Consider the following 144,179-nt stretch of genomic DNA (forward strand, 5'->3'; position numbering starts at 1 on the left):
GTCTCTGACCAAGGGATCCAAACCCCCAGCTCCTGGTCTAATCATCTGTTTCCATAAGGATCCAGTATTGAGAGGTGATCTTATTAGACCATGAGACATAGGAGCAGAAATTAGGCCATTCGGCCCATCGAGTCTGCTCCACCATTCAATCATGGCTGATAAGTTTCACAACCCCATTCTCCCACCTTCTCCCCGTAACCTTTGATCCCCTTACCAATCAAGAACTTATCTATCTCGGCCTTAAGTACACTCAATGACCTGACCTCCACAGCCTTCTGTGGCAATGAACTCCATAGATTCACCACTCTCTGGCTAAAGAAGTTTCTCCTCATCTCTGTTCTAAAAGGTCTTCCCTTTACTCTGAGGCTGTGCCCTCGGGTCCTAGTCTCTCCTACTAATGGAAACATCTTCCCCATGTCCACTCTATCCTGGCCTTTCAGTATTCTAAGTTTCAATCAGATCCCCCCTCATCCTTCTAAACTCCATCGAGTATAGTCCTCAAACGTTCCTCATATGTTAAGCCTTTCATTCCTGGGATCGTTCTCGTGAACCTCCTCTGGACCCTCTCCAGGGCCGGAACATCCTTCCTGAGATACGGGGCCCAAAATTGCTCACAATATTCTAAATGTGGTCTGACCAGTGCCTTATAAAGCCTCAGCAGCACATCCCTGCTTTTATATTTTAGTCCTCTCGAAATAAATGCCAACATTGCATTTGCCTTTCTAACTACCGACTCAACCTGCAAGTTAACCTTAAGAGAATCCTGGACTAGGACTCCCAAGTCCCTTTGCACTCCAGATTTCTGAATTCTCTCCCCATTTAGAAAATAGTCTATGCCTCTATTCTTCCGACCAAAGTGCATGACCTCACACTTCCCCACGTTGTATTCCATTTGCCACTTCTTTGCCCATTCTCCTAAACTGTCCAAATCCTTCCGCAGCCTCCCCGCCTCCTCAATACTACCTGTCCCTCCACCTATCTTATTATTGAAACGTATAAGATCCTGAGGAGACTTGACAGGCTGGACAGTCCATTGTTCATGCTGTCAGCTATCAGTGCAGCAAAGAGAGGGCAGCATAAAAGTGAAGTGATACAGGTAACTCCAGAGTCAGCTTTCCACTTATCTAGGGCACGTAACATGTGAGAGAACAAGCTCTCGGGCTGTGAGTGATTCCTGCCCTTGGGAAATTCCTCCATGTAACAGAATCTTGTTTTGTGAACGGGTGAATTGACGAGTGTTGCAAAATAAGTTGGGGACTTCCTTGTGCATTTGATACTGTTTATTGACAAACATTTATGATACTGGTTATATGCCAAGCGTTTATGTAACATAGGGATGAGAAGGTTAACACCTGTTTCCCTGCATTTTTTGCTTTAATAATTCAATGTATTACCAGATTGTAGTTTCTTTGCTGATCTTCCTTCAGTTCGCTAATCTTTTTACTACTCTTATAAATAACCCAGTGATGTAATTAACCTTTCTTCACCTGTTCATGGATAGATTTCAGCAGTTGTGGGGATGAAGTGGGGCGGAGGTGTGTGACATTGCAGAGATAAAGTCAGCGGCTAGTGAGAATTTGCCTCGGGAATGAACAGGCCAGAAGGTTGGGCATTGCCTGAATGTGCAGCCGTGGAAGAAATGGAATCAAGGCAACGATTTCAGTGGAAGTCATGAAAGCTGGTTTTGGTCTTTATAGTGCTCTGTTGGAGGAAAGCTTTAATTTTAGGTGGTAAATGACCATAAAACAGCCAGGACTACATATTTTACACAGAAAGGGGCCGATTCTCAGCAGACATTAATTACAGAATTAACTGGAAGCCAGTGAATGTCCACAAAGTGCTGGAGCAACATGTCTAAGGAGGGAATAAGTGCCACACCCCTGGAGGGCAAATTCCTGCAAAATTGGTGAGCTTTCAGATTCTGGTCCAGTCCTGAATTGTATCCCTTTCCGTCCAGAACTAGTGGAAGTTAACATTCTTTGGATTCACACAACTGCTGGGCTCCTATGTTGAGGCTATGTCAAAACAGTGATCTCACCCTAGTTAGAAGATAACTGCAACCCGAGCAAAACTAGATCCTCCACAACCCTGCCCGCACCACCCACTCCCAGAACTTCACACTGTCCCATTCACACCTGGTTCAGTGAACGTTAACTGCTGCTCAGCTGATGGTGAGACCAGCTCAGTGCCTTGGGTGCTGCTTCCCCTGGTCAAGAAGCAGGGACTGCATGGAGGAGGGATTGAGCTAACAGTTTAATTTGAATTTGTTGGTTTCTCGTCACTCTAAAGGTTTATTGGGGCCAGACTGCCACCCGTAGTATAAAGAGCCCTAAATCACTGCTTACTTAATACTGACAAACAATCCTCTTGAATTAAAGACACTTTGATTCCAGCCTGATGACTCCTGAACTTAATCTGTCACAAGCAGCTGAACCACAGAAGTAGTGTTTGACCTAGTACGGTATTTATTGTTTCTATTTCTGGCGCTCACACACAAAAGCACACTTCAAGTAATGTGATTTGAACTGTTTAACTTCATTATAATCTGGGTTTAGCAATATTTTTACATCTTGAAACCACAATTCTATTATCCAGATTGTTCACCTCAAGGCATGTCTAAACAAAATAATAACATTATGTCCCAAAATATCACAACTGAGGCAAGCATTAGCTAACAGCAGACCTTTGACCTGTGGCCTTCAGGAGAGAAGCCTTGGAGGCCATTGACATGGACCAGGCATCACTACCAGCCACTCAAGATCATTGGCACATTCTTTAGCCAACTTATAACCATGCCATGGGGCAGAGAGAGAGAATTGGTTATTGCGTAACACAGTGGCCCAAATATTTGTTGCCTGCAAGCTACAAGTACACATACACTATGGGAATCTAAATGTGCTTCCCTTTTACAGGGAACTGCCAAAATCTTTCCTGCTCCTTTGCTCTGCACAGACATTGCACCAGCTCCTTGTGCTGATTGGTTCTTTTGCTGTCAAACAAAGCAACATGGAGGGTTAAATTAACACTTGATGAAAGGCTTGGGTCTCCCCCTGGTGCGGAAGGCTGATTATTTCATTTACTGGGAACAGCTTGGGTGTCGTGAAAATGTAATAATTTTCATAATAGTGCTTTATTGTAAAAGCAGATTAATAATGGGATTTGGATTAGTTTCTTTGTGTTTGGGATTTAATTGAATTGGAGACAGCTGGTCTGGAGGCTTTTGAGTCAGCAAACAAGTGGCTGGGTTTGAAATGCTAAATACGTAAACCTGGCTGAAGTTTTAGAATGTGAGGTGTGAGGAAAATTAGCATTTATTGATAAATTATGTTGGTCTGAATTTCAAAAGAGATGGTAAGATGTTATACCTAGTTAAAAGAAGCCAAGCTAAACTGTGTTTATTTATCCCCAAAGGTTACTGGTAAAATTAGTACCATGAAAGATTTATATTATGGGAAAAGTAAAGTTGCAAAAACATATGGGAACAATGGAATTTGCATTAAAAGGGAGAAATATGTATAAAAGGAGGTGAGGTTACGTGTAAGAAGGCGGCATTCTAAGATCTAACAAGTGTAAAAAGCCGCCAGCCTCTGTGCGTCCAGTTGCTGTCTACAGGAACAGAAGCTGAGAAACTCACTTTGAATTCTTCTATCTAGGGTATTGTGTTGCTTTGCCTGGGTCTGTTTAAATCGATTTGTTTTTACTGTTGCCTTAACGGAGGCGTAACTGGGAGCCAGATTAATTAGGGGCTTTAGGAGCTATTATAGTAGTAATTTGTAGACCTATGTATGTGCTTAAAATTTTTTCTATTAATAAATGTTTAATTTAGTTTTGTAAAAAATCCCAAGTCTGGGTGGACTGATTACTACTGAATTCAGGGCACGCATCTCGAAATAAATAAATTGCAAAACCGTTGTGATCAAGTTTCCCGCTTAGATTTGATCCACCTGGCACACATTATCTGCCACATCATAACATCGGGTAAATGAAAGAATTAGTCCAAAACCACATCCCTGGAATTTTGTAGGGTCTCGGGGACAAGCAGTAAAGCATCAAACATCCTCTCTCAAATAGACAGCCTCAGTGAAAACTCAAAAGGGAGAAATTATAAACCTCCATCATCCCAATTCAGCTAGAAGCTACAAGAGAACCATTACGATATTCAATTCCCCTGGTTTTGTAGATGAACTTAAGGAGAGTTAAGACCATGGAACACCCAACAGGAGGCAATGCAAGCAGAATCCATTAATAGATTTACAGAAGTAGATTTTTTTTTTCAAATATTTAAATTGATATGGGCAACAGGCAGGGCAATGAGACTGTGTCAATAGCTCTTTCATAGACCTGGTATAGCACAGTGGGCTGAATGGTCCCTTCACTGCAAAGTTCTTTGATGCCGAAAATAATTAAATCTATTTCATAAAGAACCTTTACAGCTAAAGGGGTGGGGTGGAAAGAGGGGCTTTCCTGACATCAGCCTAGGCTGGATTCTTAGTCTTACAGAATTAAAAGGATATGTTCAAACCACCTGTGTTATCCGATTTCCAATCTGAGTTAGCTGTCCTATTGAAGGTCATGCAAGCCAACAAAGGCCAAACTGAACCAGAAACACTCTGGATCAGTATGGTTTCCCTAATACTTTAACCAGCTGCACCATCAGTGGAGATACGGTGCAAATTACTGAGAGTATATAGTCCATGTACAGACTCAAATTTCTCGATCACTTTCCCATCAGGAAGACTTGCTGTGTTTTCTATGGTCAATATGCTGCAACTGAGCACAACTCCAGAACTGAAAAAATTCTCCCAGTTCAAGCTTCCAGTTCACTTGTGACTCATATGAGAAGAGAAAACAGGCTGTTTTATTCTTACTTCATTTTATAGGAACCAGGTGTGAGCTTATTGAACTACAGAAGCATGGGAGTTAAACTGGTGAGATTTCAGGTGAGTTGTGGGATGCCATTTGCTCAGTTCCTTTCCCCAGGCAGTAAGTAACTTACTTCATAAAATAAACAATATCACATAGGAATAATTTGTTAGCTGTGTCTATTCATTCCTTTCACACACAAAATGTCCCTTTTTCTTCCATTAATTTTCATCTCTCTCCTCAAAAACATGGGGAAAAGGCAGGAAATTGGGACCAGGTTATTCAATGTACTGAATTCAAATTTTTTTGTCTTCAGTTACAAATCTTTTCCAGCCTCACCCTCCCTGGCTCTATCTAGACTTCAAAGTCTGGCCCCCTGTGCACTACACTCTCAGCCACCACACCCCCACCCCTAAACTTCATGGTCAGTGTTAGGGGCAACTTGTCTCAGACCTACTCTCGCAAAATCCTCCTCTAGCCTTGCTACCTCTCCCCCCATCTTCAACCGCCTTCTCAAAACCTTTCTCTTTGGTCAACTTCTGTCCTTCAACTGCTCTGAAAATCTGTTAATTTCCTGGGAAACATCTTGGGACATTCATTGCATTAGGGTCACTTTATTAGTGCAAGCCGGGTTGCCCTGGAGTCTCCAGGAATTTATCCACTGGACTTTGCTGGAGGAAACTTAGGAAAAACAAACACGGGGATATTAGAAAGGGATTTTTTCAGCTTATTTGAACATTTTCATTTACTTGTTATCTAAATCTTGGAGACAGAAAAAGTCTGTTACTTTTATTGGATGAGGCAGTTGAAAGTTGGAGATCATGTGTTGAAACCTCTGAAGTATGTCCAGAGTTGGTAAGCATAATCTGTGACTGGTAGACATTGGGAACAATGGGAAATCACTAGAGTGAACAAAATATAAACCATCAGGAGCCTTAATATATAAAATGCAGGTTAATTTATTTAGCAAAAGATTTGAAAAATAGTGTCTTACATATAACAACTTTACTAATGTTCAACAAATATCAAGTTTTATAAACAGAAAACATTATGATCCCAGTTACAATTCAGAAACCACTCACTCAATTTGCTGGTAATTCACAGTTCAGTGTCTGAACCTTTTCAATACAGCTCTACAACTCTCAGTTTAAAAAAAAACATCCAAAAATAGAGTAAAAACAAAGGAAACTTCAGAAACACTGGGATTTTTCAAACTGGTTTTCAAAAAGAACTAAGTTGCTATAAATAGGTTACAATTCGCAAAACTCAATCAAATGAAATGAAGTCCAAGAACAATTGAAGATTAAAAGACAATTTAAATTAGTCAGCAAAAAAATCAATGAGATATTTACATTTAAGTAGAAATTCTGATGTCATAAAATTGCACAGTTAATGATATATTTACAAGAGGCAGTTGGTTTTACTGTGTAGTTTTTACACAAATTTGAACACATTTCCAAGTCGGCAAGGACTCCTTGTTAAATATTCTGATGTTACTGCGTGAAGTTTATACTGAGCTTTACAATTATGAGGGAACAGTCCACTGCATTTCATACTTGTGTAAAGAAAACAAGTGGCACTGGTTAAGAATTTCATAAAATGTTGTGTAGATTGAAGTGAATTTGGAAAAATGGTCAACAGCGAGTAATAAAAACATGCTCATCCTTTATAAAAATGATAATTTACTTGGAGCTTTAATTCAGTTTTACTGTTTAGTTCGACAACCGAGAAAGAAAATTAATCCACAAGAGGAAACACTTGTCTTCACAGTTCACCATGAAATATTACAAGTTCAGAGGTTCAAGTGGATAACATTATCAGTATTCCACCCAAGGCAGCTAAGAAGTTTGATTAATAACATATAGACCTTCTCAATAAATTATTACTTAACAGTAAATGATCAAAGAAGATTCAACCAGCAAACCTTTGGAAGATAAGAAAATCTTTTGAGTCGAGACACACTGAAGGTAGCATTCTAATATAGCCTCACAAAGGAAACCATGAAAGTGCAAGAGTGAAGATACATTGCAGCCTTGTCTAGACTGGATGGGTTAATAACACGCGCACAAATACATACACCAGTTTTCATGGCTTGAGATAGGAGGAAAGTGCATACAGCATTGTAGGAATGAGACATTCTAGTTTTTGGATTGGGAGGATTCAACATTCAGATGAGGCTGGTGCACAAACAGAGAAACTGGTTTAACCCATATTGGCAAGCTCCTAATGCAAGCCTACCCACAGGACAGATTCAGGACTAAACACATACCATTCCATGACCCCTTCCTATACTACACCATGCAGGGGTTAAATTCGTTCACACCACTGCCCCAAATTATGGTAGGAATCAGACATTTTCTGGAGAAAAATCACTGCAACTCACAACAGTCAGCGGTGAAAAGACAAAACAAGATCTACATTAAAATAAATGCATTTATCTTTGCTGTGATCACTACTATAAAGACACCTTGATGGGAAACTTTAATTGCAACAATAAAACAGTGTATAACCAGGGATGTCCCTCTGCAAGCCTGTGTCTGAGTCATTTTAAATATTGCCTGTCCAACATCAAACTGATCTTCGAATAAGCCTCAATTTGCGGTTAGCACTCACTTCTACTGAATACTTTTCACAAGGTTCATTTCACATAAATGTGCTACAAGACAAGTAATTGAATTAGTTACATTGACAACTCTTTGAAACTATGCAGTTCTGGTGCTACACCCTCAGTTCAGGAAGTGGGAGCCCACAGAGCAAAAACAGTCATCATTGGGTCATAAATGGAGATTCCAAGTCACCGTTCACTAATGGTGGAAGGAAAAAAAAGTGGGAAATGTGGAAATCTGAAAAGCATAACTGCTGGTTGGTGAACATCTGAAAGAGAAATAAAGTCCAATGACATCGATATGATCCATCATCAGAAGTTGGAGTTTTACATTTTTTAATTCTTTCATGGGATGTGGGCGTCGCTGGCAAGGTCAGCATTTGATGCACATCTCTAACTGCCCTTGAACTGAGTGCATTTAATCGCCATTGCAGAAGGCATTTAAGGGTCAACCACATTGTCGTGGGTCTGGCAAGATAAGGACCCAGACCAGGTAAGGACGACAGATTTCCTTCCCTAAAGGGCATTAGTGAGCCTGATATTCCAGGTTTTTTTTTTATTAATTGTGTTTAAATTCCACCAGCTGCCATGGTGGGATTTGAACCCGTGTTCCCAGAGCATTAGCCTCTGGATCACTAGCCCAGCGACATTATCACTACGCCACCATCTCCCCTGAACAGCTGCAAATAAATGATTAACCAATCATTCTCTTTTGAAGGCTGCTCAACAAAGTTGTGCATTTCCAGTTTTCTCTGTTTTTATTGGTCAGTAATAGAGATTAGAATCCCAATGTTGTTAACAATGATGAGAATCTCAAGTGTGTCTGGGAGTTGCGCAAAATAAAAATAAGCTTCTTCAAAAGTGGAATATATTGTCAGGTATTTTACTGAAGTGCATTTGGTTTATGCCAGCAATAAATATCCAGACTATTTAAATTGGGGAATTGTAAAAAAGGCAGAGATATGAAATATTCCTCTACAATAGCTGGCTCCAGTCTGTGTTTAAGAAAAATCATTCATGCAAAATGAGCCCGAGGCCTGCTGCATGGCTCAGCATAAGGTTTTCATGTGTTGCAGGTACTATCCCCATGCAAACCAAGAGGATGTCAGCCTCAACTCCACACTAATCTCAGTGAATCGATTTCACCCAGTGCTACAATAGGGTACAAAGATTTTCTCAGTGCCTGTGAGCTACAAAACGAAAGATAGTATAACAACCAAAACTCCTGTTTCCAATAGTTATCCAGTGAACTGCATTGGAAAGTGCACATATATAGAAATTGGGGAAGGACAGAACCAGGCTGGAATGCCTCTCTATCCCCATATGTCTGAGTGATGATGCTCACATGATGCTACCCACATATAATGTATTTCTACATCACAATAGTGACTCCAAAAGTACTTCACTGGGTGTGAAGCACTTTGGAATGTCCAGAGATCATAAAAAGTGCTGTATAAATGCAAGTCTTTCTGTTACATGTTGGCACTTCAGTGACTGTACTCTATGGATTTTCATGATTGGAGTGGGATTCACTCCAATGTAATGCTTGATATGTCAGTAAGTTTACCTGCCCACTTAAAACTTGCCTTCTTTGGGACACTTTCTACTCTATTTAAAATAAAATAATTTGAACTTTCCTACATTAGCAACATAAACTAAAATGTATTTATGGAAGGGTAAAGAATACAAAATGCATTAGATTTAGCTTTCTCAATGTGATATTTCAATGCAAGGCCACCATCCTGTACTGTTAGGGGCCTGAGTGTGTAATAGAATGTAAACTCAATTTGGAACTCCTGTACCAGCTAAACTGTCCCAGTGTGAGTTAATGATACTGGTTATACAATAAACCTGCTCCCTGTGTATAACTGAACAACACCTGCGGGGTTAATTAAACTGCCTGAACAAACAGGGCTTCCAATGAGTCTTCCAGAACACAACAGCGTGACAATTAATTATTGCAAGTATTACAGCTTTCACACAACATTGTCTGGGATTTGCTGAAAACCAAAAGGTGAACCAGTTTAATTCAGAATTAAAATTTTTAATTACTCCAAATTGAAGTTATTGCCGTGAACACAGACAGCAACCAAGAATTAAAGCAGCACCCCATCCTCACCCCATTATATATACACACCTACCGTCAGGTAATGGTCATAAAGATGTGCATTTACTAAGACATGCGCTGTAAAATTCCATGATTTTATGATCTGAGCACATTAAGGCTGGTTTCAGAACTTACAGCGCTGTATCACCTTCTAAAAACAGTAGTCTGTTAATATCCAAAATTATTGCAGATTCCCATTTATCATCTAATTCTATTAGATTTTGTACACTTGGAAGTTGATTGGAAGAAGAATCCTTAATAGTGGAACAAGAGCATTCGGACCTCACAGAGGTCAGACTGAATTCAACCACAATCAGCATTACTAATGATTACCAGAGGAACCACCGAAATGTAAGATTCAGCTTTATTTTTTAGCAAATATTTGAGGTGTGGGCTTGAGTAGTTAGCAGTAAGGTCAACCACGACTGCAAGACCCAGTGCACTAGTCTTTACTTTCAGGCAAATATCTGGGACAGACCATCCTTGGTATGTAACTCATACTTCGATACAATCAATGCCGTCAGCCGGTCACGTAACTTTTCCACCAGTGTGAGCACCACACTAAATGTTACAGTAAAGCAGCGAGATGCATTGATGGCCCAGCATTTCCTTCCCTTCAACTTCCACTTCTTTCTTAAGAGCTGGAAATGCAGGCTCACTGTGTGTGCATTTTCTTCTTTAAGTAATGCATGAGGGATCTATACCATGGAGAACATACCACTTAATATATAGCAGTATTTTAAAACCGAGTTCCTCTAGGCCTAGAGAGAAGGGGTAAACAATTTGACAGATCAAATGTTCCTGACTCAGGCTCATGGGAAGCCCACAATCAGCAACTCTAATCGACACAAGACCAACTTACAACACATTCAGATCTCAATAACTTGGGGCAAGCAGCCAGACTGCCTTCCAAGCAGCAACTTAGGAGCTTTTCATCAATAAATACTAAAAGCAGCAGAAGCAAATGGAGGAAACAAATTATCCTTCACCCCTTACATAATTGATGTTACTTTTGTTTGTCCTATTTTCTCAAAACTTTACAAGATTTTTTTTGATCCAACAAATATTTACATTTATACTCTTCAATTCTCAAAGAATATATTATGCATTTCTTCACTTCCGACATTCAAGAGACTTGTTTGAGTGATAATGAACAGGCTGTGCTCAAGTCAGAGTTTTACAAAGTCAAAAATCATTTTAACTCAGAGGTAAAACGGACCACAAAACGTGCACTGTCTCAGCAAATCCCCCTGACACAGGCACACCTTGGAGGGTCAATGTTGGTGTCAGATCACAGGTTCATCATTCTTGTTTTATAAAAACATCACTTTAAATTGTTAAAAAAAAAATCACAGGTAGAAAAAGAAAAGAGAAGACAGGGTGAGCTGGAGGAGAGAAATAGAGTTTGTACAGGACATCTGACTAGACTCTCCCCAGGTATGAGCTTGTTTGGGAGAGGCAGAGGGACATGTCACCAAGTGCTGCTACCTCAGCTCCGATTGAAAACTGTTTCAGGAACAAATCCATATTTTAGTGCATTTCTTACAGCACAGACTTACTTGGAGCGACTACAAAAAACAGCAGGCAACTTACTTGTGTCCTTCCTAGATATTTCTTTCAAACCTTTCGATATGAAACATACGTTTGATAAATATAAGAATTGTAATCATAAGGTATTAGAGCACCAAACACTGCAACATTATCGATATGCTCCCTCCTGAGCTATTTTGTCTGTATTTGGTACTTTTCAAACACTTGACTCATGTTGTCTTTAGCAAATCTGCACCAATTGTCAGAACCTCAACATTCAACAAACAGCTGGGGAAAAGGAGAAGCTTCTGTTTGACTGTTCGAGAGACAGGGGCAAAACAGGTCCTTGTGATGTGCAGGAATGCTCTTTGCAATGTTGCAGGTTTAAAGAAACACCATTAAAGATGGATTTTGCAGGCAAAATGCCGAGCCTGAAGATGCCATTCCATGCTCAGTAGTCCTCCACATCTGTGAGGTGACTTTGCTTCTTTCTCACATTCCAGTGCAAGCACTCGGCCAGACTATCGAACCAATCATTCACCGGGTCCCTGAAGCAGATCGATGGGACCGGGTAGCAGGAGGTAGTAATGGTAATACTGTTTCCAAAAAAAAAAGTACATTAATATGAACAAGTGCAAACCTTTCTCATGCCCTCCCACGGTGGCTTATTCTACATAACCACTCCTCTCTGCAACACCCTCCTCCATTCCAACATTCTGGTTTGGGTCCCGTCAGCATGAGCTATACTATCTGTGTTGTCAATATGCTGCTTCAATAATGCATAGAGTGTGCAACTGATAACAGCTCCTACTGACGCCAAATCTGATCAGTGTGCAAATGCAGGAGGATCAGCAGCTTTAAAACTACAACAAATATCTGTGGAATAAAAAAAAGGAGAGATTTTATTTATTTAAAATGGGCAAATTTGGAAAAGACTAAGACCCGATGGAACCAAATGTCTTAATATAAAAGCAAAAAACTGCGGATGCTGGAAATCCAAAACAAAAACAGAAACAGAAATACCTGGAAAAATTCAGCAGGTCTGGCAGCATCTGGCTGGTATTTCTGTTTCTGTCTTAATAAAAATGTCTGCTAAACGTTTCACAAAATACAAAACTGGAACAATGTCACTTAGGAGTTTCGCAGCTTCCTTCACTCTCAGAATGAATATTACTTCAATTCAGATTTATATGCTCCATCAGTAGGCCAGCTAACTCACTATATGGGCTGTTAAAAAGCACCCTTTAATCCCATCTGGGCAAAGTAAGGATGATTCGCCTTCAGAGCGACTGTCACCAGGTGTACTGCATCCGCCCTCACACCTGCTCCTCCCTCCCAGAAACATGATAGGGTCCCCCTTGTCCTCACTTATCACCCCACCAGCCTCCACATTCAAAGAATCATCCTCCGCCATTTCCGCCAACTCCAGCATGATGCCACCACCAAACACATCTTCCCTTCACCCCCCCCAGCGGCATTCCATAGGGATCGTTCCCTCTGGGACACCCTGGTCCACTCCTCCATCACCCCCTACTCCCCAACCCCCACCTATGGCACCTCCCCATGCCCACGCAAAAGATGTAACACCTGCCCCTTCACTTCCTCTCTCCTCACCGTCCAAGGGCCCAAACACTCCTTTCAAGTGAAGCAGCATTTCACTTGCATTTCCCCCAACTTAGTCTACTGTATTCGTTGCTCCCAATGCGGTTTCCTCTACATTGGAGAGACCAAACGTAAACTGGGCGACCGCTTTGCAGAACACCTGTGGTCTGTCCGCAGGAATGACCCAAACCTCCCTGTCGCTTGCCATTTTAACACTCTACCCTGCTCTCTTGCCCACATGTCTGTCCTTGGCTTGCTGCATTGTTCCAGTGAAGCCCAACGCAAACTGAAGGAACAACACCTCATCTTCCGACTAGGCACTTTACAGCCTTTCGGACTGAATATTGAATTCAACAACTTTAGATCTTGAGCTCCCTCCTCCATCCCCACCCCCTTTCCGCTTCTTCCCCCTTTCTTTTGTTTTTTCCAATAATTTATATAGATTTTTCTTTTCCCACCTATTTCCATTATTTTTAATTCTTGTATGCCCTGCTAGTCTTTCCACCCCACCCCCACTAGAGCTGTACCTTGAGTGCTCTGCCAACCATTCTTAATTAGCACATTCGTTTAGATAATATCACCACCTTCAACACCTCATTGTTCCTTTGTCTGTGACATCTTTTGAATATCTGCTCCTATCACTGCTTGCTTGTCCCTACAACCACACCGCACCCCCCCCCCCACCACTTCTCTCCCCCCCCAATCCCCACCCCCACCTTAAACCAGCTTATATTTCACCCCTCTCCTAATATTCACTCGGTTCTGTCGAAGGGTCATGAGGACTCGAAACGTCAACTCTTTTCTTCTCCGCCGATGCTGCCAGACCTGCTGAGTTTTTCCAGGTAATTCTGTTTTTGTTTTGGATTTCCAGCATCCACAGGTTTTTCTTTTTGTTTTTAACTCCTATTCCTGATTACCTGTCGCCATGGCAGATCTCTTGTCGCTTTCGTCCATCGAATGAAACCCATGCTGTATTCCTGGCATCAGGTGACAGCATAATCTGAAAATAAAGCCCAGGGTTTAGAACCAAGTTGTGCCTGAATTACATCCATGAAACCACCATGGGTCAAATCTGCCATTTTCGCATTAGGTGAAAATGGTTACCCACTGGTGCTCTGCCCCAACAGACCACAGAAAATGTTCACGACTGTGTAAAAATATGTTCCGAATGAGGTAAGGATACATCACAACTGGCCTAAAGGAATTCAGAACACGGCTCAAACTCCGACTGCTTTTTGTGCTGCCCCTTCTGAATTTAATGTTTACACTGAATGCAGGAACAACATATTGGACCCATTGTGGCAACAGTTCTGCTTAACCCATGTACATTTTGAGCAAATATGTATGCGACATAATTAAGTTTAAGATGTTTAATTCCTTGCTAAGCAAGTCTGAAAAGACACATCAATGGACCCAGACTCCTGGCTGGTGGTTCCCAAACATTCTCAACTTGGGCAAAGGGAGGGAGGAACTTACTAAAACAATTACAAATCACCAGGGAAAGGGTACTGCAAAAATTATTCGTACTAAAAGCTATGAAGTTCCCATATCCTGATGGACTTCACCCTAGGGTCTTAAAAGAAGTAGCTGCTGAGATAATTGATGCACGCTTATTTCTGGGATGTTACTCGCATCCACTACAGTAAAGACAGATACAAAATATCCGTTCAATTCATCCACCATCTTCCTATTTTCCATTATTAATTCCCCAGGCTCTCTCTGTAGAGGACCAACATTCACTTTATTTGCTCTTTTTAGTTTTAAATACCTGTAGAAACTCTTACTATCTGTTTTAGCCATGGATAGTATGCCCTTCCCCAGCATCTTTCTTTCTCACTGGAATGTAACTTTGCTGAGTGTCACAAAATATCTCCTTAAATCTCTTCCACTGCATCCCTACTGCCCATTCTCTTAACTTCAGCCAGCTCTGTCTTCATGCCCAGCTCTGTCTTCATGCCCTTGCAACTGCCCTTATTTAAGTTCAAAACACTAGTCTTTGACTTGCTCTTCCCTCCTTCGAATTCAATTGTGTTATGGTCACTGCTGCATAGGGACACCTTTACTGCGAGGTCATCAATTCATCCTGTCTTGTTGCACAAGTAGTCTAGTATAGTTTGGTTGGCACGTGCTGTTCTAAGAAACTGTCCCAAAAACACTCTGAACTAATCTTCCAGGCTACCTTTGCCAGTTAGATTCATCCATTCTATATGTAGATTCAAAATCACCTATGGTTATTGCCATACCTTTCTCCCAAGCCTCCATTATTTCTTCAGGTATACTCGGTTCTACAGTGTGGTTACTGTTAAGGGCCGATAAACCACTCTCACAAGTGATTCTTTACCTTTACCATTTCTTACCTTTACCCAAACTGATTCTACGTCTTGAAATCCAGAACTATCGTCCTAATGTCATCTTTAGTTAACAGAGCTACCCCTCCACCATTTCCTAGCTTCCTGTCCTTCCAAAATGCCATGTACCCATTGAATATTCAGGTCCCAGTGTTTGTTATCCTGCAACCATGTCTCTGGAAAGGCTATCAGGTCATACATATTTCTTTCGATTTGAGCTGTCAATTCATCCATTTTGCTATGAATGCTACGTGCATTCAGATACAGAGCCTTTAATTCTGCCTTTTTACCAATTTTGCTAACTCTGGCCTTATCTGCTGTTGCACTCCTAAGTTCGTAAGCTCTGATTATCACTTTGCTTACTCCTACCTTGCTCTCTTGCCTTGTCTTCTCTTTTTAACTCATCAACTTGATCCCTTGCCCCCATTATTTAGTTTAAAACCCTCCCTACCGCCTTAGTTAGAAGTCTTGCCAGGACACTGGTGCCAGCACAGTTTAGGTGAAGACCATCCCAATGGTACAGCCCCCACCTTCCCCAGTACTGGTGCCAGTGCCCCATGAACCAAAACCCATTTCTCACACACCGATCTTGGCGTTTACCATGGGTAAAAAAACCTATGGATGCTGAACAGATCTGAGTTGTGTTGAGGTGGGACGATACGGGGAAGTCGTATAATTTCCAAATACTGAAAGGAGATTCCTGACCCAGTGGTCCTCAAAACCCCTCGGCTGTGGCAGTGAAAAGTCCGACATCAGCCTTGGGTCCATTCTCTCAGGGTCAGGCCAAGCAGGATAGTCATCGTCATGACAACAAATTGCAAACATGATATAGTGGGGATGTGTCCATACGGAAGTCCTGCGCACAACAGATTTTTCTGTTCTTTTAATCGCCTAGAGTTCACTTTATTGAATATTTTTATTGAAGAAATGATCGCTAAAGGTGGGTTTGCATAAGTCCCTGAGCTCAGCTAACATGACCAACATTACAGACACTGGTAAGTCACAGAAGATTAAGTCACCTGGAGGTCCACTCCTGCTGGTACAACTATCGGTCTGAAGGATAAGGAATGTGGACAGATGGGTGTTATCATTATAGCAGGAACGTTGGGATGAATCATGGAAGCTCCTGCCGCTGCAGCATAAGCCGTGCTCCCTGTCGGCGTGGAAACAATCACTCCTGAAACAGTAAAGTCCAAATGCATTAGGTAGCACTCACCAATGCTCCTTTGACAGCACCTTCCAAAACTGCAACCTCTTAGAAGGACAAGGGCAGCAGATGGATGGGAACATCTCCTACCTGCAAGTTCTCCTCTAAGCCATATAGAACTATATCACCGTTCCTTCACTGTCGGTGGGTGAAAATCCTGGAATTCCCTCCCTAACTCCTCTGGATGTACCTGCACAGGGTGCTTTGTGGCAGTTCAAGATGGCGGCTCACCACCACCTTCTCACATGGGCAATAAATTCTGACCTTGGCAGCGATGCTCAGATCCCATGAATGAATAAAAAAAGGTGCCAACACAGATTAGGCATCTCTGTCCCTGCATCAGCTCATCTGCTGTTGAAACCCTCGTCCATGCCTTTATTTTAAACCTCTAGACCTAACTATGCCAACACTTCCCTAGCCAGCTTCACTGTTCACCTATCACAAAGTTGAGGTCATCCAAACTGCTGTCTGGATCCTAACTTGCACGAAGGCATGTTCACCCATCACCCCTGTGCTCATTGACCTACATTGGTTCCCAGTCCGGCAACAGCTCAATTTTAAAATTCTGATCCTAGTTTTAAGATTCCTCCCTGGCCTTACCCCTCCCCATCTCTGTCATCTCCTTCAGCCCTATAACCCTCCAAAACCTCGGCGCTCCTTCAGTTCCGGCCTTTTGATCATCCCCAATTTCCATTGTTTGACCAGTGATGGCTGTGCCTTCAGCTGCCCAACCCCAAGTTCTGGGATTTCCTCCCTAAACCTCTGCTTTAAGATGCTTCTTAAAACCTACCTCCTGTCACCTCACTTAATCGCCTTATGTGGCTTTGTGATTTTTTTTAATATCACTCCTATAAGGTGCCTCTGGACGTAACTGCATTAAAGGTGCCATATAAATGCAAGCTGATGCTGTTTGGTCAATTCTGTTACAGTGCGATCGATCTGCATTTAAATTCAACAATTGAGAGGAAAGTCTATTATCGCAATTGGTTGTAAGGTTCAAGTGAAGGGGAAATCAGTCTCAAGCATTTCACTTCAATCATCGTAACACTTAGAGGTTACCCATCATTTTGCCACAAGCAAAGATCAGGGGCCTTAGCAAAAGGCAGATATGAAAAACAAATAATTCCACACTGCTTGGAGACAAGTTGCATTATATAAGCTTCAATCTGGATCAAGCCCATGTTATAATTGTCCTTGGAAGTACTCAATATTGATATTTTGCATCAAAGTTATAATCGTGATATCACAGGAGGCCATTCAGCCTATCGAGTGCATGCCAGCTCTGTAGAGCAATCCAATCAGTCCCTGCTCTATTCCGTAGCCCTGTAAATTAATTTCCCTCATGTGCCCATCCAATTTCCTTCTGGAATCATTGCTCACTGCCACATCCATCACCTTCGTAGGCAGCAAGTTCCAGGTCATTACCTCTTGCTGCATAAAAAAAGTTCTTCCTCACATCCCATCTGCATCTCTTGTCCAAAACCCTAACTCTGTGCCCCCTTGTTCCTGTATCATCAGCTCATGGGAATAGCTTTTCTTTGTCTACTTTACCTTAACTGGTCAAAATCTTGTAATCTCTATCAAATCTCCCCCTAAATCTCCTTTGCCCCAAGGAGAATAACCCTAGGATCTCCAACCTAACCTTGTCACTAAAATCCCTCATCCCTGGAACCATTCTGGTAAATCTCCTTGGCTCCCTCTCAAAGAGCCCTCAGGAGTGCTCATCAGGTTCATATTTAGACAGAAATTGAAAATCTCATGGAATAATAATCTCAATACCAACCATGTACCACTGTAAGTAGTTGACTGAATAACTTATCTAACAGCAATTTTATTACATTATTAGTGGGGAATATTTCTCAATTTTTTTTCTGGATGGCAACTCAAAATTGATAGGAATCCACTGTACTTATTGTATGTTAGCAACTCTGGGATGTACTAAGATGTTTAAGAACATAAATAGGAGTAAGGCTATTTGGCCCCCTTGAACCTGCTCTGCCATTCAGCAAGATCATGGCTGATCTTCCATCTCAACTCCGCTTTCCTGCCCTATCCCATATCCCACGATCCCCCTTGTGCCTAAAAATCTATTGATCTCAGCCTTAAATATATTCATGGCCCTCTGAGGTAGAAAATTCCAAAAGGTTCACAATCCTCTGAGCAGAGAAATTTCTTCTCATCTCAGTTCTAAATTCTGACCCCTTATTTGCTACATATCAAAGATCTTTAAACAGTTGGTCTTATGTCCAATTATAAAATGTCAAAAAATAAAAACAAATTCTGTTTACCCTGAAGTGACAGAACTCCCAATCAATCTGCCACCTTGCGTTTGGGAAGTAGAAATGAGTTGTCAATCACTGGGTGATTTTTCAAACAAATTCTCAAAAATATGTTATTTTGGAGCCTGCATTAAGCTCAGAACTTACCATCTCCTTGAACAGTCGTTATAAGCCGTCCATTCAGAAACAAGTCTACATTAGAGAGATATGAAGAAGGACCTCTGTCAACCACTACCTCGTTCAGGACCTAAGCAATTGGAGAAAAGAAGAAGGAGTTTGTTATCCATTTTCCAGAAGTTAGATGCTGCAATGATTTCAATGACCTTCGGACTTCTGTTCACAATTTTGCTGCGACTACGGAGTTGATTCAAGGTGCACTGAGTTGGGAACAGCTTATTCCGCAGGAGCAGGATTGTGGGGGAGGGGGTGGTGAGTTGGCGGGTGGAGGGGCAAGAGGAGAAAGGAAGAGACCAAAGGGAAACCAGTTATCAAAAACTAAAATCCTACATAGAACTCAGCAGTGTTTTATATATTTCTGACAGTTAGTAAAATGAACATGCAAACATTTTCATGTAGTGGTTCTACAGGACAGTGCAGCAAAGACATACAAGAAATAAACATGATGCACAGGAGAAAAATAAAACTGCCCAAAAACATGCATCTTTGAATCACTTTTAGAATCTCACAGCATTGTAAATGTCGCGGTAGACCACTCAGCCACCATATTGGACAGCCAACTCCGAAACGTACCAACCGCTTCCTTGGAGAACTCGAACAGACAACGGCATCAAAGAACGGAGATGACACAACAGCAAAACGTCTGGCGAAACAATGTCCAGGTGACGCCAGAAACGGCTGAGGGAGGAACTTGAAAACCCGGATTCCAACTCAAGCACAAGCTGCTTTGTGAAGCCTTTCCAGCCCAAGACACTGCCTCATTTCCACCACCCCCCTCCCCACCTCCCCCCCAACCCCCACCCCCGGCCCCCCACACCCCCCACCCCCTCTGCTGGGTAACTTTTATTTAATTGAATTCTATCTGCAATTACACACTGTCACAGTTTTATATCCTGGGCGATATAAAATTGCATTTTAATCTCAGGGCTGCCTGCATGGACAAGTTACAGGCTGAATTTTACCTTTTGTCTTGATAATCATATGAGAAGTGTGTTTCATAGGGATCTGATAGAGCCTGAGAGTCACTCGTCTTCTTCCTTTGACCCCAGCCCTGATTTTTGTACCCCCGAAACAAGTGAGAATGGGTTGCTGCCAAGCCTTCAGTGAGAGTGAAGTGAGTGGCTCTGGATAACGTTTCTTCGATTCTCAGTGTGATGCAGCCAAATGCAGTAACTTAGTTTTTTTAAAAAAAAAAGCAAATTCGTACCCACAACTCCAGCAGCTCTGCCTGCGGCTGCTTAAGTCCTGCTTCATTGCTAAACAAGACACCTGCCCTCCAATCCAGCCAAGATCAATCTCACCTGGTACTGCATTGCTCGCTTTCCCAAATCATTCTCTCCGAGCTTGGGCACAATCAGTCCGTTCTCCTCCATAACGTGCTCCTGACCAATCTTCTTTTCCCGGTTTTCTTTAATCACTTTGACCTTGAGACGGCTTCGCAGGATAATGGCTACATTCCCTGAAAAACAGTTAACACATTGAGAAATTGTTTACATTATCCCAACTACCAAAAGGGCACAAAAGTCTACTGAGCTATTTAACCGGTTAATTAAAAAAAAGTCTGATCTAATTTGACTACAAGACATGGATAAGCAATCGATTGCAGAAATAAGTTTAACAAAGCACATTTCAGTACATATCCACGGTGAGATAATTATGAATCATTCAATTTCAACTATAGCAAGGAAATGTTAATTAACAACGGAGCCACCAATTCTTCCTCAATCTTGTGTTCATTAATTTTCAATTACATCTTGCTGCCTCTATCATGTTCAGTAGATTCACAGTGTTTTGAAAGCAAATTTCAGAGTTGGACAAAAATATAATTATACCAAATACGGGTGAGTTTATTTAAGACTCCAGTTTAGTCTGGGCACTCTGCTGATAGTGACTGCTTGAGGACTATTTTCATGGTTTGTTCATTTACAGAAACCAGTTGGTTAAATTGCTGCTTTGGAACACTGTGCTAAACACCCATTAATTTACATTTCTTTCACAAACAGGATTACAATAAACTCAAGAGTTGGGTGTCGGGTCATTGCTCTCAAATAAAAGGAGAAAAAGAAACAAGCCTCTGCCCTGATTGTTTATTCTGGGAATGAGTGAGCAGGGTCAATATAGGAGGGGTTCACAATCACCAAAAGAATTTAACTGGCTGCTGTTTCCTGATGACTTACAAAACTTTAAAAGCACCACATCCTACATATTTGTAGTCACCCACCCTAATATCACCTGATGTGGCTTGGTGTCAATTTTTGCCTTATAACCCCGTGAAGCACCTCGGAATGTTTTATTTCATTAAAGGCCTTATGAAAATGCAAGTTGCTGTTGTTGAATATGTACAAGGTGAATTCAATCCTACACTCTCAGCAAGAAGCTACATTCAAAGCGACGTGTGGGTCAAAGAGAGAACTGCAACAGGAGAGAGAACTTTCAGGGTTACTCCCATTGAACACAGCTCACTGCTGTATCCATTAGTGTTTCAACCTGATGAAATTTGGCAAATTAAAATAATAGACTTTAATTCTTTGGCTAGCTTCATTTACATTATAGACAAGTTCTGAATTTAGATCACGATGGATGTATGCAGTGTTTTCATGATTATTTGGATTAATTCATTTAGATTCAAGCTTAATTTCTGAAGATGTATTTGCATTGCCCCAGTTACAAAATTCAATTCCTTGTATTACAATGAAACGAGAAAATACCTTCAATTACTTGTGTGACTTGTGACTGATAGGTGTCAAAGTTAAATGGTGTTAGGAAGCCCAGCGATCCAAGATGAAATGCCATCACTGGTGGTACACTACCCTGTTTAAAGAAAACAGAACTTAAACCCTCTTGCTCACAACAAACAGCACCTCCCTTCAGAATAGAGGCATTTTTAATGAAAATATTGTAAACTGTGTTTACTATTGCACACTCGTTTAATCTGTCACTATAGCGACAGAGGTCAGGAATCATGTGTGCTACATATTTACTCAGTTTATCAGATCCTTCACATGCAGTAAATCAGGGAGAGAAGACATTTCACAAATGTGGTAGATTATTGAAAACAAGAGCTTCTGGGAAAAAAAAAAGGGTATCCCCAAAAAGCAAACTGTTTCAGGGCACCACCTGTCCAATTCACCTGCCCAACCCTCCTTCCTAATGCTATATAGTTCAAAGCTAATGACCTGGATTTTGCAGTGATAGTGACAATGAAACTGTCAGGGTTTGCCATCGTAACTCCTCTGAAACTGAAAAATCTGGAATTCAAGCATGTGAAGGCAGCCATGAAATCTAGAGGTTGGTGACAGTGATTCTGCGTTTCTCTACAAGTTCTCTGTTGAAGCTCCCTAAACTCCAACCACTTTAAAAATCACCGAACTGACAAGAACTTGCCCTTTTATGCTTAGTCTCGCTGTAAAGGCCCAGAAAAAGTTACACCTTGCTGAATGGGATGTAACTGGGCTTTTAAAAGCATGCCAACACTGATTAGTAATGAACAACTTCTCTGGCCCTGAAAAAAATTTGTGGAATGTCAAATTTCTCCCTCATGATAAAAATTCCAAATCTTTAAAAAATATATATTTTTTTACAAATATATTTTATTTTTACAAAATGTTTCTTATATTTCAGCTTCTCCCTTAATCCCATGTGTATGTGGTCCAATATTTTATTGCGTTCTTCGTAAAATGATTTGGAAGTGAAAAATTCAGCGCACTTTACTTCCTGGTTTGCTGTCTATGAGAATACTTCAGTGTGATTGGCTGCTTTCTCTGCTTGATGGCATCAATGTTGTTGGATGCCTGGAAATCCTGGCGTTGGCATAGTATTCAAATTAACTTCGGGAAGTGGGACCCACTTCACAGAGGTCGCTAGATTCTTTTGGACAGCTTTTTGTGTTAAAGTGGCAAATTCTATCACTGGCCGCAAAATCCAAGTGAATGAATCTCCTTCTAGAGATAAAACTGGACTTACCTGGAATAATGACGATGCATAAAGCAAGGTGCCATCTCCTCCAAGGCAGATGATAAAGTCTATCCGATCAGATAAATCATCGTAGCCTACGAAGACATTTAAAGCATTTCATTATGTACCACATTGTTAATATGGAGGGTCGCAGATGACCAAGTAAACATAACTTGCAGCAAAGATTTCCATTTGACTGGTGAACACAATAAGGGTCGAATCATGGAGTGACACAAACTGTGTCCATTGCCCGCCCAGGTATAATAAATGCGTGGAAGTGTTTGGCCAAGGTGAACATTTCCGCTAATCATTAAAACTGACTCTGCATCTAAAGTATCTGGTAGGAGGAGGTAGACCAGGTTATGGGGATTTACACAATTGGAAATGCTGAGAACTAGTATATCAACCTTTGAAAACAGCTTGGCTGCAAAAACCTATTTTCTGCTTGTTTATGTGGGGACCACCTGTCCCACTGCAGGTCATGTATGCTCTGGCACCCACAAAAAGGAACATTGGTGTTATTTTACATCAGGTATTATCACATTGGAACATCACAAAAACAGTTCACATAAAGAGTTAGGTTTTGATGTGTAGTGACTGCTACAAGCGTTCTGCACCAGCAACATTCCACAGACAGCAATGAGGTGAACAATGACTCTGTTCTTTCAGCAACATTGGTGGAAGGAGGTATGTTGATCTGGTCACTGGAACAGATCTATAACCATCTTTGATGAATGTTCACCCAACCCACCGGAAGGGGCAGATGAAATCTTGGACAAACACCTCACCCAAAGGATCAACACAGCGCTCCCTCTGTACCATACAGGAATTTCACTCTAGTTTATGACCTGAAGTCCTGTGTAATTAGTGTATTTTGTACAACTATGGTCAAGTCGTTTTTTGACTTTGCATGTTTTGGGGGAGAAAAAAAAAGGTTCAGTATACCCTCTCTCATAAGAACATAAGAAATAGGAGGAGTTGGCCATTCTGCCCCTCAAGCCTGCCTTGCTATTCAATAAGATTATGGCTGATGTGTCCCAGGCCTTAACTCCTCTTTTGTACCAGTTCCTCATAGCCCTCAACTCCCTGATATGTTAAAAATCTATTTACCTCCTATTTAAATACTTTCAGTGATCCAGCCTTCACACCTCGGAGGTAGAGATGAGATGTTAAACTGAGGTACTTTTAAATAATACTGAACACTATTAAACTTGGCAAAGATAGATTGTAGTGATACTCCAAAGTAGCCAGAGTTTCAAGTTGAATGAAAAAGAAAACACAAAGGGATATATGGAAAAATAATAAATTCCAGACCCTAACATCAAACATCTATTGCGAAGAAGAACAGGGGAAGTTATCCCCAGTATCCTGGCAATTATTTATCCCTCAATCAACATCATTAAAACAGATTATCTGGCTATCATCACATTGCTGTTTGTGGGAGCTTGCTGTGCGCAAATTGGCTGCCATGTTTCCTGCTTTTCTCCTAAGACTTGATTCCTCTAACTCTAGGCCACAGGATATACAAGGAGATATGTAATAAAACACATTGCTAGTATAACTGAATTCCCAAGATGTTTGATGTTAGGGTCTGGAATTTATTATTTTTCCATATATCCCTTTGTGTTTTCTTTTTCATTCAAATTGAAACTCTGGCTACTTTGGAGTATCACTACAATCTATCTTTGCCAAGTTTAATAGCACTGTTGTTCAGATGTGTTGGGACATTGGTAACGTTATACTCTGGCATAAGGAGGACGGTGCTAATATTACACAATGGAAGCTAACAGGTGCTATAGGCCTCATGTACAAATTCAGTTGCTCAGAGTGAAAAGCTTCATGACAAAAAATTGTTTTGTGAGTATTTCTTAACCTTCCTTCTGCCTGGTCAGTCAGTGCTCTTAGCCCACACATAACTCATGGACAGAAGATACAAAGGGCGTGTCCTCTCTAAAAGCAAACTAGTCACAATAACCTTACAAGATCATAAAATAATTACTGAAGAGTAAAGTCATCAATCTATTCATGCAGAGAGAGTCTAACGCCTCCCACATTGCAGTGTCCAACTGTTTCCCAAAAAATTCCAGTGTTTCTACCTCCACCATTCTATCTGCAAGTTTATTTTACACATTGGTCACTCTGTATTTGAAGCACCATTTTATGATAATCCATCCTAAGATAATCCATCACTGATTTGAGCTGGTATTCTCTAGCTCTCCTCCTGCACTTAGGCAAAAATTTGGCTTAACTCCTTCTGTATCTTTATCAATCTTGGACACCTCTGAGATCAGCTTTCAGACACTTCCATTCAAAGCTGAACAGCACAAATCTACCCTTCCATCGTCACTCAGATCATTACCATTGTAGATCACCCTTCTGGCTCATTGTCAAACTAACTGCAGCATGTGAACGTTCACAGTTTCTTGGCAACCAGAACTGGATGCAGTATTTGAAGCGCAGTCTCACTTAGAAAAATGGTCAATTTAAATTGTTAATGCCAGTGGGCTTCTGATGCAATCCTTACAGGACAGGGAACAAGAGGCTAATGAGAGCAAGTTGAAGGGGATGAAATGTAAAGTTAAAGCAGCACAGTTCAACGGCAGTTTACAGCTCAAAATAGGAAAAGTCCCCAGTAAGAATCTAGAGCGGAACAAGGCAGTTGCTTAGCAGGTGTGGCTAGAACATCAGGCAAAATCTGACATCTTTGGGCAGTAAAGGAAATAAACATTTCTCTGCAACTCAGCAACTGAACCAGGAGAGTAGAGGTTATTAACGAGGCACCATTAAGAGTTGGAATAGAGATTTCAAAATAACACTTCATAAAATAAACTTTATTCCAAATGAGTGAAGTTGTCAAATTATGCTTTGAAGATAGCAATGCTTTTACCTTCCCTAAAAGTGCATAATTTCTTTAGTGGTCCAAAACTCTCATCGTTGGCTATGGTGGGGTCTTCAAGAACTTTTTTCTCTACATAAACGATCATATCTTTCTCCTAAGCATGAATAAAACAGAAATGGAGGATTTAGGATCAGATTTCTCTTTTGAGACAATACGAAAGATGAGATGGCTTTGAGCAACGTTTCTACATCAGCTGCTGAGTCCATTATATCACTGATACTAATCCAGCATCTTTTACAGTGCTGACTGGCTACCTGACTGTACTCGGATTTATTCCAGGATATTCCTGCAGTATTGCAGTTCAAACAGAATGAATGCTACATGTCCCAGGCATACATTACCTCCATGAGGAAGATGCAAAGATCCTTAAATGGTTGAAGCAGACGATCATCTTGAATCTTTTTAATAACTAGAATACTCTTTGGAGGCTTACTCCATGTTAGCCGTTGACTAGCTGGATCTTGAATGTGCCTGGAATGAAAGAGTACTGTTTTTGGTTAACTGTACTTAATATATGCAATCATCAGTTAAGGGGGTGGGGTGGAGGAGGCTGTGAGTTCCCATTGTTCTGCAAAGAGAAGATAAGCAGCTGTGATAAATGAGATACAAAATTTGCTGCATTAGTTACTCCAAAAGTAATCCAGAACTTTGAAGCAACTTAGTTTAGAGTATAAAGCAGCTTTTAATTCGTACAGAGCTCTCAGTATGGAACATTACTACAGTGTATTCACAAATCGGATATTTTTATACATAATGCTGTTTGTTCCCTGCTCTAAACTTAAATCCCCTATCCTTCACTGTTCCTCGTGCTGATTGTGTACCAGAGGATAGCTGTTTCATTCCATATGCAAATCAATGATATAAGCTCTGTGCTACGATTCAATATATCAGTGTACATTTAATCCTATACAGTTCCTATATCAGTGTACATTTAATCCTAATTATATACAGACTATGCAATGCTGAACATGCATTAAATGAAAAATTTGTACTGAAGTGGTGACGTAAATTCAGGTCAATGCTCAAACCAACAGCAGAAATGACCTCTTAGTTATATATTACACTGAACAGCTTGTCAGCAATCTCACAAAAAGTAATGGAATACAACTTGGCACAATGCCATGTACCTTCAGATCCCACATGATTTTGAGTTCACTCATACTGCACTGTCTTTAATGGGTTATTTAGTATATATTGAATCCCCCAAAAGCATCTGGCCACAAATTTAAGGATGGGCTGAATTTTGGGCCTGCTGAAACTTTAATATAACCATCTGGAATGTTTAATGGAATTAATGGAAGTATTGTAATAAATAGCGAGGTATCAATCACCTCACCAACAGTAAATGTATGTATCTTCTATAGGAGCTGATTGCCTGTAAGGCTGGTCACAGTAAGTCACTTGACATAATGTTTTATGAGGACATTGCTGTTATACAATGCAATGGAGAATACACCAGTCTGCTGTTAGGGCATTAAGTCTTCACTACCAAAGTTGCAGTAGCTCAGGTCAGAGTCTAATTGGTTTCCCATCAGTGAATTTGGCAAATTAGAAGGCATTGCCTCAGCACATTCAGATGCGATCTCTGAAGAGTCATACAGACTCGAAACGTTAACTCTGTTCCTCTCTCTGCAGATGTTGCCAGACTTGCTGAGTTTTTGCAGCATTTTTTATTTTTATACCTGCAAAATGGTAGGAGCTTGGCACCCTTAAGCTTCAGCTGAGAATCTGACCACAATTTTATAGATTGTTTTGCCGCAATAACAACAAAGGGTATGGTTTCCAGTGTGACGTTCAAGCTCACTGATGTACTGCTCTGATATATAATGGAGTGAGGCAGTGAGCAAAGTCCAAAGACATCTTTAGGCTAAGTATTTTCTTTTCGTCAGTAGATAACAGAGTCAAAATTTGGTATGACCTTATTAAGCAAATGCATTCAACTTGGGCGAGCTATGGCAGGAAGTCATCATAAACCAGTTACACACAAACATACAAATTTGGAGCAGGGGTAGGTCACTCTGCCTCTTGAGCCTGCTCCACCATTCAATAAGATCATGGCTGATCTTCTCATCCTCTCCATATCCACCCTGTCAAGACCCCTCAGGATCTTAAAAAGGTTTCAATCAAGTTCCCTCTTACTCTTCTAAACTCCAGTGGATACGAGCCCAGCCAGTCCAGCCTCTCCTCATAAGACAATCCATCCATTCCAAGTAGATACGAACATAGGAATTATGAGGAGTAGCCGCTCGGCCCTTTGAGGCTGCTCCACCATTCAATAAGATTATGACTGATCTGATCTGACCGCAATCTCCCACCTTCCCCCAATAACCTTTCACCCCCTTGTTTATCAAAAATCCATCTAGCTCTGCCTTGAAAATATTCAAAGACTCTGCTTCCACTGTCTGAGGAAGAGGGTTCCAAAGACTCACCACCCTCAGAAAAACAAATTTCTTCTCATCTCTGTTTTAACTGAGCGACACCTTATTTTTAACCAGTGACCCCTAGCTCTAGATTCTCCCACAAGAGGAAACATCCTCTCCATGTTCACCCTGTCAAGACCCCTCAGGATCTTATATGTTTCAATCAAGTTGTCTCTTGCTCTTCTAAACTCCAGTGGATACAAGCCTAACCTGTCCAGCCTCTCCTCATAAGACAACCCACCCATTCCTGGTATTGGTTTAGTAAACATTCTCTGAACTGCTTCTAATGCATTTACATCCTTCTTTAAGTAAGGAGACTAATACTGCACACAGCACTCCAGATGCAGTCTCACCAGTGTCCTGTACAACTGAAGCATAAGCTCCCTACTTTTATATAACCAGCAGGAGGTTTCCTCACCCATGTTTAACCTGATGCCATAAGACTTCATGGGGCCCAGAGTCAATACTATGAACTCCTAAGGCAACTCCCTCCTGATTGTATACCATGCTGGGTCTGTCCTGTCAGTGTGACAGGACATATCCAGGGATAAAGCTGGTACTGTCTAGGATACTGTCTGTAAAATATGATTCCATGAGAATGACAATATCAAGCTTTTGCTTGACTGATCTGTGGGATCGCTCTCCAACTTTGGCACAAGCTTCCTGATGTTAATAAAGAGGACGTTGCAGGGCCTACAGGGTTGTGTTTGCCATTGTCATTTCTGGTGCCTAAATCAATGCCAGGTGGTCCGTCTGGTTAATTCCATTTTTTAAGGCTGCGTAACAGTTTGATACAACTGAGTAGCTTGCTGGGCCATTTCAGAGGGCATTTAAGAATCAGCCACATTGCTGTGGGTCTAGAGTCAGACAGACCAGCAGATTTCCTTCCCTAAAGGGCATTAGTGAACCAGATCAGTTTTTATGACAACCGACAATGGTTTCATGATCACTATAACTGAAACTAGCTTTTAATTCCAGATTTATTAATTGAACTTAAATTCCACCAGCTGCCATGGTGGGATTTAACCCCATGTCCCTATGGCACTGGCCTGGGCTTCTGGGTTACTATTCCAGTGACATTATCACTATGCCACTACCTCCCCTCCACAACTGGCCTCAATGCCCCAGGACTATTGATAAAGTCAGGCAAAGTCTCTGTGCTGCTGGTAGTTCCCCATGTGCCAACACATATCAGAAAATCACAAATAAATTGGCCTGCGATGTTCTGATACATCTGACCTCTTGCAGCCAGAATGTAATTGCATTAAAGGTTGAAAAGCAACAAGTTTTAACAGGAACACTGAGGAACGCACTGCTGGAGACCCTGATCTATAACAAAGGCAGCCAAACAAACTACTTCTGAAAACATACTCAAAATATTTGGGTAAAAAATGCTGTGGAATATTTTTATGTCCACCCAAGAGGCAGAAGATGGGATCTCAGTTTAAAATTTCATCCCAAGGACAGAACCTCTGACAGTGCAGCACTCCCTCAGTACTGTACTGGAGTGCCAGCCTAGATTTTTGTGCTCAATTCTCTTAAGCGGAACTTGAACCCACAACCTCTGACTCACAGGGAAGAGTGTAACCCACTGAGCCATGAGTGACACCAGTAAGCATGGAATTGAAACGTCCCTGGTTAATATTTACAATTTAAAAGATCTGCAGACATCATGGTCAAATTAATGCTGGAGCTTGTAGCTTTGGAATTTTTAACCATGAATCAAATTGAGGATAAACAAAAAATGATATTGATTTATGGGTTTTGACAAGTTAATTGTAATGTAACTGAACTTTCAGCAACCTTCTTGAAAAACAATGCGTTATGCAAGTTGAGCTCTGAGTAATGCAATAGACAGCCCAAGCTTATCAAATACCTAGAAGACATAAATAAATTTTATATAACAGCAGGAAATTAGCTTTGCTTGAGAACCTTGCTTGTGTTCTGCTGAAATAGTTTGTTTTAAAAAAAAATACTTACATGATTCAACTCCTGGTATATGTACAGCCCAAATTATTTTGTATTGACTTTTATCTGTCAGATTTAAAACAATAGTCATCGTTTCTTTACAAGTAAGTTTGCAGCTCTTTCCAAAGACAAAGCAAGGGCTACATTCTACTGGGTTGAGACCAACTGGTTAACTGAAATGCCCAACCCTTCCTAAACATAACCTCTCCAGCCCTGTTACCTCAATGCCAGTTGCAACACCAATAAATGTTATTAGGGTCAGAAATATCGCCCTCTATATTTTTCCCCCATTTTACTCCCATTGTTCTGCTTGAATCAAAACTAAGCATTACTTGTGTGGCGGTGCAGATAACTCAGGGAGGCAGAGTTGCTGTGGCAACGCGAACTCTCCTCTTCCAGCCTCATCGACCTTGTGTCGCTCTTGGTGCCCCTTAACTCAAGCCGGTTAGTTCCATGATGTTGTCACTCCATCTAGCCTTCTGCCTACTCACATGACGTTTTCTCTCTACCATTCCTTCCAGCATCATCTTTTCTATCCCATTGCTTCATGCCACATGGCCAAAGTATTTCAACTTTTGTCCATCTGCCACAGATAACAACCTGTCTGTCTTTTCTTGATTGTTCATCTGGCTGAAGATAAGTCATGGAGGAGAAATGAAATAAGATAAATTGGTAACAATCAGGAAAGGTACATTCTGAGGTTAACGTAAGTATGGTTTGGTTGGGGGAGGAGGAAAAAGTGCAACAACTATGATTAAAAACTATTTATTTTAAAACTCATACAACTGAAATAGATTTCCAAAACTCGTGACAGTGGAGGAAAACCAGATAAATAAAAGCAAAACTACAGCAAACTAGGTCAAGTCTGGTGTTACTCACTCGAGTACAATGATTTGCATATAACCCCTCCCCTCATAAAACATAAACATCACATCACACCAAGATAAAAGCAAGATAATGCGGATGCTGGAAGCCTGAAACAACAACAGAAAATGCTGGAAAAACTCAGCAGGTCTAATGGCAATTGTGGAAATAAAAACAGAGTTAACGTTTCCAGTCCGAATGAAGAAGTCATATAGACTCGAAACATTAACTCTGTTTTTTCTCTTTTTCTGTTTTTATATCACATCACACCCATTTTTCTCAGTTTATACTCTGCAGGTAAAATCCACACAAACAAACAAGCAAACAATATACCAAGACGGAAAATCCTAAAAGAATATACAACAAAAACAGGAGTGGAGGATGAGGAGATTGCTTTTTAAATGCAGCAAATTGTTATGATTTGAAATGTGCCAGCTTGAAAGGGCAGTGGCAACAGATTTAATTGTAACTTTCAAAAGGGAATTTGATATGCTTAAAATAGAAAATTTGCAGGGTTAAGGGGTCATGCCTGACTTATTGGGTAGCTTTGAGAGCTAGCACAGGCACGATGGGCTGAGTGGCTGTGCTATATCATTCTTTGATAGAGATGCTTTCAGCAATTACTGATGAGGGTCAAAGTGAAGGAGCTTCTCTTTATCAACAACATAATACAAAAGCAAAATACTGAGGATGCTGGAAATCTGAAACAAAAACAAAAATAGCTGCAAAAACTCAGCAGGTCTGACAGCATCTGCGGAGAGGAACACAGTTAATGTTTCAAGTCTGTATGATACTTCATCAGAACTAAGGAAAAATAGAAAAGTGGTGAAATATAAACTGGTTTAAGGGGGTGGGGGTGGGACAGGTAGAGCTGGATAGAGGGCCAGTGATAGGTGGAGGCAAAGAAGAGATTGCCAAAGATGTCTTAGACAAAAGGACAAAGAGGTGTTGACGGTGGTGATATTATCTAAGGAATGTGCTAATGGTGACATTAAGGGTAGAAAGCAGGACGAGCAAGTGACAGATAGCCCTAGTAGGGGTGGGGTGGGGGGAAGGGATTGAAATGGGCTAAAAGGTGGAGATAAAACAATGAATAGAAATAAATTTAAAAATAACAGAAATAGGTGGGAAAATAAAAATAAAAAAAAGAATGGGGGTGGGGATGGAGAAGAGAGTTCATGGTCTGAAATTGTTGAACTCAACGTTAAGTCCGGAAGGTATAAAGTACCTAGTCGGAAGATGAGGTGCTGTTCCTCCAGTTTGCGTTGAGCTTCACTGGAACAATGCAGCAGGCCAAGGATGGACATGTGGGCATGAGAGCAGGGTGGAGTGTTGAAATGGCAAGCGACAGGGAGGTCCAGGTCATGCTTGAGGACAGACCGAAGGTGTTCTTTATCTCTTTATCACTGCCTAACTGCAATTGGCAGGAGAAACCCTGTTTACTGGATACATCATCCGGTTCAGGTGTATCGAACAGTTTCTCCTAGTCAAATCTTTCTAAACATTAACCAATCGCTCACACACTTCTTCTACAGTGACCTCCTTCACCTATTGTCTGTGCTGAATGTTTGAAGGTCTTTGAATATTGAAGTCTCCTATAGTTTCCTGACTTAACCTTTGTTTAGCTGCGAGCTATAATTCAGCTTGCACCTAGTCCAGTGGCAAGTATGCCCTGGAGTTAATTTTTTCAACAAGTTGTGGGGCACCTTATTTTTAAAACTCGTTCCCCCAGAACAGAATGTAAAACCTAAAAAAGAAAACCCAAGTTTTGGCGGGAAACAGAAACAGCTGGTCTGAAAACAATACAGCAGCAGAAAGTGACTATGTTCTGAGGGGCTCCTCCAACTGCTATAAATCCATTCAGACAGGGTATACCTCTGCTCTTGGCCTTTGAAACATGATCCAATATTTCTCAAATTAAGCTACATGGGATTTGATTGTGAAACCATTTTGTGTACAGAAACAGAGCATGCAATGTTCCGTACGACATTTCATTTAGCTAGTAAGAAAGCAAGAAAAAATGTTCATAGAATCAGAAATTAAGCATCAGAGGCCACACAGCTCATCATCTTCATCAAGCTCCTCACCTAGATCTACGCACGCTAATCCCACTTCATTTTCAAACTCCCATATCCTCACATTCCTTTTCACAAATAAACTTCCAATTCTTCTCAATGTTCTAGTCTCTACATCATGAACTATTTCCATGTTTTAATAATCCTGCATGAAAAATATTCTTGAACTGCCTCTCCATATTTATCCATAATGCCCTTCAGTCCATCTCCCTTTGACAAGGGTTCACCAAGAGCTACCAATACTCTTTCACTATTTATGCTCAATATCTTTCAAAATGTTGAAAGCTTCTATTAGATTACCCTTTAATTTTCTTATTCTAATGAAAAGCCTCAGTTATTTAGTCTTTTGTTGGAAGTACAACTGCCCATTCCTGATACTGTTTGAGTGAACTGGCAACAGACTCACACCTTTCCTGTGGTTCCATCATCCTTCCTGGAACAAGCTGCTCAGAACTGTACGAGCGCCCAGTGGCAGTTTAACCAACGTACATACCAAATATCAATCCTTTCCCTGATCTATTCAATACCCCTCATTGAAAAGCCCAGAATCCCTATTGTCTTTTTAGGGCCTTATCTATCAGCGCTGCCAACATTAAACAGCTCATTATCTGCACTCTTACATCTCTTTGCTTCTCTCTGTCAAGTGTATAGCATTGTGAGATGTTTACAGTACGCAAATGGTTATTTGGCCCAACTGGTCTCTGCTAGTATTTGTATTCCACATACGCCTGCTTTCATTCTAATTACCTCTTCCCATCCTGCCCATACCCTTGTACCCACTCCTTTCTCATGTACGTATCAAGCCTCAAATATATCAATGCTTCTGATTACCCACTCCACCTGGCAGTGACTTCCACATTCTCACCACTTTCTGTAAATAAATGACTCCTAAATTCATCATTTATCTGTTAATGACTATTTCACATTTACACCCCTTTGTTCAGAACTCACCCAAAGTGGAAACAGTTTCTCCACATTCAACTTTTACTGAACCCAATTCATAACTTTAAAGACTTCTACTGGGTTTTAAACATTTGTTCATGGTATTGGGCATCTCTGGCAAGGCCCGCATTTGTTGCAAATCCCTAATTGCCCTTGAGAAGGCAGTGGTGAGCCACTTTCTTGAACAGTCCATGTGATGTAGGTACACCCCCAGTGCTGTTAGGGAGTTCCATCATTTTGATCCAGCGACAGTGAAGGAACAGCGAGATATCAGGTCTTCAATTTTCCAGGGAACAGTGCCCAGCCTCAAACACTCCTGACTGTTGCATCGTCTCAATCTTGAGAACCTGTTATGCACTTTCACCAAAGCTTCAATATCCTTTTTGACATATGGAGAACAGAACAGAATGCAGTGCTCCAAGTGTGGTCAAACTAACATTCTATGTAAATTTAACATTTCCTCTGTGCTTTTCCATTTTATTCTTCTAATAACGAGGTCCCATAACTTTGCTTGCACTCTATCTGCCTTATTAACTTGTGTTGATATGTATCCATATTTCCATATCCCTCTGCTCTTGCATCCCATTTAGTTTCATATCTTCCAAAGAATATGTGATCTCATTATTATAATTGATATCTGTCCATCTGAGGAGATGATGGATTGTGCCCAGGGTACATATCACTTCTGTATTGAACAGCGTCTGTTGTGGCTGTAGAGGCAGACTAATGAATGGCAGTGGAGGGAACACCAGGTGAATAAACACCAGAACTTCAGCAAACTCAACCTAGTGTTCTTCATTCTTAAGAGCTGGCACAGATGAATAGGATTGGCCCGAGGCCGACTGATGTTTTTTCCTTCTGCCATCTGGTCATTTCTTTTGTCCCGTTTTTTCCACAACCTTCCTGACTCTTTGTTTTCAGGCCCTCCAATCAGCAGTGCAGACTCCACTCCCAGTCTTGTTTGCTGACAATCCAGTATTGCAGGAATGGGTGACCTGTTGGTCTCGTGCCAATTGCAAACTCGCCATAGAGTATGTCTTTGTGGATGTGGCTGCCATCCATTCAGCTCACCCGACCCAGCCAATGGAGTTGCTGCTGACTCAAGAGGGCAGACATGCTGCCTATCCAGATGAACCACTTCATATTTCACTGTACTGAATTTGCCACTTGACTGCCCACTCTGCATGTCTGCCTGCGTTTTGGTATAGCCCTCCACATTATTAGCTACACTGTCCAAGCCCTCACTGCCCCCAAATTTGACATCATTGGCAAATTTGGCAATTTACCTGCAATTCTAAATCCAAATTATTTACGTATGTATCTACCTATGTATGTATGTAGTGAACAACACTGATTGTAGCACAGATCTTTGTGGTACACCACTTCCCATTTTCTGACAGTGAGGAGCTTTTCTTCAACTGTTACCCTCCATTTCCCATTTTGCCACCGTCTCTCGAACCATCTGCTATGTAGCCCCGGAGTCCGCAAGCTCTGACCTTTATCACAAGTGTCTTACGTGGCACCTATATTGATGGCCGTCCTGGAGAACATGTATATCAGATTTGTTGCATTAACCTTAACTCTGTTACTTCTTCATAGAATTCTAGAAGTTTGATTGAATATGACCTTCATATACATGTTGACTATTTTTTTTGTTATACCTTCTGTTTCTGGATGTTTTGTTTAATTGATTTTTAAGGAAAGATTTGAATGTCAATGACAGGGAAGATACTAAGATCCCTGGATTAGCTCCAGCTCCCTTTGTTACACTTCCAGTTCAGTCCTCCAGCGCTATTCCTTTTTCTGTTGAATTTTTATATATGGGTGAGTCGGCAAATTCCTACCCAGTTTCTTTGAGCATCTGTAGATGTAATCCATCCATCCAGACCCCGGCTTTGTCCTCAAGTTTGCTTAGTTTCTCCTTCCTTTCCATTTTAACCGTTGTTCTTGGTTTTTCTCCTGCTGTCATTTCCTCTCTGGTAGCCTCTTCAGTGAAAACTTAGGCAAAGTGACTATCCATTATCCCTGTCGCTTTAGAAATCCTTCCTTCCATTGCTTTTTTCCCCCTAAATTCCACATGGAATTTTATTGGTCCAATACTGAAGAATCCAATCTCACAGGATGTGACTTTTGTCATAATTCTGTCTCTAGGCAGGTGAGAAAATAAAGTGAGAGATAATTGTTATTCAGCAAAACAAAAAGTGAAACTTCAGCAGTTAAAATCAATGTGACCATAAAATATCTGCAAATCACAACAGCAGCAGTTCGGAGCAGAGTGTGTGACATCTCTCTGATTCTACATTGATTTAATGCTGCTGGCACAAAACCCAAAATAAACAGGTCTGATTTGCCAAAGCTGATGCAGGAACAACTTTTTTTTTTTAAAAACTGGGTTATCCTGATTTTTTTTTTTTAAATTCATTCATGGGATGTGGGTGTCACTGGCTGGGCCAGCATTTATTGCCCATCCCTAATTGCCCTTGAGAAGGTGGTGGTGAGCTGCCTTTTTGAACCGCTGCAGTCCCTGTGGTGTAGGTACACCCACTGTGCTGTTATGAGCGAGTCCCAGGATTTTGACCCAGCGACAGTGAAGGAACGGCGATATATTTCCAAGTCAGGATGGTGAGAGGCTTGGAGGAGAACTTCCAGGTGGTGATGTTCCCATGCGCCTGCTGCCCTTGTCCTTCTAGATGGTAGTGGTCGGGGGTTTGGAAGGGGCTGTCTAAGGAGGCTTGGCGATTTCCTGCAGTGCATCTTGTAGATGGTACACACACTGCTGCTACTGTGTGCCGGTGATGGAGGGAGTGAATGTTTGTGGATATGGTGCCAATCAAGTGGGCTGCTTTGTCCTGGACAGTATTAAGCCTCTCGTGTTGTTGGAGCTGCACTCAACCAGACACTCCTGGTCTCTCCACTCATGGTGGATAGACTTTGGGGAAGTTAGGTGAAGAGTTACTCCAGCTGAGTATCCAATGATAGGGAACCAACATGGTTCCTTAGTGTTTAATTGCAATGCACAGACACTCATCTCTCAACATTTCAGACATCATAATGCCTTGGTACTCATGACACAATCCCAGTATGTCCAGGACTGAGCTGGAGGCATTTGGGTGGAGAATGGCAACATTACGTGTGATTAGGTGTCGACAGTGGTTTCTGTGGCTAGCATTCTTGCCTCTGAATCAGAAGGTCTGGGTTTAAATCCCACTCCAGAGACCAGAGTGCAAGGCTGATCCTCCAGTGCATTACTGAGGAAGTGCTGCTTTGTTGGAGGGGCCCAGTTTTGGATGACAGCTTAAACTGAGGCTCCATCCACCCTCTCAGGTGGGTGTGAAAGATCTTATGACACTATTTCAGACAAGAGCAAGGAAGCTCTCCTCTGTGCCCTGGCCAAGATTTATCCCCCAGCCAACATCACAAAAACAGATGATCTGGTCATTATCACATTGCAGTTTGTGGGAGCTTGCTGTGTGCAAATTGGTTGCATCTCCCATGTGGCAACGCAATACACTTCAAAAGTACTTCATTGGCTGTAAAGCGCTATATAAGTGTCCTAGGATTGCGAAAAGCATTTTTTTTATTCTTTGGATCTTAGTGTCATTGGCTTAACTGACCCCATGACTGAATTCTCCCTGCTACTGAATGCTGCACAGGATTTCCCCTTGCTGCAGGCGCAGGAAATGCAACATTGCAAATGTGCCTGCAGCAGGTTCAATCCTTCCTCAGGGATCAGCACGGATAATGATGGATTAATCCATTAATTCCTTTTGCAGATATCGCTGCAAGGCTTCAGCACTTTAGGGCCAGGACTAGTAAAGGCAATAATTTATATGGATTTTTCTTTTCCCACCTATTTCCATTATTTTTAAATGTATTTCCATCCATTGTTTTATCTCTACCTTTTAGCCTATTTTGATTCCTTCACCCCACCCCCACTAGGGCTATCTGTACCTTGGTCTCCTCTATATTGGAGAGACCAAACGTAAACTGGGTGACTGCTTTGCAGAACACCTGGGGTCTGTCCGCAAGAATGACCCAAACCTCCCTGTCGCTTGCCATTTTAACACTCCACCCTGCTCTCTTGCCCACATGTCTGTCCTTGGCTTGCTGCATTGTTCCAGTGAAGCCCAACGCAAACTGTAGGAACAACACCTCATCTTCCGACTAGGCACTTTACAGCCTTCCGGACTGAATATTGAATTCAACAACTTTAGGTCGTGAGCTCCCTCCCCCATCCCCACCCCCTTTCTGTTTCCCCCTTCTGTTTCCCCCTTCCTTTTTTTTCCAATAAATTATAAAGATTTTCCTTTTCCCACCTATTTCCATTATTTAAAAAAAAATTTTTTTTTTTAATTTAAAAAAATTTTTTTAAAAAATCTTTTATGCTCTCCCCACCCCCACTAGAGCTATACCTTGAGTGCCCTACCATCCATTCTTAGCACATTGGTTTAGATAATATCACCAACTTTAACACCTATGTGTTCTTTTGTACTATTGTTGTTGACATCTTTTGATGATCTGCTTCTATCACTGCTTGTTTGTCCCTACAACCACACCCCCACTCCACTTCTCTCTCTCTCTCTCTCCGCCCCACACACACACACCTTAAACCAGCTTAAATTTCAACTCTTTCTTGGACTCGAACTCAAGTTCTGTCGAAGGGTCATGAGGACTCGAAATGTCAACTCTTTTCTTCTCCGCCAATGCTGCCAGACCTGCTGAGTTTTTCCAGGTAATTCTGTTTTTGTCTTTGTTTTGGATTTCCAGCATCCGCAGTTTTTTTGTTTTTGTCCTTTGTCTGTTCTGCTTTCTAACCTTAATTAGCACATTTCTTAGATAATATCACCACCTTCAACACCTCTTTGTCCTTTTGTCTGTGACATCTTTTGGTTATCTCCACCTATCACTGGCCCTTTACCTAGCTCTTCTTGTCCCAACATGGCCCTCCTCCTCTTAAACCAGCTTATATTTCACCCCTTTCCTAGTTTTACTTAGTTATGTTGAAGGGTCATGAGGACTCGAAATGTCAACTGTGCTCTTCTCTGCCGATGCTGCCAGACCTGCTGAGTTTTTCCAGGTATTTCTGTTTCTGTTTTTGTTCTAGTAAAGGCTATTCTTGATTGTCCTAAATCCACCAATCAGACCTCCAGATTCGGAGTTCAAAAGAAAAGCAAAAACAAAAAGTGAAAAAAAAAAATCAAAAACCTGCATTTATATAGCATCTTTTCATCCTAAGGACATTTGACTGCATTTCACAGCAAATCTATTATTTTGATCTGTAGCTACTGTTATAACTTATGCTGGTAATTCACACACAGCAATGCTCCTGCACCAGCAATGAGATAAATGACTGGATAACCAGCTTTTAACAAAAAACAGCACCTCTGCCAGCACTGCACTTCCTCAGTACTGCCCTGAAGTGTGGACTGACATTACGTGTTCAGGTCTCTGAAGTGGTGTCAGAGGTGAAAAGGCTAATGAGGCTGAAATTATTTTTTCCCCAAAAACATGTTTTATTCTCAGAATTTTTAAAAGGTACATTACGTAACAGTTCAAATTTAACATTACATAAAGTGCAAGACAAGTCAGTTTCTTTTAATACAATATGTGGCTCTCTGAGATGTCTCAACAAATACAACTTATATTTACAATGTTCATACAGCTCGAGGGGTCTATACCTTTCCCAGCCCCTCGGTGCCCGATGGCAGAAAGGTCTTAGACAGCGACCTTCTCCCATTGCGCCGATGCAGCGGCTGCCCCAAGCTTCAGTGCGTCCCTCAGCACGTAGTCCTGGACCTTGGAATGTGCCAGTCTGCAACACTGTCAGTAATCGACAACTCTTTGCACTGGAAGGCCAGCATGTTTCGGGCAGACAACGAGTACTTTCACTGAGCTGATGATCCTTCGGCCGCAGTTGATCTTCATCTCGGTGTGTCCCCCTGGGAACAACCCGTAGAGCACAGAGTCCTGTGTCACAGAACTGCTCGGGATGAACCTCGATAGAAACCACTGCATCTCTTTCGTGAGGGCAGTGTGAAGAGGGAATGAGACTCGGGGCTTACACGGAGGATTTGATGGGGAGGGCCCCTTATCACCACCAGCCAAGCTACAACTTGGTGCTTGCTTGAAAGTTCTGGAGATGAGGCATTCTGCCCAGAGAACCATTCAACAAGATTCACCATCTCCTTTTCCCTTAGGGCCTCTAGGACGATAAGTTTGGACCACTGCCTGGTAGACTTGCGCTCAAAGATGTTTCTCTGCATAAATTTTCCCATGAGGGACAGGTGGTACGGCACAGTCCAACTACTTGGAGAGTTCCGCGGCAGCGTGGCCAGACCCATCCTTCGCAACACCGGGGACAGGTAGAACCTCAGCATGTAGTGACACTTGATGTTTGCATACTGAGGGTCTACGCACCGTTTGATGCAGCCGCACACAAAGGTGGCCATCAGGATGAAGGTACGCTTCCTCCTCTTTATCTGAAGGTTTGTGCATCTTGTCCCTGCGAGAACGGTCCATTTTTAATTTGCAGATCAAGTCGAAGATTGCTCAGGTGACAGAGAGAGAGACACACACACACACACCCACACGCACAGACACGCACAGACATGCATGGACATGCACGGACACGCACAGATCTACATTAAGAGTTTTGCAACATCCAGGCTTCTTCAGCTGATGCCTGTGTAGTGCCCAATGTAGGTTTGTGCAAAAACAAGAGACTAAACTGTGCAGGTGTACAAATTTGCCTTTGGAAACAGGGGTAGATGGCAAGGCATTGGGTATGACGTGTATCTACTGCAATGGGAAACACCAGGCGGCTGCTTTTCAAATGGTGTAAATCAGTTCCCTCACAGGGGGAGCTTTGGCTGCTTTACAATTATCCTCATTTACACCACAAGAACGCACTCTCATACTGTCAGTGGACAGAAATCTTGGACTGCCTCTTGAGCGAAACAGGAATAAGAGCGATGGAGTGGGTGAGCTGGGAGGAGCAGCTGTGAGCTGTGGGAGGCAGTGCTATTTTTTTTTGAAACAGGTAAACTCTTGCTTCCTGCTGCACTGACAAACAGGAGTCTATTCATTTTGAGAGACCTAACATCTCATACAGATCACCGATCTGAAATGTTAACTGTTTCTCTCCACACACACTGTCTGGGCTGTTGAGCTTTTCCAGTACTTTCTGCTTATGGTACAATGGATTTAACCAGGAGGTATGAGGTTAAACTGAACGCACAAACTCCAGGTGAGAAAGCATCTATGACTGCTGAGAAATTCTCAGCACTAAGAGTCAGCAAGACATAAAGGAGACCATTTGGTCCATTGAGTCCATGCCAGCTCTCCGTAGAGCAATCTAGTCAGTCCCATTCCTCAGCTGTGCCCCCATAGTCCTGCAAGTTTATTTCCCTCAACTGCCCATCCAATTTCCTTTTGAAATTATTGACCGTCTCCGCTTCCACCACCCACATCAGCAGCGAGCTCCAGAACGTTACCACTTGCTGCGTAAAGGAGGTGGTCCTCCAGATCCATATAGACAATGACCACTTCATCAAAAAACTCAGTTGGATTAGGCAAGCATGATCTGCCTTTTACACATGCACGCTGGCTCTCTTTAATTAACTCAAACCTCTCCAAGTGCCTGTTACATTTTTCCCTGATTATTATTTCTAAAACCTCACCCACCAGTGATGTTAAACTGATTGGTCTGTAGTTACTGGGACTATCCTTACATCCTTTCTTGAACAAGGCCGTCAAATTTGCCACTCTACAATTCTCTACCTCCTCTGTATGTAAGGAAATTGGAAATTTATGGCATGGCATAATGCCCATTTGCATTAGCGACCTGGGCGCAAACCATCCGGACAAGGCAACTTATCAACTCTAAGCATAGCCAGCCTTTCTGCTACATCCTGCCCATCAATTTTCACCACATCCATTTAACTCTACCATCTCCACTTCTACCAATACTTCAGATTCCTCCTCTGCAGTGAAGGCCAATGCAAAATGTTCAAGTTTTCGAGCCTTACTCTGTGCCTCCAAGCCTCTATCATCTTTGTCCCCAGTAGGCCCCACTCAGCATCTCACTACCCAATTACTATTTGCCAGATTATTTTTGGGCTGCCATTTGACTGTATTCTCATTACCCAGCCAGTCTTATTTTGCTCTTCACTTCCCCTCTCAAGTCATTTGGCCTCGTTCTCACATGAAGAATTCACCTGACATGAATCACTCCCCCCTCCTTTTTTTTTGATTCACCAGATTCTCTACCTCCCTTGTCACCTAAACCCTGGCCTAGTTCCCCTGCCTTTCTCTCTTGCTGGAATGTACCTAACTTGTACCTGAATCATCACTTCCTTATAAATCACCCACTGTTTTATGTTTCCTCTTGTCAAACCTTAATTCCATTTTACCCTGGCTTGATCCCCTCTCATCTCACTGAAGTTTGCCCTCTTCCAATTAATAAGCTCTACTTTTGATTGGAATCAGTGCTGTCAGTTTACAATAATACTCTTCTGCTCTAGAGCAGGTTTTGCTTCTCCAATCAATTCCTGAATACAGTCACTGGCAGCAATCTCACACACACCTGAATTTCAGGAAGTCATCAGTAAAACAAATAACCCCCTTAAAATCACACTATGTTACACCACAGCAAGGTCATTTATAGTACAAAAACTAACATCTAATAGATGACACTTACCATTTCCAGGAATTGCCATTTCTTGTTGGACTGTTGATATTCCCTATACAGTGTATGATTCTCATGGTCGGTCTCATCTGCCTCCTTCAAGATTAGGTGATATTGTAATCTCCAATACACACTACTGCATGTCCGGTGCCTAAAGCAACATCCTTTCATATACCTGGTTTGGCAATAAACAGTGTCCACAACAGCCAAACAGCTCCTGTTATGCAGCAGGCATGTCTACAGATTATGAGGATCAGAAATTACGTTAAAAATTAAACCACTCAGCTGAAGAGGTGGAGCTAGTTCCTTAAGTCAGGTGGTACCACAGTGTGACTACAGCACGATAGCCTCAACTGTCAGAGGCAGTGATTACACAAGTAACAAAGGAAGCAGGAAATATTGCAGCCAAACCCTTACAGTATAACAGCAGCAGAATGGTCTATGAAAGCAAGCACTGTATCAAAGAAAACCTACATAGAATCTGCTCTAGATTAAAGCAGCATTTTGCCAGTAAATTGCCAAATGTTTAACTATGTGAGGGCTGTCACAGCATTGTGTAAAAACTAAACCAACAAATTGAGAATTAATGGCTCAGGTATTAGGATAAGGTGATAAGAATACAGTGCCACACAACAGACTTGAGCGCTCACGGAGTAAAAGGGACAGTAGCAACGTGGATACAAAATTGGCTGAGTAATAGGAAACAGCGAGTAATGGTTAATGGATATTTTTCAGGCTGAGGTTAGGTTTATAGTGGAGTTTCACCTATTGTGACCCTTGCTTTTCCTGATATATGTTAATGCTCTAGATCTTGGTGTGCAGGGGACAATTTCAAAGTTGGCAGATGATACAAAATTTGGAAGCATCGTAAACTGTGAGGAGGACAGTGTACAGCTTTAAGAGGACATAAATAAGTTGGTGGAGTGGGCAGATAGGTGGCAGATGAAGTTCAATGTGGAAAAGTGTGAGGTGATGCACTTTGGAAGGAAGAACATGGGCAGACAATATAAAATAAGGGGGACAACTCTAAAGGGTGTTCAGGATCAGAGAGACCTGCATAAATGATTAAAGGTGGAGAGAGCAGTTAATAAAGCACACAGTATCCTAGGCTTTATTAATAGTGGCATAGAGTACAAGAGCAAGGAGATTATGCTAAATTTGTATAGGAAACTAGTTAGCTCTCAGCTGGAATATTGTGTACAGTTCTGGGCACCACACCTTAGGAAGGATCTGAACACATTGGAGAGAGTGCAGAAGAGGTTTACAAGAATGGTTCCAGGGATGAGAAACTTCAGCTATGAAGATAGATTGGAGAAGTTGGGATTATTCTCCTTGGAGAGGAGAAGGCTAAGAGGAGATTTGATAGAGGTGTTCAAAATCATGAGGGGGCTGGACCAAGTAGAAAGAAAGAAAGAAACTGTTCCCACTTGTAAAAGGATCGAGAACGAGAGGACACAGATTTAGTGGTTTGCGAATGAAGCAAACACAATGCGAGAAATACCTTTTTCCACATGGTGGGTGGTTCGAGTCTGGAATGCACTGCCTGGAAGTGTGGTGGAGGCAGGTTCAATCGAGGCATTCAAGGGGGCATTAGGTGATTATTTAAATAGAAATAATGTGCAGGGCCACAGGGAAAAGGCAGGAGAATGACACAGTTATAAATGATCACTTAGAGAGCCAGTGCAGACAGGATGGGCCGAATGGTTTCCTCCTGCATTGTAACAATTTTGTGATTCTGAGAAAGTTTCAGCGTTAGCCCACAGTGTCTCAATTAACCTCCAGGGGAAAATAAACATTCCCCAAATGGTTGTGAAAGTGCCAAGAAATACAGACATATCACTCCTCCCTTGATGGTCTGCTCGAGATAGAGTGACAATTCCTCCTTCAGTGGTCTTGTTCAGTTTCCAGATGATGGTTGAAAGTAACTTAAAATTCTGTACCAGATCAGTGCTGTACTTTATAATGAAAGAATGCAATATTGTCTGGACTTGGTATCTGTGTCAGTCATAATCCTTGGTACTTTTAATGGTCTAGCCACAGTTAAGACTTTTGTTGGGTAAAGAATATGGAACCAAGGATAAATGAAGTTAAGATACAAATCAGCCATGATCTACCCGAATGCCGGAAGGGGTTTGAAGGGCTGAATAGCCTCCTCTTATTCCTATTTCCAAAGGCACAATCGAATGGGGCACAGCAGGACACTAACTGCTTTCTTCCTCTTTATCCAGGGGTCATAATTATGGGAGAAGTGGTACCTCAGATGCTCAATGGGAAAGAAACGAAGTTAAAGTTGTGCTCATTAATTGAAGTATCAAAGATTGACTTGTCCGCAGATGCAACTATGTCAGTCTTTACACTGAATTCCTGAAGGGCTTGTAAAGCTTCCTCTGACAGCAGTTTTTTTTTGAAAAATGCTTTTTTTCAAAAAAACCTACTTCCACTCCCAAAATGGAGAGACGCCAGGAAAAAAAAACAAGCAAAATCTAGGTTAAAGATTGTAAACATTCAAGTTGAAAGACAAAAACAGGGAAGAGGCAGGGGAAAAATGAGAGAGAGAGAGAGAGAGAGAGAGAGGAGGTGGAAAGGGTAAAATCTTCTAACTCTGCATTCCTAGAGAGGAGCTGTGCCAGCTGGGAGTGCACAGCGGGAATTCTGTAACACAATACAAACCACTTCCCAACTATTAAGTGAATCGTCCAAAGATTGTGCGCGTTTGCTAGCCCTGATTTCCCAATGGGATGCAGGAGGTGCTCTTGCACAGGCAAGGGTCTTGCCAAGGGTGCAAAGTTGGAGAATTACCCCTGAAACATTTTTACACCTTTTTGCTTATACAAAATTGTGCTTTTTGTATTCTAGTTCTTTAGGCCTATTTTGTAATAAAATAACCCTGGTGTCTCCGGAGTTGTAACACACACAGACACACACACACACTCAGACACACACACACACACTCTCTCAGCTTCAGCATGTGAGCTGAAAACCTACAGAACCTGAGGCAGATGGAGAAGTTCCCTAGACCCAATGCCAGTTTACAAAGTGCACAGCCCAAAAATATATTTCAATTACACTTGCAGGCTGGTGAGGGGACAATAGAAATAGTTTGGCTAGTCTAGAAACAAACAGATAAGTAATGCTAAGCAGGAGGCACCTGGAAACAATGTACAGGGGTAGGGCAGCATGAGAAATGCAAACATAACAAGAGGTTCAGACAGGAATAAGAACAGTTTAAGCGCTTTTGTAGAAAAGGACAGACTTTTGGAGCAATGGTTTAAGCGGCTTAGACAAATACAGCCGATGACACAGAAACATGCCTAACTGGAGCTAGAATGGTTTAGTGTGCATTTAAAAGGCCTCAAAAGGGAGGCAGAAATTAGTAGCGAAAGGAAATAGAAAGAAGAGACAGAGAATTCGGAGAAAGCAGCTAATACATGCCACCTGACTCAGTTAAAATTAAGGCAGCAAATATCTGATTAAACATATATAGAATCTTACAACACAGGAGACGACCATTTGGCCCATCTTGAAAGAGCTACCCAATTAATCTCACGTACTCACTCTTTCTCCACAGTCTTGCAAGTTTCCCCTTTGTAAATAGTCATCCATTTCCCTTTTGAAAGTTGCTAATGGACTCAGCCTGCTGCCGCCCTTTCAGGCAGCACATTCTAGATCATAACTGATTGTGTAAAAAATAAAACATCACCAATTATAACTCCTGTGTTTGCCAACAATTCTGCCAATTCCTCCATACTTATTCTATCAAAATTCCTCATACCTGATTAAATCTATAGCAACCAACTTAATACTGGGTGATCAAAATATGTTCTGTGAAATGCAACCAGTCAGGCTTAAGATGAGACTGTAAATAACTTTAGATTGATAATGCTAGCGAGATAGTCAGCTTTGGATATTTGTATCATTACAAAAACAGGATAGAGTTCAGAGTGGAAGTGCCTGAACAGTGTCTAGAAAGAGAGCAGGTTCAGTAGGGTGAATGTCTTTGCATTCCAGGTTATCTTCTTGTGTTAAGAATTCCAGCACACTGCTGTCCCGATAACCGATCTAAATAGAAAAAGCAGCAAGCTGCAGCACATGTTCTATGGGCCAAGTGGCCTCCTCCTGGTGTTGTAAGATTCCACATCTATTCAACCAGATATTCCTTCACTTCATTCTTTTCATTACGAAATGCAGCTTTCGTGGATAACTGGAAGCTTTCAAAGTTGAAATGTTACCCTTTGCAGAATCAGTGCCGGTGTTAGGGTTTGAGCATTGTGTAAACATGAAGGACATTTATTTCCTGATTCCGGTCAGGGATGCAGTTTTCTTTCTGGTCCAGGTTACTACAGCTTTTATTTTTTTTAAACTATCTGTTTATTGGGCTCATGGCTCAAGCTTATAGAATGAGGATGAGACTGGTGACTTGCTGTGTTGGGAATTACCAGTTCAACCTTCCCGAACTCTACAGTGCAGAACACAGTAATCTTATTGGTGTATAATATTTACTGACTTTTATTTCCTGGTATTTAATTAGACATAATAAATGTGCTCTAAGCACACAAGTAAATGCAGAGTACTAGTTTTGGGTCTCCTCATCATACCTGCTGTGGGCAAAGAAAGCTGCCATCACCATGGGCAGTGTACTCCCCACCATCCTATAAAAACAATGGATAGCAGAGTGCATTCAAAGCAATAGCCTGATTTTGGGAACATACGACTGTTAAAACTATTTGAACCATCTCTTGAAACCTTCAATTAAATCATTGCCTTACAAGCATTGGTTTTCAAACAGGGTAAAGCACTATGGTTTCAACATGCTGCACTGTAGAGTTCGGGAAGGTTGGACCAGTAATTCCCAACACAGCAAGTCACCAGTCTCAAATGGTGCTGAGGCCAATTACCAAACCTTTTCCACAACAGAGAGAAACCCAGAGGGACGGACACCTCCAGCCAGTCATCTCAGCCTTGGAGACAAGTAGAGATCCCAGGGGGCCAAAACAAATTGATCATTTAATAATCAGAGCTCAAATACCAGCAAGACCTTGATCCAACAAACTCCCAGTTAGATTACAACTCCGTTATTCTCTCTCTCTCATCCTTTTAAATACTCCATAATTTCACGGTTTAGGAAAAGTGTCAGGAGTGAGATTCAGTTAATAACCAGGGAGGTTACAGAAGGTACAAGGTGCAAAGAGAGGTTACAAGAGAAGATTATCAGACAATGTTAAAGTGAAACATAAAACATTTTATAAACACGGTGTAAGTGGTTAGCTGGGAAAAGGGTTGGGCCCTGTTAAGGACTCAAAGGGAAGTCTTAAGGGCCCAAAGACACAGCTAAAGTATTAACTAAGTATTTTGCACCTGTTTTCACAAAAAGCGGATGATGCAAGGGTTACATTAAGCTAGGAAAGAGAAGGGATGGACACACTAATAATAGAGAAGATATGCTGTATTAAAAGGATTAGCATCCCTAAAAGCGGACAAGTCATCTGGTCTGGATAGAATGTATCCTAAGTTATGAGAATAGGTTGGAGAGGTTGGGACTCTTCCCCTTGGAGAGAAGGTGGCTGAGAGGAGAGTTGATAGAGATGTTCAAAATCAGGAGGGGGCTGGACAGCGTAGATAGGGAGAAGCTGGTCACACTTGTAAAAGGATCAAGAACGAGAGGGCACAGATTTAAAGTGATTTGCAAGTATGACGTGAGAAAAAAAATTTTCACACAAGTGGTTCGGGTCTGGAATGCACTGCCTTGGAAGTGTGGTGGAGGCAGGTTCAATCAAGGCATTCAAGAAGACATTAGATGATTATTTTGAATAGAAGCAATGTGCAAGGGTGCAAGGAAAAGGCAGGGAAATGGCACTCAGTTATAACGCTCATTTGGAGAGCTGGTGCAGACATAATTGGTCTAATGGCCTCCTTCTGTGCCATTAAGATTCTGTGATTCTGTGAAGTTGCTGAAAGGAGCAATAGTAGAAATAGAAGGGGCATTGATCACAAACCTTCAATCCTCATTGGATACAGGGCTAGTAGACAGTTGCTATTGTTATGACCGAGCAGTTGGTAAAGCAGAGTTATTTTTTAAAAATCCCAGAGGGGAAACTTTAAACAACTGTCATAACCTATAATTTTAAGTGTTATGTTTGAGATGCAACTCTAAATTGAGGAATCAGACCACCAGTTCGTGAGAGGTTTTACATTAAGCTAAATGAAACATTTTATCAATTTACACATAAGTTAACTATATATACACATGGCTACAAATTACTACGATCATAACTTTTAACAAATTCCCAAACTAATCTCCATTAAGGCATTAGCAACCCATAGACTTAACCAGACACCATGCAAAGCATTTTCACCTTACGAATTCAAAATGAGGTTCTTTCCACTTTGGTTCCTGTGGAGACAGTTGGAGGCTTACAGATGCTTTTGATCTTACATTGCCTCTGCGCTCCACACACAAAACTGAAGTTATACCTGGCACAGCTCATGTAATATAAATTCTCATTGTATCACCAGCCTCTTTGAACAATAAAACTCCTTTCATAGTACCAATTTTATTAGCAACATAAACATATTGCTTGGTCTCTGCTCGCTAGGTACCAGAATTTGCCCTTTTTGAATGCTTTATTCAACAAAATGCAAATGCACTCTCTCTCTCACATATCAAAACTAGTACACAAAGTATCCAGGCTAGCTGGCTTTAATCAAATTAAGACACACCCACAGACTAAACCTCTATTTTAAAAGAAAAATATTTTCTATTTTATATATTATTAATAGCTTCATGACACTATTCAAGAGAGGGAAGAGGGATAAGCCAGGAAACTAGAGACCTGTCAGCATAACATTGAGTAGGTGGTTGGGGCTATTGGAAACTATCAGGAATAAAACACGCTTTAATTTGGAAAAGCATGGATAAATCAAGGAGCTTTGTTAAAAACAAAAGAGCGCTTGAACTAATCTAATGGAATTATTTGATGTTGCAACATAGAAGACTGATCAAGATATTATTTAAGAGTCCAGGCCTCTGAATTACTAGTCTAGTAACATAATCACGATGCTACCATACATGTTTTGTATTTAAGTATACAGAGTGAACGAATCTTTTGCGATTCCAAACATACTGTCAAATTTGAGGGGATTTACTTGCAATTTCAGCCTGTTAAAAAGTGCAATTTCATAACTTATACATTTTTGGGGAGGGAGGGAGTAATGATAGTTACTGGTGCAAGACCCATCCACAAATGGAACCTTCCTGAACTAATGATATTTCATATGACCAAAGGGGGTGATGGTGGTGTACTGGCAATGTTACTGTGCGAGTCATCCAGAGACCCAGGCTCTGGGGACATGGGTTCAAATCCCATCCTGGCAGCTGGAATTTAAATTCAATTATTAACATGGAATTGAAAAGCTGGTCTCGGTAATGGTGACCATGAAACAATTATCTATTGTTGTAAAAACCCATCTGGTTCACTCATGTCGTTTAGAGAAGGAAATCAGAGAAGAGCGAAGAGAATCCTTACCTGGTCTGGCCTACACATGATTCTCAATTGCCCTCTGAAACAGCCTAGCAAGCCACTGGTTCAAGGGTAATTAGGGATGGGCAACAGATGCTGGTGTTGCCAGTGACACCCACATCCCATGAAAGAATAAAATGAAAAAGAGAAAAGACAGACTGATTTTTGGTCTTGGTCTTTGAACAGATTGATTTTTGGCTCCATCTTTCTAACCTTGAACTTTATTCTGAACGTCATTTGGTGTCAATTCAGCACCAGGACCATGAATGCAACCATCTGCTTCAGTTTTGTCCCCAGTTTGCCCATTTAAGAAGACTATTTACTGTGCCAAAGAGTCAGGTACAGAAATTGGGGTTGTGCCAAGTTAACGTTAGGTGTAATCCATTAATTCCATTAAAGCCGAGAGTTCATAAGTCACAGGTTAAACCACTCAGCTGAGCCAAGTAGACCAGTTTGTTTTAATGGCTGGTTTGATTTCTGAAGAATAGGGACAAAAATTGCAGATAGGCAGGTAGGCAGCAAGGTTCCATTAAATCTAGTAGTTTTTTTTCCTACAACATATGAAGAAGGTCACAGCAGACATATAAGTATCAAGTTCTACTTCACGAGACGATATCTACTGTTTTTATATATTGGTCCATTAGCTGACAACGAATTGGAAAGCCGCAGTACTCAGGTTTCTGTTCAGCAAGTGCAGAGGGCCCATGATTGCTGGATGGAGAGCACATGATTGTTGGATGAATAGATAGAGAAAATGAATGGATGCATTATGGGCTAAGCATTTATTCAGAGTATTGCAATATTATTTCTATGTTTTGGTATCTATCTGTCCAGCTGTGTAAGTGAGCAGGAAGCATTATACCTGGGATGAGGGGATTGTCCTTTGAGGAGCGATCGAGTAGAATAGGCCAATACTCTCTGAAGTTTAGAAGAATGAGAGGAGATCTCATGAAAGATCGAAAGTAGGCGGCTTCACAGGGCAGATGCTGAGAGGCTGAAGAATCCAGGACACAGGCAGCAGTTTCAGGATAAGGGGTTGGCTATTTGGGACTGAGATTAGGAGAAATTTCTTCAGTCAGAGGTTGTGAATCTTTGGAATTCTCTAACCCAGAGAGCTGTGGAGGCTCAGCCATCGTGTATATTCAAGACTGAGATCAACAGATTTTGGAAACGAAGGAAACTAGGGGATTCTGGATAGACCGGGAAAGTGGAGTTGATGCAGGAGTTCAGTTTTTTTAAAAATCCAGGCATTTGTGTATTGATCTCCTAGTTACAGTGAATCCCAGTTTCTTGTGCTGTCCACAATTCAACTAAAATTCAAGTTCTACTTCCCTAGCTTACCTCAATTCTCGTGGAAGATTGATTCTGGCAATAGCTGGCAAATACACAATTTTTCTCTTTCTCTTATGTCTCAGATGTCCCGAGAGATCTGCAAGTATCGACCTCTTCAGGACTCCAGTGCAAATCATCACTTCCTTAATGATGAAGATGCTTCCTCAAAGAAATGCAAGATCCTTCTCAAGATGTTGCACCTTGCAACCTCTCCAGCTTCCTCACAAGTACAGGGAATTAATTCCAGGGAGATCAGAAGTCCCAACATGGAACAGCAGTGAGCAGAGCAAGATGGGATTTCAGAGGAGTTTTGAAATGATCTGGACAAAGGAAAGTCAATGAGCAGTGTGGAGGAACATCTGTTGTGTTAAAAGTTATATCTACTTAGCTGTGTATTGGATTACCAACAGATGTTAATTTAGAGTGTGGTAGCAAGCCATATCAAATGTTGTCCTCCTTCAGAATTCTTTATCTCAACTATGGGACACAAAGCAGAGAGAGAGAGAGACACACACAGATGGAGACAAAGAAATAAAATGAAGACAGACCAGCAGACAGACATCCTTATGTTATTGTCTCGAATTTGTTGGGGTAAAACGTATACTGCTACAGTAGGTCACCTGCTTCCTCGATTAGCCCCAAATGTGCGCCCAGGAGAGAAAGCTTCATCTTCTCAAAGCACACATCTCAACACTGCTGGATTGTATGAAGGACGGTCTGTTCACAACTACAAACTCCACAATATTCTATTAAGTATTGATTGAAAAGAAAAGCTCGGAAACAATGGGGTATTTGTCTTCTACAAAATGCATCCACTGAATCAGTCAGCGTTGGGAAAAACAAGGCAGTAAATCTGAAAATTTGTCTACAGACGTGATGCAGTGTCCCCAGCTGCAGATTTAAATAAAAGCTCAAGAGAGATGGTTCGATTGAGAACAAACACCAAGGAAAGGGAACCAAAATTGTGCATGTTATTTACATTTTGTTTTTGCAAAAAAATGAAGATACAAAGGAAATCAAAACTTTTTTTTAAAACAAAAATAAAAATCAGAATTTCAGGGAAGAAATATGAGATCAGACACAATGATCTCCCCTTACCCTGTCCCCCAACCAAACCCATGCAAAATCCACCTGTTGAAAATGACTAGGAATTCCTTTGTTGGAATATGTAACATGCTATGCTGGAAATCTGAGTCCAAGTGTTTCACTGTTGTTATCCAGTAGCTTTTGAAAAGCTGCTGATTCTGTCTCTCAGCAGAGAATCGCTGCCAACTGGTCTCTCAGCAATCGCAGAGGATAAAGAGAACCCATTGGCACTCTGTAAAACGTATTGAGCAAGTTAACTGCCTTCAGGTACTGGTATAAGAGCAGGGGCCACGTGCAAAACTATACAGCACTGTGAATCAGAAAACTTTCAGTGAATTAAGTGATGGAACTGAAAAATGAGAAAGTGGCAGTATTGAAAAGTTAGTGGCAAGGGGCAGGATGCTCCAAATGGTTCCAGTTTTTCTAACAGGAGGAAACTGTATACCTGCAGTAAGGCAGGCGAGTACAGCAATGAATTCATTGCAAATCGGAATGAATTTACTGTAAATTAAACCCCAAAACGTTGGAAATACTTATAGTTCAGCTGGCATTTGTGAACACAAAAGGCAGGTTATGACATTTTTGGTGTGTTCCTGCAGTATTAGCATCAATCTTTACAGGCTGATGCACAGTACCCCTGCATTTCCTTATCTTTTAATGAATTGATTGCTCTTTGCTTTGGTAACTTTCTTCGGCAAATAAATATGACAGATTGCAAATATTTTTTTTAAAAAGGCCGAATGTTGCAGAATTTATTAAGTTAAATAAATGACTCTTTGTTTACGTCTTAATCCAGGTTGCATAAAACAACACAATTTAACCCCACAGGCGATAAACTGAGTCGGTAATGCTCATTACAAAACCGTCCAGTTTTCAGTTGCCATAGTTTGATCATTTTTCATGCTTGTACAATTTGCATTCGTGAACTAACCACAGAAGAATCTGTCGAGTTTACAACTTAGTTAGGTGTTCCCCTAGTCTTAATGTAACAAGACAGTAATCTGACCAGAATCTTACTTCAAGCGAGTTGAACACTGTCAACAAGGATCCTTCATCAACTTTTCCCATTCCAAACCAGAATCACAGGGTGATATAATGATACAACACAGGAGCCCATTGTACCTGGACTGGCTATTTGGGAAAGCCATCCAATTAGTCCCACTCCCCTGCTCTTTCCTCAAAGCCTTGTAAATTTTTCACCCACATTTATCCAATTCCTTTTTGACAGTTCCTATTTAATCCGCTTCCTCCACCCTATCAAGCAGCTAATTCCAGATCACAACAGCTTAGTGTGTTAAGAAATGTTCCATGATGTTATTTCTGGTTCTTTTGTCAATCACCAGAAACCTGAGTTCTCCGGTTATCATCCATCCTCCTACTAGAAACAGTTTCTCCTTATTTACTCTATCAAATCTCCTCCAAACCTTTCTTTACTCTAAAGGACTTTTCCCTGATTTAAGAGCACCAACGTAGAGGGAAGTTCGGGTGCTTCCAACTCCTCTGGCAGCTAGGCCTGACAGGCACATCGTGTACAAGGAGGTCTCAAAACCCCCTCGCCTGTAACGCCCAGCCTCGAGTTCCACTCAAGCAACAATATGCAGACAAAACACACGGAGGGGGGGAATACGCCAATGAGGCGGTGCAGAATTACTAGTTAACAGCATGATCTGATCTGCTGATACAACCTATAACACCCGAGTCCTGACCAGTGTCTGGGGCACTTATGTATTTGTTATTTCCTCAGTTCTGAGGAGCTGAAGCCTGAACTCTCCGCCCTCTCCACGGAAGCTCTCTGACCTGACAGAGCTTCCAGAATCTTCCATTCTTCTTTCTTTTCAACATCATTGCTGCTTCAATGAAGTGGCAAAGTCTCAGAAACCACCACCTCCCCCCCCCCCCGCCACCCCCCCCACCCCCCCCACAAAAACACTGGCATCAAGGCTGCCATCAGTCAGGGTATAAGTACAACTGAGGCCCATTCCCAATGTTTTCATCTTGTTCTTACAGCCCCTGCTCCACTCGGACCCAAATCTATGGGATGTGGGCTGTAGCGAGTCACCTGGGCTCGGGGCTTGCCAACCCTCCAGGGTTGCCCTGGAATTTCCAGGGCTTGAAGGTTAATCCCCAGGACACTTCAACAGGTGATCCATGAGAAAACTCAACCAGGACATTTTGCAAGTGTTGTTTCATTTTCTTTAAACGTTTTCCTTTCTTAGTTATTAAAAGTGTTAGAGATGGGATGAAAGGCTGTTTGACCAAGAGTCATGATCAATCCAGTTGGTTAACAAAGGGTCAGCTCACTTTCCAAGGGAAGGCAGTAAGTCAAGAGGGGGGACCAATGGCAGAAGAGTTTGGAAGGGACAGTTGGTGATGGGAGATCATGTGATGGAACTTCTAGTAACACATCTGGCCACAGATGGCCATCCAGCTGTGGCACACCACAAGACAAACAATCTTCCCTTTCACTGGGAATTTGGAAGAACGTTTCTGGTCATCCAATAGCAAATCAGAAATATTGTTCCCATTCCTTATCCAGTGATTCTGTCCCCCTGCCTGACAAGTGTCTGAAGCTGCACCGGACCATTCACAACCCTGTTGTACTTAGCCTCAAGATGAGCTTCCAGCTACAAATGTATGCAATCACACAGGCTGCCTATTTCACCTCTGTTACGTCGCTCGACTCTGCCCCGCCTCAGCTCTTTTGCTGCTGAAACCCTCACCCATGCCTTTGTTACCAGACTTGGCTATTCTAAAGCACTCCTAGCCAGCTTCCCATCCCCACATTTCATAAGCTTGAGGTCATCCAGAACTCTGCTGTCTGTGTCCTAACTTTCAGGAGGCTCTGCTCCACCTATCAGCCCTGTGCTCACTTATAGCACAGCAAGCTATCAGGGTGACTCCCAGGTCAAGGAACACCTCAATTTTAAAACTCCCATCCTTGTTTTCAAAACCCTCCAGGACCTCACCCCTCCCTCCCTCCGCAACCTCCTCCAGCCCCACGACCAGCTGAGATGTCTGCACCCCTCCAATTTGGCCCTCACACACTTGCACAGCCTCGACTTTAATCACCACCATTGTAGGCCATGTCTTCAGCCGCCTCAACCTGAAGCTCTGGAATTCCCTGGAACCCCTCTTCTTGTTTAAGACGTTGCTTAAAACCTACCTCTTGGACCAAATGTTTGGTCATTTGCAAACATGCAACATGTTCGGTAACATTTCTATGATATCCTGGGGATGTTTACTTTGCTAATGGCACCATTTATGAAAATGGTTAATATACACCAGATTCCATGACCTCTTGTGTCAGTTCTAAAGACAGATAAATGTCAGACAAAACCTATTTGGGGGGAGAAAAAAAATGTTATTGTGAACAGAATTATTTGCAGCACAGGTGAGAGACTGAACAACTCAAGGCAGTGCTAGAAGTTCGTAAAGGTTTCACCAGGATTGTGAATCAAACAAATGAGAGTAGTTTAACTATCATGGAGGCCTTTTGGAGTCAGAGATGAGGCTGTTAGTTCCTGTGATGGGAGGTGCAAAGTCTACAGGTAGGTTGAATGCTCTCCCTTGGCTGTACTTGTCCCTTTCAACTCCTGTGACCCAACAGACAAGTTCCTTTGGATTGTTCATCTGGAACACGAGAGGAAGCGCTCACCAGGTGAAAATAAAAAGTCTTTGGATGAATATATACAAGTGTGTTCAGCAAAACAAACTGAGTCACATTTGGCAGTTGCATATTGATTAAAAGCAATTTTCCTCTAGGTAATTAGTCAGCAGGGAGAAGACGCCACTTACAAACAATTCAACATGGTAAAGAGGTACAATCCAGCAAATTCAATTGCTGAAATGGCCAGCAGGAAGTGATCTTGTTGGACTTCTCTCAATAACTTTGCAATTAAAACATCTGAATGTTAAAATGCTTCAAAGCAGCAATATTATAAAGTCACATCTCGAAACAATCATACCGGTACTCTGAATAAAAGTGTTAAAACTGCTAGTTAAAATAAAATAAGAAAAATAAATCAGGAACGTCACAAAATTGGTCTCCCATTAGAAAAGGAGAAAAACTGGGGCCAGTCTTCACCAGCATTTCAAGTAAAGGGCCTCTGTGCTCTGAAGTTCAAACTTTGAACAAATTACGGATGAAAACATGCTTAAAATGTTATTGCAAGATTAAAATATTTTGGCTGAAGATCCAGGATAACAAATATTCTGATGGAATGTGCTTCATTCTTTTAAATCGATCAGACAAAATAAGGCTGCTAATATTGTGGGGAAAGGCTACACAAATTAAAATGTTTGCGTTTACATTTTCAGACAAATTACCCAAATAATTCAATTCTATTTGGAATATTAGAAGTTTTCCTCCTGCCATGGGATGAACATTAACTTACTCAAAGTCAAAACTAAAAGTAAGTGTTTTTTTTTAAATTTGTTTTGCTGCATTTTAGATCCCTCTTTCTTCTAAGGTTATCCAGTGACAAACAATTCTCCAGGAAAGCTGAAAGAAAAGGTTCCCTCCTTCAAGGGTTCCGTTTTTGCCAATTTGTAGTCTTGGGGATACATGTCCCCGATCCAGTGCTTGCCTTATTTACTGGTCAGAGTCAGAAATTCGTCAAATGGGGAATGCAAGAAATCAAGATCCAAGGAGAGGGCTATTTGACCCATCAAGCTCATTCATCCCATAAGACCATAAGACCATAAGACATAGGTGCAGAAATTTGGCCATTCGGCCCATCGAGTCTGCTCCGCCATTCAATCATGGCTGATAAGTTTCTCAACCCCATTCTCCCGCCTTCTCTCCGTAACCTTTGATCCCCTTACCAATCAAGAACCTATCTATCTCGGTCTTAAATACACTCAATGACCTGGCCTCCACAGCCTTCTGTGGCAATGAATTCCATAGATTCACCACTCTCTGGCTAAAGAAGTTTCTCCTCATCTCTGTTCTAAAAGATCTTCCCTTTACTCTGAGGCTGTGCCCTCGGGTCCTAGTCTCTCCTACTAATGGAAACATCTTCCCCACGTCCACTCTATCCAGGTCTTTCAGTATTCTGTAAGTTTCAATCAGATCGCCCCTCATCCTTCTAAACTCCATCAAGTATAGACCCAGAGTCCTCAAACATTAAGCCTTTCATCCCAAAGATTACGTTTGAATCTGTCCCATCACAGCTCTCAATTATTTAATCTCTTTGTCAACTTATAGTTCAAAACTTTACATTTCCAACAGAATGCCCACTTTGTATGCATTTACTTATTTGCATGTTACTGGGCAGGGTGAAGGGATGTGGTATGGGCAGCAGGAGGTGGTTGAACTGGTTTTACCGTAGCTTGTGTGCCCATTGACTTGGTCAAATTCATGAAACAATCCTTTAAATTCTCACAATTTAAAAAAATTCATTAGCTGGTGTCAGGAAGATCTAATAATTTTCATCATGTTATTGGAATTTATTGTAAAGCAGTGTAATAGTGGGGTCTGTGTCTATGGGTCTATGTGCCTGTGTGCACACCTGCGTGTGTGTGTGACTTCCTTGAATTAAAGGCGGCTGGTCTGAAGGCTTTGATGTAATAGATGATAAGCTAGGTTTGAAATGTTAAGTAGGTAAACATAGGTGTAGAGGGAACATTTGCATTTTTAAATAGACCAGACTAGATTGATTTGAAAGGTGGGGTGAAATGTTTCACCCAGTCAGGAGAAGTTAAGAAACAGTGTTTATTTTTCCCAAAGGTTACTGGTAAAATTAGTACTATGAGAGGTTTTTATTAATAGAGGTAAAGTCCATAGACATAGTGAAGCAATGGGAATTTGTATTCAAAGGGGAAAATACATATAAAGAAGAGAAGGTTGTGTAAGGGCAGGCATGCTAAGATCTAAAACAAGTGTGAAAAAGCCTCCAGCATCTATGCTTCAAGCTGCTGTCTACAAAGAACTGAAGTTAGGAAAACTCACTTTGTATTGGATTGTTCAGGGCATCATGTTTCTTTGCCTGGGTCTTTTAAAATTTATGCATCTTAATGTTGCCTTAAAGGCTGGGAGTTAGATTAACTAGGGGATTTAGAAGTCATCATAGTAGTAATTTGTAGATCTGTGTGTGTACTTAAAGTCATTTCTTCTATTGATAAAGATTTAATTTAGTTTTGTAAGAAACCTATAAGACTCGGTGGTCTTATTACTACTGAATTCAAGGCACGCATCTTTAAATTTATACAATTGCGGCAGTTGTTTCAAGTTTCCCTTTGGGATTTGAGCAGCTGAGCATTTACCATCGGCTGTGCCTTAACGCTGAGCACTGAGAAAGGAACACATTTCAATTTCACGTGCGCTGTGAAGTCAGAATGCAGGAAGCATAGGAAAATAGGAAGTGAATTATTCAACAGGTAAGTGGATCTAAAGGATGTTCCATTAGGGTCACAAACAGCTTAAGCATTTTTTTTAAACTTCCAAAAGATCTCAAGTTAAAATTTTTAAAAATGAGAGTAATTAAGGAGAAAAGTGTTTGAATAATTATTTAGCAAAAGAAAATTGAGCAGAGAATGTGAGAAATGAGAGAGAAGGCAACAAATTAGATGTTTAAATATTTTAATATAAAAACATGTTTTAGATGTTTAATTTACAGCCAACATTACTGTAATAAAACTGTCCCTGCTGATTGAGTGCATGAACCATGTTTTGCAGAACTGGCCAGCAAAGTATCCAATTAAATCAGTCTGTCCAGCATGATACAACCACATCATCAAACAGATCCTGTAGTATTCAAACATCACAACTCCACGGCAGAGAGTTCAGACACAGACTTATGAAAATATTTAAACTCTCCTTACACAACGCGAATGCAAAAAGCCTATTAGTGCAAGGTCTCGATTAAATGGGAAGATGTACTTTATAGTAAATATGTGACTCAGTTCATGTTAACCCACAACTGTTATGAAACCCGATGCTCAATCTATTTTCAAATAACATTAAATTTAATATTGAAAAGAAAAGCTGCATGAAATACATAACAGGCCAGTCAGCAGCAATATTTTCGCATACTATCTACAAGATGCACTACAGCGATTCAGGAATCCTTTGACAGCACCTTCCAAGCCGGTAACCTCTACCACGTAGAAGGTCAAGGACAGCAGGTGCATGGGAACACCGCCATTTGCAAGTTGCCCTCTAAGCCACATACCATTCTGACTTGGAAATATATTGCCGTTCCTTCACTGCTGCTAGGTCAAAATCCTGGAACTCCCTCCCTAACAGCACTGTCGGTGTACCTACACTACATGAACTGCAAAGGTTCAAGAAGGCTATCTTCTCAAGGGCAATTAGGGACAGACAATAAACGCTGGACTTGCCAGCGATGCCACTTCCCATGAATGAATTAAAAAAACACTTTTTGTCCCAGTATAGTGAACGCTCAGTTCTGATAAAGGTCTCCTATCCAAAATGTTAACCTGTCTTCTCTCTTTTCATATGCTGTTAAGAAACTATATCATATTTTTCCTAGTAACATTGTGGGATATTTTTAAAGGGGTGTATGTATGTGTGTGCTTCTGCGTGTGGCTAATTTAATTAAACTAGAGACAGTTAGACTGCAAGGTTTAAATTATCAAGGAAGTGAGATGTAAAACAGGCATTTGAAATGGAGATGAGTAAAGCTAGGGTGAGGTTAGCAGATAAGGTGTGAATTAAATTTGCATTTTTAGATAAGTGGGAAGCGTGTTTGATTTTCAAAGGGACATAAGATTTTTGTGTTATTTATCTTGCCAATTGTAAAGTTATGTTGATTTTTTCCAAAAGTGCTGACCATAATGATAACATGAAAGATTTTTATATTCTTGGAAAAGTAAGTTATAAAGACAAGTGGAAACAATGGGATTTACAAATCAAAAGGGATAAAATATATTTAAAGAAGGTTGGAAGGCTGCTTGAGGTGTGGCCATATGAGATCTTGACAGGTGACTGTGTGAAACACAGCCCTGGGGGGGGAAAAACCTCGAGTCACCCTGCAAAAGTTTGCTGTTCCAGTAACCAAAGTTGTGTTAAAAGCCTTTGGAAGTCCATTGTGCGGTGGGTGCTTGTGGTAAAATTGCTGGATGACTTTAGAAATTTGCAATTTATTTGGGCTGTTGCTTTAAAGAGGGTTATAGCTGGGGGTTTGGTTAAGCAGAAATTTTGGGAACTGTTATAACTGTGTAGATGTAATCTTGTGTGTTTAAGTTTGTTCTTCTTTTGTTAATAAATGTTTTAATTTAATCTTTAAAATCTCTGGTGATAGTGGACTAATGACTTCTGACTTCAGTGCACAAGCCTTCTTGTAATAAATATAAATTGCAAAATCATTGTGATAGTCTGGCCACATTTCCCTTGCGGATTTGGTCAGCCTGGGAAATACTAGCTGCCATATTATACTTCTAAGGAGCTGCTAGTTAAATCCAATTTTTTTTTGCTTTTGAGTCACATTTCTGGAAATTACGATGTTTCTATCTATAAAATTTACAAAAAAAAACTTTTGAAATCACTGGAGAAGAAAAAAGAATGTTGCTACCCCATAGCAAAAATCAGTACATCACTTTGCACAAACTCACCTTCATGTCCATCAGTACCGTTCTCTATAGTGGACCCCATGGTGCCAACAGCCTTCCAATTTCTTTGGTTTATTACAGTGTTGAGTTTCTGCTGCAACTTTCAATCCAATAAACAGAATTTTTTTCTCAAAATACTTTCCTTACTTTGCTCTGCTAATACAAAGAGGGTGGTACTGGCTGAGCATTAATAAACAAGGCATGCAAAATTATACATCATCATCATAATCATAATAATAATAATAATAGAGAAGGCCTCCAAAATGTCTCGCTGCTGGATTGAAAAGTGATTTTCGGTGTAGGTAGTAAGCAGTGCATTTGTTAAGGTGAGAGAATCTTTTCCACACCTCGCCCATTACAACCATATATGGTTTGATTACAGTAGTTCCTACATAGTTGGTATTCTCTGAAGGTCACATAGCTGCCTGTTTTCAATCTTATACACTGCACTGAGGATTAAGGAGGCAAAAGGTGACCATAAGTTGGGGTCCTTGTCACTCGATATTGTGCAGCAAGGCACCTATTCTCTCTCCCTCTCTCTAAAATAATCTAACCACAAGAATTCAACATAAACTGGTTTTGCTGCTGTTTTTTGAACACCCTCAAAAGCTATAAAAATCGTAGCTGCATTTCTTTCTCAGGAGTGTATGAATGGGGATGTGTGAATGGAAGGTAAACAGAACTCCCATCAGTTCAGTCATAGGCAGGTCTAGCGACACAGCCACTGGCAGACCCAAGAGTTACTGAACTGGTTGAATCCCTTGAGATTGATTCAACCCCAACTATATACGATTAACTCTTCTTAGGCAGGCCCTCGGGATCGAGGGTGACTTACTTCTACTCCAGTTCGATGGGTTCAGAGATGGCTGAAAGGCCAATGCTCGATCTGCAGACTCTGTCACACGTGGGGGCAGGTGCTGCTTGAAGAGTTGGGTGGATGGGTTGTTTGGAGGTTTGTGTGCTCCCTCTGATGCCTCAGCTTCACCTCTGCACACTCCCAACAAAGCCTCTCGATGTGTTTGGTGCCTTTCCAGATGAGGATTTTCTATTTTTGTTGGTCACAAGGCAGGGATTTCCACCAGTGGGCGGGCATATGACTGTTTGAGAGATGCTTAACTAGGGATAAATAACAAGTTCTGTTGAAGGGTCATGAGGACTCGAAACGTCAACTCTTTTCTTCTCCGCCGATGCTGCCAGACCTGCTGAGTTTTTCCAGGTAATTCTGTTTTTGTTTTTGTTATAAATAATAAGGGTTCTGCACCATGACATCAGTAATATTCCATAGTGTCCGGGTATGCACTCTGCTCTAATTATCTAAACACCGCAGGAAATGCCTCACTTGTAAACTATTCTCTAAATTAATTAGTCATTGGCAGCTGATATGCCCTTTGCAACTTCTGAAAGGGTATAACCTGCTTTTGCTGAATTACTTGCTGGATTTCCTGCTCCAATATCTCACCAGCTTTAAAATCTGTTCCCTGGTCACTTACAAAAGGGCACCTTTTGAATAGAAAGGCCGTGATGACTAGCACCAGATGGGGTCCATTTAAAAACAAAAAGAAGATGCATTTGGAGGGAATGTACAAAAGAGAATAAATTACTTTGTAATTCAATGATTGTTACCAAGTGTTACATGGTATTCCCAGCCCCTGATTTGATGTAGGGTTTGGTGATACTGTTCAGAGATAGTTGGAAATAGATTGTTGATTGAGGTGGCAGAGAACACTTGGCAGGGCTTTGTAGTTGATCTGCTGCCTACATTCTGGGAACACAGCTCAATGTTCAAATATAAATGAAGAGGCCATCAAGCAAACAGAAATAAATAACATTACAGCGCTGTCCATTTACAAGTGTCACACCATATTTATAGTTTGCAATTTTCTATAAAAATACTTAAGAGGTCATTTTGCAAAGGCTGTGTTTGACTAATGTTAACGTTAGGTCAGAAAATCTCACTCAGAATACATACCAGGACCACAGCCATGGACCACTCTCAATATATTTTGCCACAGTATATAACCGGAGTTTTAAAAGTCATTGGCGTCAGCCTTAGTTCAGAGATGGCACCTCTGGGGTAGGAAGTCATGAGCACAAGGCATTAAACAGAGACTCTGTCTGCCCTCTCAGATAGACATAAAAGATTTATGTCACAATGTGGAGTGGTGCAGAGAAGCTTTCCTGTTGTCCTGTTCACAATGTACCTCAACTGATATCACTAAAACAAATGATCCAGTTATCTATTTTATTGTTGCTTGTGGGACTGTGACTGCTGTCCTACCCCACAACCTTCAGCATTACCTCAGATTCTGACCAGTTCCACACCTGATGCTTCATCACTTGAGCAATGACAGTGTAAATGACAACTTGTGATAGAGCAGTAAGTTAAAATATAAGGTGAATTATAGATCTTCAACAGACAGAGGCTTTGGAAACTTTGTATTGAAACAGAATATTTATGGTAATTTTAAGCTATGATTAGATCAAAATTAATATTGCATTGAAGTTATACATGAGTAATATTGGCTGTCAGCTGAATCGTGTTTAATAATTCAGTATTAACTTCATGTCTGCTCCAGATTAACCTGAAACTAGGAAACTTTGGAACTTTCCAGAAGCTAGCACTGGTACTCAAAAGCTATAGTAGTGATCTTAACCTTCATTATCAAAACTAATCACTTCAACTGAGAAAGTCAGATAGAGAGAGAGAGGGAGTTAGAGAGAGAGAGAGAGCGAGAGAGAGGGAGTTAGAGAGAGAGAGAGAGAGAGAGAGGGAGTTAGAGAGAGAGAGCGAGCGAGAGAGGAGCTAGAGAGAGAGCGAGAGAGAGAGAGTTAGAGAGAGAGAGAGAGAGAGAGCGAGAGAGAGGGAGTTAGAGAGAGAGAGAGAGAGAGAGAGAGAGAGAGGGAGTTAGAGAGAGGAGCTAGAGAGAGAGCGAGAGAGAGGGAGTTAGAGAGAGAGAGAGAGCGCGAGAGAGGGGGAGTTAGAGAGAGAGAGCGAGAGAGAGAGAGAGCGAGAGAGAGGGAATTAGAGAGAGAGAGAGTGAGAGAGAGGGAATTAGAGAGAGAGAGAGCGAGAGAGGGGGAATTAGAGAGAGAGAGAGAGCGAGAGAGGGGGAGTTAGAGAGAGAGAGAGCGAGAGAGAGGGAGTTAGAGAGAGAGAGCGAGAGAGAGGGAATTAGAGAGAGAGAGAGCGAGAGAGGGGGAATTAGAGAGAGAGAGAGAGCGAGAGAGGGGGAGTTAGAGAGCGAGAGAGAGGGAGAGAGGGGGAGTTAGAGAGGGAGAGAGAGCGAGAGAGAGGGAGAGAGAGCGAGAGAGAGCGAGAGAGAGGGAGAGAGAGCGAGAGAGAGGGAGAGAGAGCGAGAGAGAGGGAGAGAGAGCGAGAGAGAGGGAGAGAGAGCGAGAGAGAGGGAGAGAGAGCGAGAGAGAGGGAGAGAGAGCGAGAGAGAGGGAGTGAGAGCGAGAGAGAGGGAGTGAGAGCGAGAGAGAGGGAGTGAGAGCGAGAGAGAGGGAGTGAGAGCGAGAGAGAGGGAGTGAGAGCGAGAGAGAGGGAGTGAGAACGAGAGAGAGGGAGTGAGAGCGAGAGAGAGGGAGTGAGAGCGAGAGAGAGGGAGTGAGAGCGAGAGAGAGGGAGTGAGAGCGAGAGAGAGGGAGTGAGAGCGAGAGAGAGGGAGTGAGAGCGAGAGAGAGGGAGTGAGAGCGAGAGAGAGGGAGTGAGAGCGAGAGAGAGGGAGTGAGAGCGAGAGAGAGGGAGTGAGAGCGAGAGAGAGGGAGTGAGAGCGAGAGAGAGGGAGTGAGAGCGAGAGAGAGGGAGTGAGAGCGAGAGAGAGGGAGTGAGAGCGAGAGAGAGGGAGTGAGAGCGAGAGAGAGGGAGTGAGAGCGAGAGAGAGGGAGTGAGAGCGAGAGAGAGGGAGTGAGAGCGAGAGAGAGGGAGTGAGAGCGAGAGAGAGGGAGTGAGAGCGAGAGAGAGGGAGTGAGAGCGAGAGAGAGGGAGTGAGAGCGAGAGAGAGGGAGTGAGAGCGAGAGAGAGGGAGTGAGAGCGAGAGAGAGGGAGTGAGAGCGAGAGAGAGGGAGTGAGAGCGAGAGAGAGGGAGTGAGAGCGAGAGAGAGGGAGTGAGAGCGAGAGAGAGGGAGTGAGAGCGAGAGAGAGGGAGTGAGAGCGAGAGAGAGGGAGTGAGAGCGAGAGAGAGGGAGTGAGAGCGAGAGAGAGGGAGTGAGAGCGAGAGAGAGGGAGTGAGAGCGAGTGAGAGGGAGTGAGAGCGAGTGAGAGGGAGTGAGAGCGAGTGAGAGGGAGTGAGAGCGAGAGAGAGGGAGTGAGAGCGAGAGAGAGGGAGTGAGAGCGAGAGAGAGGGAGTGAGAGCGAGAGAGAGGGAGTGAGAGCGAGAGAGAGGGAGTGAGAGCGAGAGAGAGGGAGTGAGAGCGAGAGAGAGGGAGTGAGAGCGAGAGAGAGGGAGTGAGAGCGAGAGAGAGGGAGTGAGAGCGAGAGAGAGGGAGTGAGAGCGAGAGAGAGGGAGTGAGAGCGAGAGAGAGGGAGTGAGAGCGAGAGAGAGGGAGTGAGAGCGAGAGAGAGGGAGTGAGAGCGAGAGAGAGGGAGTGAGAGCGAGAGAGAGGGAGTGAGAGCGAGAGAGAGGGAGTGAGAGCGAGAGAGAGGGAGTGAGAGCGAGAGAGAGGGAGTGAGAGCGAGAGAGAGGGAGTGAGAGCGAGAGAGAGGGAGTGAGAGCGAGAGAGAGGGAGTGAGAGCGAGAGAGAGAGTCAGAGAGAGAGAGAGAGAGAGCGAGTCAGAGAGAGAGAGAGCGAGAGACAGGGAGTTAGAAAGAGAGAGAGAGAGCGAGAGAGAGAGAGAGCGCGAGAGAGAGGGAATTAGAGAGAGAGAGAGCGAGAGAGAGGGAATTAGAGAGAGAGAGAGCGAGAGAGAGGGAATTAGAGAGAGAGAGAGAGAGAGCGAGAGAGGGGGAGTTAGAGAGCGAGAGAGAGGGAGAGAGGGGGAGTTAGAGAGGGAGAGAGAGCGAGAGAGAGGGAGAGAGAGGGAGAGAGAGCGAGAGAGAGGGAGAGAGAGCGAGAGAGAGGGAGAGAGAGGGAGAGAGAGGGAGAGAGAGGGAGAGAGAGGGAGAGAGAGATAGCGAGATAGAGAGAGGGAGAGAGATAGAGAGAGATGGAGAGAGATGGAGAGAGACGGAGAGAGAGGGAAAGAGAACGAGAGAGAGGGAGAGCGAGACCAGGGGAGAGAGAGGGAGAGAGAGAGGGAGAGCGAGACCAGGGGAGAGAGAGGGAGAGAGAGGGAGAGAGAGGGAGAGAGAGGGAGAGAGAGGGAGAGAGAGGGAGAGAGAGGGAGAGAGAGGGAGAGAGAGGGAGAGAGAGGGAGAGAGAGGGAGAGAGAGGGAGAGAGAGGGAGAGAGAGGGAGAGAGAGGGAGAGAGAGGGAGAGAGAGGGAGAGAGAGGGAGAGAGAGGGAGAGAGAGGGAGAGAGAGGGAGAGAGAGGGAGAGAGAGGGAGAGAGAGGGAGAGAGAGGGAGAGAGAGGGAGAGAGAGCGAGAGAGAGCGAGAGAGAGCGAGAGAGAGGGAGAGAGAGAGAGAGAGAGGGAGAGAGAGCGAGAGAGAGGGAGAGAGAGAGCGAGAGAGAGCGAGAGAGAGGGAGTGAGAGCGAGAGAGAGGAGAGAGAGCGAGAGAGGGAGTCAGAGAGAGAGAGCGAGAGAGGAGTCAGAGAGAGAGAGCGAGAGAGGAGTCAGAGAGAGAGAGCGAGAGAGGAGTCAGAGAGAGAGAGCGAGAGAGGAGTCAGAGAGAGAGAGCGAGAGAGGAGTCAGAGAGAGAGAGCGAGAGAGGAGTCAGAGAGAGAGAGCGAGAGAGGAGTCAGAGAGAGAGAGCGAGAGAGGAGTCAGAGAGAGAGAGCGAGAGAGGAGTCAGAGAGAGAGAGCGAGAGAGGAGTCAGAGAGAGAGAGCGAGAGAGGAGTCAGAGAGAGAGAGCGAGAGAGGAGTCAGAGAGAGAGAGCGAGAGAGGAGTCAGAGAGAGAGAGCGAGAGAGGAGTCAGAGAGAGAGAGCGAGAGAGGAGTCAGAGAGAGAGAGCGAGAGAGGAGTCAGAGAGAGAGAGCGAGAGAGGAGTCAGAGAGAGAGAGCGAGAGAGGAGTCAGAGAGAGAGAGCGAGAGAGGAGTCAGAGAGAGAGAGCGAGAGAGGAGTCAGAGAGAGAGAGCGAGAGAGGAGTCAGAGAGAGAGAGCGAGAGAGGAGTCAGAGAGAGAGCGAGAGAGGAGTCAGAGAGAGAGCGAGAGAGGAGTCAGAGAGAGAGAGCGAGAGAGGAGTCAGAGAGAGAGAGCGAGAGAGGAGTCAGAGAGAGAGAGCGAGAGAGGAGTCAGAGAGAGAGAGCGAGAGAGGAGTCAGAGAGAGAGAGCGAGAGAGGAGTCAGAGAGAGAGAGCGAGAGAGGAGTCAGAGAGAGAGAGCGAGAGAGGAGTCAGAGAGAGAGAGCGAGAGAGGAGTCAGAGAGAGAGAGCGAGAGAGGAGTCAGAGAGAGAGAGCGAGAGAGGAGTCAGAGAGAGAGAGCGAGAGAGGAGTCAGAGAGAGAGAGCGAGAGAGGAGTCAGAGAGAGAGAGCGAGAGAGGAGTCAGAGAGAGAGAGCGAGAGAGGAGTCAGAGAGAGAGAGCGAGAGAGGAGTCAGAGAGAGAGAGCGAGAGAGGAGTCAGAGAGAGAGAGCGAGAGAGGAGTCAGAGAGAGAGAGCGAGAGAGGAGTCAGAGAGAGAGAGCGAGAGAGGAGTCAGAGAGAGAGAGCGAGAGAGGAGTCAGAGAGAGAGAGCGAGAGAGGAGTCAGAGAGAGAGAGCGAGAGAGGAGTCAGAGAGAGAGAGCGAGAGAGGAGTCAGAGAGAGAGAGCGAGAGAGGAGTCAGAGAGAGAGAGCGAGAGAGGAGTCAGAGAGAGAGAGCGAGAGAGGAGTCAGAGAGAGAGAGCGAGAGAGGAGTCAGAGAGAGAGAGCGAGAGAGGAGTCAGAGAGAGAGAGCGAGAGAGGAGTCAGAGAGAGAGAGCGAGAGAGGAGTCAGAGAGAGAGAGCGAGAGAGGAGTCAGAGAGAGAGAGCGAGAGAGGAGTCAGAGAGAGAGAGCGAGAGAGGAGTCAGAGAGAGAGAGCGAGAGAGGAGTCAGAGAGAGAGAGCGAGAGAGGAGTCAGAGAGAGAGAGCGAGAGAGGAGTCAGAGAGAGAGAGCGAGAGAGGAGTCAGAGAGAGAGAGCGAGAGAGGAGTCAGAGAGAGAGAGCGAGAGAGGAGTCAGAGAGAGAGAGCGAGAGAGGAGTCAGAGAGAGAGAGCGAGAGAGGAGTCAGAGAGAGAGAGCGAGAGAGGAGTCAGAGAGAGAGAGCGAGAGAGGAGTCAGAGAGAGAGAGCGAGAGAGGAGTCAGAGAGAGAGAGCGAGAGAGGAGTCAGAGAGAGAGAGCGAGAGAGGAGTCAGAGAGAGAGAGCGAGAGAGGAGTCAGAGAGAGAGAGCGAGAGAGGAGTCAGAGAGAGAGAGCGAGAGAGGAGTCAGAGAGAGAGAGCGAGAGAGGAGTCAGAGAGAGAGAGCGAGAGAGGAGTCAGAGAGAGAGAGCGAGAGAGGAGTCAGAGAGAGAGAGCGAGAGAGGAGTCAGAGAGAGAGAGCGAGAGAGGAGTCAGAGAGAGAGAGCGAGAGAGGAGTCAGAGAGAGAGAGCGAGAGAGGAGTCAGAGAGAGAGAGCGAGAGAGGAGTCAGAGAGAGAGAGCGAGAGAGGAGTCAGAGAGAGAGAGCGAGAGAGGAGTCAGAGAGAGAGAGCGAGAGAGGAGTCAGAGAGAGAGAGCGAGAGAGGAGTCAGAGAGAGAGAGCGAGAGAGGAGTCAGAGAGAGAGAGCGAGAGAGGAGTCAGAGAGAGAGAGCGAGAGAGGAGTCAGAGAGAGAGAGCGAGAGAGGAGTCAGAGAGAGAGAGCGAGAGAGGAGTCAGAGAGAGAGAGCGAGAGAGGAGTCAGAGAGAGAGAGCGAGAGAGGAGTCAGAGAGAGAGAGCGAGAGAGGAGTCAGAGAGAGAGAGCGAGAGAGGAGTCAGAGAGAGAGAGCGAGAGAGGAGTCAGAGAGAGAGAGCGAGAGAGGAGTCAGAGAGAGAGAGCGAGAGAGGAGTCAGAGAGAGAGAGCGAGAGAGGAGTCAGAGAGAGAGAGCGAGAGAGGAGTCAGAGAGAGAGAGCGAGAGAGGAGTCAGAGAGAGAGAGCGAGAGAGGAGTCAGAGAGAGAGAGCGAGAGAGGAGTCAGAGAGAGAGAGCGAGAGAGGAGTCAGAGAGAGAGAGCGAGAGAGGAGTCGGAGAGAGAGAGCGAGAGAGGAGTCGGAGAGAGAGAGCGAGAGAGGAGTCGGAGAGAGAGAGCGAGAGAGGAGTCGGAGAGAGAGAGCGAGAGAGGAGTCAGAGAGAGAGAGCGAGAGAGGAGTCAGAGAGAGAGAGCGAGAGAGGAGTCAGAGAGAGAGAGCGAGAGAGGAGTCAGAGAGAGAGAGCGAGAGAGGAGTCAGAGAGAGAGAGCGAGAGAGGAGTCAGAGAGAGAGAGCGAGAGAGGAGTCAGAGAGAGAGAGCGAGAGAGGAGTCAGAGAGAGAGAGCGAGAGAGGAGTCAGAGAGAGAGAGCGAGAGAGGAGTCGGAGAGAGAGAGCGAGAGAGGAGTCGGAGAGAGAGAGCGAGAGAGGAGTCAGAGAGAGAGAGCGAGAGAGGAGTCAGAGAGAGAGAGCGAGAGAGGAGTCAGAGAGAGAGAGCGAGAGAGGAGTCAGAGAGAGAGAGCGAGAGAGGAGTCAGAGAGAGAGAGCGAGAGAGGAGTCAGAGAGAGAGAGCGAGAGAGGAGTCAGAGAGAGAGAGCGAGAGAGGAGTCAGAGAGAGAGAGCGAGAGAGGAGTCAGAGAGAGAGAGCGAGAGAGGAGTCAGAGAGAGAGAGCGAGAGAGGAGTCAGAGAGAGAGAGCGAGAGAGGAGTCAGAGAGAGAGAGCGAGAGAGGAGTCAGAGAGAGAGAGCGAGAGAGGAGTCAGAGAGAGAGAGCGAGAGAGGAGTCAGAGAGAGAGAGCGAGAGAGGAGTCAGAGAGAGAGAGCGAGAGAGGAGTCAGAGAGAGAGAGCGAGAGAGGAGTCAGAGAGAGAGAGCGAGAGAGGAGTCAGAGAGAGAGAGCGAGAGAGGAGTCAGAGAGAGAGAGCGAGAGAGGAGTCAGAGAGAGAGAGCGAGAGAGGAGTCAGAGAGAGAGAGCGAGAGAGGAGTCAGAGAGAGAGAGCGAGAGAGGAGTCAGAGAGAGAGAGCGAGAGAGGAGTCAGAGAGAGAGAGCGAGAGAGGAGTCAGAGAGAGAGAGCGAGAGAGGAGTCAGAGAGAGAGAGCGAGAGAGGAGTCAGAGAGAGAGAGCGAGAGAGGAGTCAGAGAGAGAGAGCGAGAGAGGAGTCAGAGAGAGAGAGCGAGAGAGGAGTCAGAGAGAGAGAGCGAGAGAGGAGTCAGAGAGAGAGAGCGAGAGAGGAGTCAGAGAGAGAGAGCGAGAGAGGAGTCAGAGAGAGAGAGCGAGAGAGGAGTCAGAGAGAGAGAGCGAGAGAGGAGTCAGAGAGAGAGAGCGAGAGAGGAGTCAGAGAGAGAGAGCGAGAGAGGAGTCAGAGAGAGAGAGCGAGAGAGGAGTCAGAGAGAGAGAGCGAGAGAGGAGTCAGAGAGAGAGAGCGAGAGAGGAGTCAGAGAGAGAGAGCGAGAGAGGAGTCAGAGAGAGAGAGCGAGAGAGCAGTCAGAGAGAGAGAGCGAGAGAGCAGTCAGAGAGAGAGAGCGAGAGAGGAGTCAGAGAGAGCGAGCGAGAGAGAGCGGCAGAGAGAGCGAGAGAGAGCAGCAGAGAGAGCGAGAGAGAGCGGCAGAGAGAGCGAGAGAGTGCGGCAGAGAGAGCGAGAGGGAGCGGCAGAGAGAGCGAGAGGGAGCGGCAGAGAGAGCGAGAGGGAGCGGCAGAGAGAGCGAGAGAGAGCGGCAGAGAGAGCGAGAGAGAGCGGCAGAGAGAGCGAGAGGGAGCGGCAGAGAGAGCGAGAGAGAGCGGCAGAGAGAGCGAGAGGGAGCGGCAGAGAGAGCGAGAGAGAGCGGCAGAGAGAGCGAGAGGGAGCGGCAGAGAGAGCGAGAGGGAGCGGCAGAGAGAGCGAGAGGGAGCGGCAGAGAGAGCGAGAGGGAGCGGCAGAGAGAGCGAGAGGGAGCGGCAGAGAGAGCGAGAGAGAGCGGCAGAGAGAGCGAGAGAGAGCGGCAGAGAGAGCGAGAGAGAGCGGCAGAGAGAGCGAGAGGGAGCGGCAGAGAGAGCGAGAGGGAGCGGCAGAGAGAGCGAGAGGGAGCGGCAGAGAGAGCGAGAGGGAGCGGCAGAGAGAGCGAGAGGGAGCGGCAGAGAGAGCGAGAGGGAGCGGCAGAGAGAGCGAGAGGGAGCGGCAGAGAGAGCGAGAGGGAGCGGCAGAGAGAGCGAGAGGGAGCGGCAGAGAGAGCGAGAGGGAGCGGCAGAGAGAGCGAGAGAGAGCGGCAGAGAGAGCGAGAGGGAGCGGCAGAGAGAGCGAGAGAGAGCGGCAGAGAGAGCGAGAGAGAGCGGCAGAGAGAGCGAGAGAGAGCGGCAGAGAGAGCGAGAGAGAGCGGCAGAGAGAGCGAGAGAGAGCGGCAGAGAGAGCGAGAGAGAGCGGCAGAGAGAGCGAGAGGGAACGGCAGAGAGAGCGAGAGGGAACGGCAGAGAGAGCGAGAGAGAGCGGCAGAGAGAGCGAGAGAGAGCGGCAGAGAGAGCGAGAGAGAGCGGCAGAGAGAGCGAGAGAGAGCGGCAGAGAGAGCGAGAGAGAGCGGCAGAGAGAGCGAGAGAGAGCGGCAGAGAGAGCGAGAGAGAGCGGCAGAGAGAGCGAGAGGGAGCGGCAGAGAGAGCGAGAGAGAGCGGCAGAGAGAGCGAGAGAGAGCGGCAGAGAGAGCGAGAGAGAGCGGCAGAGAGAGCGAGAGAGAGCGGCAGAGAGAGCGGCAGAGAGAGCGGCAGAGAGAGCGGCAGAGAGAGCGGCAGAGAGAGCGGCAGAGAGAGCGAGAGAGAGAGGCAGAGAGAGCGAGAGGGAGCGGCAGAGAGAGCGAGAGAGAGCGGCAGAGAGAGCGAGAGAGAGAGGCAGAGAGAGCGAGAGAGAGAGGCAGAGAGAGCGAGGGAGCGGCAGAGAGAGCGAGAGAGAGCGGCAGAGAGAGCGAGAGAGAGCGGCAGAGAGAGCGAGAGAGAGCGGCAGAGAGAGCGAGAGAGAGAGGCAGAGAGAGCGAGAGGGAGCGGCAGAGAGAGCGAGAGAGAGCGGCAGAGAGAGCGAGAGAGAGCGGCAGAGAGAGCGCGAGAGAGCGGCAGAGAGAGCAGCAGAGAGAGCGAGAGACAGGAGCGCAGAGAGAGCGAGAGGGAGCGGGCAGAGAGAGCGAGAGAGAGCGGCAGAGAGAGCGAGAGAGAGCGGCAGAGAGAGCGAGGGAGCGGCAGAGAGAGCGAGGGAGCGGCAGAGAGAGCGAGAGAGCGGCAGAGAGAGCGAGAGAGCGGCAGAGAGAGCGAGAGAGAGCGGCAGAGAGAGCGAGAGAGAGCGGCAGAGAGAGCGAGAGAGAGCGGCAGAGAGAGCGAGAGGAGCGGCTGAGAGAGCGAGATGAGAGCGGCAGAGAGACGCGAGAGGAGCGGCAGAGAGAGCGAGAGAGAGCGGCAGAGGAGAAGCGAGAGAGAGCGCGAGAGAGCGAGAGAGAGCGGCAGAGAGAGCGAGAGGGAGCGGCAGAGAGAGCGAGAGAGAGCGGCAGAGAGAGCGAGAGAGAGCGGCAGAGAGAGCGAGAGGGAGCGGCAGAGAGAGCGAGAGAGAGAGGCAGAGAGAGCGAGAGAGAGCGGCAGAGAGAGCGAGAGGGAGCGGCAGAGAGAGCGAGAGAGAGCGGCAGAGAGAGCGAGAGAGAGCGGCAGAGAGAGCGAGAGGGAGCGGCAGAGAGAGCGAGGGAGCGGCAGAGAGAGCGAGAGAGCGGCAGAGAGAGCGAGGGAGCGGCAGAGAGAGCGAGGGAGCGGCAGAGAGAGCGAGGGAGCGGCAGAGAGAGCGAGAGAGAGCGGCAGAGAGAGCGAGAGGGAGCGGCAGAGAGAGCGAGGGAGCGGCAGAGAGAGCGAGGGAGCGGCAGAGAGAGCGAGGGAGCGGCAGAGAGAGCGAGGGAGCGGCAGAGAGAGCGAGAGGGAGCGGCAGAGAGAGCGAGAGAGAGCGGCAGAGAGAGCGAGAGGGAGCGGCAGAGAGAGCGAGAGAGAGCGGCAGAGAGAGCGAGAGAGAGCGGCAGAGAGAGCGAGGGAGAGCGGCAGAGAGAGCGAGAGAGAGCGGCAGAGAGAGCGAGAGAGAGCGGCAGAGAGAGCGAGAGAGAGCGGCAGAGAGAGCGAGAGGGAGCGGCAGAGAGAGCGAGAGAGAGCGGCAGAGAGAGCGAGAGAGAGCGGCAGAGAGAGCGAGAGGGAGCGGCAGAGAGAGCGAGAGAGAGCGAGGGAGCGGCAGAGAGAGCGAGAGGGAGCGGCAGAGAGAGCGAGAGAGAGCGGCAGAGAGAGCGAGAGGAGCGGCAGAGAGAGCGAGAGAGAGCGGCAGAGAGAGCGAGAGGAGAGCGGCAGAGAGAGCGAGAGAGAGCGGCAGAGAGAGCGAGAGAGAGCGGCAGAGAGAGCGAGAGAGAGCGGCAGAGAGAGCGAGAGGGAGCGGCAGAGGAGAGCGAGAGAGAGAGGCAGGAGAGAGCGGCAGAGAGAGCGAGAGAGAGCGGCAGAGAGAGCGAGAGGAGAGCGGCAGAGAGAGCGAGAGGAGAGCGGCAGAGAGAGCGAGAGAGAGCGGCAGAGAGAGCGAGAAGAGAGCGGCAGAGAGAGCGAGAGAGAGCGGCAGAGAGAGAGCGGAGAGAGAGCGGCAGAGAGAGCGGAGAGGAGCGCGAGAGTGAGAGCGGCAGAGAGAGCGAGAGAGAGCGGCAGAGAGAGCGAGCGGAGAGGCGAGAGAGCGAGAGAGAGCGGCAGAGAGAGCCGAGGGAGCGGCCAGAGAGAGCGAGAGAGAGCGGCAGAAGAGAGCGAGAGGGAGCGGCAGAGAGAGCGTGAGAGAGCGGCAGAGAGAGCGAGAGGGAGGCGGCAGAGAGAGCGAGAGGGAGCGGCAGAGAGAGCGAGAGAGAGCGGCAGAGAGAGCGAGAGAGAGCGGCAGAGAGAGCGAGAGGAGCGGCAGAGAGAGCGAGGGAGCGCAGAGAGAGAGAGGAGCGGCAGAAGAGAGCGAGAGGAGAGCGGCAGAGAGAGAGAGAGAGAGCGGCAGAGAGAGGGAGAGAGAGCGGCAGAGAGAGGGAGAGAGAGTGGCAGAGAGAGAGAGGCGGCAGAGAGAGAGAGAGGGAGCGGCAGAGAGAGCGAGAGAGAGCGGCAGAGAGAGCGAGAGAGAGCGGCAGAGAGAGCGAGAGGAGAGCGGCAGAGAGAGCGAGAGAGAGCGGCAGAGAGAGAGAGAGAGAGCGGCAGAGAAGGAGAGAGAGCGGCAGAGAGAGTGAGAGAGCAGCACAGAGAGAGAGAGAGAGAGCGGCAGAGAGAGCGAGAGAGAGCGTCAGCGAGAGAGAGCGGCAGAGAGAGCGAGAGGGAGCGGCAGAGAGAGCGAGAGAGAGCGGCAGAGAGAGCGAGAGAGAGCGGCAGAGAGAGCGAGAGAGAGCGGCAGAGAGAGCGAGAGAGAGCGGCAGAGAGAGCGAGAGAGAGGCAGAGAGAGCGAGAGAGAGCGGCAGAGAGAGCGCAGAGAGAGCGGCAGAGAGAGCGAGAGGAGAGCGGCAGAGAGAGCGAGAGAGAGCGGCAGAGAGAGCGAGAGGGAGCGGCAGAGAGAGCGAGAGGGAGCGGCAGAGAGAGCGAGAGAGAGCGGCAGAGAGAGCGAGAGAGAGCGGCAGAGAGAGCGAGAGGGGCGGCAGAGAGAGCGAGAGAGCGCAGAGAGAGCGGCAGAGAGAGCGGCAGAGAGAGCGGCCAGAGAGAGCGAGAGAGAGCGGCAGAGAGAGCGAGAGAGAGAGGCAGAGAGAGCGAGAGGGGAGCGGCAGAGGGAGAGAAAGAGAGCGGCAGAGGGAGAGAAAGAGAGCAGCAGAGAGAGAGAAAGAGAGCGGCAGAGAGAGGGAGAGGGAGCGGCAGAGAGAGAGAGAGAGCGGCAGAGAGAGAGAGAGAGAGCGGCAGAGAGAGAGAGAGAGCGGCAGAGAGAGAGAGAGAGAGCGGCAGAGAGAGAGAGAGAGCGGCAGAGAGAGAGAGAGAGAGCGGCAGAGAGAGAGAGAGCGGCAGAGCGAGAGAGAGAGAGCGGCAGAGAGAGTGAGAGAGCGGCAGAGAGAGAAAGAGAGAGCAGCAGAGAGAGAGAGAGGGAGGGCAGAGAGAGCGAGAGAGAGCGGCATGAGAGAGCGAGAGAGAGCGGCAGAGGCAGAGAGCGGCAGAGACAGAGAGCGAGAGCGGCAGAGAGACAGAGAGAGCGCAGAGATAGGAGAGCGGCAGAGAGAGCGAGAGGGAGCGGCGCAGAGAGAGCGAGAGAGAGCGGCAGAGGAGAGCGAGAGGGAGCGGCAGAGAGAGCGAGAGAGAGCGCAGAGAGAGCGAGAGGAGAGCGCTGAGAGAGCGAGAGGGAGCGGCAGAGAGAGCGAGGGAGAGGCAGAGGAGAGCGAGAGAGAGCGGCAGAGAGAGCGAGAGGGAGCGGCAGAGAGAGCGAGAGAGCGGACGACAGAGAGAGCGAGGGAGCGGCAGAGAGAGCGAGAGGAGCGGCAGAGAGAGCGAGGGAGCGGCAGAGAGAGCGAGGAGAGCGCAGGAGAGAGCGAGGGAAGCGGCAGAGAGAGCGAGGGAGCGGCCAGAGAGAGCGAGGAGAGCGCAGAGAGAGCGAGAGGAGAGCGGCAGAGAGAGCGAGAGGAGAGCGGCAGAGAGAGAGAGACGCAGAGCGAGAGCGGCAGAGAGAGCGAGAGGGAGGCGGCAGAGAGAAGCGAGAGAGAGCGGCAGAGAGAGCGAGGAGAGAGCGGCAGATGAGAGCGAGAGAGAGCGGCAGAGAGAGCGAGAGAGCGGCAGAGAGAGCGAGAGAGGAGCGGCAGAGAGAGCGAGAGGGAGCGGCAGAGAGAGCGAGAGGAGCGGCAGAGAGAGCGAGAGAGAGCGGCAGAGAGAGCGAGAGAGAGCGGTCAGAGAGAGCGAGAGAGAGCGGCAGAGAGAGCGAGGAGAGGGGCAGAGAGAGCGAGAGAGAGGGGCAGAGAGAGCGAGAGAGAGGGGCAGAGAGAGCGAGAGAGAGGGGCAGAGAGAGCGAGAGAGAGCGCCAGAGGAGAGCGAGAGGGAGCGGCAGAGAGGAGCGAGAGGAGCGGCAGAGAGCGAGAGGGAGCAAAAAAAAAAAAAAAAAAACCGAATCGGCAGAGAGAGCGAGAGAGAGGGGCAGAGAGAGCGAGAGAGAGGGGCAGAGAGAGCGAGAGAGAGGGGCAGAGAGAGCGAGAGAGAGCGGCAGCGAGAGAGAGAGAGCGGCAGAGAGAGTGAAAGAGCGGCAGAGAGAGAGAGAGGGCGGCAGAGAGAGAGAGAGAGAGCGGCAGAGAGAGAGAGAGAGAGCGGCAGAGAGAGAGAGAGAGAGCGGCAGAGAGAGAGAGAGAGCGGCAGAGAGAGAGAGAGAGAGCGGCAGAGAGAGAGAGAGAGAGCGGCAGAGAGAGCGAGAGGGAGCGGCAGAGAGAGCGAGAGAGAGCGGCAGAGAGAGCGAGAGAGAGCGGCAGAGAGAGCGAGAGGGAGCGGCAGAGAGAGCGAGAGAGCGGCAGAGAGAGCGAGAGAGAGCGGCAGAGAGAGCGAGAGAGGAGCGCAGAGAGAGCGAGAGGGAGCGGCAGAGAGAGCGAGAGGAGCGGCAGAGAGAGCGAGGGAGCGGCATAGAGAGCGAGAGTGAGCGCAGAGAGAGCGAGGGAGCGGGCAGAGAGAGCGAGAGAGAGCGGCAGAGAGAGCGAGAGAGAGCGCAGAGAGAGCGAGAGAGAGCGGCAGAGAGAGGCGAGAGAGAGCGGCAGAGAGAGCGAGAGGGAGCGGCAGAGAGAGCGAGAGGGAGAGGCAGAGGGAGCGAGAGGAGAGAGCGTCAGAGAGAGCGAGAGGGAGCGGCAGAGTGGAGCGAGAGAGTGAGAGGCAGAGGAGCGAGAGAGAGCGGCAGAGAGAGCGAGAGGAGCGGCAGAGAGAGCGAGAGAGCGGCAAGGAGAGAGCGAGAAGAGCGGCAGAGAGAGCGAGGGAGCGGCAGAGAGAGCGAGAGAGCGGCAGAGAGTAGCAGGGAGCGGCAGAGAGAGCGAGAGAGAGCGGCAGAGAGAGCGAGAGGGAGCGGCAGAGAGAGCGAGGGAGCGGCAGAGAGAGCGAGAGAGAGCGGCAGAGAGAGCGAGAGAGCGGCAGAGAGAGCGAGAGAGCGGCAGAGAGAGCGAGAGGGAGCGGCAGAGAGAGCGAGAGAGAGCGGCAGAGAGAGCGAGAGGGAGCGGCAGAGAGAGCGAGAGGGAGCGGCAGAGAGAGCGAGAGAGAGCGGCAGAGAGAGCGAGAGAGAGCGGCAGAGAGAGCGAGAGAGCGAGGAGCGGCAGAGAGAGGCGAGAGAGAGGCAGAGAGAGCGAGAGAGCGCAGAGAGAGCGAGAGGGAGCGGCAGAGAGAGCGAGAGGGGAGCGGCAGAGAGAGCGAGAAGGGGAGCGGCAGAGAGAGCGAGAGAGAGCGGCAGAGAGAGCGAGAGAGCGGCTGGAGAGCATCGGCAGAGAGAGCGAGAGAGAGCGCAGAGAGAGCGAGAGAGAGCGGCAGAGAGAGCGAGAGAGAGCGGCAGAGAGAGCGAGAGGGAGCGGCAGAGAGAGCGAGAGAGAGCGCAGAGAGAGCGAGAGGGAGCGGCAGAGAGAGCGAGAGGGAGCGGCAGAGAGAGCGAGAGGGAGCGGCAGAGAGAGCGAGAGGGAGCGGCAGAGAGAGCGAGAGGGAGCGCAGAGAGAGCGAGAGAGAGCGGCAGAGAGAGCGAGAGAGAGCGGGCAGAGGAGCGAGAGGGAGCGGCAGAGAGCAGATGCGAGAGAGAGCGTGGGCAGAGAGAGCGAGGGAGCGGCAGAGAGAGCGAGAGAGCGGCAGAGAGAGCGAGAGGGAGCGGCAGAGAGAGCGAGAGGGAGCGGCAGAGAGAGCGAGGAGGGAGCGGCAGAGAGAGCGAGAGGGCAGCGGCGAGAGAGAGCGAGAGAGAGCGGCAGAGAGAGCGAGAGAGAGCGGCAGAGAGAGCGAGAGGGAGCGGCAGAGAGAGCGATGGGAGGCGGCAGAGAGAGCGAGAGAGCGGCAGAGAGAGCGAGAGAGCGGCAGAGAGAGCGAGAGAGCGGCAGAGAGAGCAGAGAGCGAGAGCGAGAGAGCGGCAGAGAGAGCGAGGGAGCGGCAGAGAGAGCGAGAGAGAGCGGCAGAGAGAGCGAGAGGGAGCGGCAGAGAGAGCGAGGGAGCGGCAGAGAGAGCGAGAGAGAGCGGCAGAGAGAGCGAGAGAGCGGCAGAGAGAGCGAGAGAGAGCGGCAGAGAGAGCGAGAGGGAGCGGCAGAGAGAGAGAAAGAGAGCGGCAGAGAGAGGGAGAGGGAGCGGCAGAGAGAGTGAGAGAGCGGCAGAGAGAGCGAGAGGGAGCGGCAGAGAGAGCGAGAGGGAGCGGCAGAGAGAGCGAGAGGGAGCGGCAGAGAGAGCGAGAGGGAGCGGCAGAGAGAGCGAGAGAGAGCGGCAGAGAGAGCGAGAGAGAGCGGCAGAGAGAGCGAGAGGGAGCGGCAGAGAGAGCGGCAGAGAGAGCGAGAGAGAGCGGCAGAGAGAGCGAGAGAGAGCGGCAGAGAGAGCGAGAGGGAGCGGCAGAGAGAGCGAGGGAGCGGCAGAGAGAGCGAGAGGGAGCGGCAGAGAGAGCGAGAGAGAGCGGCAGAGAGAGCGAGAGAGAGCGGCAGAGAGAGCGAGAGGGAGCGGCAGAGAGAGCGAGAGGGAGCGGCAGAGAGAGCGAGAGGGAGCGGCAGAGAGAGCGAGAGGGAGCGGCAGAGAGAGCGAGAGGGAGCGGCAGAGAGAGCGAGAGAGAGCGGCAGAGAGAGCGAGGGAGCGGCAGAGAGAGCGAGAGGGAGCGGCAGATAGAGCGAGAGGGAGCGGCAGAGAGAGGGAGGGAGCGGCAGAGAGAGGGAGAGAGAGACAGACAGAGAGAGAGACAGACAGAGAGAGAGACAGACAGAGAGAGAGACAGACAGAGAGAGAGACAGACAGAGAGAGAGACAGACAGAGAGAGAGACAGACAGAGAGAGAGACAGACAGAGAGAGAGACAGACAGAGAGAGAGAGACCTCAATCACAAGACAGGTTTGAATGCAGCCCCTTTACGCTCTTCCTTCCAGAGCTGTAACTCTACATTCTCCAGCTCCAGATTCTTGCTGCATCCATTGATCCTAAAAGCCTATTTCATCTGCCCATTACCCTTTGTTCACAGAGAAATTCCTCTTAAGCCTGGCCTAACTTCTTCATCCTGCCCTGTCACTCTGTCATATCCGTTAAGTATTTATACACTTCTACAAAATGGTTACCACTGAGGAGCTTCCTTTCAGATTGAAGAGCTCTTTCTTATTTCGTTCAGTTCAGTTTTTTTTTCCATTTAGTTCATCCTCTGCCCCCCTCCTCTAAGTCACCCAGAACAGAAAGCTTCTCAGGTGTGGTCACATGTAGTTAATGGGTAGGATTTCCAGCCAGTCGGGTGGGTGGGCCTGACCCGATCTCCGGTGGGCGGGGAGCTGATCCCCGCCGGAGAAACAGGCCCTGCTGCCATTTTATGTGGACGGGCCAATTAAGGCCGAACCAGTGTGACATCCGGCGGGAAGCGCTATATGCTCCCTGTGCGGGCGGAGGTGGGGGGGGGGGGATTCCCCAAAAGCGAGAGTGCGCTCTTTCACACATGACCACAAAAGAGCCACATCTCCCTGAGGCTAAGTGCAGCCTCAGGGCCTTCGCTTCCCACGTTGAAAAATATTAAAAATAGAAAAAAGAAAATTCCCTAACATGTCCCCCCCATGTGACAATGTCACATGAGATGGGACATGTTCATAATTTACATAATAACTATTTGGAAAAAATTTTGAAACACTGCAGGAAACCTCATCCTGCCGGTGGATGAGGTTTCATGTTTTATCTATTGCCCCCTGGGGTTTCTGGCCTGCCCACTGACCTTATGGCTGTTTGGGCAGGTCCTTTAATTGTATAAATGATCCTGTCAATGGCCCCAATTGGCTATTGACAGGTTGGCAGGCCCGTGTCATTTTACGCGTCAATGAGCAGGCCCTGCCCCCTGCTCTCCGACAGCAAAATTCTGCCCAGATTCTTAACCATTTTGCAAACAAGGCTTTAAGGTATCAATCTGTTACATCATCGATCTGTCAGAAATATCAAGATTTTGTTAAACGTACTCCTTTGTAGATGAAAGACTTCCATAATATTGAGCTTGGCAAATCATGAAAGAGTTAGTTAGCAAGCAGAGTTCACGTACAGGAACGGACTGGAACATAATTTTTGTCAAACTTCATGACAACAGTAACATCTTTATTCTATATGGGCTAGGTTGCAAAACGAAATGGTTTGTGTTTGTACTGTATTCAAGGGTAACATCAGCAACGTTTTGAGGAAAAACACGGATTTTAACATCTGGAACATTCATTTCCAAAGTTCACTGTCAGGGTAAAGAAAACTTTTGAAAAATGTTAAGTTTTCTCTAAAGAGTTTACGTTAAAATGAAAGCAAACGTACATGAAAAGTGTGCAGTCACTGATAGGAAAATAAACTAAAATGCTTGCAAATGTTAAAATGGGATTGGTATAAACAAACTACTTACATTACTGCCTTTGGATTCTGTAGCATGCAAGCTTTTGGTCCAAATTTTGTTGCTGGACTTGGTCCATGAAGTGATCGCGTCCTCCTAGTGAGTAAAATAAAACTAGGGTCATTCAAAATAATAAGTGTACAGCCTTTAAAAATAAAGCACTGATACTAAATTGTTAATTGGATGTGTGGAAAGACTGCATTGTGCGTTGCTCTCTGTTACAAATCCAGGCTGCTGTGTGCAAAGTGATCTTTTCAATAACTACTTTTTAAAAAAAAAAAATCTTTGTTTCAGTTTAATTTGCAAAAACAAGTTTGGATAACAGACAAGATCGTTTTCCAATTTCTTTCACTCCCCATCCAAAAATAATTCCCCAGAGCTCCAGAAAGCACATGTCCAGAAACAGTTCAAACAAATTCAATATATAAAATGCCTAGGTGGTGTAATAAGAGTTTTGCGAGGCAGCAAGTTTACTGCAATGTGATTGGAATCCCAGGCTGAATCAGGGTCTGGCTGTGGAAATAGAAGGTACACCTTCACACCCAGACATTGCAACACTGCTGGTGAGACCAAGCAGGAATTTGGGAAAGATATCTCCCCTCCCCAGGGGAAAATGGTTCCTTTTCAAAAGTGGAAAAGCCTCCACTTGTACCAATATACTGAGGTGATTTTGAAGCATTTAAGGTGCCAACACACTGCCTGTTCACAGGCAATGGTTTATAAGCTTTCAACTAAATGATTTTGCTGCAATAAATTATAAAGGTCAACGTGGATTGTAAGGTCATTAAAACCTGTACTTTTCTTCTTTACTGGAGAAGGTGCTGCTCAAACCAGACAGTAACTTATTAACTAAAAACAGCTAACATGGAACTAGAAAACTTGAATCCAGCCCACCAAATTTTCCTTATTTCTTTCAGGTGAACAGTAATATCATTCTCTATAATTGTTAAATGAATTCTGAAAAGCAGTGAAACACTGAAGATTAGTGTGCACTGAAGATTGAAGATTAGCAGTGTGTGTATCATCTACAGCTACTCACCAAGTCTCCTTCGACAACGCCTTCCAAACCCACAACCTCTACCACCTAGAAGGATAAGGGCAGCAGATACATGGGAACATCATTACCTGCAAATTCCCCTCCAAGTCACACACTTTCCTGACTTAAAATTATATCGCTATCTTTCACTGTCGCTGGGTCAAAACCCTGGGACTCCCTTCCTAACAGCACAGAGGGTGTACCTATGCCACATGGGTTGCAGAGTTTCAAGAAGGCAGCTCACCACCACCTTCTCAAGGACAATTAGGGATGGGCAATAAATGCTGGCCCAGCCAGTGATGCCCATATCCTTTCAATAAAAAAAAAGCCAAAGGATTCTTGGATAGCACATGGAATGGAACTAGTAACTAGATAGAAAATAGCAAAGGTGTTTTCATATTCCACAAGGATGAGTGTTCAAGTCTTTATTGTTTCTCATCCAGCTAAGTTCATCCAGATCTGTAAATCACTGCACCAAGTCACCAAAAGAAAAGTAGGAAGAACAATGGAGATAGATATTGCAGCTTAATTTACTTTTAGATCAGTTATGCAAATGAACAGAAAAACTACATAGTACACTGGAAACTTGTAAAGTATTACAGTAACAAGAAAAGGCCAAAGATACTTGGGTCACATTATCCAGTGAACAGAATTGAATGAGAAATGACCCAGGATGCAGTGGACATGTTCATTGTTCGCACCCAGTGTGATGTCGCTATGAAACAGCAAATAGAATATATAACCTAACACCTCATCCAGCCACAGATGTAGAAACCTATAGCAGTTATGCGAAGATTTTCCAATGCACTAAATTTAGAAGAGCATTTAGTTCTTGTTGCCACAAAGTGAACCCAATGTTACCTAGGGGTATTTTTCCCTCAATGCTCCAGCAATCTTTGGCTCAGCTCCAACTTGGTTAAAAAAAGAATGTGTGATTTAGACCAAAACATCCTGTTTTGGTTCTGAAATACACACAACACCTGTACTTACAAAGTCATAGCACAGTGGAAAAAATATTTCCTTTCAACTATTTCAATTCGACACATAAATAACAACTTAAACATGCCTCACTTAATTATTTCTCCAACTTTATTTTTCAAAGAAAGGAGTGATGTAAGAGAATTTAGTGATAAATCAAAAATGCTAACAAGCCCTAGTCTCCCCATTGTAACTAGTAGAGTCTTGTTATAACATTATTTCACATGGGATGTGACTCCAGCCCTCTGCAGTTTCATGCTGCAACAAGTAAAACTGGTCAATCAGTCCACAGGGCAGCTTCATAAATGGAAGGCAAGGGAAAAATGCATTTAAAAGAAAAAAATAATGTATGAGCATTATTTAACCCACTCCACCCACCACTACTAATTAGTTCTCTTTAGAGTCATGTCTACAGCCACCACATCCAATGTTGATGTGCGAACCATGACAAGGTTCAACATGAATGTTATGGTGCAGCAGATGATGTGCACTAGGCAGATCAAATCCATAAGGGAAAATTGATCACGCAGTCAAAATGATTTTGCAATTTTTATTTTATTTTGAGATGTGTGCCCTGAATTCTGGAGTATAAGTCCACCAAGCCTTGAGTTTTTACAAAACTAAATTAAACATTTATTATCAAAAGAAAAGATTTCAAGCACACACATAGGTCTAAAATTACTATAACAACTCCTAAAACCCTTAATTAAATCTGGCTTCCAGTTATACCCATTAAGGTAATGGGGAAAAAAAAAGATTTTAAGCAGATCCAGGCAAATTGTCACAATACCCTGGACAGTAGAGTTCAAAGTGGCTTTTCCCAGCTTTGGTTTCTGTAGACAGCAGCTTAATGCACAAATACTGGAGGCTTTTCACACTTCTGGTAGATCTTGCAACGCCTTCCTCTCTGACAAATAGTCTCTTCTCCTTTATATATGTTTCGCCCTTTTAATGCAATGTCCATTGTTCCCATATGTCTTTGGAACTTTACCTTTCTCATAATATAAATCTTCTCATGGTTCTAACATTATTAGTTACCTTGAGAAAAATAAACACACTACTTGGCCTAACTTCTCTGGCTAGGTGTAACATCCTACCATCTCTTTGAAATTCAAATCCCCCTGATTTATCAAAAAATGCAAATTCTCCTCACTTTGCCTTCTAAAATTTCAGCCATGTTTACATATTCAGCATTTCAAACCCAGCTTCCTTTTGATGAGGCAACACCTCCGGACCAGCTGTTTCCAATTCAATTAAATCCCACACACACACACACACACACACACACACACACACACACACAAACTATCCAAGCCCCACTATTAACCTACTTTTACAATAAATCACAATAATATTATAAGAATTATTATACTTTTGTGACAATTAACAGCAGCACAGTATCGAGTACTGGGTCTGGCATCAACCATGCCCATCCAATTTAGAGTTTGGCACCCATCAAGGCAGAAATGCACACTTAAACCATTTCAATCTGAAATTGACAGATCTTTGTTGTGTCAGGTATTGAGGGGTACAGGGCAGAGGCAGGTATGTGGCATTAGGTCACAGATCAATCTTGATTATGTTGAATAGAAACAGGCTCGAGGGACCAATCGGCTTCCTTCTTTCCTTATGTCCAGAGCAAGTAAAAAAAACACCAAAAGTGGGCTGTTTATTCTAAATTGATGTTTATTGCAAACTGAATTAACTAATTTACTTCAGCGTTTGCCACTGAAAGCTACTTTTATAAGGAATATGCTGAAAAATGTAGTGAAACGGACACGGATTGCATTAATTTACAGCATGTCATCTTTAATTAACGTAAGGTTCTGAACACCAACTACTAGTTTACTCATAGGATTAAAGTCTTTTGGTGTCATGTTCAATTAAAATTAGATAATTGAAGATCAAGTTAACTGAACACAACAGCAGCAAATTGAAGAATTTCTGCTTGGAAAGAAAGCGCTTCTGTAAATCACGGAATCTTACAGCATAGGAGATGCTAGTCCTTCAGTCCATCACAATTCTCAGTTCCATCTCCTGTCTTTTCTCTATACACCCGAGATTGCATTTTTTAAAGATTGATCCATTTTATTTAATCAAAATCACTCCAGTTAATCTACTCTTAATCTTCTTTGCCCTAATGAATTTTCTCCAAATTTTGCCTTCTTAATTTTTCAAAGTGAATTCCTTTGGCACCTTCTCCATGACTTTTACAGTTTTTTAATGGTTCCCAACAGGGACGTGCTTCCCACATTTAAGGATCCACATTCCTGCACCTCGAAGTATGTGTGTACACTGTTAGAAACAAGTACAATGTGTGTACATGTTCTTTCTGTCTGCAAAGAACAGGGCCCTGTGTATTAATATATATATAGTTTCCAGTACACACAAAAGTGCCACACTGGGAGCCCAACTGACAATCTTAAATTGGTTGTTGGCATAATTCTTAGCAAACTGAGGAATCGCAGAATTACATGTTGGGACACCTTGCTTTGAGCTTTGCAAACATAGGCTGTTTGGGTACATTCTGTACTGTAAATAGGGCCTGAGCCATTTGCTTACCACGCAAGCTTGATGCTGAAATAGGGTGCACCAAAGGCATCCTTCAGAATAATGGCTGCCCTAATCAGATTAGGCTGCGCTGTATATTGCGCAAACTCATGAACAGGCCTAATCACTGTCAGCCCTGAAAAGTGTCCAGTCTACCTCAGATTACCCTGGAAGGGCAAGGTATCTCAAAAACCTGAGCAACAGGTGAAGCTAACTATTTCACGCTGCCACTATGCAGTAGCAACATAAGTGGTATTCATCACTAACAGAATGCTGCCATCAAGCCAAAAAGACGTTCTGCCTATCACACAAATGAGTAATGTGGTATATGGATTTCAGTGACAATGTGATGCTAGGTATGTAGGCCGTATGTCCCAAAGACTGGCAGATTGTAAAAACAGCATGTTCCTTCTGTTGTTCACAACGGGCAAGGTACATGCCATACCCAATCAGCCTGTTTCAACATGACCTAATAAGTGACAGCCATTCGCTGGTTCATTCCGCAGGGCAATGTCTTGACCAATGAGATTCAAGTTGCCTGGTTTAAATTTCAAACAATGATTGGCAGTTAACTGTCAGCCACCATCAACTGGTGCATTCCCAATGGCAACACCTCTACCAGCATCCACTTGCCAACAAATCAGTAGTGTAAATTTGTTGTTTTCCCTTACATTCTATTCTTGTGAATTGTCCTGATGAATGCAAGACAAAAAGCTTTGACAAAACGTCTCTTCAGAAAAATATAACCTCCGCAGAGGTTATAACCTGGTCTCATTACATAGGGTTGGATTAAGGAGTGATTTTGTAAATGGAGAGGTTGCAGTTGAAGTAATGCATCAAATCCAGAGAGAATGAATTGATTTTATTTTGTGGAATGGCCTGGATGCTCAAAAAATATTAGCCTCACCGAGGGAATTGGAACAACCAGTGGAAGTGAAAGAAACTGAGATACGACAAGGAGAACATCCTGGATTGTTTCCTGTGTTGTGACTGGATTTCAGGCCCATAAAATTAGGCAGGAAGAAGAGGGAGAGTCTGTATAAAAGGGAGGTGACTTAGAAATTCAGTTATCTGACACTATTTTCGAAAACTTAAGCAAAATGGAGAAAGGTGAAGAGAATGGGACTGACATGTTTGACCCATTTTTTTTTTTAGTAGAAATGCAACAGGCCAATCCTGAGTTGAGACAACTGTATCAAACAGCCTAATCATAGGCTGAATCAGAACCAATACCCGAGCGTTATTATTTAAAAGATAAAGTACTAATGAGAAAATGGAGGCCACCTCAAATACTAGCTGATGAGGGATGGGCAGTAGCTCATCAGGTGATAGCTCCATCTGGATATTGTATCAAAATTGTACGAGCGGCTCACGAAATTGCAACGGCAGCTTACTTAGGGATTAGGAAAACACAGGCTAAAATATTGAAACATTTTTATTGGCCAGGATTGTATAAAGATGTGGTTCAATTCTGCCAGACATAGCAGGTAGTGGGGAAACCCCAATCATCAATTAAATCTGCATCCTTAATTCCAATACCAGCTTTTGAAGAACAGTTTTGCTGGGTCTTAATAGGTTGTGTAGGACCCCTACCTAAACCAGTATCTTTTAACAATTATGGAGTGTTGCAACAAGATTTCCTGAGATGGTACCTTTGGGGAAAATTACAGCAAAAGTGACTGTGGAAAAGTTAGTTCAATTTTTTTTAAACAAGATATGGATTACCCAAGGAGATACAGTCAGATCTAGGCTCAATTTTTATAACACAAATATTCAAAGAAACAAATGAATAATTTGGGAATAAAACAATTTAATTCTTCAGTTTATCATCCACAATCGCAAGGAGCATTAGAAAGATGGCATTAAAGGAATTCCATTTTTACTGTTTGCTGTTAGGGGTGCCACAAATGAGTCAACAGGATTCAGTCCTTCTGAATTGATAAAAGGCACGAGGTGAGGGGACCCCTCAAAGTAAAAAAAAAATGTATAGGCCAAAGCTCAGGGATTATGCTTTTGACTTATGTGTCAAACTTCCAGGGAAGATTAACCAAGTAATGTGAGTTGGCCAAAGGAGCACTTGAAAATCGCTCATCAAACAGCGAAAGCTAGAGCAGATAAAAATGCCAAAGCTCAAAATTTCATCGCTGGAGACAAGGCGTTAGTATTGTTACCCATCTCTGGTGAGCCCTTAAAAGCGGGGTTCACTAGACCTTATCAAATCGAAAAGAAGCTCAATGGTGTGCATTACATAGTGAGTACTCCAGAGAGGAAGAAAAGTCAGCGAGTGTGTCACATTATGTTAAAAGCAATATTATGACAGGAAGATAGTCAGGATAGGAGTGTACTTAGCGGTAAAAGATGTAGGGAGGGAAATGAAAATATCAGAACTCCAAGAATGAGTCAGAAGTCGAAAATTCTAAAGTCGACCCTCCAATAATCAGATTGGATAATGTGGAGATGCTTAAAAATTTAGATGTGATACTAAGCTATCTGCCAGAAAACTGTCAAAGTGACTTACAAAAGCTATTACAAACTCTTGAATTGATTTGTGTGAATAGGCCAGGGAAAACATCTTTGGCCATATATGATGTTAATTTTGGGATGCATTACCCATAAAACAACATTCTTATACAGACTCAATCCAGAGAAGTTAGCTCATGTGAGGGAAAAGATCAAATTCATGATAGAAAATGACATTATTGAACTGAGTCACAGTAGCTGGAGCTCACTTATTGCAATGATACAGAAACCAGATGGGTCGCAGCGACTATGTATAGATTAATCGCAAAGTTAACACGGTAACAAAGGCAGATTCTTATCCAATTCCACAATTAGAAGACTGTATTGAGAAGATTGGACAGACAATGTTTGTTACAAAAACTGATTTATTGAAGGGATATTGACAAGTTCCATTAACCGAAACAGCCAAAGAAATATCAGCTTTTGTAACCCCAGGTGGACTTCAAATTGATAAAGTCATGCCTTTCAGAATAAAAGATGCACAAGCAACCTTTCAAAGATTGCAAGGTTGTCGTAGGATTATGCAACTATGTGGTATTTATTAATGATTTGGTCGTGTTCAGCCAAATCTGGGAGGAACATATATAACACTTGAGTGAAATCTTTGATCAGTTACAAAAAGCCAATTTGGTTATAAACTTGGTAGTAGGTGAATTTGCCAAAGCAAAAGTAATTGATTTGGTCCACACTGTGGGACAAGGTCAAGCAGCACCTAGAGAAACAAAAATAAGGTCCATCTCGGATTTTCCAGTGCCTAAGATGAAACGAGTGATTTTGCAGAATGTAGGCACGGCTGGATTCTTTTGGAAGCTTGTACTGAATTTCAGCGCTGTGGTGGCTCCCCTGATAAGCTTGTTAAAGAAAGGCAAGAAATTTGAATGCACAAAGGAGAGTCAAAGTGCCTTTGACAGCTTGAAAGCTGTACTGACTACCACATCAGTTTTAGCAGCAGCAAATTATGCTAAGCCATTTAAACTTGCTGTTGACACCAACGGCGTAGGTGTAGCTGCAGTTTTATTACAGCAATTTGTGAGAAGCCACACATATCCATTACCAAGATCGCTTACATCCAACTCCTGTAGCATCTTCCAGCTGTGCCTCTGCTTCGGTTCATCTGCCACTGAAGCCCTCATCCATCTTGGCCTAAATTGGTTCCCGTTCAAGCAACAACTTGATTTTAAAATTCTAACCCTCGTTTTCAAATCCCTCCCTGGCTTCACTCCTTCCTACCCCCAATCTCAGAGGCCCTACAACCCTCCGAGGTCTCTGTGCTCCTCCAATTCTGGCCTCTTGAGCATCTCCGGTTTTAATCGCTCCAACAAAGAAGGCCCTGCCTTCAGCTACCTGGGCCCCAAGCTCTAGAACTCGCCCTCTAAACCTCCCTTTCCTCCGTTAAGATGCTACTTAAAACCTACCTCTTTGATCAAGTTTTTAGTCACCTGTCCTGATACCTTCCCATTGATAACCCTCCCATGAATCTCCTTCGGATGTTTCCCCACATTGAAGGCTCTGTATAAATGCAAGCTGTTGTCAGATACTAATGTTTGGATTCTGCATAAATTGCTGGTTGATGTGTACTGCTCCCCCGTTAACCATCCAAAAAAAAAAGTTACATTTTTTACAGAAGTCCTAGATGCTCTGGCTGACCACACCTGCAAGAAGTGCCACCAGCTGCAACTACTTCAGCTTCGGGTTTTGCAGCCTGAGTGGCAGCTGGAGGGACTGAGGTACATCTGTGAGGCTGAGTTTCGTGGATTGCACGTTTTTAGACGTAGCCTCCCCACAACTTCCGGAAGTGCAAAGAGAGAGGAAATGGGTGATCCATCAGAAGAAAGGTGTCAGGCGGGTAGTCAGGGAATCCCCAGGGTGCATCTCGCTTGAGAACCGTTTTTCTCTGTGTTGGAAAATGGTGAGAGTGACAGTTCCTCTGGGGAGTGCAGCCATGCTCGTGGCATTGGGAGGATAAAAAAAAAGGGGGAAGAACAATAGCGGTAGGAGACTCGACAGTAAGGGGAACAGACAGGCGTTTCTGCAGCCGTCGACGTGACTCCAGGATGGTATGTTGTCTCCCTGGTGCCAGGGTCAAGGTTGGCACTGAACGGCTGCAGGGTATTCTAAAGGGGGAGGGCAAACAGACAGAGATCGTGGTACATATTGGTACCAACAACATAGGTGGAACGAGGGATGAGGTCCTGCAAGCAGAACTTAAGAAGCTAGGAAACAGATTAAAAAACAGGACTTCAAAAGGTAGTAATCGCTGGATTACTTCCGGTGCCACGCGCCAGTGAGTATAGAAATAGGAAGTTAGCCTAGATGAATGAGTGGTTGAAGAGATGGTGCAGGAGAGAGGGTTTTAGATTTAGATCTCCGGGGCATTGGGGCCGTTTCTGGGGGCGGTGGAACCTGTACAAGGTGGACGGGTCGCACCTGAACCGGAATGGGACCAACATCCTTGCGGGGAGGTTTGCTAGTGCTGTTGGGGAGGGTTTAAACCAACTTGGCAGGGGGGGGTGGGATCCTGAGAGGAGGTTCAGCAAGGGGGAGATGCACAGCCAAAATTAGAAGAGAGAGCAAGTGAGTCTGGAAGGCATAGAAATTATAGACCAGTTAAGGTGCAAGGGAGCTTGGCAAGGTTGGGTGGTATTTATTTTAATGTAAGGAGTCTGATGAAAAAGGCAGATGCGCTCAGGGCACAAATTAACACATGGAAGTATGATGTCATTGCTGTTACAGAGACATGGTTGAAAGGGGGGCCGGATTGACAGCTCAATATTCCAGGATATAGGGTCTTCAGAGAAGGAGGTATTGCAATATTGATCAAGGAATCAATTACAGCAGTAAGGAGGGATGACATCTTAGAAGGCTCCTCAAATGAAGCCATATGTAGAAATGAAAAACAAAAAAGGAGCAGTCACATTGCTGGGAGTGTACTATAGGACCCCCAAACAGTCAGAGAGAAATAGAAGAGCAGATATGTAGGCAAATTTCAGAGAAGTGTAAAAATAATAGGGTAGTAATAGTGGGGGATTTCAACTTCCCCAACATTAACTGGGTTAGTCATAGTGTGATAGGTTTAGAGGGAGCGGAATTCTTAAAATGCATCCAGAAGAGCTTTTAGAGCCAGTATGTACAAAGTCCCTACAGGAGAGGGGGCAGTAATGTCAATTTTAAGGAATGAAGCTGGGCAAGTGGCAGAGGTATCAGTGGGGGAGCATTTTGCAGAAAGTGATCATAACTCCATTAGATTCAAGGTTGTTATGGAAAAGGACAAGGATGGGCCAGAAATCAAAGTTCTCAACTGGGGGAAGGCTGATTTTAATAAGATCAGGTATGGTTTGGCCAGAGTGGACTGGGAGCAGCTATTTTTAGGTAAATCTGCATCAGAGTGGGACTCATTCAAGAAGGAATTAGAGAGACTACAGGACCAACGTATAACAGTAAAGACAAAGGGTGGGACCAACAAATCCAGGGAACCCTGGATGTCGAGGGATATACAGGATTGGATAAAAAGAAAAAGGGAAGCTTATGGCAGATACCGAGGGTTCAAAACAGCGGAAGCCCTACAGGAGTATAGAATGTGTCAGGGGAACTTAAAAAGGAAATTAGGAGGGCAAAAAAAAGGGCATGAAAAAACATTGGCAGATAAAATAAAGGTAAATCCAAAGTTATTTTACATGTACATTAAGAGTAAGAGGATAACTAGGGAAAGAGTAGGGCCCATTGAGGACCATAGTGGTAATTTGTGTGTGGAGCTGGAAGATGTAGGTAGGGTTCTAAATGAATACTTTGTGTCGGTGTTCACAAGTGAGGGGGATGATGTGGGTATGGAAATCAGGCAGAAATTAGCATAGAAAGGGAGGTGGTCCTAAGTGGTCAGGCAAGCTTAAAAGTGGATAAATCTCCAGGCCCAGATGAAATGTATCCCAAGCTGTTGAGTGAGGCAAGGGAGGAGATAGCAGGGGCGCTGGCAATAATTTTCAATACCTCTCCGGCCACAGGAGAGGTGCCAGAGGACTGGAGGACAGCCAACGTGTTATCACTATTCAACAAGGGAGTAAGGGATAAACCAGGGAACTATACACCAGTCAGTCTGGCCTCAGTGGTGGGGAAACTATTGAAAGCAATTCTGAGGGACAGAATTAATCTACACTTGGAGAGGCAGGGATTAATCAAGGACAATCAGCATGGTTTTGTTAAAAGCGAGATCATGTCTGACCAATTTGATTGAATTTTTCGAAGAGGTGACCAGATGTGTAGATGAGAGCAATGCATTTGATGTAGTCTACTTGGACTCCAGCAAGGCTTTTGATAAGGTCCCACATGGGAGACTGATAACGAAGGAAGAGCCCATGGGATCCAAGGCAATTTGGCAAATTGGATCCAGAATTGGCTGAGTGGCAGGAATCAGAGGGTGATGGTCGAGGGGTGTTTTTGTGACTGGATGCCTGTGTCCAGTGGGGTTCCACAGGGATTGGTGTTGGGCCCCTTACTGTTTGTGGTATATATAAATGATTTAGACTTGAATGTAGGAGGGTTGATCAGTAAGTTCGTGGATGACAGGAAAATTGGTGAGGTGGTAAATAGTGAGGAGGATAGCCTTAGATTACAGGAGGATATAGACAGGCTGGTCAGATGGGCTGATCAGTGGCAAATGGAATTTAATCCGGATAAGTGTGAGGTGATGCGCTTGGGCAGGACAAACAAGGCACGGGAATACACGATGAATGGTAGGACCCTGGGAAGTACCGAGGATCAGAGGGACCTTGATGTGCATGTCCACCGGTCCCTTAAGATAGCAGGACAGATAGGTAAGGTGGGTAAGAAGGCATATGGGATACTTGTTTTTTTTGGCCGAGGCATAGAATATGAGAGCAGGGAGGTTATGCTGGAATTGTATAAAATGCTGGTTAGGCCACAGCTAGGGTATTGTGTGCAGTTCTGGAATCCGCATTATAGGAGGGATGTGATTGCACTAGAGAGAGTGCAGAGGAGATTTACCAGGATGTTGTCTGGGCTGGAGAGTTTTAGTTATGAGGAGAGATTGGATAGACTGGGGTTATTTTCCCTGGAGCAGAGGAGATTACGGGGGGGACATAATTGAGGTGTATAAAATTATGAGGGGCAGAGATAGGGTAGACAGGAAGGAACTTTTCCCTTTGGTGGAGGGATCAATAACTAAGGAGCATAGATTTAAGGTAAGGGGCAGGAGGTTTAGAGGGGATGTGAGGAAGAATTTTTTACCCAGAGGGTGGTGGGAATCTGGAACTCGCTGCCTGAAAGGGTGGTAGAGGCAGAAACCCTCATAACAGTTAAAAAGTATTTGGATGTGCACTTGCGATGCCAGGGTATACAAGGCTATGGGCCGAGTGCTGGAAAATGAGATTAGAATAGTTAGGTATTTGTTTGACTGGCGCAGGCTCAATGGGCCAAAGGGCCTTTTTCTGTGCTGTAGACCTCTATGACTCTTTGACTCTATTTGGCCATGAGCCTCCTACAACATGTGACAAAATTGCCAGATTTGCACAATCAATCGGAATTAATCTCATGGCAGTCATTTAGAGCTAGTAATTCATGCCATAAGGACACTGTGAAGGTTGTGATTTATTGTCCTGGCATTGCTACTCAACCTTGGAGGGCCAGGAAAAGAACAAACTGCAGAGTTTCACTTTCACAGGTAATTAATGTGTTCCTAGAGATTATTTAAATTCAACTTTTTAAAAATATTTTTCTCTTTCTGTATCTAATTTGATTTTAACTCACTAACTATTCCATCCACTCATTTGCTTTGTTCCTTTTATTATCGCTCTTTGAGTTCTTACCCAATCTGAAGCACCCAATTAAAGTTAATTGGTTCTGACTGATGCTCAGTGTTTCTGATTCATACTGCCCATAGCCATTTTTCAATTGTCCCCTCATCTCAACCCAATCGTCTATCACATCACAATGATTCAGCTGTTTTAAGGATCACATGTACAGGAGCACTCCCAGAACTGACTTGCAGGTAGTCATTCGTTAAATGGTTTCAAAACAACAAGTGTGTCATAGGTTCAGAAGCTGAACTCCATATTCCTCCTTCCCACCCCTCCCCTCTTTCTATTTTGATTCTGATTATTCAATTAGAAGAGTGTATGAGGGATATCTCAAACAGCAGCAATTATATAAGGGAGTAGATGCTCATCTCATTCTTCCACCTTTTCTAAACCATTTACAGTGCGGTGATTGTAAAAGTTGCAATTCATTTTCTGGAAAGCCCATTTTCATTTCATACAAGATCAGAACACTTGCAATCTAAACCTGCCCAGTTAAACGACAATTCTGTGTATAGAATTAACCACTGATTTCCGTTTTGTATCTTGACTGGAAGTACACCGTCATGGTAAGCATCACTGCCACTTTCCTCCTGTGCAAAAATCAACCATTCACCGCTACGCTGCTTCCTGTCATTTGGCCAATTTTGCAACCGTGTTGCTCTGTCCCTTTTATTCCATGGGTTTAACTTTGTTGACAGGTCTGTTGTGTGATATTTTATCACGCACCTTTTGGAAGACCATGTACACCATATTAAATGCATTACCCTCTTCTACCCTTTGTTACTTCATTTAAAAACTCAATCAAGTTAGTGAAACACAATTTGCCCTTAACAGACCCATACTGGCTTTCTTTAAATTAGTCACTTGGATAAACGTAGATTATTAATTTTGTCCCAGATAGTTATTCCTAAAAGCTTTCATACCACCGAGGTTAAACTGACTGGTCTGTGGTTGCTGAGTTCATCCCTAGTTCCCTTCCTGTTCTCTGGTACCGCTCCATGTATCAAAGGAGGACTGGAATAAAAAGATACTGAGAAATAACATGATACAAATCAAAATCTGTTGGAATCTAAAATCTGTGACCTCACCATACATGGTAATCTCAAAGCTGGTGAGGCTATACTGTCAAGAACATGATATTAAATTACCAGATAAAATTTAATAACACATTGTTGACACAACATCACTTCCTGAGCTCAAACACTCCTTACCCAGATAGTCTTGAAGAACTGGGTTCGAGGACCTTTGAAAAGCAGATCAGGGGAGATTTGAACAAGGTTTATAGAAATAATGATGGGACTAGATTATGTTTATGCAGACCAATAATTTCAAACTGAAGAGATTAGGAAGGATCAGGTGACCAGGCACACACATTCTTCAAGGTGGGGGGAACTATGTTGGATGATGAATGATTCTATTCTTCCTAAAGAATCGTGCACTCATTGAAAAGGTCACAAACCTGTGCAGTGAAAGCTGATTTGATGCATTCCTTCACAAGAGAACTGGACTAGTGTCTGGTTGCCGACATTATTCTGTGCAACAGATGGGTCCGTGTAACGCAAATCAGGGTCAGCGTGATACTCTGGACTCAGCTCAAAGTTCAACCACCTAAAGGAGCTGGAGAGGAATTTCCCAGGAACTTTTCTCTCTCATGGGCCTGGGTTTATCATCTGGTTTTTCACCTTTTCTCATGAAGCGACCACCTAGCTCTGCGTGGCTCGGGACGATGAGAGACAGAGAAATCACAAGTAGGTGGGACAGGCCGGATGGATGGGCCAGCATATCCTTTCCTGTATTTGCCATTTTCACATGAACTTGATGAAGCTTTTAAAGCACCATTATATGCCGATATGTTCTGTCACATAACCAGTAACTCCTACAAGTTTATCTATACTAAAAGATAAGCGAAGATTGATAAACACAACAAACAAGGGTTTAAATACCTTTTTGATTGTTTTGCATCTTACTACGTGGAAAATGTCTGACATCTTGTGGTTGAACACAGACGCAAAAGAATGCCAAAGTAGCGGCTTATACAACAAGCTGGCTGCTGTAGGATCTAATCAGTGTTGTTCTCATTTATCAAGTCATTTTTACTGCAATAGGCAAATATCTGGGTGTTAGTTATGTACAAACTACATTGTGATTAATGCACTTTAGTTGCAGTTTGGATCAGAGAGAGAGTGGAGGTTTGTATTCATCAAGCTGGACACATCAGTGTTAACGAAAGAAAGATTTTTGGAGTTTTTTTGGTCTTAATATAGAATGATTCATTGCCAAATAGCACTCCTACATTCCATCCAAGAATAGGTCTTTTCTAGACTTGCCAAAATAAAAAAATAAGCAAAAACTGATCAACGGCTTTATAAAAAGCCACCACACAAAACAGCCCTGAGTTTAGGTCTACAACACAGAATTACACAAAGTGTTGTGGGGTTGGGAATCTATTTGAAATAAAACTGCAGTTATACCAAATGTTCCATAACTTGTATGAGGGAAATTGAGGCAAAATTTGTGGTGAATTTTTCCTCATTTTTGTGGATAATCAAGGGACACTGGGATCAGGCAGAAAAGAAATGTTGAGCCTAAGATCTGCTATGATTTTACTGAATGGCAGAGGATGCTCGAGGGACCGAATGGTCTACTCCTGCTCCTAATGTTGAAGTAATGAAATTATGGACTACTGCGCTGGATCTGGCCATTCAATTGTTTACACGGAGGCACTCTCCACTCCCTCCCCCTCGCCACTCCCTCACACTGCCCTCACCGCTCTCCCCTGCACCCCCTGCCCTTGTCGCTCCCTCCCACTTTGCCCTCGCCACTCCCTGCCACTCGACATCTGCCCTCACCCTTCCCTCCTCCCTCTGTTCCTGCCCACCCAGCTCATACAGGCACTCTTTTCCTCTATTTGAGTTGGCACTCTGCAGTCCTCCATTTATTTATGTTGGCACTTTAATCTCCCCATCCTTGCTACAGTTCATGCTGAGTTTCCTTCTCTCTTCACTTCTTTTTAACACCCTCTTGGTCTGACTGGAAAACAGGAAATGCCAGTTTCATTCTCAAAGTTGATACCATCGATGAACAAATTCAGAGCACGGGAAGCTATCCAGCCAAGTTCTCCTCCAAGAACTCATAGTCCAGTATCCCATTAGGTCAGGTGAAATATGTGATGCATTGGCAGAAAGCTCACTGCTGCTTTGAAAGGAAAAAGTCCTTTCAGATCTGATTACTACCCCAGAGTTACCATCTTGTTGAATTTTGTCTCTTGACCAATTCAGAGCGTCAGTAAAAGGACTTCTGGAGTCGAAAAGGGGAGAACTTGGATCGAGTGGCACAAATGCAACATTGGGTTAACTGGCATTGAAAGTGGTAGTTTGGATTTCTGAATGAGCAACACTGTACAATTCTCGAAGACATCATCTCGATGCTCATTCAAGGACCTTGTCATGTTGAGGCGGTTGTGCAGGGAGAAAGCACGTTTTCCAAACTTCAAACAAAAATCATGCCCTGGATCCACCACATTCTTTTCAGACACTGATCCTGACCCAAACGTTAGAAGTCAGTAGCTTCCATTCTGTCTGCCTGAAAGTACAAAGATCGATTAAAGATGCTTAAACATCTGCTCGGATTTGGGATGTCGAATGTCTGTTTGGAGTAGTTACAGGCGCGGGTAGCTTTTGGGCTCCAGAGATTGAAACAAACATCAATACCACGTTGAATAGATTTCCAACACTTCCAGCTATCTCAAAAATAAGTGAAGTTAAGCACTGCATTGTGCATTGTTTGCTTGTTTCTCAAACGCATGTGTAATTTTAAATCTTGCAAATAAAATTTGGCTAATATCGTTAACGTGAATGATCATCAAATAGAGTGGCCTTTCCTGCCTTTTGAAGTGAATTGGGCTGCACGGTGATGGGGAATGCAGGCAAAGTCTGGCATGAAATATTGGTGATTGCTCTCTCACTGCACCACATAAACAGGCCATTCAGCCCATCTGCTTTAAGCCAGTGTTTAAGTGCCACACCAGCCTTCTCCCAGCCCTCTTATCCTATCCCCATCGGCATAATGTTACCTGCAACTTATCAGCTCAAGCCTCGACGTTAACTAGGTTCTGCTGTAGGCTGGATGGACTGGTTCATTATCAGAGATGCAAATGGAGCTGAACAAGGCATTAGCTTTGGCTCAGTGCACACACGCAGGCCCACCGAGTCAGAAGATTGAGAGTTCAAATCCCATCTGTGGGCTCCGATAGTCACAGCCATTTGTGTTGGGTATAAGGCAAGTTAATAATTCAGCACAAGTTGGAAGTCTCATTTAAAGAGTCTATCATGGTGTCTAGTTGAGAAACAAATGTTAAAGCTCCACAGATTGGAAGGCTTTCCACACTGGAGCTATGGCACATTGTTGAGTTTGACTAAAAATGAGTTACATGTCCACACTTGAGTGGAATCTTTACAGAACGAGCAATATATCCCTCCAAGCAGAAATCCCTAAATCTGATGAGGGGGAAAAGATGATAAAACACAAATGAAAGCTTAAACATTGTAGACTTCAGAGAACGAGTACTGCTTAACAACAAATAAAAGTCACTGAATCTACTACAGAAACTCATTAATGCTAGTCATGGATGAAATTCAATTCTATAAACCCTATTAGGAGTCTGAAGGTTTGTTATTATAGATTATAGCTACCCCTATCTAATGACTTTGAACAACTTATATTCACATAGCACCTTTAACGACATAAAACATCCCAAGACGCTTCACAGGAACATCATAAACAAAGTTTGACCCTGAGCCACATAAGGAGCTAGGTCAAAGAGGTCAGTTTTACGGAGTGTCTTAAAGGAGAGAGAGAGAGGTAGAGTGCTTTCGGGAGGGAATTCCAGAGCTTAGCCCAGGCAGCTGAATGCACCGTCACCAATGGTAGGGTGATGGAAATTGGGACATTCAAGAGGCCAGAATTAGAGGAATGCAGAGATCTCAGGGGGTTGTGGGGGCTGGAGGAGATAGGAAGGAGGGATCTACGGAGAGATTTGAAAACAAGGATTTTTTCAATTACACACACAGCATCAAATTCTCCACACCTTAGGGCCACAGAATTGCACAATTAGCAACATCAAACGAGCCGCAGCAACACACCACAACGGAAATTAGTTTGTTCTGCCAAATACTCCTAAAGGGCAGCTGGACTTCAAAACCTTCATTAGTTCCTGCGCAGCCTCTTACTACAGGTCGTCATCGTCACTTATTAAATGCTGATCATTGCTACAACAACTTGCATTTAAATAGCACATTAAACGTAGCAAAATATCTCAGGGCACTTCACAGGAGTGTTATCAAACAGGTAACACGCAACCACAAAAGGAGATATTCAGAGTTGCTTGGTCAAAGAGGTAGGTTTTAAGGAATGTCTTAAAGGAGGGGAGTGAGCTTCGTGTTCAACTCTACAGACTATCAGAACTCTTGGATGTGTTTCTCTAACCTTGTTTAAAGGGATAAATATCAATCTCCATCTCAGTGCAGGATACTCAAAGTACTTGTGTGATTCCAACTCCAAGGTGAGATTGCTTTCATGACCACGTGACCCACAAGAAAAATATATTTAATCCAATCAGTCTACAGTTGCTAATAACCCACAATGTGTTCGTCACTAGGAGGTAAACACATTCAAAGTAAGGGTTTTACTAACTGCGTTCAAGACCAGAGAGCTGCCAAATATTTCCACAAGAAACAACTTTTTACACGTAGCATATTTCACCTCCATATGTCTGAAATCAGTCCCGGGAATGTCACACATTCTGTCTCCGTTCAATTGTAAAGGGAAAAAATCCTCCTTTGAAGCTTTCATTCTAGCTCAAATCACATTCCTTATGCTTCTTTTGTCATTTTCTCCAAAGCACAGCTTTGACTCTGACTTAAGGAAGGCAATGAAAGGTCATTTTTCCCTTGAGTAATCACCTTTGAGTGGACCATGAAGGCAGAAAGGCTGATTCAGTTCATGTCTCACAAATTCAAAACAAGGAAACATCTGGGTAAAAATTCTTAAAAACTTATCAAGCAAAATCCCCAAGGTATCAATATGTGGGAGGTATTGCTCTTCAATAATTAGCAAGGAAACAGGGGAGCCTGGTAAGGTGATGCGAGGCAATCCCTTCTTTATCACCCCAACCAGTGCCCCATCACTCATTCACAGCCAGGTATATGATGCTGCTGTGGACTGAATGTACAAAACATCATTCTCCTTTCTCGATCACACATATTTGCATCACTGAATTTCAGGTTTCCTGCATTTACAGTTTTTTTCTCTTTATTTCACGGGTAAGGGCAAGGTTTTACAACCTCTCTTAAATGCAAGCTTATGGTTCACCTGCATTTAATTTACACAATAGCAATACCACTGCCTGACATAGCCAGGACTCAAGGAATTGTGATATTGGAAACCCCCGATTACCTCAAAAGAACCTGATAGCCATTGTGTCATTGTATTCCTTACCCTGAACCTTTGATTTTCCTCTCAGTTCCTGGTGTTGCGTAGAGGATGGATTGCAAAGGTCCTCTTCCCAACCCATAATGAAACCTGGGTACCTTTTACATATTCCTTTCTGGAAGGTGCTTTTCCTTCCCTTTCAGGGAGTGACTCATCCACATAAACTGAGCATTTCACAGGCAGGGAGTTCATTCACTACAGGGAGAAGACTGAATTTTTATTTAAGTGTTATTGATACATTATCCTCAAAACAACCATAAAATAGTTTGCCTACAACTTAAACGGGGGTGTCAACCTGAGAGCAAATTCAGGTCAGGGAGCAGGAAATGGAAAATTAGTGAGTGACTCAGAGAGAAAGCAGCAGCACAGGTTACAAAGTGTACAGCACAGGAATTTGGCTGTGTTAAAAGGTATATACGTAAATGCAAGGAGCATAGTAAATAAAGCTGATGAGCTGAAGGCATAGATAGACACATGGTGGCATGATATTATCGCTATAACAGAAACTTGGCTTAAAGGAGAGGCAAAAATTGCAGCTCAACGTCCCTGGGTAGAGAGATTTCAGGCGGGATAGAGAAGGGCATAAAAAAGATGGGGGCATAGCATTATTGGCTAAAGAATCAATTACAGCTGTTACGGGGGGGGGAGATGATAAACTAAATGAAGCATATGAGAAATAAAAAGGGGGCAGCCAGATTGCCAGGAGCGACCTATAGACCCTCAAATAGTGGAAGAGAGCCAGAAGAGCAAATATGTAGGCAAATATCTGATTGCGAAAACAATAGGACAGTAATAATTGGAGACTTCCACTACCCTAATATCAATTGGGGAACGAATAGTGTGAAGGGCACAGAGGGAACAAAATTCTTGAACTATGTTCAAGGGAACTTTTTTAGTCAGCACGTAACACACCCAACGAGAGGGGGTACAATTCTAGACTTAATCTTAGGAAATGAAGCTGGGCAAGTGGATAAAGTAGCAGTAGGTGACCATTTTGAAGATAGTGACCATAACACAGTTAGATTTAGCCTCATGATGGAGAAGGACAAATTAGAACATAAGTAAAAGTTCTAAGTTGGAGGAAGACAAATTTTACAAAGCAGAGGGGTGAACTGGCGAAAGTGAATACAGCTACCAGAAGGGAAAACAGCGTCAAAACTGTGGGAGGTATTCAAAAGAGAGATGCTACGGGCACAGGGTAAACATATCCCAAAGAAAAAGGGCGGTGCTGCCAAATCTAGAGTCCCCTGGTTATCCAGAATTTCACAGGGTAAGATAAAGCCGAAAAAGCAAGCTTATGATGGTCACACTAAGCTTAGTACTGTAGAAAGCCTAGAGGAGTATAGAAAGTACAGGGGTGAAGTAAAAAAGGAAATTAGGAAAGCAAAGAGAGGATACAAAAAAATATTGGCAGGTAAAATCAAAGAAAACCCAAAGATGTTTCATTAGTACATTAAGAGCAAGAGAATAACTAAGGAAAAGGTAGGACCTATCAGAGATGTATGTGGCAATTTATGCGTTGATGCTGAAGATGTGGGCAGGGTTCTTTGTCTCTGTCATCATTATTGAGGGATGATGCAGACATTCTAGTTAATGAGGAGGAGTGTGAAACATTAGATACAATAAGCATAATGAAAGGAGGCGTACTGGAGGGACAGACATCTTTGAAGGTGGATAAATCACCAGGGCTGGATGGATTGTATCCCAGGTTGTTAAAAGGGAGCCAGGGAGGAAATAGCGGATGCTCTGATGATCATTCTCCTATCCTTACTAGATACACAGATGAGGTCCCAGAGGATTTGAGGTTGGTGAACATTGTACCATTATTTAAAAAGGGTGCGAGGGATAGGCCAGAAAATTATAGGCCAGTCAGTCTGACTTTGGTGGTGGGAAAATTATTGGAATAAATTCTGAGATAGAGAATGAACTGTCGCTTAGAAAGGCATAGATTGATCAGGTATAGCTCGGTTTTGTTAGGGGAAGGTCACATCTTACAAATGTAATAGAATTTTTTGAGGAAGTAATGAGGAGGATGATGAGGGTAGTGTAGTGGATGTTGTCTACATGGATTTCAGTGAGGCATTTGACAAGGTGCCACATGGCAGACTGGTCAAAATGAAATCCCATGGGATACAGGGGAAGGTGGCGAGTTGGATCTAAAATTGGCTCGGTGACAGAAAACAAAGGGTAATGGTCGATGGACGTTTTTGCGAATGGAAAGTGGTTTCCAGTGGTGTTCCACAAGGCTCAGTGTTGGGACCCTTGTTGTTTGTTGTATATATTAATGATTTGGACTTAGATGTGGGAGATATAATTGCAAAGCTTGCAGATGACACAGAAATTGGCGGTGTAGTTGATATTGAGGAGGATGGCTGTTGTCTCCAGAATGATATCAACGGTCTGGTTGAGTGGGCGGAGAAGTGACAAATGGAATACAATCCTGAAAAGTGTGAGGTAATGCATTTGGGGAGGGCAAACAAAGCCAGGGAATACTCAATAAACAGGAGGATATTGAGAGAGGTTGAGGAAGTGAGACACATGAGAGTGCATGTCCATAGGTCCCAGAAGGTGACAGGACAGGTGGATTAGGTGGTGACGAAAGCATATGGAATGCTTTCCTTTATTGGATGAGGTATTGAATACAAAAACAAGGATATAATGCTGGAACTGTATAATATGCTGGTTAGGTCACAGCTGGAATTTTGTGTACAGTTCTTCTCACATTACAGGAAGGATATCATTGCTCTGGAGAGAGTGCAGAGGAGATTTACAAGTGTGTTGCCAGGGCTTGAAAGCTGCAGCTATGAGGAGAGATTGGATAGGCTGGAAAAGAGGAGGCTGAAGGATGACTTAATTGAGGTGTACAAAATTGAAGGATCTAGATAAGGAAGACAGGAAAGACTTGTTTTCCCCCAAGCTGAGGGGTCAATTAGCAGGGGGCATAGATTTAAGGTGATTGGTAGAAGGATTAGAGGGGACATGAGGAAAGACTTTGTCACCCAGAGGGTGGTGGGCATCTGGAATTCACTGCCTAAATTGGTGGTTGAGGTTGAAATGCTCAACTCATTTAAAAAGGCACCTGGGTCTATACCTGAAGTGCTGTAACCTGCAAGGCTACAGACCAGGCGCTGGAAAGTGGGAATAAAATGAGTGGATAGTTTCTCTGAATTCTCTTTTTTGGCTGTTACAGACATGGGCTGAGTGACCTCTTTCCATTCCATAACCTTTCTGTGGCTCTATGGTTAAACAGAAACTTGCCATGGGTGCTCCTCAATTAAACGTCCCTAAAAAGGCTCAGTAACCAACAGTACGGTGTACAGTCAGCGATTCCTCATCCACCCAGTTTCTTTGGCTTTAACATTCGTTAACTAATTTCAGATCATTGTGGGTACATTTTTACTGAATAGGTCTTCATTAACTCAGTTTTTTATTTAAAAATCTTTATTCAGCCACCGCAGTTAAGTGCTTGAATTCTCCTTTCGGGTCATATGAGGATTATTACATTTTTTAAAACAAAAACTCAAGTTCTGTCGAAGGGTCATGAGGACTCGAAACGTCAACTCTTTTCTTCTCCGCCGATGCTGCCAGACCTGCTGAGTTTTTCCAGGTAATTCTGTTTTTGTTTTTATTACATTTTTTGTTGGCAACTTAAAAACTCACTATTTGGGTGTTATTAATGGTTTGATTTTATGAGCAGACAAAAACTGGGAGGTAATTAGGGGGAAAATTAGGATTCCAAAGAATTTGAACCTTGCTAAAACAAAAGGATACTTCCTATACATTCCTCCCCATCAAATGACATGCAATGACATAAGGATATGCAAAAAGCAAACAGCCACTACTTAAAACATATGCTGAAAAGGAGAAATATGCACAGATCCTGGGGAAAAAGCAGGGGCATAGGATTATCTGAATATGTCTTTCAAAAGCTGGCACAGATATAATGGGCTGAATGGTCTCCTGCTCTTAATAACTCTACGAAAGCAACACACATCTCATTCCTAGAAAACACCCCATGCAGAATTCGGAGCTACCCTCAAGGAATGCTCACTTTTGTGACACAGAAATGAGTGTCAAGTATCTAAACTTATCTCAAACACAAATATCGTAAGCCGAAAAAGGAAGCAGAATTGGATTTAAGGGATGGATTTGATCTCAAGCTCAGAAACAGCAGCTGTGAAGCGGTGTGATCTCTCTTCCTCTCACTTTGCATTTTAAGGAACTGGCCCATTTCAAACATTTGTTGAACTAGCCTCCTCCCTCTGCCTCTGGTTGTTTTAAACCGATATACCTCCAGCTTCTTGTTCTAACAAGAGATTATTGGTTTGAAATGTGAATTGTTTCTCTCCCCACAAACACTGTGTGACCTGCCAAGTATTTCCAGGATCTTGTGTTTGTACCTGCTTAACTAGGATAATGAGTAAAGGAGATAGTGACTGGGTCCGTTAAATTTATCTAATTACTGTTGGTAGACCAAAAATATTAGCAGAAATCACCCAGAAAGCTAAAAATCACTGATGCACAAACTTCAATGTAGGAATCATTTCTTTAGCAAGTTTCTTCAACATGAATAGCTGAAGAGCACTGTTATCTTTCCAATTAAATAAAAGTGCTAAATCTTTGGTCAATATTGGCTCCAAATTAAACCCAAGCAATTACAATGGATGCACAAAATTCATTTCAGCAGACGTATTGCTCGCAACATATTTGCATACAACAGAAATGATCCAAGAACAAATCGAAGCTTTGTAAAAAATCCAGTTAACCAGGTCTTAGTGTTGTTTATGTGTGGATCTAACCGCAGGCTACGTTACTTTTACAACCTAACCCAATTCGAGGATCCAGCTTTTCAATTTTAGCTGTAGTTGGCTCAAACTTTGGACAATTATCACAACTGGATAGTCACACCTAAACCCTCCAAGTATTTGTCTTTAATACAACATTGCGAACGGGCACAGAAAGCAGTTATGACACAGCAGGTGGTTTGTGCCAGGTAGATCAAAACCATGAGGGAAACATGATCATGTGAGCACAACTGTTTTGCAATTTGTATTTATTTTGAGATGTGTGCCCTAAATTCAGAAGTAATAAGTCCACCAAGACTTGAGATTTTTTAGAAAATTAAATTAAACATTTATTTTAAAAATTACAGTGCTAATAACCCCTAATTATTCTGGCTTCCAGCTACACCCCCGTTAAGGCAATGGTTAAAAAAAAGATTTAAATCGATCCAGGAAAATCAACACAATACCCTGGACAGTAGAATTCAAAGTTGCTTCTCCCAGCTTCAGTTTCTGTGGACAGCACTTGCTTAATGCACAAATACTGGAGGCTTTTCACACTTCTAGTAGAGCTATGGAGAGTTGGGGGGGGTGGGGGGGGACGACCAGATTTTTAACCTTTCCCCAAAAGGTCCTGACTACCTTCATTCTGAGATGTGCCTCTACCCATTTGCAAAGAAACATCTGGATATTTTTAAGTTGAGGCATCAATTGCACTGATGGAAACACTGGCACGTTTAATTAATCAAACTGATGATGTTAAAATTCAATTCATTGACCACAACGTTGCTTTTCCTGGTTTAATTTAACTTTGAGGTTAACTTCTGATTTTTGGATTTCCCCGAGAGGGATGATGGTCTGCTCCCAGGTGTCCATGGTCAATACTCTGAAGTCAAGATGTGCCTAAGAATAGCTTTGGATGATGTTCCCCTCCTGTAGGGAACCACGTGGCTTCCATGAAGGATCACAGTGACACAGCTGAGATCAGAAAGTGAGAGAGAGTTTATAGGTATTCGTATCTTATATCCTAGCATTTAGTCTTGTGGAATTCCAACTTGGTGTTTCATCTTAGTAAAAATATCAAAGAAGCTCCTCTACTGGCTAAAGGTAAGTGCACTTATTGAAGCAAACAGATCAATAAAGACACGAGGTCTCCCCTGAGTCAGTCACCAGCAGCTGGTGGCTCCACAACCGACCACAGATGAGGGCGGTGGTGAGGCTGGGGGAAGAATAAACTAAACTTATCTGCTGGTCCCACTTATCTTCATCTAGACACTGCTGCTGGAAAGTACGGGTATTGGGGAGGTCAAAATCAGACTTTTTTTTTGATATTCTCTCTTGGAATATGGGCATCATTTCTTGCCCATCCCTAATTGCCCTCAAGGTGGCTGTGAAACAATTTATGGTTAAAGAAACTGCTGATACTTATTGCCTGGGCATACACACGAAGGAACAGGACACAGGAGAGGGGTAGGAAAATCCTTTGACATATCCTAACCACGAGTTTGCACAAGACCAGTTAGTAGCTACTTGCACAATCGGTGTGAGAATTCAGTCAAACCTGCTCCCTAATTACTAAAACAGATACTCGCTACAGGAGATACAGAAATAGTCTGTTCAGTGTAAAAATTACAAAATGACTCTTAAGGAAGTGTGCCAATGGTTATTGTGAAAGATGGTCCAATTACCAGGCCTTTCAAATCTGATATCTATCACACAAATATATTAGAACAGTGTTAAAATTTAGATTTATTAAAAGTGTTAGATTTATATAGAAAACCATAGATTTATACTAAACTTTATATTTTGTATCTCCTGTAACTCAATCTATTTAACAATTAAACTAAAAATATCTTTAAGGACTTTCCTTAAAGATATTGTATAACTTCAAATTGTTAATTCACAACTAACTTCCATCATGTTAATTTTTTTTTATTCATTCATGGGATGTGGCTAGGCCAGCATTTATTGCCCATCCCTAATTGCCCTTGTTCAGGGGGCAGTTAAGAGTCAACCACATTGCTGTGGGTCTGGAGTCACATGTAGGCCAGACCAAGCAAGGACAACAGATTGCCTTTCCTTAAGGACATTAGTGAACCAGATGGGTTTTTACAACAATCGACAATGGTTTCATGGTCATAAATAGATTTTTACTGAATTCAAGTTCCACCATCTACTGTGGCAGGATTCGAACCCGGGTCCCCAGGGCATTACCCTGGGTCTCTGGGTTATTAGTCTAGCGACAATAACACTACGCCAATGTCTCTCCCTGAACTCTACTTATACATAAATGAGAATACATTTTATTCTGTATCCAAATTGCACAACGAACAGGTGGCTGACAGATGTTCTATTTTCCAGTGAAGACCATTTCTCTCTAACAGTATGAATATATAATTACGAGGCTGATGGAAAAGAAATCTGCAATTAAGGCAGCAATGATAAGTTGCTAATGATTGGTAGCTGCATTTATTGCGAGATGTTTACCAAGATAGTTCCACTGGCCCCTCCCTCCCTTTTCCACTTCTGCAAAAGCTGCAACTGATGTGTCCCATCCTTCTTCCTCCTTCCTAAACTGTTTTCTCACTTTAACATATCCCACCGATATATTAACATTTTATGTGGATAAACAGCCAGGTTTAACATGGGTGTAAAGATGAGACAATATTACACCTGAAATTCTGGCTAAAGCTCAAGATCAGTTATTTGTGCTCACAGTAAAAGAGTGTTTCTATAACCTGACCCACATTGCCCATAATCTAAAACTTGCAAAATTTTATGTGGCATGATCGAGATAGGATGCTGCAGAACAAATTTATTTAAAAGAATGTATGCTTGAGAGTACAGAACCTGAATATTGCTGAAAAGAGAGACATGTTGCCGATTCAACCAGCCCAAGTTTGAAAACCCCAAAACAAAACGGCTGTTACGTGTGATTCCATAACTGAGCAGCACCTGCTGAACAATCCTGAGTGTGCTAATAGCTACACTAACAACCAATTTAAGATAATCAGTCAACCTCATAACATGGCTCATTTACACTTGCTCAAAGTGACATACATTCATATACAGGGACCCATTCCCTGCAAACAAAAGGAATACGTTCAAGCCTTGCACCTTTTCTGAATTACACGAGAGCTCGGGGAGCCTATAGTTCCCCATTGGCCAAGGCGTTGCCATTCAGAAAGCAATCAGAGTTGGCTTTCCAAGCAACTGGCACCCTCTTCTTCTGTAGTATAAGCTGTTGAGATAATGTTTAAAATTTGGCATCCTGATAAGTGAAAGACGAAGAGCTTTGGCAGCATGTCTCTCTTTCCAGCAATATAAAAGAGCATGACTAAAAGAAAATGAACACAGAAGGCAATCAGCAGCGTAATTCTCAAAATGATACAAGGTAAAAAAAAAGTTTAAGATTGCTGCAGGTCTATCCAAAAGCCTGTAATATTCTTCAGCTTACATATCGTGGGCACTCAGCACAATGTCCTAATATAGAAAAAGGCAAAAAGGGAATGTGATTATTGGGAAACCTATAACAATTAACATTCTTGGAACATCCAGGCAAATTCAACAGTCAGAAGTTTCGCTTCCCTCCAGTAACCAATGAGTTTTAATTAGATCAGGCTGGTCTTTGTTCACTGACCCCATGAACATTTGACTTGACATCTGATAAACTAAAAATATATATTTTAAAAGAAGTAAGGTTTACTAGTTTGAATGGCTGGTGCATTCAGTAGAAAACAGTTCATCCAAGAAGGAAATGCAGTAAAAGGTGAGGGGGGAAAGGACCTTCATGTTTGCTCATTCATCAAGAACCCTTCATGGTATAAACCGTGTCCATTTTCACTCCTTCATCACAGAGTTGAAGTGGAATAATTTATTCCTTGTTGCGATCGCAAAAGGCATGTATGTTTGATTATTGTACTGATCTAATATTGCATAATCCAAATTCTAATGCTTTCATCTGCCCTTTAAGTTGTAAGTAATGACTGGAGTTACTTTAGCCTGCAAGAGCTCTGACTCATGTGAGGAGCTTCAGTTTACCAGAGATTTGTTTACTTAACTCCTTGCGCAGAGTTTACTACAACTTGAGTGGCACTGGGTCAATTGGTGTAATTATTAGCTCTGGGTTACTTAAGGTCTGAGAGGACAGATTGTGTAAAATGCAGAGCTTTCAGATAGTAAAGGGACAATGTCTGCTTCCACCAGACACAGTGAAACAGCTGACATGGAAATGAGGACTTCACCAACATGTAGCACGTCTCTTACAGCTAGAGCATGGACTGTGATCCCATCAATGTGGCCTGTTCAAATCCAACCTAAAGCTGAAAGGATCAGTGACTTCAGCCATACTATAAAGTTTCATCAGATATCATTGGTTCTTTAATCTAACATTTCTCACACCATACAGTCATTACTTCGATTCAGCTATATCTTGAGAAACTTGTCTCGAGACTAGCTCTTATTTGTCCGAATTTGATAATGTGTGTCACGTCAAGTCAACTTTCTCCAGCTTCTGTCTGGGGAGCTCTCCTCCCCACCCTGGTAAATACTTTGGAAAGTGGAAAGCAGCAGTTTTAGCTCCCATCACTTCCCTCTCCATGTCACTGGCACTAGATTCTCTACTCACTCATTCGCATTACACAAGATGATGTGAAACCTTACCACATGTTCAACCATAAGCCAAACTGCAAACCTCACATCCTAATCATCACCAACTCCTTATTTCATCTTCACAATAGCATGTCATTGAACCCATGCTCTGAAATAGATTCCATTAATATCCTCTATGATGGCCACATCCTTTGGACACTCCACAAACTCCATTGAACCTGAAAAGCAAGCTGCAGGTAACCTGTCCAACATTAAGTCACATTCATCCACCTTCCTTGTCCTCATTGACTTACACTGACACCCAGTCATCCAAAGTGCTACAAGCATCTTTAAATCGTTCATTGGTCCAAACTCAATCTTTGCAACTTCCTTCAGCCTTGTATTGCTTCTTATGCATCTGACCTTGAGTACACACCTCCTTGCTTTGTCCAAACATTGGTGTCAAAACCTCCAGAGGCCCTAATCACCTCTCCAGCTTTAAAAAAACGTTGCAAAACTCAACCAAACTAATCTTTTCCTCCATTATTTTTCCAGCTGTTCCCTTATTTCTTTTCAATATCCCTTTGTTTCCCCCACTCGCCCAGAGCATATCATTTTGGGATGTTTCCTAGAAATGAAACTGTTGCTGAAGGTGAACTGAGAAGTCACAATACTTCAATCACAGATTGGTCCCCATGGTACTGCTCTCTCTCTTACCTTTATTGTCCCTTTACTGTACCTCCAGTTGTTTCTTGTTGCATGCCATGTTCGCACCTGGAATGTTACTCAATTACGCTTCACTGTCTCCACTGCTGACTCAAAGATTGGTGCTAAGCTTCACTACTACCTTGTCCAATGAGGTCCTGGATGCTATGATATGACCTCCATTCCAATACTGGCAAGACGAAGCCAGTCTCTAACCAGCACCTACCAACCTCTGGCCTCAACTCAATTAACATTTCTGATGACCCAATCAGGCCAGTTCTGGAAGATTCATCCTTTCAGCAGCCTGCTCAAGCTAAATCTAACTTTCCACCACTGCCAAGAGAAAGACAGCTTTCTTATACCTTGGGAATATTGTGCCTTCCTTAATATTTCCAAATCCTTCATCCAGTTTTATCACTTCAAAAATGGACGTCTCCAACATCCTTCTCATTGTCCACCACAAGCTTGGTACAAACTACAACTTCATAGCTCTCCTGTCCATATCCCCTCCTGCACCAAGCTCCTCATGGTCATTCATACTGTCCCACTGGATCTCTAAGCCTTTAACTTCATTTCTAAATTCCACCACAGTCTCAAAAACACCCCATCTGACTGATATTCTCCTGTTATATATCTCACATACTCCCCTCCATCTCCCTACCAGGATACAATCCATTCTCCACTCTCCGCTCCACCATTCTTTCAATCATTTGTTACCTCCTCTTCCATGTTCATAAACTCTGTTTCTGTCCGTGCCTTCCGATTCCACCCAGAGATTTTTTTCTGTCCAAGCAGACTTTTTGTTAAAAATTGGCAATGCACCAAAGAAGAACAGGTATCTCAGCCTCAGCAATAACATTAATAAAATCGATTAACTGGCCACTCATCTCATATCTGTTTGTGGGACACCGCTAGTGCAGATGGTGTAGCATTTGACAAATTAATCATCATTGCCTTACGAAAATAAGTGTGCGAAGATGGGAGGCATTTCCAGGATGGGTTGAGGCATTAATTTTTGTTTAAAATTGCTTTGGGTTTATTTTAGTACTGAAATATTAAAGCGATAAAGCTCTCCCTGACATTTTGGTAGCTTTACTATTGTAGTATTAGATTGTCCTAAGCTGGAAACTTTTTAATAAGGACACTGGAATTTTTTTTGGACTTAGCAAAGAATTTAAACTGCACAACTTGTGCTGTGTTTCATCAAGATTGATCTTCAAACAGAGATCCATGATCTCTGATCACCAGTCCAAAGGCTCTTACTGCATGAACATAGTGCTGGTCTCTGTTAAAAGAGACCTATGTTTCCCACATTGGGACTGCTAAAAAAATAGGGCTGGGGTGCTGTTAGGGAAGTGACACTGTTCCACTACATAAGCACTACAGGAAACCCGAGCACATCAATTTAAGAGTGTCTTTTACAAAATCTATATTTTCAACTGTTTGGTTGGAACTTTCAAGACTGATAATGTCTTTCAGGTGAGATGTTAAATCCTGCCTGACTGCTCTCAAAGGTCTCAAGGCACGATAAAGATCCAGCTTGGGTCACCGTGATATTCTCTCAATATTCCTCCTTCAAGCAACCCCACCAAAAACAGGTTAATTGCTCCTTCACGTCATTGCTGTTGATGGGACACTGCTGTGAGAAAAATGCTGCTTCATTAATCCACATAACAGCCAAATGCTGCTAAAAAGTAATGTCTGAGACATAACCAAGCACCACATAACGAGTCTGTCTCAGCACCAATTTGGAGTCCTACTGGACGCAGACATATGGTTCAGAATCACACTTGACTAGATTACAGCTGGAATGAGAAATTTCATAAAGAATTATGAATAATTAGGAGTGATAAAGCTGGTGCTTTAAGTGATAGAGGCTCAAGTGATGTCAGGAACTTGTTATTAGATTTTCTGCAGAAGCCCAAAGTGCTGATGAAATCATTCAACAGCCTTCAGTCATTTTCCCAATTTTCTAAGATTATACTTATCTTGGCAGAAGGCTGTAAATCAGTATGTGGGTTTAGGAGCTACAAACCACTCAACCTTTGCCTTCCTGATTAATTACACAATCATTACTGTCTCTCAGCAATGCAACTTGTTCCATTTTACCAAAGACCAACTAGAGGCAAAACAAAAAGTGCAATGCGGCAGTGAAGTCTACCCCACTATCACCAACACTATTTGACAAAAACTTTTACATCACCACCTTCCAGATCATTATGTTATTGTTGACCAGTCAGAGCATCACTGAAACACCTAGAGTGCTGGTTAAACAAAATATATTAATGTCCCATACACCACCTCCCTGTCATAACTCAAGATCCAGGCCTTTGAAAGTGAAATAAAATCTACTAACAAATAGAATGTTTCACCAGACATTTCCAGAGAACAAACTAATCAGGTTCTGATGAAGGGTCATAAGGACTCGAAACGTTCATTGACTTTGTTCCTCTCCGCAGATGCTGTCACACCTGCTGAGTTTTTCCAGCTACTTTTATTTTTGTTACTTAATTATCTGGTCTCGGTAACTGAGAAAAAGACACCAACGGACTTGATGGGCCACAGGACCTGATCTGTTCCTGAAGATTCGATGGATGCAGTGTTCCTTCACTCACATTCATTCAGTGCAAACTTTACTGTCATTTCGAGGCACAGGACTCTGCCTTTTAGCCGTTCCCTCTCCTGTGCAGTCTGTGGGTGGTTAGACTCTAGTGCATTTCCATCAACTGACAATGAAGACTTTTGTCACAGAAATATACCATGTCCCAGGCTCCAAACAAGAGCATCTCATCAGAGACCAACACCACCAGAATTACAACCAAGACTTGGAATTTTAAAGAAACAAAACTAGCTAGAAACGTTTAATAAGTCAAGGTAAGGTTCTGGAAATGTCACAAGTGAAAAGTGATGAATTTCTCCATTGTACTCCATTCATTCTAAAATATTAAAACATTTTTGGTCTGGTACCAACCTTATACCCATGAATTAGCTTCTCAATTCCTTAAAATAGTTAAAATCTCACGGACAGAAGCTGTTGCCAGCTGACACTCAGTCTGTGTTAGTTACCTGTACACCTTTCCACTGACCAAGGCAGGGGAAGCCGACAGACTCCTGGACTTGGCTCTCCCTCTGAGCTCGGACCCCCCGCTTAGCCCCTGACCGCAGGAGCAGTAACAGCCCAGTTCTTGCTCCGTGTCCGGCGGCTGTGTTCCGAGAGAATATTCCTGGGCGCAATCCATTACCGCCGTGTCAGGGATTCATGTGAAAAGTCAACGAGAAAACTGCCCTGTGAAGGAGAATGGGGGGGGAGAGGAATTTTGTTTTAAAAAGCGTAAAATATAAGAAAAAAAGTTCAATGCGCCCACTTTAAATCCTAGAGAAAAAATATAGTTTTGCTGACATTGTTGGATACATTGGGTGACCAATAGAAATGAGGAAACTCCAAGTTGTTACTTGCTGAAACTTACACGGTTACAATGTGTCTATTTCATTGGAACCCGGGCCTCGCTCCAGCGGCACCGTCACATCCACGCCGGAGCAGCGTCGACTTGCCAGAACCCACAAATCTCCTTAAAACTGCGCCCTTTTATTCCGGCCCAATGCATCTGCTCGCTAAAGCGGAGGCCGGGCGCTGCCCTCCCGTTAGGCCGGTCTCCACAATCAGGAGCATTTGCCCAGGGACTCGCTCCGCACCGCCTTCCCCACATGCGCACTGCTGCTCTACCGTATTACCCCCAATAATCCCGGAGCTCAGTTCCCTTCCGCTTTCTCCCTCTCGGAAACCATGCTCAACTGCCCCCCGCCCGACGCGTTCCTGTTTTTTCTAATGCAGCATTGCAACAGCATGAAGTTCAATGCAGATAAGTGTGAAGCGATTCAATTTGGTAGGAAGGACATGGAGAGGCAATATAAAATAAAGAGTACAACTCTAAAGGGGGGGCGGGGGGGGGGTGCAGGAGCAGAGGGACCTGGGTGTTTGTGTGCACAAACCATTAAAGGTGGCAGGACAGGTTGAGAGCATGGTTAATAAAACATACAGTATCTTAGGCTTAATTAATAGGGGCACGGAGCACAAGAGCAAGGAGGTTATGTTGAATTTGTGTAAGTCACTAGTTCGGCCGCAGCTGGAGTATTGCGTCCAGTTCTGGGCATTGCACCTTAGGGAAGATGTGAAGGCGTTAGAGAAAGTGCAGAAGAGATTCACGAAAATGGTTCCAGGAATGAGGAACTTCAGTTATGAAGATACATTGGAGACGCTGGGCCTGTTTTCCTTAGAGAAAAGAAGGTCGAGAGGAGATTTGATAGAGGTGTTCAAAATCATGAGGGGTCTGGACAGAGTAGATAGGGAGAAACCGTTCCCGCTTGCAAAAGGATCGAGAATGAAAGGACATAGATATAAAGTAATTAGTAGAATAGCAGGAGGACAGCAGTTTAAAACCAACAACTTATCTTGTTGAGTCACAACATTATCACCTCTCTCTCTGCTGGCCAAGTCACTCACTTGCAGTCTGACTCAAATTGCTCCATCTCACCCTGGGGATCAGTTTCCCACAGGCTGTCCTGGAAATATGGGAGAAAATAGGTCCCTTAAGGGGCACGGGACAAATGGTCAAAATAAGGGGTAATCCCTCAAAATACAAGTCAGGTGGTCACACTGGCTGTGCTGTAGAATGGGCAATTAACATCTGAACGCACAGCACTATCTCACCAAACCGATTTACATCCTGATTTAACTGTCAAATCAGCACGGATGGCAAACGTTAAATGGGCCCTAATTTACTGAAACTTTGCATTAATATTCCATTAGCTACACTGCATCATAATTTCCTGGGACTTTTCCACCAATCCACCATTACCTCTCATTAAAACAGCTAAGAGATCATTATAATATCACATTAAAATCAACGGTGAATGTAAGTTTGCAGCTTTTAGGCCATTCTTCACAGTGCTGCCACTTAGGGGGGTTTAGGACTTGTGTTTATAGCTCTCTTAAAAGCTCACCAAATAAACTAAAGTAACAAAATGAGTGATAAAATAAAACACAGCCCCTAAGTTAGGGTCACTGCAAAAGCAAAGACAAAATTTAAAGGAAACTTACAACATCAAACCAAAATGTTATTAAGGGGGTCGATAAAGCACCCCAGCCCACCGAGCATGGACAGCCTCGACAGTGCCAGCAGACACCGCATGTTCCCTCTCGGGGGACACCCGGTCATGAACGTAGCCATGGAAGAGGGGAAAACAGTCGGGTGGGACGACCCCCTCGATCGCCTGCTGCCTGGACCTGTTAATGGCTAACTTGGCCAAGCTCAGGAGCAGGTTCACTAGGAGGTGGTCCTCCTTCCCAACCCCTCTCCGCACCGGGTGGACTTGTGTTTATAGAAGCAGCTTGTTAAATTTCCCAGAGGTTGGAAATCTTTGCACAGCTCGACAAAGCGCACACACCAGCTCTTACTTATTGATCCAGGTTAGTGTGTAATGAGCATTAATGAGGCACAATCTAAGCAATCCAGATTTCTCCTTTAATCAAGTCAAGCCTTTGGAATCTTCCTGGTCCCCCAGAAACAGATGCAAAGGTGAAATCCTATGAATAATATGTGGTAGTGATGAGAGTACTGAGCCTCTATTAATGAGACCAGAAAATCCTTAGAATAATGCCACATTGAACGCGGGGAGGATCATCAACTCGGTGAAGGACACTCTTTGGTCTGCCCAAGACCTGTTGGTCTTCCAGTGCAAAGAGTTGTCCATGATGGAGTGTTACAGACAGGGACATTCCAAGGTCCAGGACTATGCACTGAGGGATGCGCTAAAGCTTGAGGCAGCCACCACAGAGGCACAACATGAAGAGGTCACCATTTAAGGCCTTTCAGCTGTCATGCACTGAGGGGATGAAAACTGTATAGAACCCCTCATGCTATATGCTTGACAATGATTGGATATTGTAAAGATCACGTGTATTGCAATTGGATTGTGACGCCTCAGAGTGCAATATGTTCTATGGAGAAAAGTTGAATTTTATTGCACTTTCCTAATGTCCAATTTGAAATGTTTTGGAATGTACATTTACAGATTTTGTGAATGAAGTATATTTTTGGAATATGTCTCCAGTTGGTGTGATGCATCACGTGTGTTAGCGTAGTGGGTGGTTTGTACTTGTCAGTCTGCTTGTCACCTCTTGCTTTCAGCTCTCTCCACTGGCTAGCAATATAACTATTGCAAAAAGAGAACCAAGTGTGTAAACCTCTCCTGCCAGTACATAGTCTCTTCATCAGCAAGGCCTATATAGTGCCTCCCCATGGTGGCATATGTAAACTGGGTATCTCACAACCCCAGACTAAACTACAGGGGACTCGGAGGAGGCGTGCCTCTTGACACATGGCAAAGAGACAAGCCAATGTGTGGCTCAGTCCTGGTGCCCACGAACCAGGCCCCAGCTATGGACTGCGGTGTAGGTGTCTTGGGAGAGAAGAAAGCTAAGGGAGTAAACCCTGACAGAAAATTCAGAGTGGAGTGCTGTGAGCAGTAATCTGTCATCTATCAGACAGCTTTCCAGCAATAATAATAATAATAATAGGGTCATGAGGACTCGAAACGTCAACTCTTTTCTTCTCCGCTGATGCTGCCAGACCTGCTGAGTTTCTCCAGGTAATTCTGTTTTTGTTTTAGCTTTCCAGGAACTCCTGTGGCAGAACTGCTACCAAACAGTACTGGTTTCATCTTTTCCTTTGGACAATAATAGCAAGGCGGAGAGAGGGGTTCTGATACTTGGGAAACTCAGGGTCTCTAGTTATAAGCTCTCACTCAATTGGCGTAGAGCACAAGCACCAGAAGTTTCTTCTGATGGTGGGAGAGGTAATCGCGTCTCATTGTGTAGCTATCACCTACCTCAAGCTGGGCAGACCCCTGGTCTGCTGTCCCTGCCTGCCTGCTTCAATGAGTGCTTGGAGAGTCATCTTGACAAGCATGTCACTAACGTATGGGGAAAAGAACCTATTCTTGCCATCAGAGGAAGGAACATGCTGTGTAGAGAAAAGTTGAATTCTATTTTCTATAATATTCAATTTGAAATGTTTTGCCCTTGGGCTGTATACCTGACACAGAATGTATATTGTGAATATCATGGGGTGGTAGTAATGTCACAGGACTAGTAATCCAGAGTAATGTTCTGGGATAGGTTCAAATCCCACTGCAGCAGCTGGTGGAATTTCAGTTCAATTAATAAATCTGGAATATAAAACTAGTCCTAGTAATGGTGACCATGAAACTATCATTGATTGTTATAAAAATGTCCTTTCGGTAAGGCAATCTGACATTTTTAGCGAGTCTGGCCTATATGTGACTCCAGATCCAGAGTAATGTGGTTGACTCTGAAATGACCTAACGTGCCACTCATTTCGAGGGCAGTTAGGGTGGGCAGAAAATGCCAGTGACACCCACATCACATGAAAGAATAAATACATAAAGTTAAAATTGTATTGAGAAACATGCTGCGTATAGACAAGTTGATTTTTATTTCACTTTCTGACATTGAATTTGAAATGTTTTATGATCTACTTTTTACAAATTCTATGAATGATGTTTATTTTTGGAGAAAAAAAGAGAATTTGAGTTTCTGTGAGAAATCAGGAAAATGTTACAAAATTAGTATTAGTATTAGTGTAAAGAAAATTGCAACATTGCAGCAAATCTCTGAGAGAAGTAAATTCTGCAGTGAATCACTCGAAGAAATCAATGTTGCACCTCAGTAAGAAATCATAGAATTGTTACAATGCAAAAGGAGGCCATTCGGCCCATCATGTCTGCACTAGCTCTCTGAGTGAGCATTTCACCTACTGCCTTTCCCCTGCAACCCTGCACTTTCTTTCTTTTCATATAACAGCCTAGTTCCCTTTCGACTGCCTCGATTGAACCTGCCTTCATCACACTCTCAAGCAGTGCATTCCAAATGCCAACACTCGCTGCATGAAAGAGTTTTTCCTCATGTCGCTTTTGCTTCTTTTGCCAATTACTTTAAATCTGCTCTCTCATTCTCGATTCTCCCAATCCACTCCCTTCAGACAAAATCTCATGATTTTGTATACCTCTATCAAATTTAATGGTGATGGTGAACAGTAACTTGCAAACAGTAATATCACAGGCAATTCACCATGATCGCTAAGCAACTTGTTTATAGTGTGACAGATGAAGGGGAGGACCTTAATAACATTACAAACTAATAGCATTTGCTTGAAATTGATGAGAACAGAAACATGTTGCTGAAGCTTTCACCTTGCACTCATCAGGACAAATGCAAGAATGCCAAACAATCAAAATTTTACTACCAGAAAAAAAGTGTGTTGATTGGCAAGTTGATTCTGATTGGCCGAGTTGCTGCCATGCTGCAGAAAACAATAGTCTTCCCCAGCTCCCGGATAAGTCAAAAAAGGTGCAAGGTCACGCACTTTGAGACATCCCAAGTATGTTACAGGACACTTGTATAAATCTCTGATCTTTCTTTAAGGCTAGAAGCTGATATCTTGAGGGAAAAGAAAGTTGATGGTGTAAATTTTCAAACTACATCAGGTCTTTGAGATTTACCACACATTACTGAGTAATACTAATACTTGTGACGATACATATTTGATGAAAGGTTGTTAGTGTAATCAAAATTATATGTGGTCCATGAACAGCCATTCTTGTCATTAGCTCTAGAGTTAAATTATTTCAAGGTTATTGATGTTCTGTTGAATATTTTTGGTCTCTTGCAAGAACCTCAGTGAGGTAATTTTTTTACTTTCCATCTACCTGCATCCCAGTATCAGGAGGTGAAAATGTTGTTAATAATTGAACCTCATCTCCTTCCCCACATACACATAGCCTCCAAAGTTAATAAAAGGAGGAGGGCTCTTTTGTACAATCCTTTGAAAACTCTGCTGTCTTCCAACTCTGGCCACTTGTGCAAGTGCCAATTCCTTCTCCTCACCATTGGTGACCATGCCTTTAGTTGTCTAGGCCTAAGCTCCGGAATTCCCTTCTTAAACAATGAGGTAGCGGTTGACCAAGGATCTCCTTCTAACACATTTTTTTATGAATGGGCATCTTACAACAACCGTACAAGAAGATGGTAAGTTCTGGACTGAACGCAGACTCTGAAATAATGTATTGCAATGGCCTTATTTTCGAGAATCTGTTTGAAAAATCACCCTTCGATTCAGGTTTGGGAGTAAGACTTCAATTTTTAACAAGATGTTCCCCTCGTCATTACTTTCATTGAGGCCCAGGAGATGCTGGGAGTTTGGGCCGGTGACTGACAGCACATCAAATTCCCAGACTCTAGATGGTGGATTGATTGGGAGTTCAGTCACTTCAGGGTGAAATGGAATTTGTAATTTGAGACATTTAATAACTAGAAATGAGACCAACTGTTTGAAGATCTTGAAATATGTGTTAAGTAAGCAGTTTAGAACTGAGATTAGGAAAATTTTATTCACTCAGAAGGTTGTGAACCTTTAGAATTCTCCACATCAGAGGGCTGTGAATACTCAGTAATTGAGCATAATTAAGATTGAGATTAGTAGATTTTTGGGCATTCATTGAATCAAGGGATATGGAGTTAGAGCAGGGAAGCGAAGGTTATGTACTAAATCAGCCTATGTGCATGGTGGTGTAGTGGTAATGTCACTGGGCTAGTAATGTAGAGGCTAATGCTCTGGTGATGTGAGTTCAAAGCCTGCCACAGCTGGTGGAATTTAAATATTAATTAATAATCTGGAATTGAAAGCTGGTCTCTGTAATGGTGACCATGAAGCCATTATTGTAAAACCCCATCTGGTTTATTAATGTTCTTTAAGCAAAGAAATCTGCTAGCCCACATGTGACCCCAGACCCAACAGCAATGTGGTTGATCTGAAATGTCCTAGCAAACCACTCAGGGAAATTAGGGATGGGCAACAAATGCTGGCTTTGATGCCCAATAATAAATTGAAAATCTTATGTTCTTAAATCACTTTCCCCTTGTTTAAGACTGTCCTTAAAATCTCTTTTACCAAGCTTGTTGTCGCCTTCCCTGGTGTCCTTCTGTGGCTTGCCGTTTGTTTAAGCAGCTGTGCAGTGCCTTGCAATGTTTTATTTTGTTTAAGATGCTATTTAAGTGAAAATTGTTGTTTATATCTGATTCCCTGTAATGCCCGATTTTAATATATTTCCTCCTTCATCTGTTGTGCAGAGTAATATCTGAACTGTCAGAAGAATAAATTAAACATGAGGAAGCCAAGCCACATAGTTTCAGGAAGTTAATCAATCACTAAACACATATTGACCTCTAGAAAATTCACTTACCTTCTAAGAGACCCTGAAAGCGAAGTATTATTGATGGGCATAAAATTGATGACATGTTTTTATCTTATAATTATCAGATGTTTATACTAATGCAGAGTACTAAATTAGTCCTAAAACCTTGATAATTTGGCATTGGTGAGATCGAGCCATTGGTTTAGGATTAGAATCAAGGTTAAAAGCAAAATATTGTGGATGCTGGAAATCTGAAACAAAAACAAAAATTGCTGAAAAAGCTCAGCAGGTCTCACAGCATCTGTGGAGAGGGAGACAGAGTTAACGTTTCGAATCCGTATGACACTTCATTAGAACTGAAGAGAAATAGAAATGAGGTGAAAAAAGCTGTTTGAGGGGGGGTGGGACAGGTAGAGCTGGATAGAGAGCCAGTGATAGGTGGAGGAAAAGAAGAGATTGCCAAAGATGTCATAGGCAAAGTCCGGAATGCTGTGAAGTGCTTAATCGGAAGATGAGGTGCTGTTCCTCCAGTTTGCGTTGAGCTTCACTGGAACATTGCAGCAGGCCAAGGACAGACATGTAGGCAAGAGAGCAGCTTTCTGGACTTAACATTGAGCTCAACAATTTCAGATCATGAACTCTCTCCTTCATCCCCACCCCCTTTCCGATCCCCTTTTTCTAATAATTATTATATATATTTTTTAACATATTTTACTTTTCCCACCTATTTCTATTATTATTTTAAAATTTATTTCCATCCATTGTTTTATCTCCACCTTTTAGCCTATTTCAATCCCTTCCCCCCACCCCACCCCCACTAGGGCTATCTGTCACTTGCTCGTCCTGCTTTCTACCCTTAATGTCACCATTAGCACATCCTTTAGTTAATATCACCACCAACACCCCTCTGTCCTTTTGTCTATGACATCTTTGGCAATCTCTCCTTTGCCTCCACCTATCACTGGCTCTCTATCCAGCTCCACCTGTCCCACCCCCCTCAAACAGCTTATATTTCACCTCATTTCTATTTCTCTTCAGTTCTGATGAAGAGTCATACAGATTCGAAACATTAACTCTGTCTCCCTCTCCACAGATGCTGTCAGACCTGCTGAGTTTTTCCAGCAATTTTTGTTTTAGAATGGAGGTTGATGATTCGATGCTTCACATGGCCAGGATTTTACAGTTCAGTTGTATGTGAGAACAAAGAACAAAGAACAAAGAAAAGTACAGCACAGGAACAGGCCCTTCGGCCCTCCAAGCCTGCACCGATCATATTGCCCGTCAACTAAAACATTTTGCACTTCCGGGGTCCGTATCCCTCTATTCCCATCCTATTCATGTATTTGTCAAGCTGCCTCTTAAACACCACTATCGTAACTGCTTCCACCAACTCCTCTGGCAGCGAATTCCAGACACTCACTACCCTCTGCGTGAAAAACTTGCCCCGCACATCTCCTCTATAGTTTTCTCCTCTCACCTTAAATCTATGTCCCCTAGTAATTGACTCTTCCACCCTGGGAAAAAGCTTCTGACTATCTACTCTGTCCATGCCACTCATAATTTTGTAAACTTCTATCAAGTCGCCCCTCAATCTCTGTCGCTCTAGTGAGAACAATCTGAGTTTCTCCAACATCTCCTCATAGCTAATAACCTCCAGACCAGACAGCATCCTGGTAAACCTCCTCTGCACCCTCTCCAATGCCTCTATATCCTTCTGGTAATGTGGCAACCAGAATTGCACGCAATATTCTAAGTGTGGCCTAACCAAGGTTCTATACAGCTGCAGCATGACTTCCCAGCTTTTATACTCAATACCCCTGCCAATGAAGGCAAGCATGCCATTTGCCTTCCTGACTACCTTATCCACCTGCATTGCCACTTTCAGTGACCTGTGGACCTGTACACCCAGATCCCTCTGCCCGTCGATGCACTTAAGGGTTCTGCCATTTACTGTATAATTCATACCTGTATTAGACCTTCCAAAATGCATTACCTCGCATTTGTCCTGATTAAACTCCATCTGCCATTTCTCCGCCCAAGTCTCCAACCGATCTCTATCCCGTTGTATCCTTTGACAATCCTCTTCACCATCTGCAACTCCTCCAACCTTAGTGTCATCTGCACTGTGGTGTGTTTAAGGATGAATTCTGTTGGCCAAATGACCTTTGTGAATCCACACCATTTTATAAGTTTTATAACCTTGTTTGGCCAGGATCTGACATGGATGGAACTGTCCTCAGGTTACTTTGTGATCCAGGTCTCCAATTGCAAATTTAACAATGCATTACCTCACAGTTCATTGAACAGAGTGAAATCAGATCACTATCCCAAGACTTCTGCTGGAAACATTCATGTCCAGATTCACTTGTGAACATTGGCAATTTGGGCAGTAGAAGGTGATATATGGTGTCGCAGCATGGAGACAGCATCTCCAGGGGAAGAATTGTCCCCCTGTCAAGGAGGAAGTACAGGAGCAGGCTTGGGCCGGCGCGCCTCCGATCGGTGCCCCCCATTGGGGGTGCGCTGCTATTTTAATTGGCCCACCCAACGTGACGTCCACGAGGAAACGCTATACGCTCCCTGTGTGGGCTGGGGTGGAATCCCTCAGCCGAGAGTGCGCTGTTTCACGCACATGCGCAGAAGAGCGCACTTATCTCCCTGAGGCTAAGTGCTGCCTCAGGGAGGTCGGCGCCAAATTTAAAAATGGTGAAGGTGCAAAAATAAAATTTCCCTGACATGTCCCCTCATGTGACACATGAGTAGGGACGTGTCCATCACTTTAAAGTATACATTTATTAAAATTTTAAAAACCCTCATCCCGCCTGTGGATGAGGTTTTCATGCTTTTTCCGAAGCCCGCCAGGGCTCCCAGCCTGTCCACTAACCTTAAGGTTGGACGGGCAGATCCATTAATTATGTCAATTACTTTTTAAATGGCCTCAATAGGCTATTGACAGGTCGGCGGGCACACTGACCTGAAAACTGAAACGACGAGGGGTGACGTTGGGACTCCCGCCTGATGTCATCCAGCATCATTTTACATGTTGGTGAGTGGGCCCCACCTCCCCTGCTCGCCAACCTAAAGATCCTGGCCCAGTAGTGGAGAGGAGGGGGAGGAATAAAGAGACTCAGAAAAAGAACCTTGCTGATATACCTCTGTTAGTCAGAAGTTGTTTGATTCATGAAATTGGAATGACCTCACTCATCTCAGCATTTGAGCAATGGAAGGTTTGTTAATCATCATGACTGTCATTTTGATATTCTGTTCATTAATTGTAATTTTATGAAGGGATCTGTGTGGCAGTTGTAAAAATCTAGGGAATTTCATTTCTCAAGATTAGTTTAGGCATATTGTAGATCCATTGTGATCTCTAATTAGTTGAATTTTCTATGCGCCTTGGTCTCTCTGTTGGGAGGATTTCATAATTGCAACATTAACTGATCTCTCTTAAAGATGAGTTATGTTATTGTTAACAATGTCATGCCCAGTACAGGCAAAAAGATATTCCAAATTTTAAAGCTATGTTTTTAAAAAACGGATACAAAAATTTAAGATGGCTGTAGCATACCATGTGGTACTTATTTGACATTTGAACTGTTAGACAATAGAGTCTGTGGCCAACACCTGACTAATTATGGACCTGAGTGAAGGAATCTTACAGCAATTTGTAAGATTCACACATCTCATTGTTTAAGAATAGATCAAAACTTACAGACAATGAGGTTTGCAGACAATATGTCTCCAAATTTCACCAGGGACAACAGTGACTTCAAAGTCCATGGGTGGAAGATGAATATGAAATGTATCCCTTTGACCTTTCATTGTCCTGTGATGATTCCACATCCAGACACAAAGGGCTTGGATGCCTCAATCTCTCAAAGCGTGAAAGGCTACCACATTGGATGTGTATCAGCCCAGCCCACCACCATTTTTGGAAGAAGGACTTTGGACTTGTCAGAGGTCACATGGTTAAGACAGCCATGTTTTGTTACCTGTTCTTTTTAAAAATAACCACAGAAGCTGTTCGGATCAGAAACACCATGACTGATGCCATCGCAAACACCATCTGAAAAGCCATCAAATGAGTGGCAAGACAAGTATATCTTGAAATGGGAGAAGGATCCTCCCCCAATCTGTTTCATCTTCAAGTTCATCTGAGAGCCAACCTCCTGACAATTCAATTACAAGAAGCCTCGCAGTTTATTGAGAATCCTTTGCTTTACAAGATCTCCACTCCAGCCAAAAAATTAATTCATAAAGAAACTACAGGCCTTCTACAAAAGAGACTGGAATAGTTACTATTTGCAAATTGTTGCTTTTGTTCTTTATCTGTATCTACTCTTTGTATGTGATAGTATGGAAGACATTGCATTTAACCTCCGGGACAAATATGTGCTAATTTATTTCTAAATTTGCAGAAAGCTTGCTGCTAGAGTCATTTAAATTAGGACAAACCATTCAGAGGGTAAGAAAATGCATGAACCTCACACATTAAAACACTTTGATCACAGACAACAAAACATTGTCCGTGACAATAAAATAGCAGAAGAGATTGCTAAAGAGAGATACACATTTTGCTATATGACTTGTTGGGACATAAATATCCATGGAATAAAACTTTGTTGTGTTATTTGAACTTGAAATTGTGTTCAGCAGAGCTATACTGACTGGAGGTAATCAAAAAAGCGAGGACATCTGCAAATAGAAGTTCCAGTTGTTGTGGTTCTTAACTGGATGGAGCAACTAAAACAGTGGCTCTCAGACTTATTTGATTGAAGAACCTCTTTCTAAAGAGTTAGCAACCACAGACACCCCCCGGCATCTAAATTATAAATATTATATAATCTGAAAGTTTTGCATGTTTTGATAATGCTTTTAAGGAAACAGGTCTTTACTTACAGATATTAGTGAGATGAGGGAGGTCTTGTGGCGCAGTGGGTAGCACTCCTGCCTCTGAACCAGGAGCTCTGGGTTTGTGTCCCACCCCAGGATGTAATGAGCAAGGAAGGTATGTTCATAACATGGCCAAACAGGTTCAGTATAGTCTGCAAACCCTTCCAACATACACCAATAGCAGGCGGTAAGAGCGGGAACAATTCTTGGTCAGCCATGTAATGGAAAGACTGTTGGAGCCTCTACCATCACTGTCCATAACTCCAGATTACATGCAAAAGTTTATGTTGATACAGCAACTCAGAATCCCTGAGTGAAATATAACACACCACCACTGAGATGTGTGTGCCTGCTTCTCACTGCACAGTCTGTAGCACTTCAATATTTTTAAAACCACCCCCCCTCTCTTGAACAAGGCTGAACTTACCTTGTGTCCAGCACCAGCCTTGGTAACTGTGGGGTCATCTGTGCTTTTTCCTCCAAAGAGAGCCAGCCAACCCACTCTGCTGTACATATGACAGCTACACTCCACTCCCACATCCCCCACTCTCCAGCTTGCACTATGTCTGGCTGTTGGTCAATCTCCCCTCCTTTTCCCACCTCATCCCTCCCTTTCCCCTCCTCCCCCTCCCCTTCCCTCTCCCCTCCTCCGCCCTCTGCCCTCTCCCCTCCATCCTCCCCCCTCCCCCCTCCCCCCCCAGTAATATATAATAAAAACAAAAAGGTAATTGTGGACAAGATAATGGAAAAATGGATAGGAACTTGAACTGGGAGCACTGGCTAAATTCCTCACTGCCAACAGGAGGGAATTTGCCAACGATTAATTTGAAAGTATGTGTGAAAATATGAACATCGTAATAATGAACATAACAGTGAAAAGTCCCTTTAATAATGGGGTTTGTGAAAGAAATCACGCAGCAATTGATGAGATACTTTACAAAATCTTAGCTGACCAACAGAGCTGTAAATTGACGTCTGCCCTGGTTTGGACCATCCGTTTAAAGTATTCACTTCAAATGGTTTTGGGACTACAGTCCCTATCAATTAGTTTATGGGAGAAATCCAAAAAAAGCTTTGGTGACGTAGGATCATACTCCAGCCTTGGAAAGGACAATCAGTTTGACTTTTTCTGAGCATTTGGATGCCCTGCATACAGGGAAAAGAGCATTTATCAAGGCCAAGGTTTCAGAGAAAATTCAGCACCTTATGGCACCGCATAAAGCCATCAGAAAAACAGTTTAATCCAAGGAAAATGGTATATTACCAAGGGAAGGACAGACAGTGGAAAGGTTCAGGTAAGGCTATAGGCAGTGATGGCAAACAGTGATGTTACAACATGGGAATCAAACTGTGAAGAGTACTTCCTCAGGGCTATTGGCACCGATTATACATTTACAGAATCTGAACAGGTGATAGAAATTGAAGAGGCAGTATGCATTTCACAGACACACATGTTGGACAATTACGAGGAGCAGATTATGGTGGATAAAGAGCTGACTGAATATGGACAAAGTGATGCTGAAGCGCAGGACAAGGCTATTTACCCAAAGTTGGCACTAGAATAACATATATGCCAGTAGGGGCAGTGTGTGGGGGAGTGCCACCATTATAGAGAGAGCAGGAAAAGCCACCGACAAGCACAAATATTGGCTGAATGTGCAAGATGAGGGATTGGAGGTAAGATCCATGGATTGGCAAAATGAGGTAAAGGTGCTGAAGGTCAGAAAAGCATTGTGAGTTCTGAAAGGGGACCAGGAAGTGATCACGGCCCTTATGTCAGGAAGATATAATAATTTTCATAATGTTATTGGAATTTATGGTAGAGTAATAGTGGGGTCTGTGTCTATGTGTGTGTTTGTTGTGGGGCTGGGGGGAATACTGAGGAGCAGGTTACAGAACTGTTTAGAGATTTTGTATGTGAAGGGGAAGTCTTTTCATGTCTTCAGGGTGGAGTAGATAAAGATATTAAAATTTTAAGAGACACAGTCAATCCTTAATGTTGTGGGATAGTGACATTTGTTGTTCAGAGGGAACATTGCACTCGATAATAAGTGGCATTCTTGGAGATGCTAAACCTATTCCATTGTGGAAGGACACATTTGATAGTTTGAAAACTGTATTAACTATGGCACCATTTTTGGCAGTACCCAACTATGCCAAGCAATTTAAGTTGGCTGTTAACGCAAGCAATATAGGCATTGGGGCCCTAATGTTACAAGATGATGACACTGGAATTGTAAAACTGACAGGATATTTTTCTCGGAAGTTGAATGTACAACAGAAGATACTCAGAAGATAAAGGAGAATTTGGGTTTGTTGTTAGCGTTGCAGCATTTTGAGATCTATGTTGCAAACGATTCATCAGAAACAATTGTTTATATAGACCACAATCCTTTAAAGTGTCCGGACAAATTTCAAGACAGAAGTTCAGGGCTATTCAGATGGAGTTTATTACTGCAACCATTTAATCTACAGACTATACATGTTGTGGAACAAGAAAACCTGATTGCAGATGCATTGCCAAGAGTTTGAAACTTACAGTGAAAATTTGACATTTAAAACCTGGACGCTGGACTTGAGTGATTTCTGTTGATAGCAAGGAGTCGTGTGATTATATATTAAGTTAATGCATGCATTTAGTAATACAATAGTGTAATAAGTATAGGCGATATTGTAAGATGGGTTCAGAAAATGAAGCTGTCTTTTTACATTTTTTAATAAGAAGATGGATGTCAGGAAGATATAATAATTTCATAATGTTATTGGAATTTACTGTAAGGTAGAGTAATAGTGGGGTCTGTGTGTGTGTGTGACTTAATTGAATTAAAGGCAGCTGGTCTGAAGGCTTTGATGTATCAGAAGATAAGCTGGGTTTGAAATGTTAAGTAGGTTAAATATGGGGGAAGTTTTAGAATGTAAGATGTGAAAGAAACATTTGCATTTTTAAAATAAACCAGACCAGCTTGAATTCAAAAAGTTGGGATGGGGGGGTGGGGGGGTGGGGTGAAATCTTACACCTAGCCAGGAGAAGTTAAGAAACGGCATGTTTATTTTTCCCAAAGATTGCTGTTAAAATTGGGACTATTATAGATTTTATTATTAGAGAGGTAAAGTCCAAAGACACAGTGAAGCAATGGGAATTTGCATTCAAAGGGGAAAATATGTATAAAAGAGAGAAGGCTATCTTTAAGGGCAGGAATTCTAAGATCTAACACAAGTGTGAAAAGCATCCAGCATCTAAGCGTCAAGCTGCTGTCTACAAGGAACTGAAGCTGAGAAAAACTCACTTTGAATTCCACAGTTCCTTTGCCTGTGTCTCACTACATGTCTCACTGTTGCCTTAATGGAGGTGTAGGCTAATTAGGGGATTTAGAAGTTATCATTGTAGTAATTTGTAGATCTATGTATGTGCTTAAAACCATTTATTCTAATAATAAAGGTTTAATTTAGTTTTGTAAGAAACCTATAAGTCTTAGTGGCCTTCTTTTTACTGAATTCAAAGCCTGCATCTTGAAATAATTATATCTTGAAATTGCAAATAGTTGTGGCAGCTGCTTCAAGTTTCCCTCTGGGATTTGAGCAGCTTGGCATTTACCATCCGCCTACCATAACACCTAAGAAAAGATCATGGACCTTGCGAAAGGGACACTGGTCATAGGATGGAGAGATCATGTAACAGTAGTTCAGAAAAAGATAGAAGGGCGAATTGAGGTCATAGTTTGACAAGAATAAGAGCCATAGGACAGACTAGGAATGCTAGGTGTAGCAGAAGCTGTATGATCGAAGTTTTAGTGGCTAATAACAAATTAGAAGATAAGTTGATAAAGGATGCCAAACAAAAGGATTTGGAAAGAATTTGGTGTATACACTGAAATACCAGACAGGGGACTACCAGCCTTATCACACAGCTGGATATGTACAGAAAAGGTACTTCCTGATGGTGGTTTGTTACGATCCCAGCTGATTTTACTACTTAACCCCAGGGTAGAACCTGGCTTGATAGATCCTAGCTTTCATTTTTTGTTCAGATATGTGGAGGGTATCTACTGAACAGAGCCACAGAAGTCAGCTGATGAACTTTTAACAAAATAATAAAACATTTATTTAACAAGAAAATATTATTTATATTACAATACTCCTTCACACACGACTATACCTTTACAGATATATACAGATTTGTCAGGCTAACAGTAAATTACAAAAACTATCTCGTACTCCAATGTTCACAGTAAATACACAGTCCATGTAAACCAATTGGCAACCTGTGGTCAGGCACACCACACTCTGAAACCAAGTGGTTGATGCCACCCCAAACAGATGCTATGAATTTCTCAACAACTCCCCCCCGCCCCACCACCCCAGAAGTGTGTCATATTGTGAGCCAACCTGTCTCACTGAACACCATCTTTCACATCAGGGTTTCCAATCTCTATTCTCCAAAAACTCACTTTGGAATCTTCTCCCAAACCGATGCTTTCTCTCAGATGTCTTCCACAAGGGTCCACCTCCAGGGTTTCAAGCTCTCACCACATGCATTCAAACTTTTTTTCATGCATATTCACCGACTCAGCTGCTGCTTCACATGGCCAGAGCAAGGAGGTAAAGACCTTCAGCTGCCTCTTTGGACCTTCTGGCCTCTTGCTTTAAATCTGCTTCCTGCAGCTTTTCTTGTTTTAAGCCTTCCTCTGCTCCTCACTCTTAACTTCACTTAACAGGACCCTTTCCAGGTTCCTGTCCTTCCTTTGACTAGAAGGTCTTCTTGCGACTTTCTCCTGTTCTACTCCCCTGGAATTTGGGGACTTTCTTATTTAGCTTGGAACCTGCTATTTATCCCTTTTCATGTCCTGGCACCTTCTTCCAACTGCCCTCAAACTGCTGTTATTTTCTGTGTGCGTGTGTCGGTGGGTCTCCCTCACTGGACCCCAGTCGCTAGGCAACAGCACAGTTTTTTCTACTCTTGTGTTTGCTTTAACTTCTCATCAACAATCATAAAGCTCATTAGAAATGCAGGTAAACAAACAGAACTTTAGACCTGCTGTCTCTACTCAAAAATAAAACTAGATCCCAGGTTTCACCTTTTAACCCACAAATAGAAAAAATCTATAAATTAAACTTAAACTCAAAGATATATCTTATTCCTAACACACATATATATATAATTTACTTCAATCAACTTTATTTCCTAACAATGTATAGAATTAAAGCTAGACCAGTGGCTCAGGGTTTTGAAGAGAGACTTGGTGATCAAGATGTCAGAGTGCACTCCCCCACTGTGGGAAAAGTGAGCTTGATTTTTTTTTTTGGCTCTTTTAACAACATATTCCTGGGAATGTAAAACAATTGATATAAAAGCTACATTTTTGCAAGATGAGAAATCTCAAAGGGAAATGTTTTTGAAACCACCTAAATAAGCTGGTGATATGGAAGGGAAACTGTGAAAATTAAACATGTGTTTCTCTAGGTTGAATGACGCAACAAGGCTGTGGTATTAGATCCCTCCTGTTGAAAATGGGTTGTATTTAGCTAAAAGCTGACTGAGAAATGTTGTACTGGTATCACAAGGGTAAACTAACAGGCATCTTTATGATGCATGTTGATGATTTTCTGTGGGGTGATTCTGCGGAGTTTGAGCAATGGGTGATAGATAAATAGCAGAAGGAGTTTAAGGCTGGAAGTCTGGCTTCAAGGGGCCTTTAGATATTTAGGTTTAGACATTAAGCAGAGTAAATAGGGGCTGTCCTCGAATCAAAAGTCTCATTTAGAAGATGTTAATTGCATCCCAATAAATTGGACCAGGTCCTCACAAAAAGAGGATCCTTCAACCAAGGAAGAAATAGACCAATCATTAAGTCTGAGTCCAAGACCAGTTCAATTGTCCAGGCTAGACCTGATGCTAGTTATGACATATTGGAACTGAGTACTATGATGTAAGATGCTACGTCTGAGTAAATTCTGAGAGCAGATAAAACATTCAAGAAATTATATTCAGAGAAATGCACACTGAAGCCCCCGGCCTTGGGTGATCCAGAAGATATGAAGTTAGTCATTTTTAATGATACTTCACATGCCAAACTTCAAGACGGATATTCTAATATGGCAGGGTTCATCATAGTCTTGGTTGGAAAGAATAATAAATGTCCATTGGCCTGGGAAGCCAAGAAAATAAAGAATGGTTAAAAGCACCTTAGCTGCAGAAACACTGGCTCTAATAGAAGTGATAGATATGGGATTTCACTTAGCAAACATTTTGAGAGATGAGGGAAATCCTACACACGGGGCATTCAGAGACGTTTTCCCACTGAATGTCATATGGATAACCTTTTCTCTATGGGATAATGTACAGTCAACAAAGTGTGCGACTGACAAGGTAAAGGATTGACCTTGCTAGCATAAAATAAATGTTAGAGAGAAAAAAGATATCTAAGATAAAATTGGTCGATGCAAGTCACCAATTATCAGACTGTTTTATAAAAAGGATTGCTTGCTTGAAGAAATTGTTGAAGATCTTAGAAGAGGGATGTCTTGTATTATGATGGGTTATAGGAAATGTGGAAAATCATTTCTTTGTCTTTGATTTGTTTTGAAATTATTTGAGTGTGCTATAAAGTTTATTATTTAAAGAAAGAAAGGGGAATCTGTTAAAAGTATGTTAATTCTATTGTTAAGATACACAGGTGAAAGGAATTGTTTAATTAAGTGCTTGGAACACATAGGGGATGGCTGGGGCACTGGGTGTGTGTGAGGAGTGTGGAGACTGAGCCAAGTCAATAAACTCTCTCAGCAAGGAAAATTTCTGTCTTGGTTTTGGCTTCATCAACCAGCTTAGATCCCGTTAACATAAAGTGTGTAGTTACTGTAAACCCTCAGTAAATCAAGCTCTGAAAGTATCTCAGTGCCCATTGCCTGTCACAGAGAAAGAATTCAATGTGTTAAATCCAAGCTAAAGATTCTCAATCTAGACCAGTCCAATACATCGATTAATGCCCAATGAATCATGAAGTGATGTCATTTATCAGCAATAAATAAATCTATCTTTTGGGATAGGTTCAGTTCTGGGTTGGTTATAAGAATGTGTGGATAAAGTATTGATGAGTTTTGAGGGAGTTGAGTCCATTTCAGATATCTTATAGTCACAGGTGACAATTCTCACAAACCTAATGCTACTTTTAAAGTTTTGGATAATTATGGAATCAAACTAAAGAGACATAAATATTAATTGATACAGTCGGCAGTATAAGATTTGCATTTATCATAGACAAAGAACGCCGATACACATCCTATTTGACAATAACCTTGGAGTAAGGCACCTGTCAACTAGGTTTGGTGAAGAGAGACCAGTGAAATGATAATCTTCTCTAACTCAGCAAAGGGGTTGCAAAATGTATAAAGCACTTTGCTGATGGTTCTCCCCATTGATCACTGCTCTATAATCCAGCCATGCCTCATTATCCTTTTCTTCTCATTTATGATCCTAACCTATTTAATCTACAAAAATTCATGAATGATACAACCAAGAATTTCCCTTCTTGCATCCTGCTGCCTTTTCTCTGTTCAATTGATTTCCTGCAATCAAATTCCTATACATTCATACCTGTCCTAAAACTCCATCTGGCTCTGCCTCCATCAGACCTAATAGTAATTTGGGATAAAGCAGGTTCCCTTCTTGGGAAATTCTCTTCTTAAGTTTGCAAATGATTCCTTGTTTTATTGATTATCTTCCTAAACTTACAACCTGCAGTGTGTGTTTACTCGATTTTATGATGGAGCATCTATTTAAACTGTTAGGGGGAAGATAGTAAGTGAGAATTTATGGTAAGGGAGTGTTCATTATAAAGGAATTAACTACTTAAATTAGGACCTACAGGCAAACCAGTAAATCAACAGTTAAACAGATAAACCAGATGAACTATGTACACCCGCAGGGCTTGCAATCACCAGCAAGGTCTTGGGAGCTAGACTGGACATGAAGGAATTAAAAATAAGATAGATTGGGTGTCCTGGGAGTCAGACTGGAGACTTAGGTTGGAAAACAACTAAGATTAAGTGTGCTCTTCAACAGATAGGGGAAGAACATGTGGTCCCAGCTTAGATAGGAGGGAAGGTCTCTGCCTGGGTGAAAAGTGGGATGTACCTGATGCCAGAGATGTACATGATCAGTAAAGTATAAATGTGCTGAACACTTGTAATTTAGCAGAGTGCTATCTCAAGCGGCCTTGAGATGGTTCTCTCCTTGCAATTGCTCAAATAAACGATTGTGACCTGTACCTGAGCCTCCTGTGGTCCATTTGTCAAAGTTACCACAACAGTTTGGCGTAGTTGGCAGGATACTCGGATTAGATCCTTGGGATGGCTCTGCAAAGTGGGTGAGTATATTTCATTTACCACCTGTAGTTGGTACAGTCAGCCTACCCGAGAATAGTCCGGACGTGTATCAAAAAAATCGGGAGGAAGACTCAGGACAGGACACGGAGAAGAGGTGCCGGGGTAGGAGCCAAGAGCCGCGCTGGCGGGTTAGCAGTGCTGAAGCCGCACAAGGAGGCCAGACCCCTAATTAAACCGTGAGTAACTAAGTTGTCAGAGCCGCATGAGTTAATTGTGCAGAGACAAACAAAATAGAATGCTGTCAGAAAAACAGGAAAACAGGAAAATGCTATGGAACTCGATTGGGGGAGCCCCAGATTCCATCATGAGATTCATAGCACAACAACAGTAAAAATTAATCAAGAAAATGTGGAAGGATGATTGCGACCTGAAAGGTCCCTTACCGAATTTTCTGTAAATTAATAAAGTGAATTGATCTAAGTTACAAGAGCTGTTTATGCTGAAGAGAGAGAGAGAGTGAGCGGGGGTGTCCCTAGGGGGTGTTAATGAGCAGTGACATGTAGGAGCCAAGGAAATGTGAGCTTCAGCCAGTTTGATTGTCCCTATAGATGGAGCCTCCAAGATCCCTTTATTCCCCCCACTGCTACTTGAATTTTCGTTTAGAGTATGAGTTTTAAGTCGTTAAGTTCAATATTATAGGAACATAAATACATACCTTTATATATGTGTTTGTTTGTGTGCAAGGAAGCATTCGTATATGAGCTGTAATGTGTTTTCTTCCGTAAATTGTCATTTGTGTGTGTAGTTCAGCACTTTAGAGTCGAAAGCCCCATATTAGATTAAAGGAAAAGTATACTCAAACTTTCTAAGGTTTTGAGTATAAGGTTTGAGTTGAGATTTCGGGCAAAAATCGCAATTTGAAGGTATTGTAAAGCTAAAACAGCGTTAGATGAACCAGCCTTTGTACCACCCCCTTGCAGACTAACATCACCAGCTTCCAAGCTGATTGGGATTGATACATATGAGTTGGTATTCTAAAATTCTGAGGAATAAAAAGATTACCTGAAATTCAAAAGGATTCTAGGGAAACCAAAAGACATAAACACATGGTCTAAAAAGTTCCAATGGGTAAAAAGGGGTTTCTTTTGAAGAGATGAATTAAACTTTAAAGGAAATCTGCATCCCAACGACACTGTGATTTGAATTTGGGACAATCTTGAGATGTGAAAAGTGCAGTATAATTTAGCAGGTTTCTTCTGAATAACTAGGATGCTATCCAAAGATAAAGAATGTGTCGATAAACATATGGGACCTTTAATCTGGATACAAATCATTGCACGTGAGAAAGAGGTTGTTTTAATTTTGATAGTGAAAATTACATTTCTTACAAAGTTTAAAATTTTGAGGTTTGGTTCGTGATGAAGTTCTCAAAAGGGAATTTTCATTTTAAAGGGTTTTTGACAACAATTGCACTAATTCAAATGCTGCAAGCTTTTGTATATGTAAGTCTCTTCCCAAAATACAAAGCTAAGCTCAAGACCTTGACAAAATTTGGCAGAAATCCAATTTTTGGCTGAGTTAATGAATCTGGGATAATTCTAAGAAAAGGGTCAGACACAAGTTATTGGGTTATTTTTAAGACAATAAAATGTTGTTTGAGAAGAAGGTAAGGAAGCAAAACATGTCAATGCCTGATTTCTGTTTTAAAACTGTTATGAGAATACTTTATTGAATTTTAAAGTCTCTCCAGACACCTGAACAAGATAAGATGGTAGCTGTTGTATGTGTAAAATGGTATGAGGCAAGTAGGAGGAAGAGTTAGGGAGAGAGGACACAATATACAAACTGTTTTAAGGGAAGTGAATTTGATAATCTGGCCATCAACTGAGACATTGGAACCGCACAGGGGGAGATAAGCAAAGATCTAGAGACAGAGATCCCCATTGACGTGGAATAGTTAATACAGCCTAAAGAGCAAGGAAACATTATAAACGATCAAGATAATAGAGAAACTGACCTCAAGAGAATCTTAGGATGATCATGGTCAGGGAAAAAAACTTAGAGGTAAAACAATGTGGAATCTGTAGTTCAGGCAATTGAAATGTAAGGAGAAATAATACTTAACAGCAATTTACCACAAGATGTATACAGGTAAAGGGAAAGCTGGAAAAAGGCTAAATAGATGTATTACTGATTGTATTAATGTGCCAGTGAGCTAAAAAAAGTAAGGCCACAGGATTAACACTATGATGACAGACAGAGTTAAGCAGCTCCCAGAGAGAACCGTCACTGGAAGTGAAGATACTGAGCCATTGAAAGATAGGATAAGAAGGTGCATTGTAGAGTTGTGTAGGCAGTTTAAGGAATTGAGGTCCAACATAGGACAGCAGCAGGAGACAGTAGAATGGAAGGAGTTGAGAGTGCCTGTCCAGATGGATTCAGATCAGGGAACTCATTTCACAGGAAGAGTCATTAAAGAAATGTATAAGTTTAAATTTAAACAGATGTTCCACATTCCCTACCAGCCACAGAGCTCGGGGATGGTGGAAAGGATGAACCAAACTTTTAAAGAAAAACATTAATCGCAAAAGCAATTCAAGAGACAGGGAACAGCCCAATATTCTAATGTGCCTCAGGGCTACCCCAAGCAGAACCACCAGGTTCACCCCATTTGAACTAATGACAATGAGAGCAATGCAGTTACCCCAGGGAATCATAGTAGGAGGGGGCAATGTAGGTCTACTAAAAGGAAGGGTGCGAGACTATGTGAGGGAAATAAGTAAGCAATTGCATGAGTTAAGGTAGGAAATCAGAGACTAACAGGTGATTAAAGATATGGAAATAGACAAATCCAAAGAGCAACAATGGACTCCCCCCACCTCCAAGCGGGGAATAAGGTGATGGTCAAGGTGAGCCCAGAGCAAACAGGCATGGACTATTTGAGGTAATTATGACGGGTGATATGTGGGCACTTATAGATATGAGAATGGGAAGTAAATGGAGGCATTATGCACAGTTAAAGATACATGACAATTGACCAAGTGGTAACCCGGAGAACGGGAGCCGATATTAATGTCTCCACAGGTTTACGATCCTGGTCGTGGGCATATCAATACTGGCAACAAGGTCAGGGATCATCACTGCTCGTCCCACACCGCAGGAGGAACTTTGGTACCGCGTGGACAGTGCCGAATGCGACACTTAACAGGGAATGATAAATGTAACAGTAGGAGAACAAGTGCTTTTGAATTGTAGTAAGGGTTTGTTTCAGATCGGGCGTGGGAGGTCTGCCCAAAAGAGAAGTTTAGCACCACTACCCAACCACCTCCCACGTCTACTTCCACAGTCCGAGTAGAGATAATTGAAGCCTGTCAAACCACACTGACTGACCCACCTTGTCCGACTATGCATCCAGAGGCGATGAATGGTTTGGTACAGGTTAATCAGGAGTTTTGTATGATAATGTACACCATGAGCTGGTACCTGGAGTCTTGAACATATCCGGAATTGCCCCACCCCAGTGGTGCTCAACCCATATTCGAGCACTGTATACGGCTGTGATGGGCCAGCTGATGACTGAAGATGTGACCAGGCTTGGGAGGGAACCACGTTAAGTGCAGCCTGATAAATAATGCCGCTATGATATTCACAACAGGGACTATATTCAATATAGGGACCATGGGCCAAGAGCTGGTAAATGGGATTAGGTAGATAGGTCAGGGGTTTCTCATGTGTTGGTGCAGAATCGATGGGCCGAAGGGCCTCTTCTGCACTGTGATTCTGTGATCTGTGATTCTGTGACATCAGTGGTTAATTCAAAACCTGGCAACTGTTGACCAGAAGGCCCAGACCTTGAGCTCCAAGCTTAAGGAAATTTTAGAAAGGGGACAGGGAATTCACAACACCCAATTAAATAAAGACCAGGACATGACACGGTTAATTCAAAACCTGACTATCGTGCTTGAAGGTCATGTGGGGATTACCAATAAACTGATCTGGATAGCGAAAAATATTTCAGATGAAACAAGCAGAAATGATGTTTGCAGCCCCTATGGATCCTGGGCACTGGAACAAGCCCAAGAGAATTTAAGACAGATTAATGAAGGGGTAGTTCCTTTATGAGTAACTAATGAACATTTATTTAATCTTTCACAACATAAGGATCATGACTTGACTGGTTGCCAGCTCAGAGGTTTAACACGTGTATATAGAATGAATGTTAAATGTATAGTGAACAATAGTATGCTAATTGTCTTAGTGATACCTGTTATACCTATGTCAACAACTGGCAGAACATTACATGGAGTAGAACATATTGGGGTGAATGGGGGATTATCATATTAGGTACCATGACATTCCATCATATGCAGTAGATATAGAAGGGAATATAGTTAGCACCACATTAGAAGGGTAGTATACAGGCCACCACAGTAGTATGTGCACACCCAATATATGAGACGGAAGAAGCTAGGTGTGGATTTAAAGCAGCAGCAAATTGTACAATGGAACTAAAATGGGCTGGAAAAGAACCAACTCATGTTCCATATATGGGGAATGGGAGGTATTGTATTACCACATGGCAGCAAAAGATCCAGTACGGGAACAACGCGATGTGCCCCATCCACAATCATTTGGTGTGCCTACACCCGCAGGTGCCAACAAGGGTGGGTAAGGTGGAACTGGTTGAAATGTACAAGAGAGGAGTGGCTACTATTCAGGTCATGGAAAGCCTTAAGGATAACCTGACACAGTATTTGAACCAGTTCTCCTATGAAATTCCCTTATTACCAGACCACCTAACTGCAAATCGGAGACAGGCACAGCAGATATACAGAACTTACTACACACTGCAGCAACAGGTTAGAGCCTTAAAAGAGGATATCAAGCAAATAGGTTCCTCCACATGGTGGTGGTGGTGGAACTGGGGCTCAAATGTACAAATACACCCATGGATTTGGATTATCTCCCCTGCCTTGGTCGTGATTCAGCTGATACTAGTTATATATTTAACATACTTGGTTCATTGTACCTGAAGGTGGTAAAAGAGGTGGTGCCGGGGGAGTTTTAGCAGGCGGAGAAGAAATTTAGTCAGCCAGAGGCCTGAATTGAAGGGCCAGATGATACAGGTGGTCTGATGATACCTTTTACAGCCCAAAGCTGGATGACTGGCCAGCGCCAATGGGTGGCAGTGCGTAAAGGGACAAACAGTACCACTGTAGTTGGCTACCTTGAGCTAGGCCAAGGGCCAAAAGGGGGGACTGTTAGGAGGAAGATAGTAAGTGAGAATTTATGTTCAAGGAGAATTCATTATAAGGGAATTAGTTACTTAAATTAGGACCTACAGGCAGGCCAGCGCAAACCAGTAAATCAACAGTTAAACAGATAAACCAGACGAACTTTGTACACCCGCAGGGCTTGCAATCACCAGCAAGGTCCTGGGTGTTACACTGGACATGAAGGAATTAAAAATAAGATAGATTGGGTGTCCTGGGACTCAGACTGGAGAATTAGGTTGGAAAACAACTAAGATTAAGTGTGCTCTTCAACAGATAGGGGAAGGACATGTGGTCCCAGCTTAGATAGGAGGGAAGGTCTCTGCCTTAGTGAAAAGTGGGATGTACCTGATGCCAGAGATGTACGTGATCAGTAAAGTATAAATGTGCTGAACACTAGTAATTTAGCAGAGTGCTATCTCAAGCTGCCTTGAGATGGTTCTCTCCTTGCAATTGCTCAAATAAATGATTGTGATCTGTACCTGAGTCTCCTGTGGTCCATTTGTCAAAGTTACCACAAAAAAAATATTAAATCATTATTATTGATTAAAAGAAACAGAAATATTAGAGTGAATTGATACTTTTGTCTCGCATTTATTTTCATTTTTACAGAATCTGGAAATTTGACATTTTGAACATATAAAGGCTATGTCTGGAAATTGTAAGTCTCGTCAATGTCATTGTTGAATCATCCAAGTGTGGGAATACCAGGCCAAAATGAACTGAGTCAACCTTTGAGTTTGTTTTACTTGGTTCTCCTCAAGCATCCTAGTTTCCTGCAGTCATCCCAATTCCAGAATTTTGGGAATTTACAATGCGAGGAATCATGGAGACACTTCACAATTCTCCTGCTGAACCCAGGAATTTATTGGATCACATGTCCCAGCTGCTAATAGTTCCCTGCAACATTGGAATCCAGGAATCAGCACATACCATCTAGAATCCTCATGTCTGAACAAGGAATGTTGTAAAGATTACAGAGGTACAAATGCAAGTTCCACTCCAGGACATGAGCACATAAAGCTGGGCTGATGCTTCAGTGCAGTGCTGAGGGGTTGCTGCACTGCTAGATGAGTCTTTTGTTGAATGAGATGTTTAAGCTGATCTCCAGCCTCCTTTTTCAATTCAATATACAAGCTCCCATGGTGCTATTTAAATAAGAGCAGGGAGTTCTTCCGGAGTCCTCACTAGAATCCAAAAGAGATTAACTGCGCGTTCATTTCGTTACTTGGATTTTGCTGTGAACATGGTTCGTGAACCACTTGCCTATAAAATATGAGAGGCTACATTTCAAAAATAACCTGTTGTCTGTGTAGCTCTGAGATGTCCCAATAAGATGAAAGGCATTTTATAAATGCAAGTCCTCTCTACTATTCTATAATGTAGTGCCTAATAAATCTCTATGCACCGGATATTGCTGAACAAATTATCTTTAATAATATGATGAAACTAGTTAAGTCACTTCTAACAATTAACATAAAAAGAATGTTAAAAACTAGTTTGTTCTGTAAATCAGGAAATGTAGCAGAAGCCACTTGAAGGAATGTTTGCCCTATAGAAAAGTTTGCTACTATCAAATTTCCCTTAAGAAATCTTTCTGGATTGACAGGTTGGTTTAGTAGTTACTGAAGCAACTGTTACTGGAGCTGCCCAAGTGCCAGTAAGAGGAAGGAGCTGAGCTATTGTCCCATGTAGCAATACAGTCTATAATGCAAATAAATATAAAGGAATGTCAGGAGCCAGAAAGAAAATCTTTTGCAAATGCCAGGGTGGGGGCATGGCTGAGATACAAGGTGTGTGTTTTCTGTCTTTAATAGAGAAGATTCTGTCAATGTCACAGTGACGGAAGAGATATAAGAGAAATTGGACAGGGGAAAGTAGATAAGAAGAGATACAGAGAAAGGTTGGCAGCGATCAAAGTAAAAATTCACCTGGTCCAGATGGGATGCACCCCAGGGGAATAAAGGGTTGAAATAGTGGAGACTTTTGCCACAACTTTTCTATCTTCCTTTGTTAAGAGAGTGGTGCCAGATGACTGGACGATTGCAAATGTTAAACCTCCTCCAAAGAAGGGGAAGAGAAATAAACCAGGAGCTACAGGTCAGTCAGCCTGACATTGCCAGTGTGAAAGCTTGCAGGGACAATAATCGGGGTCAAAATTAACTGTCACTGGAAGAACAGAGGTTAATAAATGACAGCCAGCACAGGATTGTTAAAGGCAAATGCATGTCTGAGTAGCTTGACTGAGCTATTTAATGAACTGATGGAGAGGGTTAATGATGTGAGCCCAGTTTCTGTTGTGTACATTGAGTTTCAAAAGGCATTTGATAAAGTGCCACATAAAAGACATTAGTAAAATCGAAGGTCATGGGATTATTGGAATGACAGCAGCGTAGATGTGACGCTGGCTGTGTCTAAGGAAGCAATAATGGTGGGTGGATGTATTTCAGGCAGGTGGGACGTGTAAAGTGGTGTTTCCCAGGGATCAGTATTCGGACCAGGGATCTGTGTTTCAATGATATGAATAACCTGGACTTAGACATAAAGCGGGTAATTTGCAGATGACCAAAGCTTGGAAATACAGGGCAGAATATTGCTGTCAGTGTGCAGGGGTGGGCCTGACATACCGAGGTGTAAAATGATGCACGATGACATCGGGCGTGTGTCCCGACATCATTGTGCGTCATCTCGATGTTTCGTTTGGCGGGTGCGTGTTGGAGACGGCTGTGCACCCGCTGAACTGTCAACGGCCTGTTAAAGCCATTAAAACAGTAATTAAACCAGTTAACAACGCTGGATGAGGTTTCCTGAAGGTTTTATAAAATAATTAAATAAAATTTGCAAAATGCGCAAGCATGTCCCAGCTCGTGTGACACGGTCACATGAGGGCACATGTTTAAATCATTTTTTTTACTTCAGTTATTGAAAAGTTTTATGTTCAACTTAATCTGCCCGAGGCAGCTCCTTGCCTCAGGGAGATCGCGGCTCTCCTTTGTTCACATGCGCGTAAGAGCTCAGGCCAGGGGCATTCTCCCTCCCACCTCCCCCCCCACCCGCCACACGTTACGCTGGGCGGACCTTAATTGGTCTGCCCGAGTAAAATGGCGGCGTGCAGCCAATTGTGGGTGGCGATCAGCACCACGCCCACTCCTGCCCAGCACGCCCACCATAGGAAAGATTCTCCCCATAATAAAGAGTGGAGAGGACAGCAGCAGAACAGGAAAACATACACAGACTGGTGATTTGGCCAGCCAGTTGAAATTTAATGTAGAGAATTGTGAAGTTATCCATTTTAGTCAGGAGGATAAGGAGAGACAATAAAACATATATGGGATAATTTTTGAAGGGAGTGTAGAGACAGAGAAACCTGGGGATGTCCATACAGAAACATCTGTTGGGGCAAGACAAGTTGAGAAAGCTGTTAAAAAGGCATATGGGCTTTATAAATAGAGGCTGAGCGAATAGAAGCCAGGGAGTCATAATAAACCTTCATAAACCATTGCTTAGGCCTCCGCTAGAGCATTGTATACAGTTCTGGGTGTCACACTTTAGGAAAGGTATCAAAGCCTTAGAGAGGATGCGGAGGAGATTTACCAGAATGGTACCAGAGATAAAAGGCTTCAGTTCTGGGGAGAGACTAAAGAAGCTGGAATTGTTCTCCTTAGAAAGGATTAAGGAGAGATTTAATAGAGATGTTCAAATTTGTGAAGAGTCTTCATGGGGTTGATCGGGGGATATACCGTTTCCACTGACAGGAATGTCAGTAACCAGAGGACAAGAGATTTTTTGTTTTAGTTGCAGTCAGTTGCTATAATCTGGAACGCGCTGCCTGAAAGGGTGGTGGAAGCAGATTCAATAGTCACTTCCAAAAGAGATTTGGATGAATACTTGAAAAGGAAAATCTTGCAGAGCTCTGGGGAAAGAGCAGGGGAGTGGGTCTAATTGGATAGTTCTTCTTTCAAAGAGCCAGCGGGGACATGATGGGCCAAGTGGCCTCCTTTCATGCTGAAGAATCTACAAATCTATGAGCTCTGTTTAAAAACTGAATAACAATATTCCTTCCTCCTGTACCAAATACTGGAAAAGCAGAACAGGTTGAACAACATCCAAGAGAGAAACATAGAAACATAAGAGCAGGAGTAGGCCATTCAGCCCATCGTGCCTGCTTCACCCTTCAATTAGATCATGGCTGATCATCTACCAGGCTGCATTCCTGCACTATCCCCATATCTCTTGATGTCATTAGTACCCAGAAATCTATTGATTTCTGTCTTGAACATGCTCGATGATTGAGGTTCCACAGTCCTCTGGGAAAGAGAATTCCAAAGGCTCACCACCCTCTGAGTGAAGGAATTTCTGTTCATCTCAGTCCTGAATGGCCTACCCCTTATTCTGAGACTGTGTCCTCTGGTTCTAGAATCACCAGCCAGGGGAAACATCCTATCCACATCTACCCTGTCATGTTCTGCAAGAACCTTGTAGGTTTCAACAAGATCACCTCTCATTCTTCAAAACTCTAGAGAATACAGGCCCAGTTTCCTCAATTTCTCCTCACAAGACAATCCTGACATCCCAGGATCAGCCTGGTGAGCCTCTGTTGCACTCCCTCTATGGCAAGTATATCCTTCCTTAGATAAGGAGACCAAAACTGTACATAATACTCTAGGCGTGGTCTCACCAAGGCTTGATACAATTACAGCAACACATCTTTATTGCTGTGCTCAAACCCCCTTGTGATAAAGGCCAACATATCATCCACCTTCCTAATGGCTGGCTGTACCTGCATGCTAACTATTAATGACTCATGAACAAGGACTTCCAGGTCCCTTTGGATATCAACACTTCCCAAGCTCTCGCCATTCTCTTTTTTTGATTTTCTATCAAAGCGAATAACTTCACACTTATTCATTTTCTATTTCATCTGCCATGTTCTTGCCCATTCACTTAACCTGTCCAAATCCCCTTGAAGCCTCCTTGCATTCTCCTCACAACATACATTCCCACCTAGTTTTGTATCATCAGCAAATTTGGAGATATTACATCCAAATATATAGATTGTGAAGAGCTGTGGCCCCAGCACTGATCCTTGCTGTACCCAACAAGCCACAGCCTACCATCCTGAGAATGATCCGTTTATTCATCCTCTCTGTTTTCAGTCTGTTAACCAAATCTCAGTCCACAGTATGTTACCCCCAATCCCATGAGCTCTAATTTTATTTGCTATCCTCTTGTATGAGACTTTATTGAAAGCC

The 144,179-nt window shown here is 43.4% G+C and overlaps 1 protein-coding gene across 4 annotated transcripts; it reads right to left on the reverse strand.

Moving 5' to 3' along the window:
* Window positions 1–5,806: 5,806 nt before the first annotated feature.
* LOC121288086 (NAD kinase-like) lies at window positions 5,807–113,888 on the reverse strand. 4 transcript variants are annotated; one of them, XM_041206393.1, is made up of 12 exons: window positions 113,635–113,888; window positions 113,234–113,453; window positions 80,721–80,804; window positions 25,913–26,042; window positions 25,560–25,665; window positions 22,682–22,767; window positions 21,427–21,529; window positions 20,020–20,177; window positions 18,689–18,788; window positions 16,075–16,232; window positions 13,625–13,707; window positions 5,807–11,701 (listed from the first exon to the last, which is right to left on the reverse strand). In XM_041206393.1, the coding sequence occupies exons 2-12, from the start codon at window positions 113,404–113,406 to the stop codon at window positions 11,557–11,559; spliced, it is 1,326 nt and encodes a 441-aa protein (XP_041062327.1). In that variant the 5' UTR covers window positions 113,407–113,453; window positions 113,635–113,888; the 3' UTR covers window positions 5,807–11,556. The 4 variants fall into 4 exon arrangements, with proteins under 4 accessions (XP_041062327.1, XP_041062328.1, XP_041062329.1 ...); XM_041206394.1 differs by lacking the exons at window positions 80,721–80,804; window positions 113,234–113,453; window positions 113,635–113,888 and adding exons at window positions 35,685–35,987; window positions 42,539–42,763; XM_041206395.1 differs by lacking the exons at window positions 80,721–80,804; window positions 113,234–113,453; window positions 113,635–113,888 and adding an exon at window positions 42,539–42,763.
* Window positions 113,889–144,179: the final 30,291 nt, after the last annotated feature.

Source organism: Carcharodon carcharias, chromosome 15 (genome assembly GCF_017639515.1).
Source record: "Carcharodon carcharias isolate sCarCar2 chromosome 15, sCarCar2.pri, whole genome shotgun sequence".
NCBI classification, from domain to species: domain Eukaryota; kingdom Metazoa; phylum Chordata; class Chondrichthyes; order Lamniformes; family Lamnidae; genus Carcharodon; species Carcharodon carcharias.

What these genes read in the sequence shown, in the direction of transcription:
- LOC121288086 (XM_041206393.1), bottom strand. Translation starts at nt 113,406, where the DNA reads ATGGATTGCGCCCAGGAATATTCTCTCGGAACACAGCCGCCGGACACG. An exon ending in ATGCATCGTCATTATTCCAG is followed by an intron (nt 21,530 to 22,681) that starts GTAAGTCCAGTT and finishes TTCTTTAAACAG; the next exon opens with GGTAGTGTACCACCAGTGAT. An exon ending in GAGATCTGCCATGGCGACAG is followed by an intron (nt 11,702 to 13,624) that starts GTAATCAGGAAT and finishes TTTTGGAAACAG; the next exon opens with TATTACCATTACTACCTCCT.